Below are 144,179 nucleotides of genomic sequence, written 5' to 3'. Positions count from 1 at the left end.
TACATGCTTCCAGCCAGGGAAGACAAGAGCCTGAACGCAGCCGGAAGCATACGTGGGAGGTCAGACCCAGGATAACAGACATCAACAATGGTGGTTAGGGGGAACATTAGCCAAATTCAGTTTGCAGAGTGGATGGGGGCCCTACAGCAGCAGAAAGCTGCATCCCAGCTTTTCGTCCTTCTCCCCACATGCTGAGGTTGGTGGTGACAAGGAGATACTACCCTAGAGTAGCTGTCAACCTATTACCATGCTCCAGCATTTAAGGGGACTGAAAAGGTGAGTTACTCCCAAGAGCAGTGAGGCCAGAAAAACACAGTGGTGCACCTTTTTAGCCAGGTGACCACTTCCTTCCCCATGAAAGCATGACATGTAGGACAGCATAGTCTCTCACAGGCCATGGTGACAGTTAACTCCCCCATACCCTGCGGCTCACATCTCTTGATTGCTAGCCACTGTTATTGAATCCATCTGTCACACCATAACATTGTACTGGAAAGAGTGGCAAACAGCCAAGGAACTTTTCCAGAGCTGTAACACAAGATATTCAGCAGTTCCAGTAAGAACCTCCTAACCCTCATCTAACTGACGTATGAAACCAATGAAAAAAATGTAGGGCTCAAAATAAACCTGAAATGTGAAGCTGCAGTTTGTTTGGGTTTGTTTTTATCAGTTCACTACACTGATCCCCTCTTCATTTGTTTTGCTCCTCCATGGAGCAGCAGAGGCTTTATGAGTGTGTGTCTGAGACATCTCTTGGGGAAAGGCAAAACTTTTGCCTCCAACCTTGCTGAAACTGAACCTGAAGTTTGCTTTAGGGTGCTTTCCTGAGCATCAGCCAATGGTCATGAAAATCCATCCAACAGTTCTGCTGGTTGTATTTCTGTGCTCTTAGGTTTACGCCTACTCTGGTCCATGGAGCATGATGTCATGGGCCAGTGGCAGTGGCCTAGCTTGGAGTCAGAGGCATGATAGTTGTCTTAACAGATTGGCACAATTGTAATGCCACACTGACATGTCTCCCCTGCTTTCAGCACCCAAAAAATTACCTTTTCATGGGTTTGTGCTATGCTATGTAGATACAATAGCTTGCTTAGTTGGAGATATGGACATATTCTTCTTTTCCAACAACTGTTCCTTGCTTTCTTTCTCTACTTTTCTTAGGTTGTTGGGGTTTTTTCTTTGCCAGATGACTTAAAACTAAAATTCCTCATATGTAGATGGGAGAGCTTTAGTCGTGCAATAAATAACACAGTCCTCCTCTCCTTACTCAAGTCAGGTGTCTTGTAACAACTGCGGGAGTGCTGCGTGTGCACTGACTGTTGGACGGGGCCCACCACTCATGCGCTACAAAAGGGTCTATTCTGCAGGGTTTACTGGCTGCTACCTGCGGCTCTGCAGCCAACAGAAAAAGTGGAAAACACAAGGCCAGGCTCCATTCCTGGTGGAACCCCAGTAGATTTATGTAAAATGAAGTTGGCTCGTAGGATGTTGTAAAATCCGTGAAATGAAATGAACTGCTGGTTTTTTCTGCAGAAATACTTCAGCAATGATGATAGTTTGTTATTTAACTGCTGCTACTGCCATCTAAAGAAACATAAGCACCACAATTTCTTTAGACTGTACAGTATGGGGGGATTTTAACTTCTTTTGAAAAACCTTCTATGGATCAATCTACTTAATGCACAGTAGTTAGCAGCTCAGTATTTGGTTTCCAAATTTTAATACCTTTAAATTACCTCTATAATTTGATTAAAATACTGAAGTATTTTCTTGAAGGGAGAGACATCTTTGCAGGACAAAACAAACAAACAAACAAAAAGTCCTGTTATTAAATTTTAGTATTGGTAAATCACTCGGATGAAAATACTGTTGATACCAAAACAATACCACAGTGGTCCTCTAGCATGTCAGCCTTCCATGTTCCTGTGCCTCAGGAACCGTCTCTGTGTGTTGTTTTTGTCATTAATTAGTAAAAAAATGCCTTTATTTCTAGACTTTATAAAGTTTCTTAAGGAAAAAGATGTTTCTCAAAGGAATAGTTAATTTGATCTTTTATCTTAAGCCAATGTTTTTCATTTAGTTTTCTAAGCAAATAAAAGGTCAATTAACACTTATAAAATAATGAAACAGTCTCCATGTGTCTTCCTTGAAATCTCTAAGGTTTCAGTGAATGTGGTTACATAGGAACATTGCTAATTTCATTTGCAGTTCTCTATTACCCTGTTTGAAATATTCCTTAAGATACATCTTTAAATCCCATGTTTGGGAAATAATACTCTATTTTAGCACTAAAGCATAACACAAGAAGTTTATCACACAAAATCCAGTCATAATTAAGTTCTAGCTACAAACTGGTTGATGCACAGATGCCTTTCTTGTTTTTCCAGTCAATATAAAAATGGAATATTATTCCAATTTTATTATCAATCAGAATTTCATTACCAGCTACTTTAAGAAATACTATTTGTTAATTAAAAATAAATATTACCCTTGAAAGCAGAAACTAGTTCTGATTTTCTCTATTTTTCTCCCCAAAATCTCAATATTCAAAATTAAATGTCCTTTCAAGGAAGAGCCACATGCTCCTTTAGTGATGTCCACACCTGTTACAGACAGACTCCCTCAGGTGCCTTTGCCACTTGCTTTGCAGTTGATTCAAATCTTGATTGACAAAGGTTGGAAGGAAAATAACCTACCTACCAAGAAAAAAAACATCTTGTGCTTATATATTAAGATTCTTACATATTCTTTAAAGAACTTCTCCATCTGTTGGAGACAGGATGCCTAGCTTTGGACTAATCAGTTCTTTATATTTATACTTATAGGTGATGCATTAACCTAGTGCCAATAATCTAGTGCCAATAGCAGGTAATCATCAACTACTTCACTTTGCCGTGCAGGGCTGACTGCTTTGGTGGTATTACTAAAGAGAGTCTCTCCAAAGTTCTTCCAGTTTTATGTCTGTGTGCTGTTCCTGCTTTGACATATTAAATCTCTGACATCACTGGGGTTTCTATCCAAGACAATGGTCTTGTTGAAAACAGAGCTCTGGAATTTAGATTTGGATTGTGCGTGGTTCACTGGAACACTTCAACTGTTGCAGAAATAGTTTATGTATACAACAAGCAAATGTTGTAAACGAGAAACTGGAATCAAATCAATATTGGAGAAAGAATTTGGGAAGGTTCATCAAGTTGTCTGTCAGCAGTCTCATTCTCCCTAATTCCTTTATTAAAACCAGCTTTTAGTAATTTATTATATGAGATCATTTAGGTTGAAACACAACCCGCATTCATCCTGTGGCCAGAGAGTCTCCAGGAGTAGCAGAAATGGTACAATTCCAGTTTGGAGAGGGAGGAGCTGAAGAACAGTAAGGTAGCATAGAAAAATCCACAGCTTCCTTTCAAATCCTATAGCTGTGTCACATGAAGGCATTTTCTGCAAACATGTGCTCTGACTATGCTGTAAGTCAGTACACAGCTACCCTTGGGTAGGAGGGGAACGGTTTAATCTTAGAAGTTTCCCCACTGAAGCTCTTTGCTCTTTCTTCTTGAGATAAGATGGATTTCATCCTCAGGTGATGAGTAGCACCTTATGTACTCATTCTCTATCATCTGGGAATATAAATCCTTTCACACTGACATTTGAGTAGCTTTTCAGTGCTTTACTTCTTTGAGCACTTAAGAACTAACCCCATCCTCAACACACAGTTTTGTGCGCTGGATTACCTATGGCAGTGGGAGAGGAAGAACTTCTCTCCTGGCAGGCTGGATCACCCTGTTGGCTGGTCTTTACTCCCTGGTAGGAAGGTGAAGCAGAGACTTCTGGGAGCTTTGGCCTCTAATAGATCTGCCATTCCCATTACCCTGAAGCAACTATGCTCTGGGCTTGAATCGAAAGGATACTTGCCCCCAACACACATCCCAAGAACGGCCAGACTGTCAAACACCAGCTGGGTTTCTAATGCTGCCACCTCTCCAAATGTGGCTTCTGGGTGGTGGCATTGGGCTATTTGCTATGAATACTGACTAGCAAGCATCAAATGCTCCAGGAAACAAGTACTGAGTTTTAAAACAGTTGTACACTGGCTGGAGCTAACTGCCCTAGGAGGTTTTGGGCAGTCAGAGAAATAAAGAGAACATGTGGAGATGGGCCTGAAGACATTTTGGGTGTAGTTCGTGACAAATCAGATATTGTGACACTCATTTTAGACTAAATACATTTTTGTTGGCTTCTGGTCTTCTGCCCCAGGTCCCATGGACACAGACTGACAACGACCAGGAGCTGGGGTCAGCTGGGGTCAGGAGGTGGTGGCAAAAAGGAAAAGGATGCTTTTGAGCTGGGGACACAAAGCAGGAACTAGAAATTACAAAGTTCAGAAGACTAGTGAGTTACTTCATTTAGTCAAACAGAGAGAGGAGAAAGAGAAGGAAAAACTGGCAAACTTCAGGCAAGAAATGAAGAGACTGTCCACTGTTTCTCTTGAAACCAGATTGTACAGGAGAACATGATCCCCAGAGGCCAAGGAAGCAGCATGGTGGTGTGGGGAGGTGCAGGGCTGGTCTAATAGATGTTAACTCCCAGCTAATGAATACTGACTCCCAAGCACAAATACAGGCTGGGCGGAGAATGGATTGAGAACAGCCCTGAGGAGAAGGACTTGGGGGTGTTGGTGGATGAAAAGCTCAACATGACCCAGTAATGTGACCATATCCTGGGCTACATCAAAAGAAGCGTGACCAGCAGGTCGAGGGAGGTGATTCTGCCCCTCTACTCCCCTCTTGTGAGACCCCACCTGGAGTACTGCATCCAGCTCTGGAGTCCCCAGTGCAAGAAGGACATGGAGCTGTTGCAGTGAGTCCAGAGGAGGGCCACAAAGATGATTAGAGGGCTGGAGCACCTCTCCTATGCGGACAGGCTGAGAGAGTTGGGCTTGTTCAGCCTGGAGAGGAGAAGGCTCTGGGGAGACCTTTGAGCAGCCTTCCAGTACCTAAAGGGGCCTACAGGAAAGCTGGAGAGGGGCTGTTTACAAGGGCATGGAGTGATAGGACAAGGGGCAATGGGCTTAAGCTGAAGGAGGGTCGATTTAGATTAGATATCAGGAAGAAATTCTTTACTATGAGGGTGTTGAGACACTGGCACAGGTTGCCCATGGAAGCTGTGGATGCCCCCTCCCTGGAAGTGTTCAAGGCCAGGTTGGATGGGGCTTTGGGCAACCTGGTCTAGTAGAGGGTGTCCCTGCCCATGGCAGGGGGGTTGGAACTGGATGATCTTTAAGGTCCCTTTCATCCCAAACCATTCTATGATTCTATGATAGTCTGGGAACCACTTTTTCCCAGAAACAAGAACAGGCAAGGCAGCTCACAGCCATGCTCCCCCACCCTCCCTGCTGGGCCGAGCACTGCCTTAGCACAGCTGGCAACCAAGCCCTTAATCTTGTTTCTCTGGATAAACGGAAGATAGCCTTGTATCATTCTTCCCTTGTTGACTTTTACTTCTGGCACCATTTGTTTCCATTTCATTCTAAGGTCAGTATGAATTGTCTTGGGCTAAAATGACTTAATAACAAAATTAACAAAATGAAAGAATTTTAAAGTAATACTATAAACACATCTTTTGGCAACCAGTCCAGCAAGAGAGGCCTTAGATCAGATTATTCTGTAGTTACTTTTTATAAATATACCTAAACCATTCCTCAGCAGAAATTTTCATATAGCACAGGCACTCAGCAGTCCCTTGTAGGCTGCAGATTAATATCTTTCAAAAAACTCGGCAAGGTTTGCTGCATGAAAATCTCCAGTCTAAAGACTGCGATATAACTGATTGCTTTAATATCATTTACTAGCAGAATGTTCCAAGGAACATTGTGCCCTGAGATAGCATCTGAAAGTGGTTGTTTGGGAGAGGTGTAGGAGGACCAGGACTCAGGACTACAGCAACTGAAAAAATGGGACCCCCAAGTCATAATAACAATGATTCCCTGCAATAGGAAGTTCTGTTTATACTTTGAACCTGAGAGTAAGAGAAGAAAAATAATATTTGGTATCTAACCAATTGGAACAGGTGGGGCATTTTACACTCCAGTTGGAGAAAGTAAGTATGTGAATCATTCTGCAAGAGAGCACCATGAGGAAACTAATAGAAAAGAAAAATAGTTCATGGGAAGAAGAAAATACCATCCCTATAAAAAAAAAATTGTTCCTTAGGAGTACATGGGTTTTGCCAGAGACATGGCAAATCACATCACAGGCCATGAAGTAACCAGCCAGCCCACAGCACCATAAGGAGGAGATAAAGGCAAAAAAGGATGGGGAACACATGTCTTGAAGCAAAAGAGCATGGCAGCATTTCAGTCAAGGCTAAGTAAGAATTGGGCCTGGAAGGGATTAATGAATGAACAATATAGGAAATTATTTTCCAAAGCTTTGCACATTGAGCAGAATCTTATGTCTGCACTAAAATGTGCAAAAAGTGTTGTTTTGCACAGATGACTACCTGAGGAGCAAAGCCCAAGACAGTCAGGTCTTTCATCCTGATAGTTACAGACAGGAACAGAAGAGATCTGATAATTTTCTACTAATGTCATGATACAAACTTTGCCTTCCACAGAAAAAGATTAAGTCCATTCTGTCAATTAACTTCTAACCTTCTTGTAATAAGCAGTGAAAGACTATTTTAACTAAGTCCAGCAGTAAATCAAAGACTTGTGTATACAGAGCGAAATTGCTTCTTTCCTTCTTACAGTTACAAAAGACCATCTGACTCCAATGATAATCAGCCACTCCACATGATCCCCATTAGCTCAGTCCATGGAACACCTGAACAAAAGCCAAAGGAACTTGGACATGTTCCTCATTCTGCCTTTTCGTTTTTTGGTTTTTTTTTTTTCATCTAAACATCTGTTTTCCCATGTTGACGTATGAGCTCATAACTTACAGAACAAAGACAACCTGGGCCTTTATGTAGCAGCATGTTTATGTAGGTAGCACTGGGCTTTCTGACACTTCGTAGGTATCAGTTCTACCCTTTAGCCCATTGCCCAAATTCACTGCCACTTTGTGAGGAATGAGCAAGAGGCACTTGCCTCATCTTACATGGAGTAAGATTTTCAAAACATAACCAGAAGTTATGGCATAATTTAATGAGGGATATTGGTTAAATATAGCTTTATAAGGAAAACATGATCATGATTACTTCACGAATAGCAATGCTATGACCACTATCACAGATCATGTCTATTTAGCTGCACGACACCATAGCATTTTCAAAACAAATGGAGCACATGTGCACTATTCTGAGGCTCTGCCATTTCAGGGTCACAATTTTGTAAAAGCATGCACTTTTCACAGATCATGGGGACCTCTTGCAGTACCCATTGCTAAGTATGTGTGTGTGACATCTCAAAGGACTGGGGCCTCAGTCTCCCATCACTTAAACACAGAGCAATCCCATCACATTTAAATGTCATTTCCACATATCTTCCATGTGGAAAGCTATGAAAAGTTTAAGTGCTTGCAGATCAAATGAGTGAATTTAGAAACAAGATGAAAGATAAAAAAGTTAGAGATGACAAAATGGAATACAAAGTGGAGTTGCTTTGGACTTAATGTGGTTTGTGCTAGTTCTGCTGCTGTTGGCTCTTCTCTTTGTTTACACTATGAATGCTGTGCACCAGAACGCAATTCCTCCCCCCTACATATATCCCAAGTTTAAATGAAGGTGGATTCAATGTCAGGCATTGAGGTATTTAAAAAGGTTTAACACTTTATAGTATTAAAGTTTTTCTTGCACTAATGCAATTGATATTATCTTTCAATTAGAGTTTACATAAAAACAAGTATCTTAATTTTATGACTTTGTTCTCAATTACATAAGCAGAAGCTGGAGTATTGAGATCAGAAAGTGAAAGGCAGAGAGGGACAAGGAGATGATAAATGACACAGGAGTTGTGGGAGGATCTTGGAAACGAATGAGAGAATGAGTATCATCAGTAGTTTAAGGCAGCGAAGCAGCAATAGTATGGATGTATAGATTTGTGGCCACCTGGGCAACTTAATTAATACGGAAATACTGAATACCAAACGCAGTTCTGTGTATTCCTCCAGTAATGTAAACAGAGCTGCAGGCGTCAGGAGTGTGGCATCTGGCTCCAAAGGTGCAGCAGGCTGCTGTCAGAGACCAAGAGAGGGCACCAGCTCCAGCACCAGCTCCAGAGAGCTGGGACTTTAGAAAGCTCCTCTAGACATTGGTGGAACAGAAGTGGAGAGGACCCTGGTGCTCCGAGCGGCCCTGTATTCATCAGAAGTCCAAAGGGAGGGACAAATGTGCTTTCAGTAGACTTTGGGTTTATTTAGATTTCTTTGTGTTGTGATTCTTCACGGATAAATTGTTTTATCTCTCCTGAGCTCATTTTAGGGAGCCTGTATCATCATGGATTTCTGGAGATGTCCATTTCCATCATGTTTATTGAATGAAGGTTAAAAATGTAGTTATAATTACTAGAGTTTCAGCCATAAAAACTACCCATAATCTCAATTATTAGTCAGCACCACCCAGTCAGCTGCAGGAATGATCTCACATGTCTTTCCCACCTAGAAGCAGAGTTCAAATGCCAGTTTTAGCTGATGCTGGTCCGGTGACAAGCACAGACATTAAAAGCAAGGGATTCTTAAATCAGATCTACATAAGGCAGATGCAAGGGAATGCAGTTTGTTTCTATTTTTGTCAAGATGTGTAGCATCTGAGATGAAAGTTGTGTAGTCTATATGGTACACACTGGGAGGAAGCATTCACACTGTGCAGTTTGAGGGGAAGGCTGGGGAGGATGGGGAGTTAAGATCGCTGTGTACAGGACAAATGGGCTCCCCTAGCAGGTCACAGACCATGCTGTAGCTTCTCCACAGGTTCAGCATCTGTGCAGCACCTCTGGCCAGCTGATGCTGAGGAGGGCAAGGACACTCCCCTCTCACACCTCCCAAATACCTAGAGCTGTATTTTTCATACCTTCTCTTGCACTGGCACTGGCACTGCACTGACACTCTCTGCGAACTCATAACGAAGGAGGTTGAGGAGCTAAACCAACACCCAACTATTTGCATTTTCCAGTGCTGGTTTTCTGCTAAATTGGCTTCCTGGTCCCACACCCTGTGAGAGGGCAAGGGACATCCCACTGCAGTGGTGCTGAGTCTCTGCATCCCTTGGGGTGACCTCAGGCCACCAGGCTATGCAGACACCTGCAGTGCTCTGGGACCTGCTTCTCCAGCCTCTCACTCTGCATACAGACCAGTGCACCCACCAGCACATCTCAAGGGCAGGAGGACTAGCATCAACCTAGATAAACTAGACGAAACTGTATGGTGACTGAGGGTAGTTCATTCCCACCAGCAACTCCTCCTGCATCAGAAGCCCTGGAGTGTCCTCAGGCCACACCAGAAACCCTCATCAGCATGCTACAGAGTCACAGATTTAGGGTGCTGTGCAGCTGCTTAGTCCTTCTGCAGGTTTTGTTAGTTCTTGCTTCCAGTCTCCCTCCTCTATTTGTTCTTTTCAGACAGTAAGAGGAAACATCTCAATTTCCAAGATGCAGAGGGATATGGAAATAGGAAGAGGCCAAAGTTCTCTCCCAGATAATTTGGCAAGGTCAGGAAGGATTTCCCAGCAGCAGTGCCTGGATTTTCTGCTGTGACAGAAATATGGAACTTTGATGGGACAAGTGAAGATGAAAGCCACCTTATGAACGTTCAGGAAGAAAAAAGTACATTTGAGCTCATTACATAAGCTTTTTCACACTATGATGAGTTGTACTTGATGATCTTAAAGGTCTTTTCCAACCAAAACAATTCTATGATTCTATAAGCTGTTGTGCTTGTGACCCAGGATCCTTTGGAAAGATCTCTCTCTTCACTGCACAGGGTGCTGAGAGGACTCTTTGTTATAAGTTTTTGTAGAGAGAAAGAGTGATGGCAAGAACAGCTCACCAGGGGTAAATGTTGTGGGCCCAGACACTTAAGAGGTCTTGAATCATGTATACACAGCTATAGAAACTGATGAATCTGGTTGTAGCAGGCCCTGCAGAAACACAGCTAGATGCTGTCCCTGCTCTAAGAGACTTACAGCCTAATTTGGGAGAAGACCAAATGGAAAGGAAAAAAAAGAAAAACATTAAATAATAAGAGCAAATATTTATATAGTAACTACAAGCAGCTAAAGTCTTACAGATTCAAACAAGATTAGACATTAAGAAGAAACACTTTACGAATATATGGACAATCTGGGAAAGATTGCTTGGAGAGAAATAGTGTTTCATGCAGTTCCATGATTCTGCAGATTTGTATCGTTCCCAGCTGTCCCACAGGTTTCATATCTGAGATCCTCCTTCAAAGAGAGTGTAAAAGAGAAGAGTAGTTTCTTGCAAATCAGTTCAGACAAGATAAAGGGGCACCTTTAAGGGGCACGTGGCAAGCAGGCAGCGACGGCAAAGTGGATTGCTGAAGGAAGAGCAGTGTTACAAGAAACTTATAAAGTGCTTTCACAGAAAATTTACATGCAGTGAAACTCAACAAAAACAAGTTTTACAAATCTGTTTTCATGCTCTGCATTTATATTTAGGGCTGATTTAAGCATCTATTTCAATTATAGCAGTTGCAGTACAAAATCATTCACATAGTTTGGTTCCAACTGTCTATTTTGATTTATAAAACACCCCACCATAATGAATGAGAAGTATCCATTTATATTCTTCAAATAACCCTCTGTACTGTGAACTCTGAGTGCTTCACAGTTATACTCACTGCCCTCTTGATTAAGAAAATGCTGTCACCCTCAGTACCGTGAGAAACCAAGTTACTGATAGAGATAGATCTTCAAAGTTCTCAGGTACCTGTCTCCCATGGGAGCTCCCAATGAAAGGGAATGTGGGTGTCTGATGATCAAAGTGCTTTGCAGCGTGGCTGAGAAAATTAAGCCTGCCTCCTCGTACCCTCAGGTATTGCAACCAGAGTACCAGCCTTCCTGCTAGCACTCAACTGGATTCAAATTGCATTGTTCATACTATCTGTTAATTCGTAAGAGATTCAGGCCGTCCTTTCTCCATCCTTCCTTACTTCCGTATACACCCAATCTGGGACATATTGCACATTATGCTCCAGCAATGCAGGGATATAGGAATTTTGTGTTTTGGAGATCCCAAGTCAAAATAGAGTCCAGGACACAACCAAATTCCAACTTAATTTTATATATCAGATGGTATGAACAACTTTATGTAACTAATCAGTAATGCCAATTATAATCCCACAGAGTGAAACTGCCAGCAGTGCTAAATCAGATTTAAACCTCAATAGTTCCTCTTACTTACTGCTGTTTTTCTGTATATTCCTTCATGCTTTTGTCCATATAGATGTGTAGAGGTGAAATGATACATGTGCTACTATTACGTCTACACTATTTATGTCACATCTGGCTTGTGTGTTTTGATTCCAGAAGAAAGAAAAAATACATCTGCTAAGGTCAAGATTCTAAGGAGGGGATCGTTGATTCATTTGATGCATAAAAACATTGATGTTTCAGTCTCCCAGCACCTACAGCAATGAACAGGGCCAAAGGAAAGATAAGCAGAAGCGTTTAGCCAGTCAGACTTTATCTTTTTTTCCCCACTTCCGTCTTCCTCTCCCTGCAGATACCTGAAAGGAAAAGAGCACACAATGGTTAGCTCTTAACAAACCAGACTAAAATCCAAGCAAATCTCCTGATCCTTATCAGGGCAATAACACAGCAGCACAGTATGTTTAGAAGAATGAATGAAAATATTTTGCAAACAAGTATACATGCTCCTGAGACACCCATTTATGACCAAGTGTCATTTGTTTCCTATTCTTGATAGAAATCGTATCAAACAAGAAATTGTATCACACAAGAAGACCTACAGTGCATTCACTGCCAGTTAGGTCCCCCATCTGACTGCACAGATAATTTAGAAATACTAAATTCTGAATACTAAATTCTTCCTATTCATGTTCGAAGTCTAACAGTCCAATGTTACATACTGGTGTAGGTGCTACCAAACACTTCATGCTGTATTTCACACTGGCATGAAAGCTAGACTTTGCAAAGTGTTACATTTTTCTCCTGGACATGCTTATCGCTGTTAGTTATAAAGTAGGAGACAAGAAGACTTGCTAGAGAGCAATTTGAATACTTAACCTTTGGCATACACCTCATAGGAAATTCCCTTAATTAAGAAACAAATTCTGAAACTCTTATTCAGATTAAACTGCCTTCAACATAAATAGTTAGTGTGTCACTCAAGTTTATGCTGGATAACCAATGGAAAAAATGGTCTTACAATTTCTTTGTGATAACTTCTGCTGTATGGAATGGCTTCAATATTAAGGGTGGGTAAAACTCCAGCCCACATAGTAATGATATCAACACTAATAATAGTAATGATATCAATAAAGCATCATCTGGCACTATCTAGCTTTGCAAGATACTTGCTATCATGATAAAGAAATTAAAGACCTGTTTACTTCTAGGTGTTCATAGAGCATTTGAATTTATATCCACAAAACCATACTAAGCAGCTATGTAACGCTTCCCATTAAGAGTGAAGATGCTGCCTGTCCTGGCACAAGGTGATCATTCTCTAAAGAGTGTTTCACTGAAGAAAAGATCAGAAACAGGGCTGAAGAAAATTTAAAATAAAATACTGGAAAGAAATGGCCTCCTAGAGTGCCATATAATCAAAAGAACCCAGCCAGCTAGAAAATAAAACACCAACTCCCAAACAAAAAAACTCATTAGTTTCCTTTGCATACCATTTTTAGGGTAACAAGGAAGAATAGTTTTTGTCTTCTCAGCTGAATGGCTAATGAATAAAAGTCTAGATGCTATAACATCTCCCACATGGGATCTTGGGACCTTTGATACAGAAAGTGCCAAAGGAGAATTAGTATGGAAAACAAATTTGGTATAATTCACATAGAAGATGTTCTTTCATACTGCAGCTCAGATCTGGAAAATAATTCAAGGTCTGCAAGACAGGTCACTGAATTGTGACTGTTTGCAAATATTGAGCTAATTCCTACTATTTTGTTTGCCTTGTCTTTCCCCAGTTGGAACATTTTTCTTAAGCAGAGGACAAATAATGACAGAATGAAGCACATAGCTGTGAAATTAGAGCTCTCCATCAGCTAGTGTATTTTATGCTTCTTATACCATGAGATGAACTTTACTATAACTTCTCCTGACTGTGAACTTATATAAAGGACAGAGGGAACTAATGAGTACAGAAGGATGAACAGCAGTAAAAATAGACCAATTTCAAGATTTACTGTGAAGCATATCAGGGTTTTAAAGTTACTGTATATTAGCCAGTCTTGTATGAGTTGCTCCTGTTAAAAAATGCCCAATTGTCTTCTGGTCTGAGAGAATCCTGACTCATTAATTCACATTATCAGTGGCAATTCACGTGATTCAGGAAATATTAGTACTCAAACACCATAAACACATGCCCAAATGAAAACAGTTCCCCTTATTTTTGAACAGCTAAATCACTTATCATTACTTCACTTAAATAAAGACATTACTAAAGAAAGCATAACAAAAGAGAAGCATACATCTAGGACTTCTGTATTAATTAAATACATAATACATAAGGCAAACTTTGATCATGCTACCCAAGACCTTTTTTGAAAACATGTATCTTGAGGATTCAGGTTTTAGCTCCTGCTTTTATTGACGTTGCAGGTCCCGCAGCAGCCGTACCGATGTGAATGACAGGATTACATTGGATAAGCCATATCTGCCATCTGCTGGAAGGATATTTTCTAGCACTGATGAGGCTGGTGTTATCTGGTCAGGCGGCCAAATGCAGAAAAACTGTATAGCATTCTAGAAGAAGTTGAGAAATTGAAACATAATCTGCAACATAATGAAGATCTCCACATGCTTTTTACTAGTGGAGAAATTAGTCTTAGAAGAGAAATGTTCTACAGAGTGACATAATGGAAGAGGACTACAGACCTGATGTAAGTCCTAATCCACTTTTTTGTATGGTATCCCACACTGCTCTCATTTTAGCTCATAAACCGCACTAAAAATATTTTTGTATTCATAGCATTTTGACAGAACAATCTTCCTCTGTCCACTCTACAATTATTTGCCAGAAACATAGAATACTGTAATACTGCAGTACTGCACAATTGAACAGAAAAGGGTTTCGGTCTTCTTATTTTACATGAGAAGTAAAGCATTTAAGTCAACCTTGATGATAAAACATTCTAAAAAGGGAATCAAATCCAGTGTTGCTGTAATGGTGTTATTTATATAGATGGCTGCTGTTACACACATATACGTTGCATACAGATAGACTTTCACATTAAATATCTTTGGGATTTTGACAGAACACTATTTGGCTGTACTTCATAATGCATTTGAAGTATTCCATTAGGCTTCAAATTCATATTTCCATGATGTGAATGAATGGAGCGAAATGTTATAATCACCTCTGAGCTAAAAGAAATTGCATACTGCCTTTGCTGCTCTTTGGTGAACGGTAGTACGCTACCTGATTTGGTTAATACATTAGTGTGTTGTAGTCAGACTGGTAGCGCTGTAATGATAATTACCTATCCATTCCGAACCCACAGCCCTATTATCAGCTGCATATAATTTTGCCACACATGAATTGCTCAGTCTGGAATTTTCCATGCTGGATGTTTGCCCCTGGATAATTTTCTAGAAAACTTCAGTCAAAAGCTTTCAGCCGTTTCTGAAAACACAACTAAGAAAAAAAAATACATTGTTTTGACCACGTTAAAAAATTCTGGCAGGCTTTTCTTTAAATAGCTTTAGTACATTTATCCTTTGGTAGAGGGACTTCCCGTTTGCAAGCTGGGTGGCCTATTTATCAAAGATGAACTTCTTGCTATCCTCATGAAATTTTACCAAAGTTTGGCCACATTGTAGACCTTGGAGCCTGTGCATAACAGATGTTTTCAGTACAGACCCCAGTTTTGAATTAATCTCTCCCAGAGTCCATCCACCTAAGCAGGCTCCAGCCTCAGGCTGTGCATGACTTTCCCCTTGTTTCTGGCTCTGAGCTGTTGTCGTTGCTGGATGAAGTCTGGGTGTATGAGTTGAGAGAAAGGGTGCACTTTCAACAGCCACAACATCGGGTCTTGGTGGGATGGGAGAGAGAAAAGGCATGCTGCTCAGGACAGGAATGCTGTGATGACTGTCACGGTACAGTACGGTACGGTGTGGTATGGTAGCTGCAGAACGAGAAGGGAAAGCTGGAATGGGCTGCCAAGGTGCTGAGAGCAGTGGGATGGAAATATCCGAGAGGAGAAAAAAGGCTGGGGTGGGTAGGTTAGGATCCAATCTGAGAGGGGATTGAGATAAAGATCTAGAGGAATCTGACAGTGAACGTATAGGTTGGTAGGAAGGAGGTATGAAAGGCAGATGGGTTTAATAAGTGATCAGACATGGTAGAAATGGTGGGAAATGTCTAGGAAAAGACTAGAACAAGAAGGTGAGATCAGATGACAAATCTAAAGGAGGAGATTGGAAATCATTGTGAATGGGGAAGCTGAGGAAGAAAGACTAGATGAGGAGTTAGGAGAGAAGAAAAAGTATGGATAAGACAAGCATGGAAACATGAGCTGAGGAATGCCACGTGGCAAGTCAAGGAGATACAGTGGGAGCAGAGCTGGGATTTAGTTGGATCAGAGATTAGTAGTGGTCTGAGAAGTCTGTCAGACTGAGTATTCCCAGGCATAATTTATTTCAAGACTCCTTGAGCAATCTGGGTCACATGTCTCAGTGGACTATGTCCAAGGCATGGCCTGTAGGCTGGGCATCCCCAAATGATGTCATTACGCACTATCTTTTCCTCTTGTTTAATTCACTGATCTGCTCTGATGACGCATTTACTACCAGTATAGTAACGGAAACCTGTTTTTTGCTGGCCAAGATGTGCTGTGAACAAAGGTGGCTGAAGTCTTTCATTTCAGTAAACATACCACCTATAAAAGACAGTATGTTTTTACTTGGGTTTATCACTTCCCTCAGAAAGGTTGTGCATGTGTGCATATGCATGCATTTCTTTTAGGTTACCTTTTCTTCACAGAGTGAGAGGGAGGTATGAAGGAGGAGACACAGTGATCTATCTCCTCAACCTGTTGTAGAGCTGCCTCCTTCCTTCTTTTCATGATGCTTCAAAAACGAACCTCAAGTATTTTCATGCTGCTTCGGGTATGAAGAGAGCTGAAAAGCATAGGCTTGTGTTCAGAGAGTCAGCACATCAAGAACCACAGGTTGGAGAGGCCAAGATGCGTGGGTAGAGCTGTGGGCAGCTGGCAACAAGCACCAACGATTGACTGGAAGTTGTTGCGTATCTTGCACTGGGTCATGTGAAGAACTCACTGTGTCCCTGGCCATGGACTAATTCTGTTGAGAAACCTAATCTCAAGAATTCCCCACTAGTTTACTCATAATTTTTGAAGACCACATTGGTTTCAGGGACACTCTACTGACAGACAGTTAGTAATCCATTATTTTTGAATTTTCATAATCATGGTTAGAAAAGAAGTTATTTTGTGACTTTAGCAATAAATGGGATGCCATTTCCTCATGCGACTGAGGAGCAGGGGAAGCAAATAACAGAGACAAACAGAAGCTTTGCCCCTATCCACTGAAGACTGCAGTGAAAATGCCCATTTCCATGAGAGCAAGAGAAAATATAAAATACATGTGAGACGAGAAGAAATGTAGTCATGTGTAGAACATTATGGATGAGCGGATTTAGAATAGGTACTCACTCATTGCTCTCTGAAAAACTGCATACAAAATCTCTAACATCCTGTAAAACTGTGTGTTTTGCTAACGAGCAAAAAAAAAAAAAAAGGATTCAAATATTTAAAATATTCCATGTGTATCTGCAGTATAATTTTAAGAGAGCCTTACTAAAGCTTCCACAACTGATCTTTAGTCTCTTTAGACTGGATTTAGAACAAATATGAAAGAACAACCCATGTTATTCAGTGACAGACAAGCAAGTCTTTTAAACTAAGTGGGTGATGTGTGTACTTAAAGGCTTCCATTGCTCTCCAGTGGCAAAGGTTCCCAGGCACCAAACCTTTCCTGAGCGGTCAAAAACAGAGTTTTTTTAACCTCCCCAAAATTCTAAGCTATTTTCTTTCATCTTTCTCAATCCACCCTTGCCTGTTCCTGTCTTGGGTTCATGTGAGTGCAAAGAGAGTCCTGTGGTATTGCTGCCTAGTGCCCAGAAAAAGCTGTGCTGCGCAATAGCTGCTCTGTCTTATGTGCTGCAGCTAATTAGTGTCAGGAGGAACAAAATCAGAAAGAAAAAAAAGACATCTTGAAAATACCCTTTTTTTTTTTTTTAGATTCATAAAGGATTTCACTCTGCTGGGCTGGTGTGAGGAAGATCGAATCCAAATCACATAAATACACTTCAAATGTGAGGTGATGTATTTTTAATCCCCATGCACAAAATTTCTCCCTCCCCCCTCTTAGCTGGCAACATTGAGGCAGAGCTAAAAAAAAAAATCTTTTGAGACTCACTTGGAACTTGGTGCCGCCTTTCTGTAGCCCAGTTTCTGGATGTTTGAGCTTCAATTCACAGGCACATGCCGATACAAAGCCCCATATCGAGCTCAGTGGGATCATTTGTGACACTTCTCGACATGATTGCATGGTTTTGGCAAGTCTTTATGCCTCTCCATCAAGAAGGATTTCAATTCCTTGGCCTCTGGGTCATTCATCTTTGTTTTAAACTCCTCTCACTTTTTATCATAAAGCCAAATTTCCAAGGCTGCAAAAGTGCTGAAGCTGGGAGAGAGGCACAAAAGGGACAAGGGAATGGCAAAAAATTCTGGAAGAGGGTACCGAGTACCTGTGTGGAGGACTGACCACACGTGCACAGGATTCAAGCTTTCTGCACGCTCTGCCTGTGACCAAGGATAACATAACGAAGGATTATATGTTCAATAAATATTTTTTGAACCAAGTAGAGGGGATAGGAGATACCTACCAAGACTCATCATAAAGAAAGTAAGGTCTCAGGGACAGGAATTTGTTTTTTGTTCTGTTTGTACACTACGCATCTCAGTGGGTTCCTCAAGGGACCTCACTGCACAATACAAATAGTAAGCAGGGGAAGAACTTGGATGATCCAAGGATCACTTAGGCAGTTAAATTGTAGCCCACTTTTTGTTCCTTTTTTACTTCTGCATCTGCAAGGAATGTTCAGCCACACCTAATGTTCAAGACATGCAAGTCTAACGTGAATTTTATCTAAAGACAGGCTGAACAGAAAAGACTACATGTTTTCAACACTGTCAGAATTGCTAATACTGAGTAAAAAAGCAGAAGCATGATCAGCATGCTCCTCAGAAAGCAGAAAGTAGTGTGAAGTCCTGCTATTCTTTGTGGTGGCTCCTGGCTGAGAGGATTAATGCAAGGCATGGAGAACTACGCTTGTCCAACACTTTGGTCTTGGCAGTTTAACCCAGATGCTGCTCGCCTGGTTTTTCTACTTGACACCACAGTGCAAAGCTTTCTAGGTGATCTGCATCATTTTTCAGTGCTGGATAAAGCTGCTGACAATCTTATAGCAGACAAAATTCATTAAATGGGTGCAAGTTTGGAAATCGTTGTTTTCTAATGCTTTACTGCAGTTTCTTAACAACCACATCCAGTGTTCCTAGTCAGTGACTTCTTCTTGTAAAATGTCACATAACTGATTAGGAATCGTGATAATACAAGGAAAGAAGCCATTTTTAGCGTCATTATTACTATTAATACAGCTCTCACTTTTCCCTCGTACCTTAGTGTATTGCAAGCAGTTGCTATCATGGCTGCAGGCAGCACAGGGGACCAGATGAAAGGTTTCTTTTGAAGTCATATCAAACAATTTCCCAACACTGTAAGTCTCTGACTACCCTTCATTCTCCTGATCTGCCCTTCTCCAGCACCAAAGCATCTCCTCCTTCCTGAGAATTAAACTATTCTAGTTCTCCCCTTCTTTAGGAGAAGACAGTTCCGAAAGCTGATTTGATTTCTGCTATAATTTTTGGAGGCTTGGATAGTTATGAGCCTAGACAGACAATTTCACCAGGCTGGATATATGGCAGGTGCTCCCTACCAGCCAAGGCAGATACGAGATGTCTAAGGAAGAGCCAAAAGTGGAGTCCACTAAGTCAAATTCTCTTTATTTAAGGATGTTGTCCTTTTCTAACACACATAGCAGGTGGAGCCTCTTTCATACTTTTCCCAGCCAGATTGATCCACTCCAGTGTTTGGGTCCTTCCAGCAGCAACTAAAAGCAATGTTGCAGAGGTGCCCCAAGGCGCATCATGAAGGGGACACCAGTGTACCCGACCCCACAAACAAATGATGATGATACATCATAAAAAGTTATTGTTTTGAGCTGAACAGTTTGCACAGACAGGATAAAAGCAAGATGTAACATACACATAGAGTAACTGGAATAAAGGTTAGCAAACATTTTAACCATATTATGTTTTGGTTCTTGTTTCTTGATCAGTTATGTTATATGTTAGAGTGGCATGTGTTTAATGAAAAAAAATCAGAGAACGAGTTACAGGGACTGTGAAATGAGGAAAGGGCAAGAGCGCAGGGATAACTCTGGAATGAAAAACGTGGCAGAATCCAAGGGAACTGGAGGGGTCAGGAGGAAGGTAAGTCAGAGGGCAGGTAGAGGAGGTTGCAGAAACTGCACTAAAAGAAACAGGGCCAACAAGAAGGGAAAAACACCTAACATCCACTGTGGAGCACACAGTATGTCATTTGTGCCCTGCTGAATAGATGAACCATCTATTGGCCTTTTTGAAAATCTCTCTTTGTTACTGTTTGAACACTACTGCAAGAAATGCAGTATTGCAGAAGGATTTATCCCAGAGAACTTTGAGAAAAATGGCGACCACAAATAGCAAATACTTTAAGATTATCCAGGCATCAGCATTAGGAATTGCATGTAACTGTTGGAGGCACTTTGGCATCTGCATAATTGTATCACCCTGGATTTTAATAGGAGTCCGCTGTCTTATAAAGATTTTTAAGCGTCTGTTATTTCTTCCCTAATGCACACAGACTGCTAACAGCCTGAGAATATTTTCTTATTATTGTTCAGTATAATTCCCCAAAGAATATCCCACACTTCATGAGAGGATTTGAGAGTACGATTTTAATACAGGAAATAGAATGCCTATTTTAGACACAGTAAAAATGGAGCAGCAATTGTTGAATAGTCTCCATAAACAACACGTAATAAACCCAAGTATCATAAAAGTTAGTCCTTAAGTCAGAGGACTGGTTTGGGGTTTTTTTTCCTACTTCAAAGGGACTTTACAAATAAGGGGACATGCAGAATTTTCTTAAAGTTGAAGGCCAAAGGCCAGTAAGACATGCTGATAGCAGAGGTAGCACAGCTGCAGGCAGAAAGCTGGGATGCTGCTCAGAAATTCGGTGTTCAGGCTGCAGTGTTTGCATCATATTGCTTCATGATCATGAACATGCTTTGAAAAATATGTGGAATTCAACACCTGTGACTTTTTAGGTCTTCGGTTTTTTAATGAAATGCTTAGGCTTGCTCACCTTTTGGAAGCTATAAAATGCTTCTTAAAGTTAAACATACAGAAGAACCAATTAATAGTGAATATAGGAAAATGGAACTAAAGGGAAGTGTTGATTAATTTGAGTCAAACTGTTGACTAGCAGTGTTAGCTAGAAGACAGGGTGGAAAATACATATAGGTTGAAACAGTTCAACTTCTTTGCACTAAAACATTTCTGTTCAGAAGTGCCAAAGCTTTAAAATACAGATTTTTATATCAAAAGAACATTTTCCCATTTTAAAAATAGCCTAAGTTAAAACAAGAAAAAGACTAAGCAAAAGACATAATTTTAAATGAAACAGGAAAAAAAGGCAGGATTCATATTTTGATTGGCCAAAATTGTTTCTGCCTTTTCAGAAAGGAATTTTTGCCATTGTCCCCATTGTTCTGGTTTAGCTTTCAGCCCAAAATATCTGTTTACTTCCCAGCTTTCTTTTTATTTACATTCTGATTTTCAGGCTCTATAATGTATTTTCTCAGTGTAAAATTCACTGTTTTCTCAGTATTTTTTCAATGCTTAGAAGGCTGGAGCATATGACATAGAAGGAAAGTTGGTTTTGGTTAGCCTTGAGAAGAGAAGGCTGAGAGGAAATTAATTGCTGTCTTCAGCTAACTAAAGAAGAATCACCAAGAAAATAGGGCCAGACTCTTTTGTGCCCAGCAGAAAGACAAGAGGCAATGGCTGCAAGCCGCATCACAGGAAATTCCACTTGGATATAAAGATAATATTTTTCAGAACAAGAGCGTGGCCAAGCACAGAAACTTGAAACTAGAGAACCTGAAAAATCTCCGTTCTCAGAGACTTTCAAAACCTGCCTGGACGAGGCTGAGTACTGTGACTGAACTTCAAAGTCAGCTCTGCTTTGTGTGGGGGAAGGGAATAGATGGGTCACTCCAATCTAATTCACTCTGTAGTTCTAAATGTGAATGTTTTGCATAGCAGTGCTCTGGTTTAGATCAAAACCACACATGGAATGATTAAGTAACAACGACATGATTACCAAAAAGCATTGGTCTGGCAGTAATGCACAAAACGTCATAGAAATGTAGGTGGTCTTTCATGTTCTACTTTAGACTTTCAGGTTGAGCTTGGCTAATGTGTAGGAGGAAATTTTCAAAAGTGAACACTTCTTTTCACTACCTATGTTAGACATTTTAGATAAGTCTACTTATATAAATACAAGAGGACAAAGAGTAAATTTGAATCATTTACTCTGAGCATTCACAGTCCTTAACCATTAGTTTGCATCCTGGGTTTGTTTTGGACCACGCCAGCTAACTTTCCAACCAAAATTCAGGCACTGTGCTCAGGATAGTTTACTGTAAGCACTGTTGACAATGTTTGGCTTTGTCTGACCTACAGAGTCCTCATGTGTTAAAACGTCTTCACAGATCCTTACGGTGCAGAGCAGAGCATACACCCCTCAATTTCATTCTGTAAAAACCTCACTCTGGCAAGCAGCAACACAGCCCTCACATTGTTTCAAACAATTTGACCTAAACAAACCCTACAAAAAATAGCAGCTATCTCTTGGGGTCATAGGAACATCACATGGTGCCCAAATGAAACCCAGAGGCACAATCTATTCAGTACGGACACAGCCCATCAGTTATAGGAGAGTCTTAAGCAGCGTGTGTGTGAGCCAGCGTGTGCCACCCCAGGGCCAGGAGCTGAAACAATCCCTGGGATTACTTTCTTGGCCACTATAGACACACATATTATCGACGCTGTGATCTTTCAGGGAATCAGGTTTCAGTAAGTTTTAAATGAGGCTGAGGTTTTTACTCTGTATAGGAATAATTTTAATCTGAAGTAGATTTTAAAATTAGGAAAACTTTTTTTCCTATTTGATTTTCTAAAAAGTCTAATTGGTATGAAAATTCTCACATTAAGAATAACTAAGAATGCCAAATGAAGTACCCAAAAGTTGGGAAATGCCATCTCTAGCATCGACAGTGCAGACTGAATTCACATATGTTATATGTATTATTCATAGTTTCATGACTGCCTGGTGGTGTTTTATTTTTTTCTCCTTCCACAGGACTACACAGTGTTACATTGACTAAAAAAGGGACTGAAAAACCATGGTATCCTAGCTCAGGCAAGGGTTTGGGGTTTCTGGGTTTCCAAGAGTACGGCTGCCCAGAACAGGTCTTCTCTGTGGTAGACCTCACAGCCAAGGGTGCTCAGGCTTCACAGCACCCTGCTGTAGGAGCCATCAGGAGAACAGGACCAGATTAGGCTTCCTGTGGGAGCCACGGGCGTGCTGCATCAAAAGCTCACTGAAACACAGATGTTTCCCTCCGTGACTGTCATTTCCCTGAACTGGATTTTTCTGATAACATTTGGTATTTTGGAATATTCCCACCTACCTCTAGGTCAGAATGACAGAAACCAGTCCAAGCCTACAACAAAATTGAGTAGAACATATAGGAACAACTAAAAGAGCTTGATTACGTCTACACTGACGTCCCTGCTGCTTCTGTCACTAGCTAGCTCAGATACTGACAGCACAGGAGAGTCAGTAACATAGACTGCAGTGCAAAAGGCTAAATGCACAACTGAGCCTGCACACTTGGATTCTGTAGTTGTATTGCTAATAAAGGCACCACGTGGTTTCAAGTTAACTTGGTGCCATCTGTACGAACAGCAACCACCTCTTGATTAATATGCTGTATTAGGAAAACTGTCTTGCCTATAAAATAAAGCTGTGAAAACTCTCCAAAGATAAGTGATAGAAGAAATATTACAGGAGATATTTAATGTACACTTGAAAAAAAACAGAAAACAATTTCGTATAACCAGTGATATGAGCTAATAGGCCTATAATTCCGTGCTTGCTTTCCGTTAATTCGAAGCATTTTTTTCTCAGCTGGGTAGCAAGTCTTTGCATATTTATTTTTCTCAGTGTTTAGGGCTGATGATAGAAATTGGAATGTGAACAGTCTGCCAAAGTGTTCTTCACCTCCCAAGACACTCATGAGCTCTATCAGTCACAACGACAATTTTGTGTTGATGACTAAACACTATTTATGTCAAAGGTTTAATGAGAACAGACTTATCCTTCATACAGGGAATTCAGTTTATTACTTTTGTCAGAATGTTTCTATAGTTGAATGATATGGTTATGCACAAGAATGTGCACTATAATGAAAAATAATGTAAAATTAAGAAAGACTTTGAAGAACACAGTACTCCTTAACAGTGAATTTTGATTTAGGGTTCTGAGCCCCAAAAGCTGATCATTTCAACAGGAAAAATAAATAAGGTGAACTTCCAAGGTCAAAGAGGGACATGGATTACTCATCTAACTGAACTGTCCTCTTCCTCTCCCCTTAGTTGGGAAATGAATCCTTCCTGAAGCACTGCATCAGAAAAACTGAAATTGTTCAAAGACTTGCTGAAACTATTCACTACTTCGAGAACAGGTCACTGAGCATTAGCCCAGGTACCGCAGCCATAGCCCAGGTGAACAAGTTCTCAGGGGACAATTTTTTTTGCAACCTACACCTTCCTTCAGCAACCCCCTTCAAGTCTCTCTCCCAGCCCCAAACCTATGTATTGGTGGAGACTTAGCCCCAAATACCCCAGACATTGTGTTGGATGAGACTTAAAATATCCCAGCCAGGATGCAGATAACTATGTTCTCGTGTCAGCTGAAGCTCAGCACAAGATCTCAGCCATGGCCCAGGTGGAAAAGATCTCAGGAGAGAAATCTTTTGACACTCCACTCTTCCCTTTGGCAACCCCTTTCCAGACCACTAAACTGGAGCTCCCACTCTTTGTGTCTCTTCTAACCCTTACCCCAAACCTAGGTGTCAGGTGAGCTCTAGCCCAATATTCCCAAACAATTGTTTTTGTCCCCTGTCCCTTCCTTTGGCAATCCATTTCCAAACCCAGTCCAAATGGAGCTCTAGGCTTTCTCTCTTCTCCCAAACTTGAACATAACCAGATCCCTAACCATAGGTTTGGGCTGAGACTTAGCCCAAAGCCCCTAACCATCAACCAGATGAGAAACTTCTCAAGAGGATCATTCTTTTTGCAGTCCCTTTCCTGCCCCACTCCAAACAGGGATCCAAGCTTTGCCTGTTCCCTGTCCCTCAGCCTAACTGTAGCCCCAGCTCTAACACCTGATATCAACAGAGACTAGCCCAAGACCCCAAGCCATGATGATCAAGTTCTCAGAAGAGACTTCCTTCAAGAACCCTTCCTCAGGTTGACTCAAAGTGGAGCTCTAGGCTCTGCCCTGTTAAAACTCTAACTTAGTCTGAATGCAAGGGATGGGTTGAGCCTTAGCTCCAGACCCTGAGCTAGCACCCAGATTAAAAAGATCTCGGGGAAGTATTATTTTTGCAGCCTACTCCTTACTCTGGCTGCTCCTTTTCTGTCCCACATCAACTGTAGCTCTAGGCCTCATCTCTCTCCCAACCGTGTATGTAACATCAACACTAACTCTAACCCCAGACATCAGCTGAGCCTCCCCCAATATGCCCAGCCATGGCCTGGATGAAAAATGTGTCTCGAATTCTTTTCATGTCCTACTCCTCCTTGGCTTCCTTAGTATTTTCAATGACTTATGTACTGAGTTCACCTTAAAGCAATTTGGTCTTGATCTATGTGAGATAGTATAATTGCATATTGTTCAAGATTTTTTTCAACTTCCTGACACAAGAGAAACCTTCAGTGTGTTTTGTTGGGATTCTGCTTATTTAGAGCTGCAAGACACATGGCTTCAATATCATTTGAGATAATCATAAAACCCGCATGAAACAGGTATTTTGAGATCTATGAAATAATATTTCCTTTCCCTCATGCCATGCCAAGTGGCAGGTGCCGAGTTTTAAATATGGCTGTGGAAAAGTATTATATAGGAGATGTCTAATAGCAGTTGTGGTAAAACAAGGAATGTTCACAGGGACAAGGGAGATTACATTTTTGGAAAAAATAAAACTAAGCTTTGTCTTCATTCTTTTCGGGTTTGTCATTACTTCCTCTTTGTGATGTGTCATTCAAACTTCTGCTGTGATCCTTGTGAGAATGATATGAGAAAGATGTTTTATATTCAGCACTGTCAGAAAGAGTCCTTGGAGTAGCTTTGATCAAATCTATCAAGGCATTTGAAGATTAATACTAGACTAATATCGGTATCAAAATTAGTATGAAATAGAATGTTTGCTTTATTTGATGGGTACTGTCAGAGTAGTATGTTTGTTCCTGCTATTTTTAATGAGTCACACAAACTTTCTTCAAAGTATTTCAATTTGCTACAAATTGTCTGCCTACTTATGGCTGTACCTCATTAGCTCAGAATAAAAAGATATTTGTTTCAGATTAACTTGCTTCACCTGCCGAATCAAACCGAAAGTGGCTATTTTCAAGTGAGGATCTGCTATCTATTTTTTCCCCCCCACATAGATGTGTTTCCTACGACTGCTCGGCCATTCACGATGCTGCCACTCGGTGGTGCCACGGTGCTGCATTTAAAAAGCTTCAGCGGGTCTTAAAGTCAATCACTTCTATTGCGGAATTCAACCTCGGCAGGTTCTTGCAGTGTTTTCTTTAAAATGAACGATATCTACTGTTCTATGGCCTCGGTTTAAAACAAAACCCCAAACTTCCACTGTAGCTGAATGATGCTTTCAAAGTTATTAGATGTATTTTTTTCAGCTAATGTATTTAGAACTAAAACTAGGTGATCACTGTTCGGTCACTTCTATCTATAAGGGACAACATCTTAAACAAAGAAACTACTTCTAGAATAATTTCTTTGGCACATTAGGGTGGCTGAATTGTGCGACCAGTACAACGACAGTTAATATTTTCTGATAGTGTGCATGGTCTATCCTAAAGCATAAAAGGCTTATAAAAAAAGGAAGTATTATGACTTTGAATAAAAAACTTAATCTTCTAAAAGTACATAAATGTCTACCAGTAAAATGCTCTGCCTGAGACTGTTGCTACCACTGCTTCCAGCAATATCCTTTGTTCCAACTGATGTCAATTCGAAAAGCAAGACAAAAAATTTGAAAGCAGTAAAAACATATAAATACTTGTATATGAAAGATATATTGACTTTACAAAATAAAGCAAAGTTACGAGTATATGAAAACAGTGTAAGCTATCACTGTGCTGTTTAAACAAATTTTATTTTATTACATCTTAAATTTCAAGTATCCCATGCAGATTTCAATGCAGTAAACCCAGATATTTTTCTATCAGGCTATGACAGAGGAACATGTTTTATAAGTAAAATTGCAAATGGAAAGAATGGGACACAACACCACTTTCCAGCAATGCACCAGTGAGGAATGCTATAGTCACTGTAAAGCTGCTCAACAATGCCAGCTCTGAGGTTCTGACAGGTCAAATTCTGCAGGAAATCTGGATGCTGTGAGACTGGATTTCTGAAAAATCAAGACATGTGTTTAGGGTCAAATTTTTCAGGGCTCATTTTTAAAGAACATAGAGAAATGCAGTTTTGGAGTTCCTAATGACAAAACAACTCCCAGTGTGATACACAGATCTGTGTTTTTCATAAAGCTATTGAATTTGATGTATTAAGCGGGTTTGTGGGAGTGACAATCTTAGAAAATACGGCTCGTAAAAAGTATCTATGTCGTTATATGACCTTGTCTAGTATACTTAGAAATAACTAAAAGTGGGGTTTTTTGCAACATTTTCAAATGCCTCCTCTGCAGAAGAGATGGCCTCTGAGGGGCCCTGATCCCCGCCTCTGAAGCCTGACAGGAAGGAGCATCTACCTGCAGGTCCCAGAGACCCCGACACGGCCCCAGGGTGCTCCTGGCGTTACACCGGCGGTAACAGCACGCACAAACCGAGTTAACGGATCCGCACTGGAGCTGGGCGGCACTCCGGGGCAACCGCAAACGAAAATAGAGCCGATTAGTGACCGTTACCGTGGAAATGCACCCACGTTGCCGTGGGTCTGGGAAGGCCTCGCCGGGGCAGGGACACAAGCGCTGAGGCCGTCCCTCACCCGCTGCCTCAGCACCGTGCCGGGGGCGGCCGGCTCCGCGCTGCGCTGCACGTACTACAGCACGGGTGTGTTTCTGTGGGGGTGCCCGCAGGGGAAGGAGCACGGCCCACCGAAACGGCGGGAGAAGCCGACAAGCAGCCACCTCTGGCCGCCTTCCACGGGCGCAGCTGTCCGTCCTGGCCCAGTGTGCAGCACCGCGGGGTCTCCCGCCCCGGCCGCAGGGGTCACGGGGCCCCACCGCCGGGCGGCGCCAAACAACCCCTCGGCCTCCACCGCCCCGGCCCCGGCCCCGGCCCCGGCCCGCGCCGCTCGCTGGCTGCCACGTCGAGGTTGCTCCCCGCACCGCCCTCCGCCTTCCCCACGGCCGGCACCGCCCTGGGCAGGGCAGGGCAGGGCGGGGCGGGGCCGGGGAGGAGGAGGAGGAGGAGGAGGGGGGCGCCAGCTCGCTGGCCGCTGAGGGAGCGGGTGGGCGGGGAGCTTTGCGCCCGCCGTTCAGGCGTCACCCTGCGCCCCGCGCGCGATGGTGATGGCGGTAGCGCGCTGCGGCAGCGTCGGGCGCTTGGTGGGGCGGTGACGTTGCGCGCGAGGCGGAGGGCGGGGAGGAAGAGGAGGAGGAGGAGGAGACTTGGGCGCCTACGGGGCTGAGGCAGCCGCGTCCCGCCGAGGCTCCCGCTCGTGTCCCGTCCTTTCCCCCCCCCCCCCCACACCCGGCGGCTCCGGCTCGGGCAGGCGAGCGCGGCTCTCCTGAGGCCGCGATGCGCTCGGCCTAAGCGCTCCCTCGCCGCCCCGCCCGGTTTGGGCCTCTGCGGGGACGGGGGCCGCGATGGCTGCGGGGAGCTGGCAGGAGACGGCGGGCCAGCAGGCCGAGGAGGCGGCGGCCCGGGTGCGGGACCTCCTGTCCGGCGGCCTGAGCCTGCTGCGCGCCGAGTTGGGCCTCGAGCTGGGCCTCGACCCGCAGGGCCTGCCCACCTGGATCGCCCTGGTGGTCCCGGCCGCGCTGGGCCTGGGGCTGCTGGGGCTGCTGCTGGCCGTGGCCTGCGGAGGCGGGCTCCGTAAGAAGCCAGCGCGGAGCGCGGCGGAGAGGAAGGGCGAAGAGGCGGTCGGCGCGGGCCTGACAGCCGGCGGGGGCCAGGGCAAGGCGGCGGGCCCGGGGCCCGGGCAGCTGCACCTGAAAAGCGACGAGCAGAAGAAGCGAAACAAGAAGAAGCTGCCGGAGAAAACGGCGCGGGTGAGGGGGCCTGCGAGGACCGCGCCGCTCGGGAGGGAAGGGGTGAGGACGCGGTGGGGCGGGGGAAAGGGGGATGAAAGGCTCTTTGACAGCGGCAGGATGGGGACGACGGCGGGGTTTGCCGCGGCACCCGCCCGGGTGCGGCGAGACCCCAGCGGGAAGGGGAAGGGAAGGGGGAGGAAGGTCGCGACTGGCGAGCAGCCCCGAGCGCGACTGCCTCTCCCCAGAGCCTTGTCCCCGGTGCCCCCTGCTCGGTAAAACGCTTGCAGCTTGGTTAGGTACCGGTGAGAAGGGGAAGAAACCCACACCACACCACTCCCCCCCCCCCCCCCCCAGCGTCTGGAGGCCATAAAGCTGCCCCGTACGATTCAGCTGGGTGATAGGTGCCCGTGGGAGGGGGGTCCTGACTCCTCTGGAGCCGACTCGTGTCGTCTGGGTTACTCGATTGCTTTGAAAACCTGGAGGAGCAGCGCGCACACACGGAAATTACACATTAATAGTTCTGGGTGGTGAGGAAAACGCTCGTTTCTTTTTAGAAGCTTTTTAATAGAAACAGTTATATGAAAGCATTATTTTTTTTATTATTATTATTCGAGTGCTTGCAGGGTTAGGAACTAGTAGTGGAGACTTTAGTATGGCTTAGGTTTTCAAGCCAGGAGTTGCAGTCCAGGCAGGTACAGACTATTGGAAATAGCATTGTGAGCCCTGTAAATGCCGTGATGATTCAAACTTGAGTAAGGCTTTTTGCTGTGTCTTTTCAACAGAACATGTTAACGTCAATCTTGTGGTGAGCTTGTCTCAGTAGGAATATGTCTGATTTAGTTGTTACAGTAAGGATCATCTCCTTTAATAAGGAAATCTGTGTCTTAGTAGCCCCTTAAAAACAGATCATTCCTGCCTTTTTTTTTGTTTTTAAATCCTCAGTATGTGGTGTGGGAACCTTCCACCTTCAACAATGTGCATGCACTTCATGAGAAAATTAGTAGAATGCAGGAATTATCAACTATCTTTCTAAAGCTTCTAGTCATCATAGTTTTGGGGCTTGGAGGGATTGTTTCTATAGCTTTTATATCGTTAGTATGTTTGTAATCCTATTTATGCCCAAATGGATTATAGGAATGAAAGTGCAGCAGATGTCCCCTGCCTGTTACAACTGTGTCTTTTAATTTTATCTTGCTTTATAAAATCTAAATGGTTTACCTAATGACCAGAAAAAGGAGACAAAATGGGTTTGTGCCTTTGTTTGAGTCTGTGGCAGTGTTAAGTCTTGAGAAGTTTGGTTTTCTTTTTTAATGAGAAGTTAAGGCTAGAATATCTTAAAATTTAAAAAAAAAAAAAAAAAAAAAGAGTCTGCATGCGCCACCAAACTGTCTTTGAGCAGTGAACTACTGAAGTTGTTTCTGGAAGTTGCAGGAGGCTGAATGCTGAGCACCAAGAAGAGGAAGCATTGTGATTCAGAATCTTTCTAGTGTAGCTAGGTCTCCATTTTGGAGAAGGCCTGATCCTTCGAGACTTAGTAGATCTGTTATGCCTTCTGGAAAAGAAAGACTAATCCTAGAAATAATTTGTATTTTGCTTGGTTTATTTTCTTTAAACTCCAGTATAAAAACAAGGCATAAACTCTTGCAAGTCATCATTGAAGACATTAAAAAATGCCTGAACAGAAGGTAGAGTTAAGAGGTAGATACACTGTTAACTTGACAATGATCTGTAGTGCAGGGCTTCATAGAAGAAAAGTTTGGTTTAGTTAGGTTTTATACAAAATAGACATTTTTGTTGGATATAAATATTTATACTGTTTCAAGCTTCATTTATGCAGGTACAAAATAATGAAAGTTGAGGCTGTGTAAGAGTAAATATTTTCGTAATCAAAAGAGTAAAATAGTCTTTCAGCTGTCAAGCTGTCATTCTGTATTAAGATTTTTAAAGTTGTATTTACAATACTCTGTATTCATTATTTCCATGGAGAGGTGAAAAAACCCCACCACCTTTTCCAAAAAGAAAATGCACAAACTGAATTATTAACTGTAGTGCAAATAGGTTTATACTGGTGGCAAAGTTTAATAGGCCTGCCTCATGCTCATTCTCCCAAAAAATTCTCAAAACAACATTGGAAATTTAAAGATACAACAAAAATTCTCACTGATTGTTGCCTAGTCATTTTCGTCTTTTGGTTTTGTATGATGTGATGCTAATACTGAAGTCTGTGAAAGGAAAAGAGTAAGCCTATTACCAGTAGATTTACTACAGGGTTTGCTATGCCAGGGTCTAGATTTCCATTGAGGGCATTTCAGAAAGCTTAGAGCAACTGGTCTGTAGCGTTCAAGAGCACACTACAGATGTCTAATTAAAAGCTGTAGAGTTACTTTAATACAGAATTACTGAGCTCATCGTATGGCAGGTGATGCGTAACTCTCATCAGTCAGGATCAGAAATGTTCTTCACTGCACCCTTTCTGAGGAAGAGTATTATTGCTTTGTTTCTTGCACATGGCTTTATTCAGTTCCTGTATAGATAGGGTACAACTTACCTGATATTTTTAGTTAAAACAAGTTTAGTTCAATAGCACTGCATTGACTGGATACAGTAGCAACTATGAGATTCTGTTTATTTACTTGCTATAGGCAGACTGAGGGAAAAAATGAAGCTGAAATGGTATAGCATTCATGAACACTGTAGTTTACAGAGTCAGTTCTGGCTTTCTCCACAAAGAGAGCAAGGTAGTGGTATCATGCTACCCTTACTTTAGATGCTGTGCAGTAAACCTGAAGCCCCTTTCTTTTTAATTTTCTTTTGGCTCCTGGTAGGGGTTGAGCTCTTTGTCTCCTGTCACAGCGTTCTCTGGCCCTGTTAAGAATTTTTTTTCCTTTTCAAAAATCTCTTGATCTCTAATTTTAATTGCTTTTGCTTCTGAATAATTGCTGTGCCCCTCTCTCCTACTTTGTAAACCTTCAGCAGAAAAAGGTGAAACTGTTCTTGCATGGCTTCTGTATGATCTGCAAAACACCATAGAAACTTGAGAATAACCATCTTCTGTACTCTGCTACATCTTTAGAAAGCAATTCATGCTATCTATTTGTAGATGCAGAAAATAACAATTTGACTATGTACTTCCTATTGTTTGAAGTACACCTGGACAGTGAACACTACACATTTTAGTAAAAGCATTTGCATTCATTTGCGAAAGTTTCCTACTTGATCTGCTTGAAAGACCTTTTTGGGCTATGACTGTTTTATGCTTATTGCACTTAGAAATAGACTGCATAAAGAGCTTTTCATACTTTCGACTGATACTCACATGTTGGTTTTGTGTATGTGTTAATTGTCAAATTGCAGGAGAACTACGGCTGCAGGATTCTCCAGTGCTCAAAGAGAAAATCGCTTAGTTTCTTTCTTAGGTGAAGCTTACAGAAAATAATATCTATAAACAAATTCGTTCATTGGCCAAAGATATTCTAAGTAGCCATATCTTTACAATGTGTAACTAAGGACTTTGACTAATATGGCCTTGTAAGTCTCAAATGATAGCAATTCTGTTACTGCCATTTGAAGTGTGAAACTGAGTTATCCATTGTGCTGTACCATATTTAAAACCAACATTTTTCATTTTAACAATCTCAGCAAAACCTTTATTCTACTTTTGGATTATTTTAACACCCTCAAAAGAATGTGTGTGGAAAAGGTTTATTTAAATATTGGGATTTTAAGGTTAGCAGGCAAGAAATGCTTTCCGAAATCAGTAGTGTAATTGCCAACATTATTTCTGCCTTGTTGCATCTTCACTGTAGCTTTTAGGATGAGGGAAAAAAAGATGGTAAATAAGTTGCACAATTGAATGAATTAATATTGTCAGTGGATGTTTAATATATTACCATAAAGCTTAAAACTTAGTCTTTTTGGCTGTAGTTTTCTTTTAAAAGAAACATTTGTGAATACTATAGAAAAGCTTTTTTTCTTTCCTGCTTCTGTTACTGTCTTTAGTATATCCAAAAATGGTCACATGAATTTTGGTTAAAATTCTATGATTCATCTGTGGGCAGAAAATAAATGTGGAAAGCTTCCACTGAAAAGGAGACTCTTACAGTTCGGGGTTACGTTTCTCCCTGAATATCAAAAGTATGAGTTTTTAAACGTATTTCTAATGGTTGTTGTTTACATAATCAGACAGCATTTTAAAGAGTCACGTGGATGAATTTTTCCAGAGGGTTCTTAATGGATATGAATTAGTTTATTACTTCAGAGAAACAGCTGAATTTTTTTGACATTAAAGATTAAAACTTTTATTTATTGAATATTTGAGGGATTAGGAAGGTGGTTTTCAGGTATATATGTAACAGGTATATATGTAACAGCAAAGAAGCAAAGCAAGGTACAGAATTAAAAAAGTTAGTTGGCTGTAAACATTTTTGATACAAGGCCAATACTAGATGCATGAAATCTGTTATCTAACTCTACCACTAATAACTTAGAAACAGTGATTCTTTCTTCAGCTTAAGATCTTGAATGTCATGGGTACTAACATGGATTGAAAGACATCAAACCACTAATAATATGGCTGTGTGGAATCTGGTGAAAATAGAGGGCTTTAAGAACTGATTTTTGTCAATGGGTTATTTTCAAGATCAAATGTAAGGTCTTGGTATCCCTGTGGAATCAAGTACTGTGAGCGTTGTTGAGAGGAACTTTTAGAGAGTGTTTTGAGACGCAGATCTGTAAAATATTCTTCATTTCCAGAATGCTGAGGGAAGTGTACTACATCTTAGGTATGAAAAGTCTAGTTTAAAGCTGGTTGTTGCAGGAGAAGAGGAGTTAGGTGACCTGATCTTTCAATTTCTATTAATAGTTACAAAATAAGAAGTTGGCATGCTGGCTAACTACAGTAAGCAATGCACTGCTGAAATCATGCCAAGGGTGATTTGCAAGCGTAATATAACATGGCAAGACTTAAATACCTGTACTAGTTAAATTGAGGATCAGATCTGATATTTGAAGGAATAGGTCACCCTAAGTTGTAACATGGCCTTTGTTTTACTTTAAAACAATCTGATTGTGATGCAGAGTTAAAATAACTTTTGGGGTTTTTATAACAAAACTATAGATAATATAGTTTGACCTTGCTTTAATTTCTGCAATTTTTAAAATAAACTGTGAAGTAGTTATTTATGCGTAATGTCTTACTCAATTTTCAGTCTTTAATTAATCTGAGTAATTATGAATGTGAATTAATATGAAACTTGTGCGGACTCAGTATCAATTACTACTCTTGACAATTGTTTTCACCTAGTGAAATTAATGGCTAACAGTAGTATAACGCTTTGCTTATTTTCACCTTTTCTGCATAGTAACTTCAGTCATAGCTTTTTGTTAACAATAAACATGACTTAAAAAATTATTACAGTTTTGCATAGGGAATATGTAGGCAAAGGTGTATGCCTTTACTGTTAAAGGTGATGATAAAGACTAATTTAATGACTGTCTAGAGTTTTAATTTTATATGTTAAAGAATACATGCTAATTTTCTTTCCTTTATTATGCGAGGGGAAAATGGTAGACTAATGGAACAACTATAATCAAGTCTGTCTGAAAAGAACAATGGGATGTCATGCTTAGTCATGCTTCATGTTTGACGTCTAATTTCTGTTCTACTATGAAGTTTAACTTGGGAAGGAAATGAGCTGTGGGGGATATGCATAGGTAGAAATTGTGGAAATTTGGTCAAGATAGGAATTATTTTAAATATTCAGTCCATTGCCAAACTGCTACAAAGTGATAAATGTGTTCATTTAAGTAGATAATTTATGGCACGTACAGCTGTAGCTGTTTTGAAAGCTGGTAACATTAAGAAATTTACCTTTTGATAAGGAATTCTTGTGCTGAGTAGGATTGAGATGAAATGAGGAGACCTGTTTTCTTACCTCTCTCATTTCTGTTTGGTAAATATAGAATTGCAGTAGATATTTTGAGCACCAATCCATTATTCTGTCTGCTTTGCTTCATAATCTTGCAGGCATTTTTCAGTCAACAAATAATTGCATTTCAGTAATAGCGTATTTTGAGCTTTGCCTCATCTGCTTTCTGCAAATTTTTTTATTATTCACACTTATGTTTACACAGCCTAATGGACGGTCTCTCCTTGATGTATCTGAGGATGAAGTAATACAAACGGTCCGTAAAGAAAATACAAAGCAGCCTGTGGACACAGAAAAGAAGAATGAAAAGGTCAGTTATGGATATGAAATGACAATGTCAAAGTTCAGTGCACATTATTTCAATATCAAATAACTCTACTTGTGATGTGAAATCTTGTTACTTACATGGGTGAAGAGGCATATTTCTTACTATGAAGAGTACTAATCTAATTTGGTGTTGGAAAGAGCTAAAGTAGTATTTGCTTAACTTCTGAGATCATGCTTTATCACAGAATGTTTGTATCAAGCAAACCCCTCCTCCTTGCCCTCCCTCACTAAACACTGATATCTCTATTCACCATGTGAAAATGTTAAGCCTACAGAAATTAAGTTTGTGTTTCGTCTTTGCTGGCTTCTGTGGAGATACAACATAATGATAGTATTGGTAAGTGACTTGTAAATGGCTTAACAATTGGGGGACTACTATTCGAAGGATTAAGACCATGTGCCTGATTATTTCTGTTGTCAGATGTATCCATTAGTGATTAGAGTTCTTAATTTCTGATGACAAATGTGGGCTTTGAAGTCTGGTGTGAGCTTTTTGTTATGCAAATTGAACAGCTACATTAAAAAGATCTTTTTAAAGCTTGGTCTGTAGCTTTATCTGAAAGGTAACCATGCTAATGGCAGTGTTGGTTCTTTGCACTCTGAGGACTTCGTCCTATCTTCTAACCTTATCATAAATGCTATCATTTGTAGGCAGCATGGATATATTTATGATAGGCTTTTGACTAGTTTTTGGCTTGGTTCTTTTGCTAACATTGTGCATGAAATTTTCCTACTGTCATGGATTTCTAATGTATTTCCTTCAACAAAATGCCTTTATTCTAACTATATTGAGGTGTATTGGAAAAATAAATGATTATGCATAAGCAGTCAGAAACCAGTAGTTGATTATTGTAGCTTGTTTAGCTTGTTCAAGCTTTCATTAACTTGACTATCCTATAATAACTTCTTTTGCAGTTAGTATGTTGACTGTATCCTGTTGGTTAGCTATAGGGCTCTAAACATTTTTAGCATTGGCAAATAGACTTTTCTGTGAAATGAGTTTGCCTTAAAATTCCATGCTGTGCACTTCCTTCTCTTCTCCATGTGTCACATATCAGATTGACTCTGCAGGGTTTTTTTCAAGAACATAATAAAATTTGATCCTGAAGGAATAACTGTATTTTTCTTCTCAACTTTCACTTTATCTCAAGCAGGTTTCCAAGTTGGTAAGGTGTTTAAATGGTAAACTTGAGCTTTTATCTTAAAATTACAACATAATGATCTGAATTTTAAAATGCTAAGTTGAAGCTGTAGCTCCAGGAAATCAGTACCGCTGTAAGGATATGGGTGTTTTTGTATCACTTTGGGGAACACTGGGCAAAGCATGATTGCCTGAGAGTTGATTGTTACCCTTCAATTAAAAACATAGCCGAGAACGTTCTTTAAACTACAGGTAACTTTACAGGCATCTAATTATTTGGTTAAGCCTGTCAGGGCATCTGTTACTTTTGTGATATTATGAACATGCTAGGAAAATTGTAAGGGGTCCTGTGTATGTGTCTTTCTATAGCTTGGGATGGGTGGTGTAAGTCAATGGGTGGCATTTAAGTAGTCTGTGTGTAGACATGTAAAAATATATAATTTATGGCTTGAAGGGTAAGAAATTTTTTTGTGCTTGAATATATGCTTTCAATTAAAATTGCACTCTTTGTGTTTCTGTATTTCTTAGCTGCTTCAGTGTTGTGAATTTGACGTATCTTCAGGGTAGTCATTCAAGTTATATCGTCTTGTTCTGCTCTGAGGGAGGGGAAGCTTTGGTTAATGTCTGGATTGTGATTGTTCATAGGGTTTATGATTCTCTTGACACTTCGAATAGTTTCTTCCCTTTTTTCAGTTTCAGTGACTTGCACAGTACAGGGTTATTTTGTTGGGGTTTTTTTTGTTTAATTTTAGTTTCTAGTGTAAGGGACTGTATCTAAGAATAGACTCTGTGGATATGATTGCAGGGTCATAGAATAACAGAATGGTTTGGATTGGAAGGGACCTTAAAGATCATCTAGTTCCAACCCCCCTTGCCATGGGCAGGGACACCCTCCACTAGACCAGGTTGCCCAAAGCCCCATCCAACCTGGCCTTGAACACTTCCAGGGAGGGGGCAGCCACAGCTTCCATGGGCAACCTGTGCCAGTGCCTCAACACCCTCATAGTAAAGAATTTCTTCCTGATATCTAATCTAAATCGACCCTCCTTCAGCTTAAAGCCATTGCCCCTTGTCCTATCACTCCATGCCCTTGTAAACAGTCCCTCTCCAGCTTTCTTGTCGGCCCCTTCAGGTACTTGAAGGCTGCTGTAAGGTCTCCCTGGAGCCTTCTCTTCTGTAGGCTGAACAAGCCCAACTCTCTCAGCCTGTCCGCACAGGAGAGGTGCTCCAGCCCTCTAATCATCTTTGTGGCCCTCCTCTGGACTCTCTCCAACAGCTCCATGTCCTTCTTGCACTGGGGACCCCAGAGCTGGATGCAGTACTCCAGGTGAGGTCTCGCGATAGGGGAATAGAGGGGCAGAATCACCTCCCTCGACCTGCTGGTCACACCTCTTTTGATGCAGCCCAGGATATGGTTGGCTTTCTGGGCTGCAAGCACACATTGGTGGATCATGTTGAGCTTCTCATCAATCAATACCCCCAAGTCCTCCTCCTTGGGGCTGCTTTCAATCCATTCCTCACCCAGCCTATAGTTGTGCTTGGGATTGCCCCAACCCACGTGCAGGACCTTGCATTTGGCCTTGTTGAACTTCATGAGGTATCACATGGGCCCATCTGTCAAGCCTGTCAAGGTCCCTCTGGATGGCATCCCTTCCCTCAGGCGTGTCAACCGCACCACACACTTGGTGTCGTTGGCCAGCTTGCTGAGGGTGCACTCAATTCCACTGTCCATGTTGCTGACAAAGATGTTACACAGCACCGGTTAAACCAACCCCTGAGGAAGGTCACTTGGACATCAAGCCATTGGCCACAACTCTTTGAGTGCGACCATCCAGCCAATTCCTTATCCACCGAGTCGTCCCTCTGTCAAATCCATGTCTCTTCAGTTTAGAGAAAAGGATGTCATGTGGGACAGTGTCAAATACTCTGCACAGGTCCAGGTAGATGCTATCAGTTGCTCTTCCCTTATCCACCAATGCTGTAACCCTGTCATAGAAGGCCACCAAATTTGTTAGGCACAATTTCCCTTAGTGAAGCAGTGTTGGCTGTCACCAATCACTTCCTTATTTTCCGTGTGCCTTAGCACCATTTCCAGGAGGATCTCTTCCATGAACTTGCTGGGCACAGGGGTGAGACTGACTAGCCTGTAATTCCCTGGGTCTTCCTTTTTTGCCCCTTTTTAAAAATGGGGGTTATGTTTCCCCTTTTACAGCCAGTGGGAATGTCACCGGACTGCCATGACTTTTCAAATATGATGGATAGTGGCTTTACAAGTTCATCGACTAGTTCCCTCAAGACCCGCAGATGCATCTCATCAGGTCCTGTGGACTTGTGCACCTTCAGGTTCCTTATATGGTCTTGAACCTGATCTTCTCCTACAGTGGATAGTTCTTCATTCTCCCAGTCCCTGCCTTTGTCTTCTGCAACTTGGGCGGTGTGGCTAGAGCCCTTGTCAGTGAAGACTGATACAAAAAAGTTGAGTACCTTGGCCTCCATATCCTGGCTAACCAGGTCTCATGTATCATTCCAGAGAGAGCCCACATTTTCCTTAGTCCTCCTTATATCACTGATGTACCTACAGAAGCTTTTTTTGTTGCCTTTGATGTCCCTGGCCAGATTTAATTCTATCAGGGCCTTAGCTTTCCTAACCTGATCCCTGGCTGCTCGGACAGTTTCTCCATATTCCTCCCAGGCTACCTGCCCTTGCTTCCACCCTCTGTAGGCTTCATTTTTGGTTTGAGTTTCCCCAGGAGCTCCTTGTTCATCCATGCAGGCCTCCTGCTGTTTTTGCCTGACTTCCTCTTTGTTGGGATGCATTGCTCCTGAGCTTGGAGGAAGTAATCCTTGAATACTAACCAGCTTCCTTTTGCCTCCATGGGCTTTGTCCCATGGTACTCTACCTAGCAGCTCCCTGAAGAGGCCAAAGTCTGCTCTCCTGAAGTCCAGGGTAGTGAGCTTGCTGTGTGCCATCCTTGCTGCCGTAAGGATCTTGAACTCCACCATTTCATGGTCACAGCAGCCAAAGCTGCCCTTGAGCTTCACATTCCCCACCAGCCCCTCCTTGTTGCTGAGAACAAGGTCCAGCATGGCATCTCTTCTCATTGGCTCCTCTGTCACTTGGAGAAGGAAGTTAATCATCAATGCGTGAACCAGGAACCTCCGGTATTGCTTATGCCCTGCTGTGTTGTCACTCCAACAGATACCAGGGGTGGTTCAAGTCCCCCATGGGGACCAGGGCTTGTGAACGTGAGGTTTCCCTGTCTGTCTATAGAGGGCCTCATCTGCTTGGTCTTCCTGGCTGGGTGGCCTGTAACAGACCCCCTCTATAATGTGCCCTGTCCCTGTCCTCCCTGTAATCCTGACCCATAAGCTCTCGGTCGGCTCCTCGTCCATCCCCAGGCAGAACTCCATGCACTCCAGCTGGTCACTGACAATAGAGGGCAACACCCCCTTCCTCATCTCCCCTGCTTGTCCTTCCTAAAGAGCCTTTATCAATCCATTCCAGTGCTCCAGTCATAGGAGCCATCCCACCACACCTCTGCAGGTGCGTGCACATCTCTAACTCCTCTTGTTTACTCCCCATGGTATGTGCATTTGCATAGAGGCATTTCATTTGAGCCCCCACTGACTTACTGGCTGGAGTGGCTGGAATTCTTTTGTGCTGCACTGCAGGTGCTCTCTTGCTGACCTGCGATCCTTCTCCAGGCTCTGGGTATCCATTGCTGGCACTGACAGCTGGAACTGACTGAGGTTCCCCTCCCCTGGTAACTTGAGTTTAAAGCCGTCTTCACCAGCTTGGCAAGCCTATGATATTAAAAATTCATTGCCCGTTCTGTTTGCAAACACACAACTGCCTTGTCCTGAATACTAGACATAAACAGACCATTAGGGATGAGGAAGAAAGGTTGATTTTTCTATTGTTCTTGCATGAGGGACAGTGCATCTTAAGGACTTCAAAAATTTTGGCCTGCTGAGTTCCTCATGTGCTTTTTGGGCTGATGGTAGAGCCAACACTGGCAGCCTTCTATGTTGCAGAAGGTGACACTTTGAATGAATAGGCTTCTGCAAAATGAGCTAGATTGCTCAGTTACCTTTAACATTTCTTGCTGTTTTCAGTGAATTTGTTACTGAGATAGCGAGTGTTACAGCACTAAGTTTGGTAGGTGGCAAGTAAATTGCATAACTAATTATGGTTCTAGTTTCTCAGATCAGGTTCTAGTAACTCAGGAAAGTAAATATATTTTCAAAAATGGAATTCTCAATCTTTTTAAAAACAGTGTTTGCTAGAAATAAACTTACTTAACTTTGTTTTCATGAGAAGTGTAAAATTTTATGTCAATACCTCTGTAGGAGCTAGTTATTTAAGAAACTGGAGTTATAACTTGGAGGAGCAGTCATCTTAAACTGCTGTCTGGGAGACTTTTATCCTCTTAGTGCCAGAAGACAGTTGGGTAGTTATAGCTTTGTAGGTAAGAGATTCTCTAAGACCTCAATGTAGCTGAAAATTGGAGACATAGGTACAAAATTACTAACCTTTCCTCTGCTTGAGCTCCAAGAAGCAATTCATAACTGTTTTTCAGGCTGTTTTTCACTTCCCTTTTTAATTCTTTCTTTAGAAGGTACTCTGGCAAATAATTTGGCTTGTGCGTGTTCTTAGAACCAGTTCTTTCGGGTTTCTTTTGAAACCAGCTATTCCCTGTTAGAGACTTTTCAGAAGTTAGACAGCTGGTATATGGGTAACGGTAGTCTACTGAGCAAATAAATGAGATAATTCAGTTTGGGTGCATCTGTATTGTAGGTCCCCTAGTGCAGTAAACCCTGACTTAACTGTTCAGGTCAGCTCCCTAAGTGTTATTAGTGTGTTGGCACAGCATTGCATATAAGCAGTGAATTTATTACTTTTGGTGTTGCACTAACAAGCTATACTGCTTTCGGTAACCTACATGCTATCTGCTTTTGAAGCTACATGATACTTCTTGGGCACGCTAACTCAAAGGCATCTGAACTGTATGCCATTGTGGGCCCACAGGATATCTGCTGCAGCTGTGGTGATAGCTTAGTTGTTACCAGTTCTGAATTCTAGAGAGATTGTTGTACTCGGACATCTAAGACTAGAAAATCATATGGTTTGAACTCTGGTGTAAAGCTGGGAATTACTAGTCTTACTCTGGCAGAAGTATGTATTCCAGAAAGACATCCAGCATTCTTAGAATATCCTTATTCGAATGTTCCAGAGACAGCGATTCAGTGAATAGTTCCACTTACAATATTTGAGTGGATAACCATCTTCTTTAAAAAGTCCTTTTTTACTCTCCTAGTATCTTGTGTAATTTTTCATCTTTTTTTCTCAATACTATCTTTTTAACGCTTTAGATTGCTACTTGTTGCACCAAAACGGCTTGCAGAAGTAGTCATCCCTGTTCCTCTTCGTTTATCTCTGCTTGTATAGCCAATAATCCATAACTGGTGAAACCTCGGGAAAAAAACCCTGCTTGTCTATTGTATGGACTTTAATCATAGTTCCTGTTTTGAAGTAATTTTCCAAGCTGGAATTCTTTTACCCACTTTTTTTAAAGGAGTCACTGTTGTTCTTCATTTCTCCTTGTATAACTTTATGCTTGCTTCTGCAGAAAACATTTTGTCAGAGTGGGATCTGCCTGCCAGACAGTTCATACTCTTCTGTGACTGTGGTGCCATCAGCATGGCTTCTTTCACCAGGCTTTGTGATCTGTAGCATAAGTAATCATTTCTCCCACCTGCGATTTATGTACTGCATAAGTCTTTCATGTTACTTTGATAGTCTTAACTTAGGTTTAGGAATCAATATTGTTTTCTTATTCCTTTCAAGGGACTGTCCATACAGAGGGTTGTTCAGGAAAATCTGTTTTAAATTTATTCCTGCATTTTGATGGGGGGAATTCTAAATCACTATGACAAGTGATCACTAAGTAATTATTAAGATAATGTTGTATTTTTATTCTAGTCAAAGAAAAAAAAGAAATCAAAGGGAGATGCTAAAACAGTTCAGGATACGTCACGTCTAGATGGAAAAGAAGTTGATGAAGGTACTGAACGCAAACACACACAAAAAATGCAATTAGATGTATTTTGGCGTAAATGCTGTTTAAGATTTATTTGTTTGTGCTTCATAAACACAAGATACTAATTTTGTCGTAACTCCACAGTCATGTATTATATCTGGAAATCTGATCTTTGAAACAACAGTATTTAATAACTTCAACTGATTTTAAGTTAAACTTGCAAAAACTGAGAAAAGTCATGAATAGTAGGGCCATCGTGTTGCTCATGTTTTGCTCTGTGAAGCTTTTTTTGTTCTGTGAACTTTGCATCCAGAAAAACTTACCTTTGGCCAGTTGTTCATGTTTTCAAACTAATGTTGAAGTTGACTGCCGTGGATGTGACTAATTTTAAACTGAACCTGTACTCAGACTTCAGCTTGATATGAAACAAGCTAAAACTCTTTCCTTTTTGCTCTCTGACTTACTGATATTTTCATTTGGGGGATGTTCTAGGAACCTGGGAAACTAAGATCAGTAACAGAGAGAAGCGACAGCAGCGTAAGCGAGACAAGGTGCTGACTGATGGTGCCTCAGGAGAATCAAATCTCCAGGGGGTGGAAAATGCAGTTACTGTATCCATTGAACAACTCATGCCTACACCATCGCTTCCAGTTGGTCTCAGAAAAAGTAAAGGTATGATGGTCAATAGGTCTGTGAATGTGTTCTAGGAAGATAGTTTGAATGCTGAAATAGTGACTTGGATTTGGATGTATGGTACATATGTTTGGAGGTGGTAACTCTTGAGGAAATTATTTCAAGCCATCTAAAGGTACTTCTCATTGTGCAAAACTCCCCCCTTTTTTGAGCCACACTTTTGGGGAAGCTGAGGAGAGAACATTCTGGAGTAAGTGGCTGAGACACTGGCCTCCACACCAGTGCTCTGTCAGTAGCTTCACAGCTGCATAGGCATATGTCCCCATTCCTTCACTTGTGCTCTGCTGACTCGGCCCTTTATATTTCTGGAAATTTCAAAGGCATCCTCAGCACTGCTGCAGGCAGCACCAACTCCTTAGCTTTTTGAACACTTCCTTGTGCAAAGGTTATGCCCATGAGTTCTCTTTACAGATCATTCGCTGCTTAACATGCAGACGTTTTTTTCCAACATTGATTTAGTAATACCTGTGCTAAAGCTGTTTATAATGGTGGGGCACATCTGACTAAGACTTAGTAATCAATTACTATGTCTAAGGATTTAATAAGGAAATGTAAGCTTTGGCTTCTATGGTTGCTACTGTTTAAGAAAAAAGTTGCATGGGCTTGTTTAAACTGTGTGTAGGCACAAGAATTCATATTTGGCTGCAGCTAAGAAATGGTTTAAGAATCTGAAGACACACAGTTTAGATTTCTGACATACTTTTAACCTACTGTGGTGGGCTGACCCTGGCTGGAGGCCAGGTGCCCACCACAGCTGTTCTATCACTCCCCCTCCTCAGATGGACAAGGGAGAGAAAACATAACGAAAGGTTTGTGGGTTGAGATAAGGACAGGGAGAGATCGTTCACTAATTACCATCACGGGCAAAACAGACTCAACTCAGAAAAATTTGATCCACTTTATTACCAAGAAAACACAGTAGAGCAATGAGAAATAAAATAAAATCTTAAAAACACCTTCCCCCCACCCCTCCCTTCTTCCTGGTCTCAACTTTACTCCTGAATTCTCTACCTTCTCCCGTGCAGTGGCACAGGGGGATGGGGAATGGGGGTTGTGGTCAGTTCACCACACGTTGTCTCTGCCACTCCTTCCTCCTCAGGGGGAGGACTCCTCACACTCTTCTCCTGCTTCAGCGTGGGGTCCCTCCCATGGGAGACAGTCCTCCATGAACTTCTCCAATGTGAGTCCTTCCCACGGGCTGCAGTTCTTCACCAACTGCTCCAGCGTGGATCTCTTCCACAGGGTGCAGACCTTCATGACCAGACTGCTGCAGCGTGGGTCCCCCATGGGGTCACAAGTCCTGCCAGCAAACCTGCTCCAGCATGGACTCTTCTCTCCATGGGCCACAGGTCCTGTCAGGAGCCTGCTCCAGCGTGGGCTTCCCATGGGGTCACAGCCTCCTTTGGGTGCCTCCACCTGCTCCGGTGTGGGGTCCCCCACAGGCTGCAGGTGGATATCTGCTCCACCATGGACCTCCATAGGCTGCAGGGGGACAGCCTGCCTCACCATAGTCTTCTCCATGGGCCGCAGGGGAATCTCTGCTCCAGTGCCTGGAGCACCTCCTCCTCCCCCTTCTGCACTGACCTTGGTGTCTGCAGAGTTTCTCACATCTTCTCACTCCTCTCTCTGGCTGCAAAAGCTGCTGCTAGGTTTTGGGTTTTTTTCCCTTCTTAAATATGTTCTCACAGAGGTACTACCACTGTCATGGATGGGCTCGGCCTTGGCCAGCAGTGGGTCCATCTTGGAGCCAGCTGGCATTGGCTCTATCGGTCATGGGGGAAGCTTCTGGCAGCTTCTCACAGAAGTCACCCTGTAGCCCCCCCGCTACCAAAACCTTGCTACGCAAGCCCAATACACCTACTGATACACTAGGTGCTTTTAATTTGCTAGAACATGAAGTTTAGTCTAAGTGGCAAAAAGACTGAGCCTAGCAACTGTCTGGTACTGTGTAACAATATATTTGCATGCCTTGGAGTGGTCTACTGAAATGTGAACTAAGTAGTTTCTGTCTATTCTAACTTCTAATGGCTTAACATCTGTCTCTTTACAGTTGAACTGACTTTTAGAGTTTCTGAAGTAAAATTATTTCTGTGAAGGAATCAAATTTTTATATCACTTCCCTAAAATTTTGAAAGTGATTACTAAGTCATTTTGAAGAGTAACTTCTTTTTTTAATAATGTCTTGAAATCCAGGTCTAACCTGGTGTTTTTTAGTGACTCTTGTTTGCATCTTGACTGAGTCATGGTTCTTGTCCTTGAGGACTAGATGTTTACTGTTTCTTTTTTTCTGTGCATTTACACACAGCTTCAAGAAATGGTAATTCCAACTGTCTACATACTGTGTGGCTAGCCGTAACTACTATAACCTCTCTAGCAAGGGTCCTTTATGCATTATAGTTGCTCTTATGTATCACCTTATACTGGACTAATCTGAAAAGAATTCAGCTGTATCTAGTGTTTTCATGATAAGGTAGAAGTTAGAAATAGCTATATGTTACTGAAATACTTGGAGCTGCCCTTTGCTTAAAAATGACAGCCTCTGTTTTATATTTCTGCTTGGCATTCTTGGGGGAAACTAGCTAGAGTTCTTTGAAATCTGCAGTTACTTGGTTTGTAGGCCCTAAATCAGTTTTGAGTTCGTTCTGTCTGTGAAATAAATACAAATAATTAAAAAAAATAGAGCATTTTAATTTTGTTCTTAAGTTTTTTTTTAAATATCTTAATTTGCTTTGAGATATTATTTTTTTTCCTTAAAGTATCAGTGATGGATATTCTTTTAAAGATTTTTACAGGTGTTGCTATTTGAAAAAAAAAAACTTACTCTGGCTCTGTTTCCTTACTACTTAATCAGGTGATACACTTCTGAATGCACAAGTTAGCAGCTCTAAGCCTGCAAAGGGGGAGTCATCAATTCCACAAGGTAAGAGGCTTTCATTTTATTATGAAAAGCATAGGCTGTATTTTTAGGCATCCTAATCAACTGCAAAAGTATATTACAGAAGTGAAAACAAATTGTCAGTGCAGGATTTTGTGTGGTTACTGATCTGAAACGTTATAATGCAGCTGGCTTTTATGGTTATGCAAATCTTATACTTCTAGGTTGCAGTTACTTCTTAACAGATTGAAAACAGTCTCTGTTATATGTAGAAAAAGGACTCAGTATCTAGAATTTTCAGCCAGATTACCCATTATATGAATTGTTACTTACAGAATAGTAGAGCTTATTCTCAAGCTTTACTTAAAAACTGTTTATGCTAGCTTTTCAAACTCACTCACTTTTTTGTGTTAATGAATTGATTATTTGCTCAAAGAAAAGCTAAATATAGATAACTGCAAAGAGCTCAAAGATATCAATCCTGACTATTGTAAAGTTTGTACTTGTTCAGATTGTATACACAAGTTACTCAGTTCTTTACATACTCCTTTGAGGCATACTTTAAATACATTCATCTTGAAAGTAAATAAATGTATTATGTCATGTATATTTATTTACAAACATACAGTTGTGTGTATCACATTTAAACGTTAAAATATTTGACTATTTATAGACTGACTAGTGAATCTTAGTGATTTTCTGATAAGAGATATTGCTATAGTAATACTCAAAGTGAATTAGTTTGGCATAATGAAATTAAGATGGTTGTTTCTTATAGTCAACATTAGTGGTGTTGCTTTAATGAAAAGTACTTGGTGCAATTAAGCAAGCCAACAAACAAGTTATTAAAAGTGTCCAGGTCCAGAAAGTGAACCACTTTCTACTACTTTTTGAGAGCTTTACTTCACATGCAAACTTCCTGGACCACAGCAGAGAAGGAAGGAGCTGTATTCTTCAGAGATGCATTATGGAAGGACAGGAGGCAATAATCAAGTTTCAGTAAGGGAAATTCTGACTGGCCGTGAGGAAAAAAGCTCTTCATAATATTGCCCAGAGATGCTTTAAGCTATGAGCCTTTATGATTTCCAGAACTTGAATCAAGTATATAATTCTGAAGTTAAATGTACTTTGAGCAGAAGGTGGAACTAGGTGAATTCCAGAGATCCCTTCCCATGTGAAGTTTTCTGTGCTTCCATGAAAATTTACTGGTCATGTAGAAGGTAAATGTTTGTAATGAGAGAGTAGTATGATAAACGCAGAATAGTTCAGCTCCTGCTTCAGGACTTCAGGTGTTTTTTGCAAGGATGCAAAAAAGTTTTTCTATCAGCCACACTTTGGTTTCTGTCTCTTTGCTATTTTTGTTGTTGCCTTCCCCTAAGTAGTCATATTACCCTTGGACATTGGCTGACATGAACAATGTTAGTGCTGTGGAGTTGTATAGAGAAAGGGCAGTGGTTTTAGGTACAGCAATGGTGACCTTACAGATGTCCATGTTGGAAATGATTTGCTTAAGAAAATCTAGGCATATCTCACCTAATCAGTTCCCTGCCAGTGAGGCTGCCTCAAATGTGGCACGTTAATGCTGCCTGAGCTGTGAGTTCATTTGAGGAATGAAATACTTGGTCTGTATTTTTGTTGGCATATGATAGTGACTTACTCGTGCATCAGGTTTTGGCTGACTGTTTAAGTGTTACACTTGCAGTATGCAGGTATTTCTTAATGATTTGTAAATCAGAAGTTTTCCTGTTGTTTACATTGCATATATAAAAAGAGAAGATTTGATATACAGAGCCCTTTGAGAATGATTTGTGATATATAGGAGGTCAGGCTGGGTGTACCAGGTGACCATTAGCCTTTGTTTTATAGGGGCATAAATTAAAAATAATAATAAAAAAAGTTTATGTACTCAATGTCTCAGTGTACTATTGACTCCTCTCAAAGTATATGTTAAACATGCTATGACTAGTAATTCCTCAGCAGGGTAGACTGCTGCAGATAGACTTGTGGTCTTTTACCTTAATGAAACAAAATATATTGTATATAAATTATTTTGAGAGTGTTACCATGATTTTTTCCCTCTAACTTTGATGGACTCTATAGTCAATATGATAACTGTCCTCTCTGCAAATTCTGTGTAATGTTTGGGAACCGTTTTCTAATCCTTGGTCATTTCTTCTGCTTCCTGTCTAGAGAACTGCTGTATGCACTGATGAAACAGAAATTATTCTCCACTTAGTTCACTGGGCTTTCCATAAATCATCACCATATTCTGTAAAAGAAATTACCTGGCAGTGTTGGAAGCACTCCCACCCCCTCTTTCATTATTTTATTTTAATTTAGAGGCACTGGTTCACCAAGGTATTAGCCCTATAAAGAAAGGGACATAGGAAGGACAGTGCAGTTTGGTGCTGGTTTTTCTTCACTCTTCAAGTTAGTAGACAGATGGTGCATATCATCTGAACTGGAAAATCAGCTGAGACAGAGCAGCAGCTCTTCTATATATCACATTGGTTAGCAAAGCTGCTGTTCATTTGTACTTTTTTATTGTTAAGTAATATTTTAATTCTTAATCCAGTTCGTAATTTTATATAATGCTTTCATTATGTTTGTATTCAAGTTTCTCCAGGATTGACTGAAAGCCATACAGTAAATGGAGGAAGCTGGAATGAGAAGTCTGTAAAAATCTCCTCACAGATTGGTGTAGGGGAGGAGAAATGGACATCTGTTCCTTCAGCTGCAGCTGGGAAGAGGAAGACTGAGACATCAGCTTGGGGCCAGGACACTGGAGATGCTAATGGAAATGGAAAGGACTGGGGTGTAACCCTGGTGGGCAGGCCCTGGAAAGAGCGTTCTTTGTTCACTCCTATTGGTAAGCTATTCTGAAGAAAACTTGCTTCACTTAAGCATTTTTTTTGCATAAGTGTATTTTTTTTAGTAGTGAGTCTCTTAAATAGCTTTATGTCTACGTATTAAAAAAATCTTGTAGTGGTCTAGTGGAATGTGAACTAAGTTTCTGTTTACTCTAAGTTCTGATGCATTAACATCTATGTCTGCGTTTACAGTTCAACTGGGTTTTTGGAGTTTATCTGAAATGAAATTATTTTTGTGAAGGAATCAAACTTTTATATCACTTTCCTAAAATTTTCAAAAATTCTGAAAGTGATTACTAAGTCATTTGGAAGTATAACTTCTTTTTTTAATGAATGTCTTAAAACTCAGGTCATAAATCTATTCTGTTGATCCAGCATGATCAAATCAACTGTGCTTTTGGCAGATGCTTGTCTGGCTCCAGGCATGAAGATTGTTCAGCTCTCATGACACTTAGTGTTAAACTGTTTTTCTCATTAGAAATTGTTTCTAGTCATCTCTGGTACAATTTTTGCCTTTATCACTTGTACTGTCCATAATAATAGTGGAGAAGAGAATTCCTCATTTCTCTCTGGGCAACAATCTTCAACTTGTTAGCAGGGTCCTTCCCACCCTTCAGTTTAAGGGATCCTAGTCTGCTCTGGAAAGCAATATTCCTTTGTAGTCAGCAATGTTGATTTAGTCTAGACCTCTTTTTTTTGCCTCGCATATCTTGAGATGTGGTGCCTGTGGCTGGACCTGCTACTGTCTCTCACAGTATTACTGTATCCAAGTTAGGATGGTTGAAAAATTGGTCAGGCTCAAAGGTAGTGGTCAGTGAGTATCTCCTATTTGTCAAAAATTGTTCTGAACTCAGTTCTGTTCTTTAACATATGTGCAGTTTGTTCCATGGTAGGTTTCATCTACAGAGTTAATAAATACGTTTTTCAGTAACTTAGATGATGGCAATAATAGGAAGAACACCACCACTATGGGGCTCAAAACACCATTTACTTTTCCTTTGTGAGAAAGGAAAAAGTATATATAAATAGCTTTTAATATAGAAAAAGCTGTAGAGGGAGGAAGATCTCAACTTGAAAATTGTTTCAAGCTGAATGTTCATAGTCACATCTCTATCAGCAGTAATTGTCTCGTGTAATAAGCAAAATAATGTCCTCAGTTGTGTGAAACGTTAACATGGCTGGAACTTCCGCTGTTTTTCTGACCCTATTCGTAATTAAATAGCTAACTTTTTCAACATTGCCAGCAGTGTAAAGTTTGGGTTTTGCTTGTTTTTTTTTCTCCCTCCTCCCCCACAGCTGCTTGGAATGTGGATGCAAGGATTAATACCTCTGAACAGAATTCTACTTCCTTCTCTTCATTTGGATTAACTCCTGGAGTTTCTGGTATGTATGCCCTTCCAAAGATTTTTCCACTCTTTTCTTCCCCACCAGGTGGAAATAGAATTTGCCAAGTGTTATTAATATACATCTTTCTCATTGTTCTTTAAAAATAGTACTGGTAACTGTAAACAAGTGAAGACACGTTTTATGAAAGCCTAGAAAGCTTTTTTGTTATGCTGAAATTATGCAATAAAGTAACTGTTTTAAATTGATAACCAAAGCTGGATTGATAAGAAGGTGACATTTCTTATTTAGCCTCCCTGTTTGTGTGTTGAGTCTAAATAATGGTCATAGGAGATTGCTCAGTATTGCTGTGTCTCGAGTTGGAGATCTGAAGATTGCTTTCTAAGAAAGTCTGTTTATCCTCATCATCTGGGTGGTTTGTTATTTGATGGCTGGGTTTTTTCCCTTCAAGGAACTGAAGCACTACTTTTGAAATAGGTTCCATAGGCAGGATTGGAAGTCCTGAGTCTTTTCTCTATATGATGGGTGGGAAAGCTGAGCTCTGGGGTTTTCTGGTTTTGAAGGGTGAAATTGCTATACAGTGCAAACCTGGCTTCATAACAAATCTTGTGTGTTAAACTACTGACATAAGTGCTACAGTGATTTATTACACAATATAGGGATCATATGTCAGGTTTTCTGCTCTTGCTTACTCCCATTATCTAACCAGCTTGGCATGGCTATTTTCTTTTAGTAAGTAGCTGGCCTGAGTACTTACGCACTTAGGTTATGTTTACTTGCATTGCAGTTTGCAGTCTTTTAACTGTGGAACTCGAGCTCCGTGTTCTACAGCGCACATGAGTGCTTCATCCTCTGGGCACATCTGAGCCAGGATAACAAAGAAGTTATAAATTCCAAGGTCTAATTTATCAGACTTTCCGAAGAACAGTTCACTTAATGAAAACTTACAGAAACCTTGCCTTAAAGAAAAAGAAGTCTTAATTGTACAGAGTTTTAATAAAATAACATTTTCCTAGGGGAGCCACATGTATTCAAGTTCAGTCTCTAGGCTAAGACAGAAGAAAGTTTAGTCAATAAAGTGGGACAACAGACTGATCTGAGTCATCTGCAATACTACCATTCCAACTTTGAGAGAGAAGTGTGAAGGCAGCGAAGTATATTCATCACCTTTGATGCACCTTAGCCAACAAAGTGACCCCATGAACAAATATTTACTTCTTACTTGTTACTGGCTAGCAAAAAATAAGAACATACCAAGGTTCCTGTCATCTGAGGTGTGTTTTGCAGAGGTGTTTATAAAATAGACACACCCAGGTAGCAATGGTCCTATTTAAACTTCATTTCAAAAGTAAGTCTCATCATAAAGTAATATAATAATTTCTTTCAGTCTCACAGTTAAGGTTTTTTGGTGGTTTTTTTTTCTAAAATGGTTTCTGTTTGCAGATGCCTTATTTTTCTTAAAATAATGATGTTAGATCTCTAACACTTCCTGTTACCATGACTGGTATTGGCCTTACTGTTGTTTTTCATGCTGCCTTAATGTTCCTGCAACCTTTTACTTGAAGAGAGAATTGGATTCTTAGTAATGAATAATTTAATTGCTATATCTGCAATGTAACTGATGAGGTTTCTTTCTAGTAGTCCCTTCTTTTAAGCTTCTCCCTCTGAGTTCTTACTGATACAGGCTAATAATTTTACTACCCATAAAATTTCATTGTATTTTTCAGTTTGAGGAGGCTGCTGTAAGCCCTATAGACTGCTGTTATTCACCCTTCTTATCTCTTTTTTCCATAGTCTTTCCTGACTGAATTTTGCCATCCTTCTTCAGTTCCCTTGTTTTCTGAACATATCTCATTTTCAAGAGCCTTGTAGTTTTCCTGTTCTGTGCAGTCCTTAGAATCAGACTCTTCTCTTTGAGCCTTCTGTCTTCCTTTGTGACTTTGACTGGAATTTCTTTACCCAAGAAAACTCAGGAAGCTTGTTAACTTACAAGTACAATTTTATTTATTTCCTTTCAGGATCCAACAATGAGTCAGTTTCTCAGGCTGGTACTTCTGATTTTCAGTGGGATTTAAGTCATGCTCAACCCCCTGTTGATGACGAATGGTCTGGGTTAAGTATGTTCCTCTAAGATGTTCATTAACAAAATTTTGTTAATTACTGTTACTTTAAAGTGTAGTTACTTATATTAGCTACTTGTATTAGACAGTTGTGAGCATCTGAAGAAAAACCTGGAATGTTTCACTTCTCTAAAGCTAACTGACAGTTTGAGTAAAGCAGGAAGAAGTATTTTGACGAATGAAAATAGAAAATGGTTAATTTTTAGGAAAAATACTTGGATATTGAAACTCAGAAGCAAAAGCTCGTGCATTTTAAGGTAGTTCTGGCTTTTGCTAGAAAATCTGGGTAATCCATTAAAACAGTCTTACCACAAATGATAAGAAAAACCTACTGCAAGTCTGCAGAACAGTGTAGGTATTTAGCAGATTGTACTTACGTTACTGAGTTTTCTTTTATGTGTTTTTGTACCTTACTGAAAACTTAATGTGACGTAAGACTCTTAAATTTAGTCTAACTTACTTTCTCATTTAGCAAACATTAGGAAGTTCTTGTGTGTATAGAAAGCATATGGAGGATACAAATCACTGAAATCACTTGGGAATTGTAGTAAAACTGGTTTACTCTTCCTTTCCCCTCCCTGCCGATCTTAAAACATTCTCATAGCTCTTACCACAGTCTCTCCCCAAACAGGGCTGTAGTGTAATAGTTACAGCCATCCCTGACTATTTACTAGTGAAATTGTACCTGTGAAAGGTGGCTTTCAGCCTCAAATTCACCTTTTGAACTGCCTTGTAACTGATATCTGTATTCAGTCAGATGTAAGAATGTTTATGAAAAACAATTTACTGCCTCTCATTAGGTCATTGACCTGGAAAATTGGTCAGGAAGTTGACCAGAGAAGCTGTCTTGCATACTACCTTCTGTCTAAGAACAACTTCTTTTTTAATGACTGCAAAAGTGGAATGGATTGATGCAGTCCTCAATTCTACCAGGCTATAGCTTCTGTTAATAGAGTAATTTGGTCATAGATGTCAACTCATGTACACTAGTAGAAGTGGGGAAATAATGGAAGTTTAGGCCAATGTGATAGACAGATACACCTTACAGCTTTATCAGGTTCAGGACAAAGAAATTAACTGTATGTACAAATACTACTAATTTTTATTATTAATAAAAAAAGAATGGATTTTTCCTTTAAGCAACTAGTGAGTGAGCAGTATATAAACCATAAAGTTTTATGTGGGGCAGTAACTGTTTTTTCAAATCAGTAAATTTTAGTGTAAAGTAAGTGTAGTTAAGGTAATATTTTTATATGAAAGCAAGAAGTGGAAAAGTACTAGAAGTGATCTTAAGATCTCTTAGTGTATTTTTGGTTTCATAATGCTTGCCAGTAAATTTAATTGGGTTTATTACTGCTTTTCGTTTTGACTTAATTTTCAAATGTTTAAACTGAGTCTCACTGTAGTTGGCAGAGCAAGTTGGCCTCTTCTCCTTCAATTTGGCGTAGACTGAGGGTGAGAAATATTTATGTTAATATAGATGTGAAATGAAAGATGATCTTTTACAAGGTGTTCTGTTTTAAAATCAGCTTGCTATAACTTTCTACTGAATAGACAATCTAAGGCTTAGTTTTTCCCTTCAGATATTTTTAATTTTTTATAACTGACCCTTTAAATCTGTCGTTCCTGTGTAACAGTGTAAATATGTGCCACCATAAATGAAGGATAGCAAAATGGAGTAGGGTCTCAGAGTCTTAGAAAAAGTAAGATTATTTAAAAATGGCAGTGTTAGAACATGACTTTTGACTCAGTAAGGTTTACAGTTTTAGATATATCACAGAATGGTTGAGGTTGGAAGGGACCTCAGGGGATCATCTAGTCCAATGGTCCTGCTAAAGCAGGTTCACCTAGAGCAGGTTGCACAGGACCACTTGTAAAGGATTCTTACTAAAGTAAGATTGATCAGTGTTACAATTCATCTTAATTTTTTCACAAACTAGGACAAAGGTTCAAGATCAAGGACAACTTAAACTTGTCCTTCTTCACATAGAAAAGTATGCGAAAGCAATTGCGTCTAGCTAGCTTTTTGCTTTCCAAGAGAACCAAGTCTTACTCAGAACGTGTCTGCCACCTATCATTAAAATCTTTAAATTTTTTCAGAAATACAGGATATATTTCTATCTTGATATCAAGAAGTAGTTTTATGCCTATGTTTGTTTTCCTTTTTAAACTGTCAAAGAGCACCTGTAAAGTAAGGAGATGTTCCTGAAAATCTTTTTAATCTTTGTAGATGGACTTTCTTCAGCTGATCCCAGCTCTGATTGGAATGCACCAGCAGAAGAGTGGGGAAACTGGGTGGATGAAGAAAAAGTTGCTTCTGTTCCTCAGCCTGAAGAGATATCTGATGTTCAGAAGGTAAAAGGTGATATTTTCTCCTTAGCTCCAAGACTTTGCCCTTACCACTGCCATTTCTTAAAGTTACTTAAGGGTGATGATAAAGGTAGTCTCTCATCTTTTTTACACTGATAAGTGTAGCATAATTGTATTTGATGTGTACACAGAGAACAAAAATGCTGAATGTTGTAGAGAAAACTAGCACCAAGTCAAATCTTACTGTCTCACCATAAGGATTACCTTATTATTGTAGACTAAGTGAGGATTTAGATATGTTTTCATAAATACTTCTTAACAATATTTAATTGTCTGTATGAAAAACAGCATTTCCGTGCTGCCAGTACATGGTGCTCTGTTGCCTTTTCCATTCCAAAATCCTGCACATGTATTACCTGATAGTATGTAAAGAATGTGGTCTTCCATGACCTGGAATGAACTGAAAAGATAAGATTGTGTTCATTTATATTTTTATATGCAATTAAATTCCTTATAGCTATTAATTTGTGTTTAGTCTATAGAAGGCATGTTTCATCTTAAATCCAAAATACTTTATATTCCCATATGAAGGCTTCGGATAATGAAAGAGAAAAAGCAGAGCCAATTCTTCAGAGTTCTACAAGTGGCAAATCCAAGAAAAAGAAGAAGAAAAAGAAGAAGCAGGGTGAAGAGGCTAACTCTCCTGCACAGGTAAATGGAACAAAATCTGGATAGTCTGAAAGGCAATTTGTGAGGAATTCACAAAATCACCCTATTTTTGTATATTAGTGTCTGAAGCAAAAATCGTTTGGGGGCAATTCATTTCCTTATGGCATTGGATTGTCTACTGTTGTCTCTCGAGTTAAAGTTAATCTTCTCTTACTAGTATTTCCTTTAATTTGAATGATTCCATGTTTGACTTGTGAATATAATGTAGTTTTGCTGGATTTATGGAAAGCATGAAATATGTGGAAAGTATTTATCCTGAATTACTTATTTTTTTATCAAATCAGGATTCTTTATTGTAGGGATGCTTCCCAGAAGGAACTTTCCTCTGCATGGGAAGCCTTCTCCTGTCCTTGGAAAGACAGCTGCCTTGATGGACATAGCTAACTAGGAGAATGAGAGAAACTCAAGTTTTCTCTTAGGCTAACTTAAAGTACAATTCTATGAGTGTGTAGTGGTTTTCTGAAGTACTGTTGTAGCTTGATTTATGTGAAATAGTATCAACTCGCCGAACTCAGGAGGTGGAGCTACTCTGGGAGTCAGATTTGAATGAGAGAGATAGTATTTGCGAACAGAGGATTGTTGGAGTTTTCTGTGTTACTTAAATAGCTTTTGATGAGTTATAGTGAAACAGATTTGTTGTAAAAATAGCAAGAGCAGATTGCACTTCACTTGGCAATTGAATCATGTTTGAATAGATAAAAACAAGTACTTTCCTAATAGGAAAAATCTTTTAATAGTTCATGCTCACAATACGTCTTGCTTGTGCTTATAGTGACAGCCATTCATAATCTACATTCTTCACAAAATGTTAAATGCTCAGTTGAATCTGACTAGGTGAATTGGAGAGAGGGGGAAAGCATTAATTTCAGTCACTCTTGGTTTGGATTTGCTTTTTGTGATTATCATGTTTTCAGTCTGAGATTTTGTTAAAACAATTTTAAAAAAAATTAAGTTCCTATTGTATAGAATTCGTTTAAAGTTGTCTATGTGGAGGCGGATGCTTGTGTCAATTTGCAGTGTTTCCTTTGAGGCAAGTTCAAACAGGGTATTAGAACTGCAGGTTTTTTTGTAATTGAATTCTGTCGTGTTCTGGTATCTGCAATGACTTTTTAAGTGTAAGTCAAGATTAATAGGTTACGGTTAACGGGTGTTTGTGGATGTCTTGCATGGATCTTAAGGTCAGTGAATGCATTCTGAAATTATTTTTTTTCCCGTTGCCTGTAAGCTGCCTTTTAAATTGTATATGTCCAATGGAATCCTACTGTCCATATTAACATAATTAGATTAATTTATTCTATCCATTGATTTCCAACCATTCAGATTTTGTTACTTTTTCTTTCAATCCTTCAGTCTATGAGATCATCAGTTTAAAGATGAGAATTTCTCTTAAATTTTTATGGAAAATTGGGGGATGTTGCTTGATAGGAGCAGACAGAGCTGCTAATATATCAGATAAGTTACTGTTGTTACAGCAGTTCAGTAATTTAACTTGCCAGTCCTGCTTCAAACTCACTTACAATTTGTACGTTTATCCTCTGAAAACTGAACGTGTTCACTTAATCAGCATCATCTTTCTCATTGATTACACTTAAGTGTTCACACTCATATTTATTGACTTCAGTGTTTGTCAAGGCAGTGGAAGCTACCTTCAGAGCTAGATGTAAAGCAACTCTTTCCTGTCCGGAATCAACTGTGACTGCATTTTCACAAGGTTACAGGGGAAATTAGTGAAGTAACAATGTTTCAGGAAGGTACTTCCAGCTTAAAACCAGGGACCTGTGTTACATTTACTGTTCACCACCACAGGATTCTTCTGGTGCTATAAACAAATGTGTCTAAGTCCTCATGGAAAATGAAAACCTTCCACCTTTAGAGTGGTTAAGGAGTAAAGGTTGAGACTCTCAGATACTTTGGATATATTTTCAGTTTCTGTACTGAGAGGTTTGTTTTACAGGCATGATAGACTAAATTAGGTTGCAAAAATATTATTAAAGCCTAATGTATGATAGAAAACTGTAGAGGTTAATATGCATTTAAGTCACTTTACTTGAAACAAAGCACAGAATTGAGAGCAGTGGAGTCTTACTGTGACACTTTTGCAAAGTTTTTAGAGTAACTTCAGTTTAATTTCACATCTTTATAATTTTGCAGGAGTGTAAAGTGCAGTTCATTCAGAGATTGGGATTTTTGTTAGTAAATTACATGAAGGGAACTGCTTTCTGGGCTTTATTGGGTTCTGTGGGTATTTTTATATTATTTTATATAAATTTTGAGTGTTAGCATGGGCTAATATTAGCCCGCTACTTTAATTTTTTTTAGATAGATTTTCTTAGTTACAGAAGCTGATTGTGCAAAAAAAAATGATGTGCAGGTAAGAAGAGTGAGAACTTTACAGTAAACACAGGGTCTTTTTTTTTTTTTTTAATTCCCCTCCCAACCCCCTGCCCTCCCTTTTGTAGGACACTGAAGAACTGGACAGAGAAGCTGGAGAGGAATTTCAGGAGGATACCTCAAAAGTTCAACCACAGCAGGAAATAGCTTTTTCTCTGAAGACCATAAGTACTAGTGAACCAGCTAAGGTAGGGATACAAAATTGGGTTTATATTACAATTTCTGATTTGGAAGTGCTCAATGTCCACTGAAACATTAATTTATATAGGTAAGGTTACAGGAAGAATACTGCTTAAGGCTAGAAGTTTATGAATATAAAAGTGATGAAGAGGTTGAATTTTAGATACACGTCAGTTGTGAGTTTTAAAAAGGATGTCTGCTCTGAAGAGCAGTATCGTCTAAATCAGCAGTCACTTTATGACTGTCAAGTTATTTTCTTGTTTGAATATTCAAGCAATAGTGTAAAACTTTGAAATCTTGAAAACCTGTGAAGTAATAGGTCTGAGCACGAGACTAATAGCATATTTTACTGTTTCATTGCAACAGAATGAAGTGTTACTAACTTATATTCTGACTTAAATGCAGTCTAAATTTGATTTTTTTAATGGCTGTGCTGAGCTTAAATGTTAATGACTGAATAAGAAAAGTTTTAATTTTACCTAATTCATGAACTGACTGTTTGCTTCAGCTCACAGTTGAAACAAATATTCTAGAGAATACAAATTCTCTTTAATTTTTCTCCAGCTAGCAGCTTTTTTAGCTACTGTTAGCCTACAAGCATCGCATTGTAGGAAGAAGTAAAGTATTTAATATGTCTGGTGGTATTGGTTTTGTGTTCCATAAAGAGGGAACAATACCACTGAGGGAGCAGTTTGGTCCAACAGAATATCTGTCAGAATATTGAGTTTTACTTCTTAACTGCTAAGCATTTGTTTTGTAAAGATAACAAGGTTTTAAGATTCAAGTGAAAAATATTAGGATGGAATCTTTTACAAGAGGCTGCAGGTCACCTAAGAAAAGGTACAGAAGGTGTTTATTGAGAACATGTGTCTTGAAAAGCACATTCAGACGTACTTTTAGCTTATTCAAAATACCCTATGTCAAAGTACCGCTTTTACTTTAATTATTTAGTTTAGGTTCAGTTCAACCCTTATTCAAGGTTATCAACAGCTACCTATTCTATCTGACTAGTGCAAAGTTGGGTTTTGTGGGGTTTTTAACTTGTATCCAAAGAAACAGACATCTGCCTATATGTGCAAGTGGCTTTATTCCTGGCAGTGTGTGGTTTTTGAAAAACTTGAAAGCAAAGACATCATTTTGTGTTGGAGGCCATAGTTGAAAATGTGTAGACAGAAAACTCATGTTTGGATTGTGACATCAAGGTAAGTTTTTTGACATCTACAAAGAGGTGTACTGGTGCATTGCAAAAGACTAGCTTTTGCTGTTTAGAAATCTAAATTGACTTAAGTAGTTTTCAGCTACATGTAATGATTCTTTTGATCTGCAGTTAGATACTTTATTTTTTTTCTCCAAGGTGTCAGCACTGCCAAAATATCAGCCCAGTTTCAGTAGACTTTAAAACCATACCCTACTTCCTAGGTGATTTGATGGCATCAGCTCTGATGACACCTATGCTGTGCACTGTTTTGTGGATACTTGAGTGCTCCTGTTACTCTTGAGCCTTAAATTCAATCTGTTCATATATGTGCCTATGTATAGCTGTGTTAATGACGATTTTGTGAAACAAGACATAGCCCGTATTATCTTGGTGTGGGGACAAACAAAACTATTATTAACAACATTCCCTGGAAGTTAGTTGGACTTGATAAAGGACAATTTGTGAATTGTTGTATCTGACAATGCAGATGGTCTGTGAGTCTTTATCAAGTCTCCTTGCCATCAGATTTGGCTTTATTGTAATTTCACACATGCAAAGATGCCTTCTGATGTTGTTTGAATTGGCTGTTCCAAAAAATTTTAGAAACAGTCTGCCTGATTTGTGAAATGAGTGACTTAAGTTTCCAAGGTAGGTAATGTAGTCTTGAGCAAATGCTCCAAAAAATGAGAACCAAATATGAGGAACAATAAATGAATATTAAAGTACAAATAAGTTGTTATCCTGGATATTCTCATAAAGACTAGAAACAGCTGAATGTTGTACACTTCTGGTTTTTATCTGGTGATGGTATTTTTCCCGTATGATACATGGGGCTGCATGGAAACCTTGGGCATTTTCTCAGCAGGCAGAGGTTTTAAAGAAGAGATATCTTATGGGAATCCTTCATTTGTAACAGTTTCACAAGTCACTACTTCATCAGTAAATTGTAGAATTATGCATATAACTATATTATCAAATGGGCTTTATTCATTGTTTCAGGTTTCCTTTCTCAACTGATTTGTTAACAGAAAATCTTAGCAAAGAGTAGTTCCCAGTTCTTAATGTTTGGTATCAGTATTTACTTACCCTCATCCAAAATTCAGACAGAAGCATGGTATTTGGAAAAATGTCCAGACAATGCTGTATGTACCTGTATAGTTACATTTGCAGTAACCCTGCATGCTTTAATGTTCAAGCTGCAACATGTTTGTTAGTCAGCCTGAGACAGCTGTATGCCATTTAAATACTGAGTTGCTTTACTAGCAGGTGAAGAGTGACTTGATCCTAACAAAACTATGACACCAGTGACCTGAATCAATTACCTTGCACAATTAGGAGCTTTAAGCCATCCTTCTGTTTTAGAGGCCGTATCCATTTTGTTAGAGTTCACCATGCTTTCAGTAGATTAAGAGAATTATTGCAATTATAGGTATTAAAAAATTTGTTTCAGTTGATGTGTAAGGGCACAGCAAACTCCTCTGTTCATAAAACTGAATAAATTTAGAGAACTGCTACCTTCTAAATTCATGTGTTGGGATTTTTTAAAGCTGTTTAAGTTCTTACTTAGTATGATATGATTAAAAAGAAAAGTTAAAAAAAAAAAAAGATTTTTTGCTCTTTTGTATGTTTTGACTAAATTGAGACACTTACATTACAGTGATGGAAACAGGAGAAACTGGTGACTGTAATGTAGGATCTGTGTACATCCATATCAAGGCCTGGATGTGGACTTCGCTGTGGTGTTGTGATAGTTCCACGTCCTGGCTGTTGTGGCACAACTACAACCATGACTTCTTAATAACATCCTAAAGTTTGGGGTTTATTGCTTGACTGAGGCACTGTTTTCTAATACACTTTTCTTTGAAGCCTTTAGTCATTAGGTCACCTGCTGTAGGATCATGGTTTTTTTATGTTCTTTCTTATTGGAATGTCTTTTTTTTTTGCATTTTGACTTCTGGTTTACTGTAATTCCAGTAAGTGCTACACAGTTAACTACAGTTACATCCTGTCTCTGTAGTGGGAACCTTCCAAATAGACCAGATAATAATACTCCTAGTATTTTCCAATTTACTTGGCATTATTCCTACAGTAGTTTCCACTGAAACACTTTTCTGACTGCTCTCACAAATATCTGTTATTCTAATATAAGCATACAGAGTGTTTTGAACAATTGATACGAATGACTGCAAATGCTTTCTAAATATTATAAACATTTGAATTGCATCTCTTCTGAATATGTATTCTAGAATCTTTTTAGGATCTTAGTGATTTTTAGATTGTTCTCTCTTTGCACGCCTTGTATTTTAAGAATTCATTTGTATGATTCATCTTTGCTTGGATGCAACTAAAAGTTTTGGCACTAGATGGCAGTCATATCTCACAGCCTTGATTTAAAACTTAGAAAGATTTTAATATTAGCTTAATTTTTCAATGCTATCTTTCCGGCAGCTGCTAAGTATACTGCCAAAATAACACTGTGTAAGAGTGTTTCACTGTTGTATGACTTAAACTTTTGGAAACTTTTTTCTGTTTTTTTCAAATAGCCTGAGGAGGCTCCTTCGCTTGCTGTTTCTACTGAGCCATCTGTAATTGTATCAGAGAGCGATTCTGACAAGATCGCTTCCCAAGTGCCACAGATGCTGCAAGAGACAGATGTTTCTAGTACCAATATTAAGCAAAACAGTGTGCCTCCTCCACAGAGTAAGTATCTCTCAGTACAATTCATTCCTCTGAATTCAGGGTGCATTTTTTTTCCCATAGAGCGTATCTAGTCAGAGTGCTTTGCCCTGAAGTTTGGGGTTGGAGTGCCTTGTCAGGTACTTATGTATTTCGTTTACATGTCTTGCCATGGTTTAGCTTTCGTTGAAGTACTTTGACAAATGCTTTCACTGTGAGGAAAAACTGTCTTCGTATGCTTGAATAACTGAAAATGTCTGTTGGCCTTGTCCAGTCCTTAACAGATATTTGGACGAACTCTTCGCCATCAGGACTGGAGCTCCGTACTGTGACTAAGTAGTTCTGCCAACACTGTTTCAAAGGCCTGCTTGCGAGCCTTCAGTGGAGCAGATGGATACTAACGTAGCAGTTGACAGGATGTTTAGCTAGCGGAAATTTGGAAAAAAATACAAGCAGCTGAGTTTTCACCCTACTGGGGTTTTTTTTGACTTCTCAACTTAGCTCATGAATGTCTTTTTTTTTTATATGTTTCCGTGAAATGTAGTAATCACAGAGGAAAACAGTTGCTAGTATGGGAGTAGAAAGGTATTGGGTGATGCACTTATTTTTGTTGTAGCCTAACAGCTACATACATCAGGCTGAACAATCAGATACATTGCTTTTTAAAAATATGCTGTGCCCCAGAGATGTCAAACATATCCTCTGTTGTACTCGGCAAAAGTGCTTGTACTGAAGTATTTGCCCAGTAAGACAGAAAAATCAGAAGGGAAGCAGGATGTGATAGGCATTGATTTTAAAAAAAAAAAAAAAAAAGTTGTTTGAATTAGACTTTTTAATGAGATTAATAAATACTGACATTACATAAGAAGTTCCTGGCTAAGTGTTGAAGTAATAAACCAGTTTTTAATGACTACAGAAGAAACTAGATGATTTCATAATATTAGTCTCATTCAGCTCAACTAATTGGCTTCTTGGTTTTGAATATATTAAACAACAGAATCTTTCAAGTCCGTGTGTCAACTTACAACTTTTTGTTTTGGTTCTAAAATACAAAGGTTTTTTGACTCGTTCATGCCCCAGCAAATGAAAAAACATCTCTTATGTTCAGCATGTAAAATATTTTACCTGATTTACCACTTTTGGCAGCCAGCATGTTTTAAGGCAGTCTGTTTTAATAAAATAACATAGTGCTCTTTATTTGATTATGGATTCCATGTAACCATGTCTTTATGTAGCTCATTATTTTTAAAAATACTCTTCTGGCATGTCAGTTATATACAGTGGTTAAAAACAGTGTAATGTGACAAAAGTGAGCAATTAATGTCAGTGGTGTACACGTACGTTATTTCCAGTTAGCCAAAAAATAATAATGACCCTACTGTAAATAATACATTTACAAAATTACATTTGTTGTGTATCACTCTTTGTGGTGTAAAAAAAGTAGGTTGAAATTAGCAAAGGTCAGTTTAGATGCACTTCAAATTGGACTATTTGGGAGAGCAGGTAAATATAACTCTCCTTCAGAAGTCATGCCAGTTGATTGTTCTGAATTACTTCATAGTAATATCGAGTGTGCTGTCAGTATTTTGCAAGTCAACTCTGTAAACTCTCTCAGTCCTAACACTGTAGTTAATGTTTTGTTTTTAGCAAAGTCTGAAGAAAGCTGGGAATCTCCCAAACAAGTTAAAAAGAAGAAAAAAGCAAGAAGGGAAACGTGAACTTCCTGAGATGGACATGTGTTGCTGAATACTGTCATGAAGATTATGCTGTTTATGCAATAATTTGTGAACATGTACAGAATTTTATATAAATTTAAAACAATTTTTAAAACAGAACTGCTGTGAACACAAACATCTTTAAAAAGGAATCAAAGGAAGGTAACTTTATGATATAGCATACAGAACATGCTACATTTGAAAGACATTCTGAAGAGTCTGTTTTTCCAACTTTGGAGAGAGATCTTAACTAAAAAAACTGGTTTTACAACACAGTGCCCTGTTTACAACAGATTATACTCTCATCTACAGCTGCGGATAAAAGATTAACTTCAAGGAAGGGTTTTCTGTAAAAATAATTGTCTGTACAATAGTGGGTGTTTCTTGCCTCTCTTATGAGTGATGCATTAGGAGCACAGAATGTCAACCATTTGAATTTGTTTCATGCCTAAATCAAAGTGCTTTGATTAAATACATAATCTGCCATATCTTTACAGTAAGTTGGTTAGCAAGTATGCTAGCTATTACAGGAATCACAAGTGCAAATCATTAACCATTTGTACAGTCAGACCTTCACGGTTTATTATATGAAGTTAACACAATAAAACTGCTTTGGGTTAAAAGTTTGAGAATGTGATTTGAAACTTGAGTATGGTTCATGAAGTTATTTTTGATAATGTCTATTACCTTACTTGAATTGTTGAAGATAACAGTATATTTTTAAGAATGCAGTAATGTGCATACAATTGGTTTTCTCCTTCATTCCCTACAGTTCTTGCTTGATTCAGACTCCTATCTAAAACTGTATCCTTTCAAGTTTTAAACTTACGGAATAAATTGAAATTAAACCTTCCCTTCCCTTAGCACTTTTTAACTTGCCGTCCCCAATTCTGTTCTGCCATACCCAATTCTGTTCTCTATTACTGAAACTCTGAAGAAAGCAAAGCGAACTTTTTTCACTTGCAAATTATTTGGGATTTCAAAGATCTGTTGGAGAACTGGAGTGGCTTCAGACAGCTTTAATTGACATTGTCAAGACCAGTTATCAGGAACACATTTTTTTACTGCCTTAACCTGTAGTATGTAGAATGTGTCTAGACTTCTGGACAGGAGTTAGCTTTTTTTTATATAAAAAAAATAAAAATTCATGCAAGCATAGCAGTTCTAAAATAAAGACCATTTCCTGCTTGGAACTGTTAATTAAAATGGTGTTTAAGATGTGTTGTCACTTTCAGGCACTGTGTAATTACATGGTATCAAACTGGCAGATGTGTTTGTGTCTGTAAGGTGCATGCTCAGCCATGTACACTGTAAATAGCCTTTACAAAAATTTATTTGATAAGGATGATAATTAGCGTCACCTTGTAAATTCAGTTAAAGAGCCAAGAATTTTTTTTTTTAAATGATTGACTTCTGGTTTTGTGGCACAAACAGAATTGTTAACAGCTGTAACACATGGTACTGATCAACAATCTTGTACTCTTACTCTAGTTGACTGCAGTTCAACAGTATTGCAAGGCGAGAACAGTTAATGCAGCAAGCTGGTTTTAATTGTACTGAAAATGTACCTTGCTAATGGAGAGCTTTCCTAATAAATGAATACTAACTTGCACAGGTATTAACCCCTGTATATCAGGAACATGTGACACTAAATTGATTTGTTAAAATAAATTGAGTATATTGACAGTATTGATTTATTTACTGGGAGGGAGGAAAGTCTGAGACTGATACCTGTCAAGATTCATGTAAAATAAATTTAGAACTGAAGTACAAGCTTTTCAAGGAGTATCTTAAGGCAAACACAAAAACAGGACATTACAAAATCATGCAGAGTCCTTTGCATGTAAATAATAGTATGATTTTACTTGTCTTCATAGTAAAGGTTAAAAAGAATACCCTTTGAATTCAGATTTGTAATGTATGTCCAAAATATGTGTGTCCAATCTGTGTGTTGTGCTACAAGCCTCTTTTGTAGAAAATACTAAGATTTTATGTAATGAGAGACACTGCCCCCAAGGGCTTTCACTGCATAAATTCTTTTTTTCCTCCTTGAAGATATAATTGGCAATATTTCTGGGTTAGTAAGCTCTAGCTCTTGAATAGCTGGTCATTCTGGAAAAAAGAAACAAAGTAACTAACATAGGAACCCTGCTAATTAGCTGCTACTACTAAGCAGGATCATATAAATACATAGCCTTCCTTTCAAAATGTTGTTACCTGTTTAGCACCACCTCTTACTATTTTCTTAATGTGCAGTTTCAACATCTTAGAAGGCAAAACTTGCTTTATTTGACATTCGTTAAAGAGGTAGTAACTGTATAGCATATTGTCTATAAATAGAAACTGCTCTATGTACTGTCATGTTTCTGACTCAAGCAGTGGTTAGTCTTAATGATACACTGAATCCAGACTTTGGTACTTGGATAGAAAGAGAAAACACCATTTAAAGAAACTTAATCATTTTTTCTTTTCTTTTTTCTTTTTTTTTTTGTTGTTGTTGAATGCATGGAATGGTTTCATAAATCCAATATGTTGGGTTTTTCTAAATACTCTGGAATTATTTGTATGCGTAATTTAAACTTGTTGTGATGATGTGTAATTGGATAGTCATGGCATATTTTTATTTCTTTTGTGGGGAGGGAAAGGTGTACAGAGCTCATGTGTTTGTTATGAAGGTAACAACTGTGCATTGGTTTGGAGGGGGGTGAAAACTGTATTTCTGATGCCCTTTTAGAAGTCTAAAGAAAAAAGTGCAAGAGAAAAGCACTCCTTTAATATTTACTAAGAAAGAATGTACATATTAAAAACATTTCAAACTTTATAGAAATACTTCTAGTACTGTTGTGTTGTAACCGAATTGTATCTCATTGGAAACTGCCTTATTAATAGTTCCTAGCCATGGGATTATCCTGTGAGTACGGCTTTGGAAAAGTGCAGACATCAGAATACATGGTTTAAGCAGACTTTCAGCTGTTCTTGATCATAGTTGTTTTGCCTTTAAATGACTGAAGTTGATTGCCAGTCAAGATTTCAGTTTTTTAAAAAAATGCAAGTCTCCTTGCAGCCGCTTGTACCTGTGAGTCTCCTTCTGGTGCCTGCTGAGTACCAGTGAAGTTTCAATTTCAAGGCCATTACTGAAAGATCTTTTCATTGTTATGCTGTAAATGGAAGAAAAAACCCTAAAAATTGGAATTACTACTTAAAAGATACTGCTAAAACTATTTTACTGTTAAAATTCCAAGTTAATTGCTTCATTTAAGAACTAAGAGCATCAGTTGAGTCAATCTGGGTGGGGGGAAGGACCAGGGAGGGCTGTGTGGCCAGTAGTCCTCAACCTGAAAGTACTGCGGTATCACCATGGATCTTACTCCCTGCGGGAGTAACAGAACCATTGTTAGATGGGATGGATTTTTGGGAGCGAAGCGGGAGAACTTGTATGACTGTTCCTGTTTGAAACTGGGTTGACTTACTAATATTGTCTTGGTTCCACATTGGGTCCCTTCAGTTTATGAAACTACTGAACTTCTGTTCTTTTAAATATCTAGTTAGATGTACCAAGCTGAAGGTTTCTGGTTCACTGAAAATCAGTTTGTTTACTGGAACTGTGATGTCTTTAATTTTGGTGTATTCTGGAAAGGCAAATTGCATTTTGAACTCTTTTAACATGAAACTACTGGTTTCAGAGTTTCATACAATGCTCTTAAAAAAACATGCTGAGGAACATCTGCAACTCAAACAAGTATATTTTCTATCCTAATTGTAGCATCAAGTGACCTTGTAGCTTGGCTCAGTATTTTTAATTCAGTCTGTGGCAGAGGGCAAGCCATGGACCACGCAGAAACAGATCGCCACAGTGAACTCATAAAACGGACTAGTTTTGAGACGGTTCTGTGTTTTCTCAGATAGCAAGTCTTCTATACACACAATGTTTCCACTTGGTTGTTCAGCGGGCTCTGACTTGGAGTTAAGCGATTCCTTTTCAAATACCCGATGAAGTACAGACCAAATACTTTGTTACAGAGAGCTTTGTTTTCAGAGGCCGTTCTGACTGAGGCTGCCACAGCTAGTTTTTCATGGCTCTGCTGTGTCCTTGACCATCCTTATCTATGTAGCTAACAGTCGTGCCTTGACCTACGTCCGCAGGTGAAGCTCCGGATGGGAGGTTACTCCTCCCTGATGCGATACCGTAACTCGGACTCGCTCACTCTGGCACAGCCAGGCTTTAATGTGTCTCTTGAAGAGGCATGCTGGACTGGAGAGGTGTGTCTTGCATTTTCACCCTTAGAATATGCAGCCATTGTACGTAAAAAATACCTGCAGTCATGTCTGAAATTACTACAGAATTAGTTTTCTCATAGTTGCCATTGTTGGAAGTTTGTTTACAACCCCCTGGTTACTAGAAACAAGGCAACGTCTTTCTAAGGGGAAAGAGACAATGCCAAAGCTGTCATTAGAATGTATGAAAAGCTACAGGCTGGATTCTAGACTGGCTGCAAGACTTAAATCATCCTGATTTGAAGGTACCTTATTAATAGCTCAAAATAAATAACTAAAAGTGGAAAATTAATTAGTTTGCTAATGAACAGCTATGTTGAATTCCCTATTTGTATACAATGTGATCAGGTATTTCCTTAAACTTTTCTTCATTGCCTTGAAAACAACTGTCTGACCGAAGGCTGAGAGGACCTCAAGGCTCTTTAGTTCACTCTGCCCTCTTCTGAGGCCCCTCACCTTTTTTCTTTTTTTTTTTTTTCTCCCTTTGATGTGCACGTGTACAACTCCCGAAAGGCTCCCAAATGCAGTTGCACCAATGTCAACTGCTACTGCTTTGTGCTTGCCTGGGAAAAGAAGGCCTGCTTGAAGCAGGTGATACTCCATGTATCCATAATCACACCTTGGGAGCTGAGGTATTTCAGGGATCTAACACAAGCTGAAACTCTTGTTTTCTCCGTTCTTGGTTCATCCTTTAGTTACTCATCTTGCTTATTCAAACCTGACAGGCAAGCTATGACTGGCAAGATAATCTCTTCCTGACTGTAAGCTCTAAGTATCCCATCATCAAAACGTAAATGGCAAAAGCCTTTTTGCAGCCAGAATACTTTCCTTAGAGCTTCTCTTCCAGATCTTTATCCCCTCTCAGGGAAAAAAAAAAAAAAAAAAAAAAATCTTTGAAGATAACTTTGTGGAGCTCTCATCCAGATGAGTTGGAAGACTGTAAGCGTTCCTCATACAGACACTTGTTTTGCCAGGTAATGCAGTCATGAGTCGTCCTCTGTGCCTGGTGGGTTTGGAGCTATGTTGTGCCTTAACTGAGGGACTGAAATCTGTAGAAGATATCGCAGACTAAGCATAAAAAAATGGGTTTACATTTGAATTAAGTGGCATTTCCTTAAAAAAACAAAACAAAAGACTCAAACACATACTTCCATATTGTTATAATGCAGTAAGATTGTGAACAGAAAACACAGACTACTATGAAATTCCACGTGCCTGCTGCCTGGCTTTCCGTATGGGGGAGGGGAGTCTGTCGTGTGCACAAACCAAATCTCAGTAGCTTTATTCTCTGTCAATCCAAGCCTGTGTGGGCTTACCAAGGTGGTTTTTTCCAGAGGTTTGGGACTTTGGGAGGAGTCCATGTGTTCTTCAAAGACTCTACTGCTTTAGACTAATGTCTGAACAGTGTCTGTTTCATAACCACCGACAGTCTAGATGTTCCTGAATTACAGAAGAATGTAATCCATCAGTGTTTACTTTTCTGATAGTTGCAGGGGAAACCTATAAAGCCAGTGAAACAGAGTCTGTAGTCTTGGCCCAACTGGTTTTGCCAGGGACAGTGTTAGGATGGGGCAGCTACCTCAGGTGCCTATTTCAAGGGATCTGTTAGAAGTAACCCTGCCATGCTAGCATCATCTTTCATTTCACTCTTGAACTATTTTGTTCCAGTTTTGTGTCTTAGTTAAGCTGTCCTTTAGCTTGGCTGGAGAGTCTTTGAAACTTTTTCAGATAAACCTCTTTCTCCATGCTTGCCAGCATGGTCTGAGTAGCCACTTCGAGAAGAGTCAGACCTGAGGTTGCATGGTGACTTGTGGCTCTTCCAGCAGCAGTGCCAATTCGCCCACGGTGACCCTGCCTGTTTGATTCACCTCCAGAAGGTGCAAGTGGAGCTGTTAGATACGGCTGCGGTGGTGCTTGAGAGGTATTCCTGCTCCAGCTGGCTCTCCAGTAATTCTCCTGTAAGTCAAGTCTATGGCTTGTGTAGAGTAGGGTTAATATTGGTGTTACCTTAAGTATGAGAGACTTTCACAGCTGACTTTAACATGGGGGAGTGGGTTTCCCCCTTCATAGATACCTTTCATTTTCTTTTCTGTCACCGTCGTGCCTGGCTGATTATTTTTAAAACTTTAAAAAAAATTTTCATCATAGTAGAGATTTGAAATATTTTCTTCCCTTTTGCTGGAATTCTTCTCTGCAGTTTCCAAGGACAGAGGTTCAAAGAGCTGTCTGCTCTGAACTAATGTGATGATTTAATTTCAAAAAAAAAAAAAAAAAAAAAGGGAAAAAACCTGTCCTTTTAATAAGAAAAACAATCTTACTCAGATTTGACCTAGGGATTGACCACTTTTGAATGGTAGTAGTAGTAAAACGTATTTAAGTGCTTTTCTGGAGTGGGCTCAAGATGCTCAGCACTTGGTGGAACCGAGCTGGAAAATCAATACTGCGCTGTTTTATATTCATATACTACAGAGACACGGTTCAAAGTCATCCAAGTCATGCAGCCTGCTGTTAACCATGGAACTTCTTTGCACTGTTTTAGGAGCATGTCTCTTACTGTGAGTCCTTAGTAGGTACGCAGAACAGCAGCTTTAGTGATTGTTTTTGTAATGATTAAAACACTTTAGCTTATACTACCTTGAATATAAAAAATACTTTGTAGACTGTGGCAGAGATGCATCACTGAAGGGTTCCAAGGCCTGGCATGTTGGTGACTGAGAGGGGCATGTTTTACAGACCCAAGGATTGCCATATGTGTTGTTTTTCCGCAGTCATATCATGCAAATACTAGTCTATGGGAAACTTGGTCAGAAGTCATGTGTGTTCACATCAGAAAATAGCTTTTTGCCTGTTCACCTCCAGGCGGAACGTCTGTCATGCAGCACAAAGTCAACGTGTGGAAGCAGGATCGCAAGTGCTTCACTTTGCATTAATTATTCCATCACTAAAAATCTTGACTTTGTGCTAGTATGCTGCTGGGATTCATCACTCTTTGTGGCCAGAGAACATTGTGCTGGAACACATCTTCTTATGTAAAGACTTAATGTAATGCTGACATCTCTTGAGAGCACCGCACGTTGTCTTTCACACCATGTTTTACTTCTGCTTTGCGTTGCTACTGTATGGAGGGCAGGATACAGTTTGAGGTTTTAAACTCCTTAGACTTAATCATTCCAAATATTTCTTGAGCAGTCCACCTCAAAGAAGGTTTTTTTGGCAAGTTAACTGGGGGAAGAATTCCTAACCTCAAATTGTGTTCTTTATTTATCACAAACCGGTGGCTCAGCCCTGCTCCAAATGACGTGAGCGATCAGCAGGGTGTTCTGCCAGGGCTTTAAGGACACCTCCATCAGCATGGTAAAAACTCTCAGCGAGGGGTGCTGACTATCTTACAAACATGAAGGTGTCCTAGTATGGCAGTTAAGTGGTTTAATGACTCACATACACTGAATATCAAAGGGGAAGGGGAAAAATAAGCAGATTTGCATTTTCATAGTATGCTTAGTTTTGGAGAATATCATGTTGGTCATCAGTTATTTTTGTTAGATCTGAAAAGAAGGTCGGATGCTGAAAAGCTGAGCAAACTGTGAAGGTACTTCACTACAAGAGTGTGCAACAAGGAAGCTGCAGGGTGCATAGCAGTGGCGCTGTACTGTTACGTACCTACCGACTTGCCCCACCAAGTTTGACTTAATTTCAGAGCACTATCAGAATCACTGTAAACATTGAATGAGAGGCTGAGTTAGTACAAAATAGGAGGTGCTGCCCTCCAAAGTGACAAATGTCTATCATTCTGGTCTGCGGAGATGGGGTTTCTGTATGCCGTGCTGAAGCCACTTGTATTCCAAAGGTTTGTACGTAGGTGTTTGACGCTAAATGAGTTGCAACAGAGATGATGATTTAGAATTGTGTGTTACTGCAATTAAACTTTTTCTGTGCTTTCACCAGTCCATTAATGTATACCAGTGTCAGCTGGGTGAGCTCTGCAATGTTGGCTCAATCAGGATTTCCCAAAGTTGCTTCAGGCTATAATCAAACATGCCTATAAAATGCTTTACAGTCACAATATAGTAATATACTTTACATTGATAACCTATGTTGGGACACACAGCAGAAAGCAGTGTGATTGTGAGGCGTGCTTTTGAAGCAATGTTTGTACTGCACTTGGGGATCAGTGGCCAAATAATGCTATTTCAGTCAAATTATATGGGTATTTATGATGCCATTTCCTATACAAAGTGGAGGATGAAAAATTAGGCATGTGATTTAAACTATCAACGTTACTTCTAGCATGAGGGATCCTAAGAGGACATTTTGAACATTTGGAGGAGTTTGCGATGAAGAGAAGCCAAGAATATCTTTGGTTTCTATAATTAGAAGAATATCAGCAACCTTGATCTGTCTCTCTTGAGAAGAGACAATGTAAAATACGCAGTACTAGAGAGTTTCACTCTCAACCCGTGCATGTGTGGTACTGGTGGCTCTATCTTATGTAGTTTTTAATCTAGATTTTCTACCTCCATTTCCCAATACATACAAAAGATTTATAAATTGAAACAAACTTCATCCAATTGAACTTTCTGCACCATCAGTACCATAAAGAAGTGTTTTCCTTGCTCTCGAAGTAACAAATCCGTCTATGCTGTATCTCTGCACTTCATGAAGGACATACCATGGACCTTTAATTATGTATAATGTATATCAAAGGTGTTACGTTGCATGTACAGTACTTACAGTTTGCCTCTGCACACGCTGCAGAAAAAGGCAAGTATTGGCTAACTGTGTGTGAATTGCTATCACGTCCTCAGCAAATCAACCATCAAGGGGATTCAGGACAGATTGACCCAGGTGACACTTTCACAGTATAAAGCCACCAGCTCCTATGGCATGTTCTCCAGGCTTGACTGGGAAGCAGGTGATCTCCGTTGGTGACTCCATGTTAAGCAGTAGATGGGTAAATGGGCAGAGGGTGTGGCACTGTGAGAAAGTTGAGTGCTTTTCTTAGCATAGAAAAGAACAGTGTGGGTGAGACTGGAAGTTTCTGTAAAGTTCTGTGGCAAACCTCTGCCTGTGGTGAACAACGGTGGGAAGAACTGGTTGGTGTGGCCTGGAGTTTGCTCAAGAGTCCAGCAAACTTGGAAGAGAGCAGGAGAAGAGAAATAACTCCATAGATATTCAAAGTAATGATGATGATGCTATTCAGTTGCTTGAAAGTTGGTGATAGCTCTAAGCCTGGGTTATTTATTGGTGCTTAATGTGCTCAACAACAGAACGCGGTTGGGGGAAAGTCTAAGCAGGCTCCCGAGTAATGAGTTACTGCTTGAAACCTGACTAGCATCTAAAAAGGTGAAACTGGGAAGTGTTTGCTGTGTAACTTCCAGGCAGTAATAAATTACAGTCATGGAAGATGTGTTGTTTTAATTCCTCCTGACTGTACTTAAAAAATCAGTGTTGGTTCTTAATAGGCTAGAAGAAAATGATTTATCACTAAACTGAGATAGTTAATAAATGACAAAATGATCATGACTTCTACTAGATATAAGTAAAAAAAAAATTAAAAAAATATGTAAACAGAACATGCTTGATGAGCAAAATTTCTACATAAAAAAAGAAGTGAGGTTTTAAAAGAAGGGGAAAAACCCATAATCACGTAGTGAAAAAGGGAATAAAATCTGGCACCATTCCCAGTGTTGAGCCATACTCAAATGAATCTATAAGTTAAACATTAACTAATCTAACTAATGGAACTAAAAGGAAGTAAATACTATTTGATGTATATTAGCTTTTCTTAGAAGGTCTGCCTCTCCTATCAATCAAAGACCTATGACCTCTCTGACTGCAAACTCAACGCAGCATTAAAAACTGTCGCTGAGATTTTGCTCAAGCTGGCAAGCAGTAAGACACTGCTGGCAACACCACCACCTATTTGTCCAACAGCTCCATCCCATCCTTGTGTGCCATATTTCGTGTACCATAATTGGCTTCAGGCTATGGATAAAAAGTACCCATCTGTACCAGTTGGTTAATACTTCATCCAGCATAGCCATTCAAGCCAAAAGGCCAAAAACCCTCCAAGCATGACCTTCCACCGGGACACTGTATTAAAAGGTCAAGTGTAAATCCCAGGATGTTTGAATCTGAGCAGTGAAGAGGAAGACACTCCAAATTTTCAGACCCGTTGGGTCTTCTGATTTGGCAATGTCACTAGGCAGCAGCTGAGGTTTGTGATAGTTCCTGTCTAACCCTGAGGGAGAAAACGTCCATTATGAGCCACAGCCACGGTTTCTGGTGGTTGGCGACTGCAGGAACTGCTATCTACAGACACTCTTGTGTGGTGGCTGGCTGGCTAATTAGTACTGCTCAATATTGTTTTAAAGGCCTTGTGTGTTTGCCACTTCTAAATATTGCCGTGCACAAGGGAGGAGGGCTTTGGGGTCTGCTGGTGGAGGGAAACATGGAGCAAAACATGGAACGGTGTCCCAACTCTGCCAATCCCATAAATGAGATGCCCCAGTGAAGGGGCTGGGAAGGAGTTGCAGTTGCTTTGGCTGCCAGAGGTCCCCTTACAGGTAAGGGACCCTGAAATGGTGACAAACACTAATGCATGCCCCAAAAGCCCTGACAGCTAGACGTGGCTACAAATGCCCTTGGGCTATCACCTGATGAGCTGGTGGGGCATCCTGTTGGTCAAGGTGGGATCTATACATATCAGACTGGGGGAGCAGGCAGGAGGACCACCACCATTAGCAGCATAGCCAAGAATAATACAGAAAATCCCATAGTGTGGCTGACCCTGAAAAAAGTGTCAATAAAGGCTGAAAACTCTGCATGCTCTCACCCTACCGGTCTGGGACTTACAGATCTTCCAGAAAGACAAGGGAAAGGCCATGGCAGAGTGCGGTGGAAGGTCCTTGAGAGCTCTGGCACTGTGAGCTGAAGACTTGCACAGGGGAAATGTCAAAGCTCAGCTAATGCTGTTGGAGGAATTGGAGCAAGCGCGATTTGCCTGTACTGCATCAAGCAAACACTGTTTCCTGCTCTCTGCAGATCTGGGTGAAGCCCTACTGCTATAGGGTTCATGAGCCTACTGGTACCTTCAGCAGTGGTTTTAATTGTTGCTCATACCATATGAATCATTTGCTTGTTTTCTAAAATACAGTAAATGACTTAGACATTATATTCTTGGGTTTGTGTTTTGCAGGGGCAAGAGGTGAAGTTTTTAACAGATACTTGTTCAGTCTGTTAGGGTATTAAACCCTGACCAACAGGGAGGAGGGATGGACTCCGTGGTAAGCGCATGTTCGATGTGTGCTGGCCCCATCATCTGTTTCTAGGGGTGGAATGTATTTGGCATAAATTGCAGGGTTCTGGTAGCTGGGGGCTGCAGGGGTGCCCTGTGTGGGAAGATGCTGTGCCCTGTGCTGGTCACAGCCAGTGCCAGATGGCTCTAACTTCAGTGTAAATATCTTCTGCACACCAAAACCTCAGTGAGGGGAGCCTGTGGCAATCCTGTGCAAATGTGCTAAAGAACGAACAGCAGGGGCAAGAGAGAGGAGAAAGAGCAGAGACACAAAAGAGCCACCTCAGGAGAAATGGAAGAGACATATGGAAGGAGACATTAATGGGGCTATGATGGGGCACGTACTTTTGGAAGGAGGTGCTCCATGCTGGAACAGTACACCTCTGAGGAGACTGCAGCCCATGGATAGCATGTTATATCTGATACTGAAGAAAGACTTCCTGTACATGTTACCAAATCTGCTGCCAAGCAAATAATTAGATAATTGTGTAACATATTTTTGAGGTTTCTAGTGAATGTAACACAGATGGTTTCTTCTCATCCAAAATGTTAAAATTAATCTGCAAGGCTAGCATGAATGGGAAGGCCAGAAGAAAAAGAAAAGAGCTGGATCTCAGCGCACTTCAGAGCTCACCAGCCTTCTTGTGAGTCCTATATCTTCGCAGCAAAACTGAGAGGCTTTCAAGTCAGAAAAGGGGAAAAGGAAGGAGGCAGTAAGGCGAGCTTTTTCTTGGAGAACATTTGAGCTATGTCATTGCAATCGCTCTCTTATAGGCTTCTAAGATGTGTTCTGAGTTGTAACATGCTGGAGAAAAATACTGATCTCACTGATCTTTTTTACACAAACCGGAGAATGAATGACCTCTTGAACTCATTTTGAATTGTGGCAGCAGTCCTATTTTATTGCATGTTGGCCAGTCTTTACGGCAGAGAGATAGTGTCAGACATTTATTGGAGGGTTACTTTTTTTAAAATGCACGGGTGTTTTTTAAACTTTGTTGCATTAAATATTTCAGTAGCCCTCAATACTTGAATCATTTGCAGCCACGCTGAAACACAGGCTCTGAAGCAAGCCGAGCAACAACTTGGAATCTTAAAATGACTCTTTACTGCAATCACAGTCAATTTCCCAATGCTGTCGCTGCTCTGTGCCCAAGGACAATACCCAGATCTTGGTTTCTGGACAATGTTTAACCCTTTTCTTATCTTGTCTTAACCTGGCCAAATACAAAACAATTAACAACTTCTTTGCTCACTCTGGAGCTCGTGGCTAATCCTACACGCAGAAGATGTGGTTCCCTTGAGCTGCCCTTTTGTATATGTGCTGTAGGCAATGCTGGGCAACAGTATAATTTAATTATTCAAGGCCAATTGAACTATGCTCCACCATCCCCGTGGACTGTGGGTACAGACAGAAGGTGGGAATGATAGGCAGCTTCCAAGCCACCTGTCCTCTTCAAACAATCTTGTTCAGATAGGTATTAAAAAGGTTGAGGAGTACAAATAACCAATTTTAGTGAGCACTAGAAAGCACAAGAATATGTCGAATGGATCAGATCATCCTCTTGCAGGAGGGAGAAGTTGTGCCCTGGAATGAGAGGATCACAGGAGACACATAGGGGAGTACAGAGCAGCAGCAGGACACAGAATATACTGGATTTTTTAACAGCTTGCAGCGCAGAGAAGAATTGGCAATGAGCTGAAGTTGGGCTGGGTCCTTCCCCAGCTGGCTAGCACAGCTCTGAGGGTGTGATGTGGGGAACGAGTGGCTGTACAAAACGAGTTTAGCGCCTGTGGTAAGGAGGGGCAGGCAGGAACCGTGAGGCTGCATTTCTCTTCTTGATACGTCCTAGAGCCCACACGCCAACCCAGGGATGAGCAAGGGTGTGTCAGGTTTTGGCCCTGTGCTGTGTTTAATTTCAGAATCAAATGTTCACTTGGAAAAATATCTTACCGTATCACGGATCCCACTGGAAAGATTATCTTTTTTTTTTCCAGCACAACTAAAACAAGGACTTCTGAGCAGGCTGTTTATTAACTTGAGTTTATATCACTTTCTGAGCCAGGCAGTGATACTGGTCCTCTTCAAGTTTGATATATAAAGATGATAATCCAGAGTGTCTCTTGTACCTCTAGGAGCCTTGACAAAACTCAGGTGTCTTCCAGTTCAGAAGCTGTCACTGGTGCATCTTAAATGATCTTTCACTATTCTGGTTGCTTTTGGGTGTAAGATCAGATATGATGGATTCACAGCCCTCTCTCCAAAAAATGTTTGTTTTATAAGGCAAAGTGAATGGCATGGAGGCTTGAACTAGGGAGGCTGTGGTTATGGGTCGGTAGCTGTGGTAATACTCGGGCTCCTAAACAAATCGGTAAAGACTGAGTTTTGTATATTTGCAACCACTTCATTTCTGTTGAATTTCTCACTTGATGCTCACTTGACAGCATACTTCTAAAGCCTTTAAAAGTTCATGTAACAGTCCCAGTAAGTGGATTTTCTTCTGCTAAGCGGTGGCTGCTGAAGGCCGTTCGGCATCGCCGCCAGTGGAGGGGCACACAGCAGTGGTGGGGGCATGTGTTGGTGGTCAGGCCTGGAAGGACAAGACCAATGTGGTGTCAGCAACAGCCTCCAACAGAAACTGGTGCCGAGGTCCCAACCCTCCTTCCAAAGAGCTCGCTCAGAAGTTGAGACAGATAAGCAAGTTCTCCGAATGAGATTTTGCAGAGAAAGCTGCACACTTGACTTGCAGCAGCCAAAGTGTCTTCTCAAAATCCATTTGCTTGCAAGAAAAATGGATCGCTGTGCCTTGGAGCCCAGTGAACCACATGCTGTAATCTGTGTTGTGACCACCCCCACTTTTACTGCCACTTGCATCTTTTTGTTTTAATTCAGTTTGGGGCTACGTCTTTGCCTCCCCAGCTGGTAGCAAGGGGAGTGAGCTGGGATCAGTGAGTGGGTCTCCCCAGAGCTGGTGGGGCTCCGTGCAAGTGCACAGCACTGCTTGGGCTTGTGCACTGTCAGCTGCTAATGGGAGCTGAAGCCTATAAATGCTGCAAGGCAGGGACTAGGCCTTCCATCTGCAAAGTACATAGTATACCACAGAAATAAAAATAGAAAGGAGCAGTTTGGACTTCATCATTTCCCTAAACTGTCCGTGATTTATACTTCTCTGGACTTCTAGAGTTGGTTATAAATCAGGAGTGTGATACAAAGCCTTGATGCTTCCTGATCTTTCCCATCAGGCTTTGTGAATGGAAATTAATAATTAGACAGAAAACTGCTCTGAAGTAATTAGCGTTCACCTTCTCATTCTTCCTTCCTTTTCTTCTGAGTATATCCAGATTAAAGCCACTGATGGGAAACCATAAGCAAAAGAAGACATGCAATTGATTTCTCCTAACAGAGAAATGAGAGCTATGCCAGGGGATGTTATACATGGCTGCCACATCCAGCAGCTCCGGGGACTGGGGCTCCTCCTGCCTGGCTGCTGGAGCCCAGCTTGTTGTGCCCAGCCCAAGCTGATGGATGCGACTGCTGCTTTCCATTTGCAGGCAAAGGACACCGACGGGGACGGCTACACAGATGGCCACAGACAAGGTGCTGCCTTCAGCTGTGCCTCCTACATGTAAGACTCGCAGAAGACCTAAGTACAGACCAGCTGGTCCAGCTCGACATTTGCAAGCAAATAACACAAACACACACGGTTTGGGACAGACACAGACTCTCACTCCCCAGCAGCCAGCCCCAGGCACACAGGCTGTGACCCACAGTCCCAGCCCAGCCACCAGCGCTGAGCCCCTCGCTCACCTCACTCATGCTGGTCCCCCCAGTAGCTGGTACTTCTTGCACCCCCCGCATACACTGTGTGAAGAGTGAGAGTACACAGAGAGACAGTTAAGAAAGGATTTAAGAAGAAAGGGTGATGAGGCATAGGGCCGAGTCAGGCAAGTGTACTTTACACATGATTGACCCCTTTTATATCCATTTCTGTCTGATCCCCCCCTCCCCCTTTGCTCCTTCTTGATCCCCTTCCCCTAATCATTCCTTCCTACATTTTGCAAAGTCCTGCAGGTGTCCCTTGAATATCCCGAATTGTCATGTTCCTCTTGTTTGCCCCTTCTTATCAGTTACAGAGTCCAGGTGACCCTCTCCAAAGCTGCCCCTGAAACTCCTCAATGACCCATCAATTAGTAACTGGAGACTTTTGGTCTTTGACATGGTCTTCATTGTCCCTTGTCCACCAAGTTTCTGTCCTTGTTTATCTCTTCCCCCTTATTATCCTCTTTCCTTTGAAAAGATCGGGTCCTTGGTCAGATAACCTTAATGAAGCAGGTGCTCTTACCTTCCACATACACTTACAAGGCATAGATACAGGGTTTAGTCTTTCTAACTTGCTTACTTTCTGGTATTAAAGATCAAGGTCTATCAAGGTGACTGGCGAGATAGTCCAGACCACATTGTTTGGGATTTTCCTTCGATCTCTGGAATATTTGTTTTGTTAATATGGATGTTTCATTTTACTAGAATTTTAGTGACATTTTTTAGTATGAATCTTGAAAATGCAATATTTGGCTTACGCATATAATCTAGTCAAAATTATAATTCAGGGCCAAGTGGCTTTTCTCTTTATGCACAAAAAACCCCTGAAAGTTTTATAAGGACAAGCTAAGAACAGAGGTTATGTGAAGTTCCTACTTAAAGTATTTTTAATTTAATTTACTATCATGGCTTTACCAGTAGGGATAACGCATAGTTAGAAATGTTCCTCCGTGCCAAGTCAGCTTTTATCCTGGAGTTCCTGTTCTGTGCAGATGTACGTATGAAATAAAGAAGAGTCCCAAAGCAACCATATAGGGAAATGTTTGAGTACTTTTCAATGTTATATTTTAATGATAAATTGTGGGATTTGGTAGGAAGCCAAGGTAGATGGCAGTAAATAAATTATTCTTGGGGTCAGGCTAGGCATACAGAGCTCCTGGTAGAACTTTCTTCATTATTTCTTCTAGCGAACGATACACGTCTCAAATAATATGAAAAAGTCAGCTGCTTGGTAGGAAGTTTAGCTTCTACCTGGAACACTGCATCAATACGCAGCATTGGGTCCTTCCTCCTAATGCTGCTTCCCCCACCACCATCATGGCATTAACTACAGGTAGTGACAATGAGGTTAATGACAACTTGTGTATCAGTTACATGAGGCAATTCCAGCCTCCTTAATAGCAGCAACTTTGGGAGTGGATTAGGAGGGCACCACAAAAGAAACCAAAGGTTCATGGCTTCAGAATCTGGGGCAAATTCAAAGCACGATCTCCTCTGATGTTAACTTGCTTTAACAGCGAAATGGATTTTTATTTCAACTGGTTTGCCAGCCAGGAATTGTTACAAGCAAGGACGCACCGTCACACGTTCGCTCCCATCACACTAATTCCAGGCGCAGCCGTGCCCGAGAAGGGCTGGGTAGGACCACCAGGAGAATGGCACTTTCCCACCATCCCTGACACGCCGGGGCCAGGCGGGCCAGCCTGTCAACTCACGGAATTCCCTCGACTTTGTCTTTTAAAATCCTCCCGTGCTTTGGTGTGCTTGCTCCAGTGCTCTGGGTTTGGTGTTTTCGGTCGGTTGGGTGGCGTTAGTGCCCCTGCGGGCACGGAGGGGGTTGAAGGCGGCACCGCGGTCTGCAAAGGTGCAGCTGCCGCCCGGGGAACCGGCGGGGACTTCACCCCCGCCCGCCGCCCTCGGGGCTGGGTCCCTCCGCTCTCGGTCCCGCCCGCCGGGAGGGGCGGCCCCAGCCCCGGCCCCGGCCCCGGCCCCAGCCCCGGTCCGGATCCCGGTCCCGCCTCCGCGGAGCGGCGCGGCGAGAGGCGTGGAGCTGCGCGGAGCCCGGAGGAGCCGTGGAGATGCTGAACTCGCCCTGGGCGCGTTTCTACTCCAACAGCTGCTGCCTCTGCTGCCATGTCCGCACCGGCACCATCATCCTCGGCGTCTGGTACCTGGTAAGGGCCCCCCCGGTTGTCTCCGTGTCCCCCCCCGGGGGTGTCGTCCCCCCCCCCGCCCCGGATCGCTCGGCACCGGCTGCAGGGGCAGCCTTAGCTGCTGCGATGGGCATCCCCCTCCGCGGAGCAGCAGCTAAAGCTGCCCCTCACAGCCCCGGCGTTTTTTGGAGCTAACCCTCCGAGGAGTCATGCTGTTATTAGCAGCCTAACGCTCAGCGAGGTCCAGCGCTTCCCTGCTGCTAACCCACGGGTTGTCCCCTGCGAGGTGGAGGCTGGTATTTAGACTCTGTCTAAACTGGGAGATGAAGCATGTGTGTGTTTAAGGGTCAGTGGAGTGGGAGCAGGAGATACAGAGCACAGGCAGGCTCACCAGGGTCGCCAGCAAAAAGCTGTTTTGGGGATGGAAATGGGATGAGTGAAGATCCCTGGTGTGAGGGGTTTTCCCGCTCCCCCAAACTTCGGAGCGGTGTTCCTCAGGCCGGGCTGACTGCAGCACTGAGGCCCCGCTGGTGCGTTAACTCTGGCAAGGCTGCCCGGACCCTGACCATGCTGTGCAGAAAAATCTTGTTTTATCATCTCTGGTTGCTGCTTTGTGAAGAAGTCGGCTGTTCTCATCAGTGATGTTCCTTGTTTGTCAGATAATTTTTGTCAGTAGTATCTTGGTCTGGCTGGCAGAGAGCTGAAACCTTTCAGGCAGCTGCTGTCGGGTACTAGACAGACTTCTTTCCTCTGTCAGGGTTACAGGATGTGAGTGAGGAATTGACCCTGGAGGCACAGCTCTAATGGGTTATCATCAGTCCAGCGATTGTCCGACACCCCATTGTTCAGCCAGGGGAAACACTGGGTGAGGAGGAGGTGCATTAAGCCCTCAGTTCCTCTCCTGTCTTTGACAATCTTTTCTCAATCCCTTGGGTTGCAATGCAGGAAAAGCGGCTTTCCCAGAGCTGGCCCTGCCATAGTCACAGGGTTTGCAAACGTGCCACGACAATAGAAAGAGCTGGTTTGTCGCTCTAGGTTATGTAGATGCACTTAGCCTGCCCAGTCTTCCCCGTCTCTTGGTGTGAGAAATCAGTCTCCGTCTGAAGCCAAGGCCACGCAGAGCTGTTTGCCAAGCATCATTTTTCAAATGAGTGCAGACGGAAGCAGATTAGACCAGGGCTTATTTGCTAACTACTGAAATTCCCTTCAGAAGCAAGCGAAAAAGCAAGGCTGGCCTCCATTGTAGGACAGTTCATTAAATAAATTCCATCAGCGTAATAAAAAGGCTAGGTTGACATTTATGTCCTAGAAATCATATAAAATACTCTGTGCTTTAAAAAAATACATATTTCACCACTGAGAAAATGGTGCATTGGTTGAACTATTTCTTGCTCCTGGTTTAATAAAATAGAGTTAAATGCACTATCCACAGCCTGTGGTATCTGGAATACTGACAGTATTGAAAAAGACACCCCCCTTGCCTGCCTGCAATGAAGTTTCAGTAAGTTTTAATATGACCTGAAAGCTTTTGCACATTTCTTCCAGGATTCTTGTTCTTTCTTTCTGTCTTCAGCTGAATGAAGCTTTTTCACATTGGCTCCACAAAGACAGGGATACAGATATTAGAGCTGTTCAGCGAACCTAGAGATATTTGAGGAAGAGGGAATTAAGTCCATCAGCTAGCTTTAGATACAAAGAAAAACCTGACAGCTTCTTAGACTTTGTTACCTATTGAGTTACAAACATTTGAATACCAGTGTTCTGATTTCACATAGAATTTTTCTGCAAAATCTGCTTTAAAATTTCCTTTTCTAACTAGCAGATATTTCCTGATTTATACCTCTTCCCACTTTGCTGCTTTTGCTTTCATAGATTTTTCAGGGCAGATTTCTGAACGACTTCAAATTAACAATAACTCATAACATATCAGGGTGCACATTTCTGTCTGTGCTTTCTCCTCTGTTGCAAATATTTAGATTTTTAAGGTTAACTACTAAGAACAGAAATTTAGATACATGTTGATAATAAAGGCCAAACCTTTTTTGCTAGCTTACAAAGTCAGGAAGCAATAAGTAAGGAAGGGGTAACCCCTTGAGTAAATAGCTACCCTGGTTGAAAGATCTGATTTACAAAGTCATATACAAAAGTATTGTTTTATATCAGAAGACCAATTATGATTTGATACCATGTGCTATTGAGGGTTTACATAAAAATGGGTGTTGCCATGGTGGTAATTTTTCTTCTCTGCATGCATTTTGGGTAATTGCATTACTCCAAACCACACCTGAACTATGAGTATTACCTCAAATAAAGTTCAAACAAAAACCCCTTTGACTTTTTGCCATGCCCACATGTATTCTGGATATTGTTTGCCATTATGCTTTACAGGAAATTACTTGAGGAAATAAACATCCCCCCTAGAGAATGAATAGTTTTCTTGTTGCTTTTTCATATCTTTCTACCTGTGAAGTGTAAGTTTTATTAATTCTATGACTATGAATACAATGTAGCAGAGGCTTCTGAAGGAGGAAAAAATAGTACCTTAGAGGTTTTAGCAGGTTACTAAAATAACATTTTCACATGTTGAACCAGTTTTGAGTTAATATAATATCAGGAGGCAGAATTTCATGCCTGAGTAAATGTGGGAAAAGGAGTGCATTTCTCTGAGATGATGTTTTAGCTCTAGTTTTAATGTTTTAATGGGATGTTTAGGATCCTACAACTAGTGGAGAGATTGGGGAGATGAGTGCAGGTGGAGTCATCAGGGTTGCATGATGAGAGCACTTTCCCACACAGGTAAGGGGAAGGAACACTGTGTGCATTGCCTACTCACACCCAGCACAGACCCTTACAACGGTCTCATAAAGTATCAGTAGCTGGGAAATAAATACTTACCTTTGCTCTGTTTTAGAACATAATGAATCTCCGAATGCTAATGTTTCTATAGCTCTTGTGTATCAGTAGTTTCTTCCTGGTACAGCCATAGGTCTTGCATCTAGAATAATATAATATAATATAATACAGCATTGCATGATCTTGCGATGTAGTATACATAATACAATATACAAACTATCAGAGAGCACTGAGGTACTTCAGTGTAAAAAGTAACTTGTAAAGGGTGGAGCAGCCAGAGGAAATTTCCTGAAAAGAATATCTAACAGGGTTGCAGAATAGCCTGCGCTTCAGGAACTTGGGGAGAAAAGCTTAAGAGGAGGTGCTGCAATGCTGAATACAAATGTTATGCTGGAGACTAAGATGGCAGTAATATGGGTGGCTGGGGGTAATATTTATTTCAAAACTTGAGGACTGGTTTGATTCAGCTGGTTATTAATCTTTGGGGTTTATCCTACTGGCATAGATTGTACACTTCTCTGCATTGTATCAAACATGAAGTCAGAGATCACAAGTAATAACGCAGAAACACTTTGGGCATGAAAGTCTTGCGAGTGTCATATTTTGAAAAAAAAAAAATTAAATAAGGAAAACGAGAAAATCGCTTTTCAGCAGCTTAGTTTTGTTGCAGGCAGTTGTATCGGCATGCTGCTCAAGGCAGCGACACTGCTGAAATGAGCCAGTTTCAGTTCCGATCTCCCCCGGGTGCTGGAGTCCAGGGGAAAGCTGGCACTTGTGTTAGGTCCAAGTGACCCAGTCGGTACTGGTGAGTCAGAATAACATCCCCATTGGTAACAGCTTTTATATACCCAGCATGTCTTCTTCCTGAGTAAATGAACTCCACTTTATCTAAAACACAGAGAAGGAACAATGTCAGATGTGCTGACAGGGTCACGGAAGGGTTTCCCACTCTCCTGACACATGGCGGTGGGGTTGATGCACACCTCGAGGCTCCATCGGCACCACCTGGGACGACAGGAATTATTTCCCATTGACTTGGGAGAGGGGAAGATGAAACTTTAAGGCATCAGTTCAGAAAAACAAACCGGAACATTAGAAGAAGGAGCTTTCATTTTTGAGCGATAGGTACCCAGTGCCGCCTGCTACCCGCTTCGCTGCGGCAGTGCCCTGGGCACGGGCTGCTCCTCCCCGCGGACCCCCCGGTCCCCCCGGTCCCCCCGGTCCCCCGGGAGCCGCTGCCGCCCCCGGAGCGCGGCGGGAGCTGTCCAGCCCCGCCGGAGCTGTCCGCGGCTCAGCGCCGCCTCCCCCTCTCCGGCAGAGAGGGGCTAAAAATAAAAGCTGATGGAAGGCTGAGGAGCTTTTATAACCTCCAGTCATCGGGTTGTGCGGCTCCCTCTGAGGGACGTGCGGTAAGAACGCGAAGAGAGCGAGCCGAAGGCTTCAGCCAGGGTGGCTTCAACGTTTGAGCTGCTATTTGTGGAAGGCTCAGTATGAATTGCTAGTCACGACGTTTCAGTTCTGGATTTTTCTGAATATACAGTTGGAAACACGCATAATTTCTGTCTGCTTCTCAGTCGTGTTTAAATAAAAGGATTCAATGCTAATGGATGAAAAAATGTACCACTAGTGAGCTTTTTGTACCGTAAAGCAAAAGAAAATCACTTCTTGCTATGGCCTCATTGATTTACAGGTTGAACATCCTGCTGAGATCACTAGAGTGCACTTGACCTGATGTCAAAAAGAGAATCAAAGTATATATTTTGCAACTGGGCCACACTTATTTCCTCATCTTTTCCAAGCCCCATGCAAAATAGCATGTATGGCAACATGCTTAAATACCAGTTAGAAGATTACTGAGGTCTTGGCTTACTTGGCAGGGAGTAGAGATCAGCACTCTCTGCTCATGCAAACAAAATAAACCTACACGGGGATCCTTCCAAGCAGCTCTGTCCCCACTCCTGCCACCTTTACACTGTCTGAGACTGCTGACATCAGCAAGGAGTTGTAAGCATGGGTCCCTTGAAGATGATGGAAAGGCTCTTTCAAGGAAAATAAAAGCAATTCTAAGAAAAGATGAAGTTGTTTGTTACTTTCAAACCCATGAGTATTGTGACATTTTGAAAATTGAAAAAAAAAAAAAAAAAACCACCTTGAATTTGTGAAAGGGAGGAAATTGCACCAATAGAAAGCCTGATGTTACAGGGAATTGGAAATTTTGTTATCCCAGTGCCAGGCTGTGGGAATTTGGATGAATACAAGTATGAGGCCTTGTGTTTTACTTAGAAAATCAGCTTGTTGCTGGTTTGTTTTGGGTGTTTGGAGGGGGTGGTGTGGGGGGGGTGGGTGTTTAGGATTTTCTATATATGTGATGTGATTGGCTAAGAATAAAAGATCTCCAACTTTATCTGCGTATGAATGGTCGTAGTACCTCAGCCAGCTCATGGCCCAGACCTGGGCAGTATATGCAGGAGGAAGAGCTGGATGGTGCCAATGACTAATGGCTAATTCCCATCCCTTGGTAGGCGATAAAGTGTCAGCAGCAGGTGAGATTTCCCCACTCACAGGTGAGAGGGTCATGATATAATCTGAAATGACTTGAGATTCCCAGTTCTTGTGGTGGAAATGGCTGCAGCGACTAAATATTTATGTCCCAAGTGCCATGTCTATAAAATTATCATTATTTTTTTCTATTGTCTGCACTTCCTTTCATGAAATGAAAGCTAAGATCATGAAATAAACAGTAACATTCCCCAGTAACTCATTGGAGACTTCCTGTGCGCATGCTTGCTCTTGAGGAGAGTGGAGAGAAAACTTGGAATTCATTATGAATAAAGAAAAATATTAATCCTACGTTCAAAACCTTCCCTGTAAAATTGATGTACATGTTGAATATCCAACTGAGATTGGAATCAGAGGAGGTTCAGAGTATTTGATCTTGGAGTGGATCGCATCCATTTCGTTATCTTCTTCAAGACCAGTGGCAAATAAATGACTGATCTTGCACAGGGCCTGCATGGTATTTTCTTAAGAAACTGAAAATATTTGTATGCATTTTAGACATGATGATAGAGCAAAGAATGTATCTTGTCCGAAGGACATTCTCAATAACTACATCCTGACTGTAACTTATCTAGAGAGATGGTATTCAGGTAATTGAGAATGGCTTCTGGAGAACTCCTTAAAGAACTCCTCCCTACCATGCACAAACCCAGGCTGGTTTCTGCAGTGCAGGACCTTATCTCACCCCCTTTCTCCAAGTCATGATTCAGGCCCTCTTTAGTGAAATTACAAAATAAAGTACCATATGGGAGGAATTTAAGTCACACAATCAATAAGACAGCTTGCAAAGACCCTAATCACTCATCTCTGGGTGACAGAATCAATCCATAAACAGAAAGATTATCTGAAAAAAAGGATGGATTCATCGGTACACCATATCCCAAGTTACCTGTGCTTTCTGGTCTGAGTGAAAATAGCCAGGTTTGTGTGTTTGCCGTGTTGCAGAGAGGAGCAGAAACAGCATTTTGTCAGTCCTCCCCAGACTCTGTCATACATCAGTGTGTTTATTGATGGTTTTGTTTTTAAAACTTTTTAAGTCATTGGAGGGCTAAAATTTCTTGTAAGAATCTTTTGAACAGTCCATACATTTACTGAACTGTTTATTAGTCTGTAACACAGCACAAGGATTTCTGAAAACATCTTTAAGCTCTAATCCCCTTACATGTGCAATTTTCCTTATATCCCCAAATACCACAGTAGGATTTTTCACAGAGTATATGAATCGTTGCAATGATATAGCTGATAATTTGCATCAGTTGTCCAGGATAGTGACACAGTTGTCTCTTCTGATCAACACAGTAACCAATTCAGAAAATGCAAACTTTTGTAAAATACCCTTTTTTCTTTTTTTCTTAGTAAAGCCTTCAATTGGATAATAAATTCCCTGAGATTACAAGGAACAGTTGTCTCCCTACAGTGAGAAAACAGATGGTTGGATGTAAGAGGAGCAAAGTTTACATAAATGCTTGTTAAAGGAAAGAAACCCATTAAGAGTCCAGTATGCTATAATTACATTTGGTTTTTATACAAAAATCATGAATGCATTTATAGAAAGGAGAGGAGGTATTACATTAATCAAGTAAAATGTGTTTAGAAGTTCTGTTGAAGGTTAATATGTATCTCCTAGTGAGCCAGAGGAGAACACATTAAGCTTCGTAAACTGATCGTTGATTAGACTGACGTCAGCGAAAATGCAATTAGTCTTATATATTCCTGGACATATGGAACGGATGTTGCAAAATAGCCAGGAATTAATTTCCTTGATTGCTTTCTTCTTTGGTTTTATTGTGAGGCTCGTACTTTGACTGTAAAACTCTGGAAGTTTAAAGTGGCCAAGGCTTGAAAATGCACACAGGAGTTCCTGTGCTGTTCTGCATCTGGGCTGGAGGTTTAAAGCCTCAAATCTCCAAACAGCAGAATAGGAAGAGAAAAATCACACTCGTTGCTGAAGGTGCGAGAGAGTGCCACTGGTCAATCTGAGGTAGTGAATCTGCCAGGAAGGCACCACCGAAGAAATAAGCTGGACTTGAGCCTAAGCGCACTGTTCCCACACCTCCTGTGGGTTTGCTCTCTTTCAGATGTCCGCAATCAGCTCTGACCACCATCATCCCAGTCCTCTGCCTTAGGAGAGCTTTTTAGGAGGCTGTTTTTCATTTCATTGCTGGCTTGTGCTGAGCAAGGTCTTGTTCTGTTGGGAGATATATTAAGCTACTAAAACCAGACAGGACAAATTCTTTTGGCAGAAAAACAGTTCTGTGGGAGATTTTCACCTTGTGGAGGTGCATTTTCCAGCTGTGAAACAGCTGTGCCCAGATAAATCGGATACATATGATCAGGTTGTTTACTATTTCAGTAATTATCTGTACTGTACCATCCTTTGTGGTGTGCCCGCTTGTTCCTTGCATAACTGAATTGCTGCCCTGGGTTGCAGAGGATGGAGTTTACTACTGATGGCTCTTGCATGGCTTCTGTGGATATTGCCTGTGGTGACTACGTAAGAATAGTAGATCAAAGGTTTTGTGTGTTTTGGTGGTTTGTTTGGTTTGGTTTTTGGGGGGTGGGGTGGTGGTGTTTGTTTGTTTGTTTTTTAATTTTTTTAATTACATGGGCATATGTGGCTTGCTGTCAAAAGTTGGGGCACACTCCTCTCCCCAGTGCAGTAACACATGTCCAAAGAGGCTAGAAGTCAGTCTGAGCACAGACAGTGTCATGGGCTGGTGTGGGTAAGGCTTGCTAGTTGCTGGCCAGGGCCAGCTGCCTCGGGCAAGCCAGCCCAGGTACTCAACTGCTCACTTACAGCTGCATCGACTGGCCCATCCTCTGTCATGAGCCCGCACTAAGGTTCAGACCCATGGGAGCTGCTATAACTCACATCAACAATGACAATTCCGCAGGTCTACCCTCAACCTTTCAGAGGCACCTGCAAGACTCAAAAATCAATTTTTGGTAGTCAAGGACAAATCCCAACCGACCAGTTGAACAACTCTTTTTCTAATAAGGTTTTAATGCATACCAATTCTTTGCTAGCTCTCCACAGCATCCTGAAATGAGATGTGCTTTAGTAGAAATTGTGAGTCGGTCTGGCAACGTTATAAGTTGAACACGGGTATATGATTATATTTCCCCAAGTCTGGGCAGAAGACCTCAGCAATCATTTTCAGGACATTGCTCAGAAACAGGTTCAACTTCCTCTAAATGCAATGCTTTTAACAAAGAATCCGCTGACAAATTTGCATATAAATATCCTATTTCCTTAAACCATGACAGGACTAAGATTAAGTATATAACAAATTAAACTCTATCTCTAGGGAAGCAGAAACCTCCAGTGTACATCCTGCACAGTCTGTCCATCTAATTTTTCTTTTATAAATTTAGTCATTACCATATTTCATTAGTAACAGACTTCTTGTGGTTTGGGGTTTAGGACTGGTGAAAGGCTGGCAGTAGGCAGTAGTTGAGTCATTTGTACAGAAGAGTGCTGATAAATTATGCTGGACTTCCTATATCAATTTATTCAGTATAGCCTTTAAAGCTCAATGCTTAGTGTCATTAAAATAATCAAAGTTGAGTTTATATATAAAGTCTGATTAAAATATTTTACATAGCTTTCTATTATATACTTTCCGTAATATGCACTCTGTAATATGCTCATCTGAGCCTGCCAGGATCATTCTTTGACTTCTCATGAGTAATTTGGAAAAATAAGCAACAGAAATTGCAGACTCTATCCTGTCTTCTCCACATAAAGAATATAAAAACTTAATTGCTACTTCTGATCTGACCAATGCTCCCCCTATTCTGGTGCAGTATTTCAGATAGCAGCCAGAAACATATGCTTTGAGAAACCACACAGGAAAGTAAGAAAGAACAACTTGTACAGGGAAGCCATTTTCTTTTATTCTACTATTATTTTAAGGTTGGGAAATAACCTGAAGCATGAAGGTTTATATTTTGTTTTTAAGATGCTTTGTAATATGACTAAGCACTTACATTTCATGATTAAACAGCTCATCCTTTTCTGTATTTCTCTAACCTTTTGGCTTCAGTAATAATGTTTGATAATGACTTTCACTGGTAAAAGGGGTGAAGGATTTCCTCTAACCCAACTCTACGTGGCCATCTTTCTGTTTCCCTTCAAGACCGTTATGTTTCATTGGGTGAAAAGACAACTAAGTGTGTGTGGGGGGGGTTACTTGCTTGGACCATTGATTATTTTGTGTATCACTAACACATCTGCAGCTTGTTTCCCAGCATTGGAGAGTTGAAACATTTTCACTAGCATGAGGTAGAAGGCTTACACAGCAGAAAAAAAGAGATATCTACTCTGACAGCCAGGGTTGTCCTGCTCCCTGTTTCCTAGGAGTTCAAGCCACTGACTGAGGTGTGCTCAGATGTAGCTCCTGGGTTCTACACGCCTAGGTGAGGGGGAAGGTGACTGAATTGCTGCCATAAGATCTGTAAAAAAACTTGGGCGGGGGGATATACCTCGTTCCTTCTCACATCTCTGCAGCAGTCAGACTGCTGTAAAAACTTTACTTCTAAAATGGCCTCCCTGTTTCCTCTTTAATCAGAATTCAGAAAAAAAACACCAAACCCCAAACCCAAAAAACAAAACACTTTTTGCCTATAAGAGAGAGAGAGAGAACAGATACAAAAATATGCCTATACATGGCAACAGATCATGTTGCTTAACTCATCATCAATGCTAACAAAGAAGTTGGGGAAGGTGCCCCAGATAGTGCAAATCTAGCCTGAGCTGTTGTGTTAAACCCTTAATTTGATATTTTTTTTAATTTTGTAGGGTTCTTTTGTCCTCTTGATGAAGAAAAGTTTTCTTTCTTTTTTTAATATCTACTATGCTAAAAGAAAAAAACCCAAGAAAAATGTGAAGTACATGCCTAGTGGGAAGGCACCAGTAGATGGAGAGAATTAGGGATTTTGAATTACCTTAACTATATATTTTCCATACATTCTTTCTTTTACTAACAGTAATACTAACTTCAAATACCAAAGTATTATAATATATGTACAGACTTCTGATGTTAGCTTAGTTTCAAGAAGTAAAACAGTTTAAGATTGGACTTTTGTTTCTATGGAGAACAAACATATATAAAGTTTTTTGAAGGGGGATGGAGGGTAAGGGGGTTTTGCCTGAGACTTTTTTCAGTTTTATAAAAAACATTTAGGATTTTTAACGAGTAAAATTAATGTCAGTGAACTGCTTCAATAGTATCTCTGCAGAGGGCAACAAATTAAACCCTGCCAGTTTTGTCGGTTTTTAAAAATACACTAGAATTGTGTTTGCCAGTTCAAAACCTGGCCAAGGTTTAGGAGCCTTGGTCAGCAGCACCCTGACATGGCTCACCGTTCAAAGTCCTCAGAGAAATCTGCTGTTCTTTGCTGCTGACTCACAACCATCTTGTTCAGAAACGTCATCTCCTCTTTCATCTGGTAGCTCATACTGTGTCAAGTATGAGACTACAGAGTAAACAGCAGTGGTGTTTTTGGTAACTAGCTGCCCATATCAATCCCAGCATTATAATTCATGAGTACGGATTACAGAAAGCTGGGGCGTTAACCCAGAATGACTGTGTTTTCATTAAATCTATTTTTTTCAAAGTTTATCTTTGCAGTTTTCTAATTTTTTTCCCCCTTATCTAAAAGTATGGCGATTTTATACCCAAATTTACTGAGGTGTTCACTGTCATTAAACCAGGTCTCTGGAACTGCAAAGTATCCCCGACAGGGAGCAGAGGCGGTGAGTTGGTTCTCCACCAACACAGAAATTTAAGGACTGTGCTTAAGTGGATCTCTCTTGAGTTCACTGAGGCTGAAAACAGACCCAGAATTAACAGTGTGCGCACATCTCTCACCACATAGAAAACATCCAGACAGTTATATGCATGGATTCAGTTATAAATTGAACCCTCAATAAAAATAAAGCTAGAGGCTTTTCATTACTTTTTCCTATAAATACAAGGAACTCTCTTCACTGTGTTAGGAACTCTAATAGAATACCTGTAGAGGGAACCCTGTGGAGTTTGACAGAAACATCAGTGTATTTTTAATGCATTGTATTGAGTTAAAGTAAGCTCAATATTTCCTCTTCTGAACCCCTTTATCAGAGCAATTTTATTTCAACTCTTGACTGGAAGCTGGAGGAAGGCAGGGAAAAATTAAGCCATTGTAACTCCTGACAGTTCTTTTAGTATTTACGGACATCTATGTAAGTTGCTGGGCTGAGCATTTCTCTGTCTGTCTGAGTTAGGAATCAGGAAAAGATCTGTGTTAATGGCATGCTCTTAGGAACTATGGGAACTAATTTTATTTTAGATAAGCTGGGATAGATACCATGCAGCTGCACTTTTGCGAAGGGGCTGAAATAATAGCGGTACTCATTTTCTCATCACCTGTTGATGCAATGGTTCCTGACACCTTCTCTCCTCTGCATTTGATCTCCATGGGTCACCACAGTTCTCTGCTGGTCTCTGGAACAAACGATGTGGAAAAGACGACAACGAACTCATTGGTGGCAGAGGTCTGAAATCTTAGTGCATTGTATATTTTCTAGATGCTGGATGCTGTCTGTGGAAGACGTGCACTTGCTTCTTTGCATCCTAAATGCTGCACCTTCCCTCCAGCAGAGCTGCCTCACATCGTACATAAGCTGCTGGTTCTTTATCACGGTACAGATGGAAGCAGCAGCAGTGGCTGCTGGTGACGGTCCTACTCTCAGCACGTGCGGCCTTTCTCCCTCATGCCTGTGTGAACCTTCTCTCGCATAGTCGTTGCTCTTTAAAATATCTCCTACTCAAATTTGAAATTGTGTTTTGTGAGCCCAGAGCAGGAAATCCAAGTAATGCTCCAATATTTGGACTAGCTATCTCCTCCACAATATTTCCTGTTTTCCCTTTTTCATGATACATTCTGGGCTCTCTACAAAGCAGTTATTTTCCTCCTCTACACTGATGAGAAGGTTGATATATTCCATCTGGTTGCCTGAGAAGCAAGATTTGGGGATTTTTAAAATTATTATTTTATTTCTGTGTCAGGATAAGAGGACAGTTGGGCATTTCCAGGACTTTCTGCGGGGTCTTTGTCCAATCTCTTGTTAGAGCCCTCTGGGTACCTTCCTGCAGGGCCTGAGCCCAGGTGCAGAACTGGGGGCTGGTAATGGGGTCCAGCAACAGCCCCCAACATGGCAGGTGATGAAGCAAGGCCAGGGGCCATCCAGGGGCCCCACCTGGAGCAAAAGGGGACAAGATCAAAGACACAAGTGGAGCCAAGCTACAACATGCATTCAAGGGGTCCATCCAGGAAGCACGGCTGGAGACCAGCACTCCTGTGGTGCCACCGGGGCAGGGATTGATGAATCCAGGCTGAGTTGAAATGGGGTCCTGGACCATGGGCAGGGGTGGGGGGAGGCCCACGGTGGGGCTGGGCAGGGGCAATAAGGCCTGTTAGTGCTCCCAGGGCTCCTCTCCCATAACTCTGGGTAGCACTGTGGCCGTAACGAGCAACGGGACCCAGTGGCCACAGTCTTGACTTGATAGTGCAAAATCTTGGACTTTATTCTTACCACTGAACACCACCCACTGCATAGTCATGAACATGTTTCTCTTTCTCCATCCATAAAAGGAGAACGACATATCTTATTGGGAAAGTATAGGGCTTAGTTGCTTACTGCAACTTTGCCTAATGAAAATGCTTTCTAAGCACTGTTAATTACTCGTTACATTATTTGTTGCTGAAGGAATGTAAAACATCTTGAAGGAAACGTTGGCCCTATTGAGAGAGCAAAAAAACTCCTTTGCTTTTCCTAGAACAGAGATTTCGACTCTCATACCAACTGCATATATCAACAGGCAATCACTTCATGCTCTTGTCCTTGATTCTGTGCCCTTGGAAGATGCTACATCAGTAAGTTTTTAGGCACATTAAAATTATGCACTAAAGCATTTTTCAAAATTCAACAGTCACATCACATTCAAAACTAAAGAAACACCCTAACAAATACAATACACCCAACTGTGCACACATTTCTTCTTGGTGAAAGAGGGTGAGCAAATAAACACATGGTGTGTTTCACTTGCACTGCTGGTAGCACGGTTGGAAGGTGCTCAGACATCATTATGAGGATCTCAAGAGAACAACCTGAGAGAACAGAAAAGTAATGCACTAAAGAGCAGTAGAGAAATTCCTACTGACCGCAGCAGACTTCAGAGCAGGCAAACACAATCTGTGCCTTGTGCAGAGACTTAAGGGCAATGCTGACAAACGCATAAGCTGAATTTGGACATATCCATAGGGAGAAAACAGAGTGCCTAGGTCAGCATCTTATGAATCTTCCTGACTATATCTGTACGAAAGATTAAACTTGTATGCCTTTAAAATAGCAACACTATATATGTTTATAGTTTCTGATTGCTTGGTTATTTTGAGTACTCCTCTTAAGTAACATATATTTATGGCTGGCATACGTCCTCTAGCTTTCCACAAAAGGGTATAAAGCAAGAAGTGTATTGCAATATAAAGTAATATATAATGTTAAAAATTAAAAGGATTTGTAGAATATAACTTTGAATCTTGACAGTCATCTGATCTGTCTTCAAAGTCAAGACAGGGCCATCTATGGCTACAGCACTCCCAACACAAAACTGTTCTATAAAAAATGCAGTAATGAAGATTAACCCCCTCCAGACAATCTCTTCTGCTGTCTGCTTGTTCATATTGTTCAGCAAGCTGCATAACCCAAATTTCTTTTTGCTGTAATTTAAATCCGTTACTTTACTTATCTCCCAGTGGATCTGGAGAAAAGTCTATTGCCTCTTCCTTTTCCTTGCATTTCTGCTTATAAAAGACTGGGAGCATCTCCCTCCTCCTTCTCCTCACGAAACTAATTTTTTTTCCCTGTCAGCCAACCACAATTTCCAGATGTCTGATCACCTTCTGTTCTGTTGCAGGATCCTCCCCAGGGTTTTTCTTGGTACATTTTAGGACTTTGAACTGGACCCTTTCCGCAGACACCCTGTGGAGGGCGAGAAGGAGGATGACTTGTGCGTCTATTACCCAGGTTTCTGCAGTACTGCCCACCACCATGCAGCTGCAAAGATGAGCTCATGGGATGGCACTGAGTCACGTTCAGTTTATTCACTGTCATACCCAGACCCCTTTCTGAGGAACTGATACTTACTCAGTTATTTCTCCTCTTGTTCTTCTGCAGTTTGTCACAAATGTGATGCTCTATGCTTATTCATACTGACTTGTGCTCTGTTGTCTGAATTCTGCCATAGTTGGTCAATATCTTTTTAATCTTATCTCCTAAAGTGCTTACAGCTTGGCATTGTCTGCAAATTAAAGAAAGATACAAGTCACTCGTGATTTGAAATACCAAATCTTTCAATTATATTGGAAACCCCTAATCAATATATCTTCTGTGCTGGTTGTGAATGCTTGACAGCTATTCTCTCATTACAACTATCCAGCTGTTTGTGCACTCACCTTCCTGCACTTTCAACCAAATTAGGCTTTCCTAGCTCATTCATGAGAACCTCGTAATGTCAAAAGGCTTGCTAAGTTGCAAAGATATGATATCTACCGCTTTTCCCCTGTCCACAAGGCCTCTTAGCCTGTCAGAGAAGGAAAATAACATGAATTAATTATGGTTTGTCCTTGGCAAGCCCATGGTGATTGTTGGTTATGACCATACAAATTTGAAGTGCTAATGGGGAGAATGTTTCACTATCTGTTCCTGTGTTTGTTTTCATTTTAAATCTCACAATCTAGCTATAAATTCATTATATGGCCTTCCTGCTTTGTAAAGGAATAAACTGTGCTTGCTCTTTCACCATCTTGTGAACTCAATCTACTTTCAACAGTTTTACAAAGATCATTGCTAGCAGATCTGGTATCAGCTAAACTGGATTGAATTTGCCTATCAAAAAGCATTTATCTTACCCGAGATGATAATCTCCAGCCTGTTCATGCCTTATTATAGCCTGTGTTCCTACACCTTTTTGTTGCTGTTAGTAACCTGTGATCAGATTAGGATGACTCTGAAGTGAGAACCAAAGCAGTAAAATCCATCTTTTCCAGCATACTCTATTATCAGCTTTCTTTTCTCCATTTCCCTGTTCATCAATTATCTTCCTAGAATAATCTTTTAGGCCGGCTGCGTTATTTCATGCTGAGCAATCTTCTTTTCTGCAATTAGCCCTCTCCAAAGTGATATGAGCATTTTGTTCAGATTTGTTTTAAAATACAGATCTTGGCTACCTCTGCGTTCCTCTCACAGCTGATACTTGACAATCCGCTTCTACTGAATCGCTCAATACTGTATTCTTGCATTTAAGTTACTTATTCCATTTCATAGCCAAGGTCTCAGTGTGCGTGAATGTCTCTCTCTGCCATATGACACAGGAACCTGCGCATCAGCCATTGGGCTCAGATTGCCACCTACTTCTGTCCCTCAAGGCCCTCTGATGTAGCAGCTCATGTGAATCAGCTCATCACTCACGGCCTTTTAAAATTCAGCATCTTCCAGCAAATCAGCTCCTCTTTAATCATCTAGGAATTTCACAGGACCTATCCCCAATTTCAGCCCTGCCATGCTAATAATCCTTGACTATAACACTCATTTGTAATAGTCTTAAAATGATTGGTTTTAATTAATTTTAGTTTTTGCAACAGAACAAACTGAAGTGGATGTATTAACATGTTTTATAATCTGAAAGAGCAATGGTAGCCTGATGGTGTGGCAGAGTTGGAATGAAAAGGGGTAATCCAAGTTTCATCTTCCTGCCGCCATTTGGGGAAGAAATAGGCCCTGTTTACACAAACCCTGAGAAACTAATTGTAGTGTTAGTTAAATACTACAGTTGTACAGTTGGAGAACAGTGTCTGACATAGTTGGCACAGACTGTGGTGGGTGTATCCTGCCCAGAGGTTTTTCATGGATTGCTTTCCCAGCCTGACCCTTTTCCCTTTTTCCTCCCTGTAGATTATCAATTCGGTGGTATTGCTGATTCTGCTGAGCGCCCTGACCGATCCTGACCAGTACCACCTAACCAGTGCTGAATTAGGGGGTGAATTTGAATTTATGGATGATGCCAGTAAGTACAAGCTGCCTAAATAAGTAAAATTCATGGCTCCAGCATCTATGTAACTGTCCCATAGTTTCAGTAATTATTGTTCTTTAATTATTGCTTCACTTTAGTATCTTACAGATGCATTTTTATTGTGAAAAGTGTGTTCATGGCACAGTTCAGACTGGTTACCTATTAGTAACCTTACCTGGTACCTATTAGTAAACCAGCTGCTCTGCTGTGCCCTGGCTTGGCAGGGGCAGAGCCAACCCTGGCATGGAGATGTTATCCCTGAGCATGATGCTGAAAGCCCCAGGGGGATTTTGCAAGACACAGGCAGATACAGAGTCTCTGCACTTCCCAGCACCATGTCTCCTAGTGCCTGCACATGCAGAAGAACTCATGCTGTTATTTCAGTAACTGGCTGAATGCGGTCATTCATGTTGTACATGTGCACACCCCCTCCACGTGCACATGGCATAACTTGCACAAACCTGTTGTAATAGATGCAAGCATACATATTAACTGTATAGTCACAGGCGTATTAGCGATAACGCAGGGCTGCTTCCTTCTATCTCCAAAGGGCATCATAGAAAATCTTCAATACAGTTTCAGGGAAGGATGAGCCAGGCCATTTATGCCTTCTGCAAAAACCTTCTGCCCTTTGCAAATGTTTCTTTCTTCCATGACTGTATCAAATTATTTGGTGGTATATTTGGTTTGTTGATTTGCTTTAATCGTTTAATTTGTATCTAGAAAAGTTTTCCCTCAGTGTGGTTTTGATAAAAATGTCTGTTTATTTTCATTTCTGCTCACAAGATTGCTGTGTTCAACATTTCTCTCAGTAATCTGAAACAAGGTCTCCTACTAGTTACACTGGTGTCTTGCTGCTCAGAATCACGCCCGTCCACAGCAAAAGGCTCTAAGTCCTTTCCTCATTCCTGCTGAAGTCAATAAAAATACCAGCAGGAAAAGGGATAGCCCCACACGTGAGAAAAATAATTGTACCCATGGTGGGTCAGAGCTGCTGGGTATCAGCTAAGGGATGCTTATTTCCGCAAGCTCTTTAGTGCAGATATGCCTTGAGGGTCTACATTTAATTAATCATAAGGGGTAATTGCTACTTTATTGTGTCTTCATTGAAAAACCGCCTACAACTTTTGACTAAAAATCTTTTTACATAACTGGATTTAAGAAAGTAAGGCCCATAGTAGATACAGATGGGCTCCTAGCTGATTCTGACATATTAAAACTGACTGCCTTGTCCTAATTCTCAGAGATTAACCTTGGTAATGACTGTCTGTCAGTGTGGTTTTATATAGCCGACATCAGAGGCCTGCCAGTGCCCAAGGCTTTAAAATAGTAATTCTGTTTTGTAATGCAATAGCTGTCAGATCAAGTACATTGGGGATTTCCATCTACACTTGAAAATTGTATTTTCTATATTTTTTTTATCAAGGCTTCTGAAGTGAACCCTGCAAGACTGTAAAAGGATGGCTTGTGGGCCAAGCGACCTCATTTCCATTTGGTAAAGGGAACATTTCACAGGCAGTTAAATTACAAATGAACATTTGAATTAATGTCTCCTTTTATTCTTTGACTCCCTCCAGTTTAATGCCTTACTGAGTAAAGGCAGCTGAATCAAACGACTGGCTTTTATAGTTACTGGAAATAGCTGGCAGGAGATTTTTTTTTTTCTTTTTTTTCTTTAAGTATGACTATATTTGTTCAAATCTGAGGAAATTATTTCTTACGAGGTAAAACATCAGACAAACTTCCCCATGCTCTTCTCTTGTCCTACTTTTATTTGTCTTTATTGAAGAAATTTTTCCCAGGTTAGCTGCATGTGCTGAAATTCTTAGATGTGAAACTATGTGTATGAAATACAGGAAAATACATCAATTTTTATGCTAATGAAGATCCCAAAGTTGTTATCTATATGTACTTGTGTTGACAAATAATAATGATGGAAATACTCGTAGCCGTTATTCTCATTACTACTTTTGATGCTCCTGTCAATAGCAAAAAAAAAAAAAAAAGGAGACATAGAGTTTGTATGTCAGATTGTCACTCCCTTTCCCTCCCTCCTCAGATAGGCTCCTTCATAAAAGATCTGAAAATATCATCTGGAAATAAACTTATCAGCTAATTCACAGTAGTGGAATTATGCCTAACCTGAAGTTAATGACAGATTTCCCTTGACTTCCAAGAAACCAGGATTTCCTCAATATTTGTATTCATATTTATTTCTGGCTGTGCTCAGGCCTGGTTTATGGAGAATTTTCAATTTTCTCTTCCAACAGTGGGAAAAATTCCCACCACGTGCAGACCCAGAGCCAGTCTACTGCAAACTGCTTGAAAATGCCAGTGCAGCATCAGTTCTTCTGCAAATGGCTGCTCAGCCTTAATTTCAGGATTTAGTTTGGTTCCCAGGGGGTTACCAGAGGCTCCAAAAAGCCTGTTTGATTAAGCAGAGGAAGGATTTACCTGAGCACTTAGGAAAAGCCATAGGTTATAGCTTTTTCCTTCTATTCTAAAAGGAAACAAGGGGAAAAAAAAGTCTGCCAAGACTTGCCATGCGGCAGATGGAGGTACTGGAAGACACCAGTGTGTGTGGTTTGGCTGGCTCTCGGAGACGTACATCTGTGAGCCGGGGGGAACGCTGGGCTTCCTCCTTTGCAGGATATTCAGCTGAGTCCGTGTAGTCTCATCTTTCTTTTTATTATTTCCTTAGGACCTGAGGGGGTTTGTGAACTAGAAGCTGGACTAGGAAAAATTAGAAACGTGTGAGCTGCCCAGTGTAACACTGCTGCTTATAAAAGACGGGTAATCTCCAGGCCAGAGATGGAAGAGCCGTATAAATCATTTTGACTTCCCAGAGGGTTTTACCTGAGCCTCCTGCTCAGCTTCTCCAGATACACAGACCATGATCCTGACATGTCAACAGCCCAAACAAGCAGTGAGTGTTGCTTGGGTTTATTTGCTGCCTTCACAGTGTCACAGATGTGTGTGACACTTCATAAGCCATATAGCAAGGACTGAAATCCTATGCGTGCTCCATAGAAAATGGTGGAAACTTTGACACCGAAGTCAGCAACTCAGGCCAAAATCCGCCTGTGTCCCTGCTCTGGGACAGGCAGATGAGACAAGCAGCAGTCTCAGGGCAGGGCAGGATAATGTGGCAGTCTCTCTGCTGAACGTGACATGCATCCGTGGCTTAGAAAGATTAATTCAAGTAGAAAAAATTTAATAAAGAAACCTACAAACAGCAGGCTTGGACTTCTCTTAGGGGATAAAGGGAAGTGGTAGAGTAGGTACCCTTCCCACCCCAATCCATCAGGTAGCATGAGCCCCATATCACAGGGAGGGGGAAAAAACAGGATCTCTGCTGCAGCACAGCGTACTCAGGGCTGCCTCTTCCCCTCTAGCCTTATCCTCTGGAATAAATGAGCTGGGCTCAAAGGTGCAGAAAACTCTTTCCTTCTCATTGGCCTCCTTCTTTTGCCAGAGAGAAAATACCACTGCTGCATGGGTTGTGACCCAGGGGGCTGCGTGGTGGCTGGCAGCAGTGGCACCGAGCTTGCACAAGCAGCTTGGAGGAGAGCGCGAGGCAGTAATCCTTAGCGGGCCGTAAGGAGGCCAGGCTGCAGGATAAATAAGGCTGGGGGGGGGGGGCAAAACTGCCTGAGGATTGCAGGCTGCTGATCAGCAGCTTTCTGGGCCCTGGCTGTCAGAGCTGTAAGCCAGCGATTTACTCCAGGGCTGGGCCAGGTGATGAGCTGGAGCATTTGAGGTCTCCATCACTCCACATAGGTCCTGGCTCAGGGACTGACCTCGCTGGCTGCTCCTCCCTGTCCCCACAGTGCCCGCCACCAGCCTCCTCTGCAAGAGGGGAGGGGAAGGCAAGGAAATGCTTGTGAGATGGGTTCGAGGGAGCTCCAGCTGCAGGGCTTGCTGTGCACACAAGCACCCCATGGCAGGAGCTCTGCTCAGCCCCAGTAGCATCTTCTCCCTGATGCAGCAGGAAGGTAGGATCTCACTGTAAGGTATAAGAGGGAAAACACCTAACTGGTTTCTTTGAACTCGGGCAGAAAACTCCAAAAGCCGTCTAGGACAATAGGCTGTATAACCACTGCAGTGGTTCAAGTACAGCCCTTCTAGCCATGAGTGCTGTGGAAAGTACAGCGTGGGTGGAAAAAAAATTCACACACCCCTCTTAGCTTCTCATTTAATGTGCTACATATCTAGTTTCATTCTGATTAATTGAAGCCGACACAGCTCAAAAAACCCAATGAAGCCTTAAATGAGAAAGAACCAGCTTGAGCCAACTAGGACTTGGCACAGCGAAGCACAGCTACAGAGACACCGGAGATGGGGAGCATGAGTGTGTCAGACCAGAGCTTCAATGTCAAGTTTATCGCAGTTTGCTAGGCTCTGGCTCTGAACCAGTACTGCTGCGATCACGAGCAAAGCAAGGCCTGCGACTGCTGCGTCTGCTGCAGATGACAATGACAGCAGCTTCCCCTTGGGTACAGCGAGTAGGTGACTGGGCTTAAGAACGGACAGAATAAATACATGAGCAGTGCCTTCAAACTGATGGTTAAAATAAAAATTGATCCAAGAGCCTCTTTTACAAGAAGTTCAACTGAGGTTAGTGGCTACAGGCAGCCACTTCCACTTCTTTTCTTTCATCACCTCGATTGTACCTGGTCTATTCAAAAATCGTTTTGATCTCACAGGATGTATGCAGGCAGCCAGAGTAAATGCCCACACAGTCAAGAGTGTCTGAAGAGGCTGCAGTACCTTTTATTAGTACAGGTTTGTTTTGTGGGTGCTTCTTCCTCTTGAGGGCAGAATTCAGATCACCTCTAACAGGCACAGCACAGTCTTTCAGCTCCTGGAAAGCTGGAGACTGGTCATGGCAATGCAGCTCAGACGCCTGCACTGGATGCCTAGATTCTGTACGCAAGGAGGAGAAGGAGGTGCCTCTGAAGAGCAATTTTGGATGCCCCAAGATGTAATCCCCTCCTGAATTCTAAGTGGGGAGCCCAGCTGCCTCCCCATGGCGTTTCCAGGCACCCACAAGCCGAGCTGCATAAAGCCACCGGGCAGGAAGCAGTGAGCGCAGGGGTGCACCTAACCTCAACGGTGAGTGCTGCTGCCTCTCCTGGGTCAGACCTGCTTATTTTGACAATACAACAAAGATTCAAGCATTTGTGTGAGTAAGGACATCTGGACTCCAGGCCCTCATCAGACTACAGTGGTTTAAAAGTGCTCCTCCAAGTGCCCAGGAGAGGGGCCCCATCCATTAAATTAGGAAGTAGTCTGCAATAGGGCTTATTCTGTTGCATTTGAGTCCCTGTGCAATCACAGGGACAAAATTTGGGGGCAAGAGTGAGATAGCAGGAGTCCTGAAATCCAGGACACAGACAGTGTCCTTGAAAAGGGGAGACCTGGGTTCCTAAGTCCTTAACCCTGCTGTTGGTAGGCATGGTACCCAAGGAGCCTGTAGCCATACGTACGTAAGCACTCTCCAGAGACACTCTCATCAGCCAGCGACAGTTTCCTCTTGCTAATTTTTCTGCCAGCTTCACAAGTCTCAGGTTCCTCTCTGCATGGAGGGCCAGCAGAAATTTGGACTAGTGCTGGCAGGAATTCTGCACTAGTGCAAGGTTTGTGTTCCCTCAGGGGGAGGAGGATCTGGGTCCTTTGTCTTCTACATGAATGATCGTACTGGTAGGCTGGAAAAAATTACAGACAAGACTTAGTGTCTGTCCTTCCTCTTCAGCCATGACCCAGGTGAACCTGCACTGCTGCCTGGTGGCAGTAGGTGAGACCTATCCACAGCTACCAGATCAGGACCTTTCAGGGACTTTGATGCAGGCCCCAGAACACCTACCCAGAACCTCACTTTGATGCAGCCAGGGAGGTGGAGGGACTGACCCTTGCTGTGCTTGTCATGTGCTAGAGTTAGATGTTGTGGCAAGTCTGTGATCAAATGGAGGCATTCAAAGTGTGAAGAAGTGTGGAGGCATCTTCACACTTTGAATGCCTCCAAAGTCAGGCAGTGATGGGTAGTGAACACCCTGAACACCATCATGTATTTGTGTGTCTTAAGTCCATCAAATGTCTCATCAAGGTAGGTAGTTTCAATGCACCTGTTGACAGCAATGTGAACAGCAGGTATGTCACAGAGACCCACAGAGCTGGGTTCTCTAAAGTCGTGTCCTACATACCTCACATCTTCTCTCCTCTGTGCACTGGCTTAGCCTCAGAAGAGTAGTTGCAATGCCCAGTTGCACTCCCGAACTCACTGTAAGGTCTGGTTCACAAATATGGTTCTGGTATCCTGCTATGGCCTGTAATGACAGCAAGGGAGGTACACAGGAAAGGACCAAACATATGTAATTCTTTTTCCCAGGATCTCCTTCCAGCTTTCAGCGGCTTAGGAACTTCTTAAATCTAAGGAAAAGTTAATTGAAAGCTGAGCAGCAATAGAAGAAAAAGATGGGAGTCCTGTAATTGCTCCAATCAAAACCTTAAAGAATATTTTGCTTCCTTTACCACTTCACCCTTCCTGACAGTTATACATCTTCATTAATAACCTGTATATCTCTGCAGTATTCTTGGTTGAAATGAAAATTTCAGATATGATATTTCTGTTCTAAGATGCCTCTACCTGCCAGTTTTGCTTTTAAAAATTCATTTCTCCTTTTCCAAAGTTTTTTAAAGATAAGTGAACGATGGTACAGAGCAGCTATTAGTGCAGAAACAATCCGTAGTGCAGGAAAGCGGACAGACACTTTCTGACTACAGATATCACCACCAGCAGTATAGTCTTCTAGTCAAGTCTGCTCCTGATTTTTAAAAATCCTCAGAAAAATTAAACCATTTATGGTATCTCCACAACCTCACAGAGGCTGCAGAGGCTTGCGCAGTGTAATCACTTACTGTGCTTCTCCTGTTTAGGAGGTTTCCCACAAGATCCAGAGATTTCCTCCAGCAATAGCTGAACGACGCACTTGCCCTCATCTCCACCTCACTTCCCACTCTGCCCTTCAAGATGCCCGGCACGAGGCAGATGGCAAAATAACCGAGCCAAGCTCTGGATTTATTTGCAATCATTTTGATGTGTTTCTCTTCCAGATATGTGCATTGCCACGGCAATTTCTCTTCTTATGATTCTGATCTGTGCAATGGCTACATATGGCGCATATAAGGTAATTCATTGTATTCAGTGAAAACATGAATCAAGTGAACTATACAACTCTCTAGAAAAAAAATTAAGAAAATTGCTTTCTAACAATTTCTTGTTTAGTTATTTAGCTGAAAACTGTGGGGGGGGCCTGGGAAAAGAAGAGACAGCAGAACTGATTGCTGAGATCAGTGGTACCCCAGGGACCCGTGCTGCAGGCAGGAAGACTGCCCACTTCTGTTCACTGACTGCAGTTTCAAATATGAGTAAACTCTGGGCAAGCTGTGAGTTCAGAGAACTGAATCTTGTTCCTACCAAATTTAAGGGAATTTTTTCCCATTCACCTCCCAAGCCTGTGGTTTGTCCCAATATTAATCCTATTAGTTAGGGGGAAAACTGTCATGTGGTTTCTAAATGTCCTAGTATAATGAGTTGTGGGACTTAACAGCTCACATATTACTGCAGTTCAGCAGCCAAGCTAGCTTGGCCAACCCTTTTGGCTGCATGTCATATTTCTTTTAGCTGATTTAACAAGTTCTTTTCTGTTACGGCTTCATGAAATGTAATACATTGTGTCAAATATTCCTTCGATTTTAGTGCAGAAAAACATACATCCTTCTATTTTAGCTTGTGGCTGATGAGTTCTTATTTTCTTTTCAGCAACATGCAGCTTGGATCATCCCTTTCTTCTGTTATCAGATCTTTGACTTTGCTCTCAACACGTTGGTTGCCATCAGTGTACTCGTCTACCCCAGCACAATTCAGGACTACCTCCGCCAGCTGGTAAGTCACTTGATGTTCACAAGCCTTTGGGGGCTTTGGGGCAAAAAAAACCTGTGCAAGGTGCACAGTTTGTCCTGTATTTCTAGCCAACATTTTCCTGTTAACTTCCTATGCAGTCCTTGAAAAGTCCTCTCGGTCCTCACTAGTCTGTATTCAACATCCTTGCAAGGTTACATTACTAACTTATTACAATATTTATACAGAGCTCTGGAATTTTGCAATGTTGCGGAAGCTCTCAGCACCACTTCATTTAGAATGAGACTCATATTGCAAGACATAGATAATAAGTAATTGCTTTTGGATTCAGAGTTATTGTGTTCATATCCAGTGGCTTATTTCTGGTGCTATTTCAAGGATGTTTTGTTGCTCCTTTTAATTTATTTGGTGGCTTTAACATAGATTTCTTTAGGCAGGAGTTTGAGTCAATGTAGGTTTGTTTTTGCTAGAAAACATCAACGGATTCTGTTTTAGGGACAAATAGAGACTGTCTTCTTGCCGTGGTCTACTTTGGCCAAGCATCCATAGCTCGTTGCTACAGTTTTAACCTAGAAGGCAGCTAAAACAACCACACAGCCCTTCACTCACTTCCCCCCCACCAGTGGGATGAGGGAGAGAATCTGGAAAAAAAAGTAAAACTCATGGGTTGAGTTAAAGACAGTTTAATGTGACAGAAAAGGAAGATAATAATAACAAGGATAATAATAATAACAACAGCAATAACAATAATGATAAAAGAATATACAAAACAAGTGATGCACAGCACAATTGCTCACCACCTGCAGACCACTGATGCCCAGCTAGTTCCCGAGCTGTGGTCTAAACCCCCAGCCAGCTTCCCCCCAAGTTATATACTGAGCATGATGTCATATGGTATGGACTATCCCTTTGGCCAAGTTGAGTCAGCTGTCCTGGCTGTGTCCTCTTCCAACTTCTTGTGCACCGCGAGCCTCCTCACTGGTGGGGCAGTACGAGAAGCTGAAAAGTCCTTGACCTAGTGTAAACATTGCCTAGCAACAGCCAAAATATCAGTGTTTTGTCAACATTATTCTCAGCCTAAATCCAAAACACAGCACCATACCAGCAACTAGGAAGAAAACTCTCTATATCTCAGCCGAAACCAGGACACCAGCATTGTGCAAGCTTACAGGATGTGATTGCAACCACCTACAGCAAAAACAAGAGCCCACCAGCCTCTGACTCATTGCAGTACTTTGGCCATGTCCAACAAGGTTTGGGTGGAGTCGCAGAGCTCTGGAGAAACTAATGCTGCTTCTGTCTCTGAAAATCTGCCTAGAGAACCCGAATACAGATTAGCTTGGCTGTGAACTTTGTTATGTGGATGGAAAACTAGCTAGGGCAATATAAATAACAGGTAATGAGAAACAGCAGGCAGATAAGTAGCCACACAAATCTGCAGGAAGAGGCAATGTGTCAAGCCAGCAGGAGCTGGGATGCATCAGGGGCCTGTTATCCGTTGCCTTATTTAACACCCGCCTGCATTCATGGCTGATGCTACACCAGAAGAGAAGCTGAGGAATAATTCAAGAGGTTCTCAGAGATACAAGTGGAAAAGAGAAAATTATGGCCATAGCTCGGCGAGTGCTGGAAGCTGGCACTGCCGCTGCCTGGAGCCCTCCTGCCCATCCTTCACCTGCAGTCCCTCGCTTCTGCATCCGTGGTAGCCCTGCTCTTGTGGCAGCACAAGTGTCTGCGTGGCTGCAGGACCTCCCCGCGTTCCCAGAGCATGAGTTGTAACCAGGTTTTACTCTTAGTTGCTGTACAACAGTGTGAGGGGATGGGAGTAGGCTGGGAGCTGTGCACCAAAAAGCCCCTGTTCTTGTGCTGAAAACCTGGTGCCGCATCTGAGGCTGGCTCACCAGGAGGGCAAAGAGCAGCTGATTTTCTCAAAATGTCTGCTGAAACATCACTGTTGTTCCTGCAGATAAAAAACCAGCAGGCCCTTCTGTAGCAGAAATACAAGGAGCAGGCCTTGGAAGGTATTGAGAACGGTGCAGCAGAGCACTTCGTTAGCCACATTGCTACTGTGGAGTGTTAAAACCTCTGGTTGCGCACATCTTTTTCTTGCTGTTGTAAATCATTTTCTGGACTGGTAATGAAATGCTGCAAGACTTCAGAAGTGCTAAACTGTCAATGCTCAAAAGGGCAAGGGGGATTTCCAGGATAATTACAGGCTGATTAGCCTGACATTGCTACCAAGCAGAATAATAACCGAAGTGCTGAGAGGAGAGTCAATTGATAAAGGATTAGACCAGAGGAATATGATTAATGACTGCCAGCACAGTTTCACGGAGAATCAGTCCTGCAGGCAAACTCATTTTCTTTCACTGACAAGATTACTGACTTTGGCAATAAAGATGGGCAGGGGCATAATAGACTTTTGCAAGACGTTTGACTTTGCAGCATGATGCACAGAGCAAAAATAAAGCACTAGATCAATAAAGGATGTATCAAATGGATTAGGAGAGGTTAGCTGGCAGGCTGCAAAGGGTCGTGGTCAAGCCGATCATCTCCCAATGAGTTTCTATTTTGGGTAGAGGAAGGTCTCTAGGAATCAGCACTTGATTTCATGCGCTTCCTGAGTTCCATTAATAACCTTGGTACCCAAGAGGCCATTCACAAAGGCTAACGTCAGCCTTGGGAGAGCTTCCCCAGGCCCTCTGTCTAGAGGGATCGAGTCCTCTAGCAGGAGGGTGCAAGCAGGAGCCTAATCTAGCTGTCCTGTGTCATCCCTGCAAGACCCTGTCCCTGCGTTGCCCAAAGCAAGCACATCTCTGCATTTCCCAGAGTTAGTACTTGTGATGTTTCCCAGCAAAATCACTTCTAATAACAGCCATGGCTGACACAGAGATTAATGTACATGTAAATAACACTAAGGATGGAGCCATTAATCAGAGTGAGCTAGACTGACTGAGTTCAGTCATTAATGTGTGCTACATTGCTAAATGCCAAGAAATGTGAAAACATGAGTACAGATGAGCATACAGTATGGCAACTGTACCTGGGATGCAGTGACTCTGTAAGCAGTCTAGGGAACTAAGTGCCAAATCAAGAGTCCCCAGGTTTCCAAAAACTGCTCATGGGGTTTGTGGACAAAATAACCCATCAATGAATAGTAATGGAGAGGAGACTTCCCTTCTCAGTCGGTGACAGAGGTTTTATCTGTCTGTTTTTGATGTCTGGTCATAAAGAACAATGCTTAAAAGTCAGAGAACATGCAGAAAAATTCCTCCAAAAACTATATAAAAGCTGGATACATTGTAGTATGGTGAGAGAAAATCAGCTTTTCCTGCTTCATTTACGAAGAAAGGACACCAAGAAGTGATGCTGTTAGAGTTTTCATACGCAGAATAACACGGTATTAAAAGGCTTTTAAATTAGATGAGAGGCATAATATAATGAGTAGCTAAAAGCGAGTCCAAGTTAAGTTCATTTAGAAACAAGATGTCATTTCTATTTTATCATTCACAGTGGAGATCAGTGACTGGCAAAAACTACCAAAAGCTGTGACGAATTTTATACGGTTAATGATGTCACCTGTTCAACAAAGTTTTGAAGCTGTTTTGAAGCTGTTCTGCATCCGCTTTGAAGCTGTTTATGCCTCCGTGTCTTAGTTATGTTCCCAAGCACAAGTGGCTCAGCAGGAAGCCCTCGTGCCCTTACCTGGAAGGGCCACATCAGTTGGCAAAAGGTTGTTGCATTTGGTTCAGAGCAAAAAGACTCTGTCTGAGGGGGCAAAAGTGAAAGGGAGAGGTGAAGATCACATCCGCTGCTATCAGATATTCGGACACACGACAAGATGAAACCAAAACCAAGCTTTTCAAATTTTTAGCAATAATGCCATCAATGCAATGCTAGTGCTCAAATACGGTTAAGCAGGCTCGTACCCATGCACTCATTTCCCTGCCTTTTAATAATACTCATGGTAGATAGATAGGTTTGTCATCTCAAACGCCACATTTAGAACAAGACTGCGGTTAATACCCTTGTCCCGCAGGTGAGATCTGAGTCATGCCAGTTGGGTGTGATCCCTCCTGATGATTTATAAATAAGCCCTAGCGTCATCTTGCCCCCACCCCCTTTGCCAAGGTAGGCAGAAAGCAAGGGTTACGTTGCTCCCTGGCATTCTTACAGTTTTTGTTCCTCTAAAACCACTTTGAATTGGGGGAACAATATTTTAGGGAGTACAGCTCCATAAGGGAAATAAAAAATTCCGATCATTCCTCAAATCCATTATTGAATATCTGGAAGAAGGGATGCATTAGGTAATGGAATATATTTGGCAGTCTCAGAAGAATTCTACTTTTTTATTATTACTCTAAGGTGAAAACCTCATGTTTTTTACTATTTCTACTTCCCTACACTAGTATCTGGAACTATTTTATCTATTCACTTTGGTGCACATCTGCCAGATTTCAGTCTATCAGCGGTGAATTGCAAGCTACTGTGAAACCCTCCATGCACTTGTAGCAGGATGATAAATGAGTACCTATCAATAGCGTAGGCAGAGCCTTAGCTGAAAATTTTGCAATTGTAAAATACAGAACATTGTGTTCACAGGCTATTTGGTAACATCAGCCTATACTGGCTGCTTCTTTCGGAGTGTCTGTGGAAACTTTTTGTTGCCTTTTAATAGCCAGTTGCACACAGGTGTGCCACTTAATTCCCCTAAATTGCAAGAGCATCTCAGCATGAAGGGTCATGTAGAATAAGTAGATGTTACAAATCTAGCATTTGAAATGTTGTATGGCAATGACATCTGATATAACTTTCTAAGGGTTATGTCAGACACCTTGGTCATTATCACTGTCACCAGAAAAACAAAAACCTTCACATACAGTAAATCAAGTGTGTGTAAAACAAAAATCGTTTTGGTTCTTGGAGCAGTAGTGGTCTAAAGCAATTTGACCTAAAGCATATTTTTTCTCTTTAGCCCCACTAAATCTTTGATATATGGGCTTTCTAAAGCCTTCAAATTAAACACTTCATCTTCTGTCATCTGATAACAATATACAAAATGAATTGAAGCAGAGCTGCAGAACAGGCTAGTCCACAACTGAGTTATGCAAACTTGCTTCTTATTAAAGTACGGAACTATTACAGTTCATCTAAAGGAAATTTCAAAGAGATTAAATAGCTTTACTATGGGACTATGTGCAATGCTGCTAACAATTCAGGTGGTATCAGTCATGCTTTTAAATCCTAAGGGAAATGTCTAGAGAACATAAAAGAGATTAAACCTAAAGAAATTCCTATAAACTAAAGCTTAATAGAGGAATATTCTTTCTCACACTTTTAATGCCATTTTATAATTCCAAAGAAGAAGTACTACTAACTTCATAGCAGAGCTTTAAAAATTCTACAGGCCCCTTACTGTTTTCTTTACATTTTGTAAGATTCAGATACTCAGAGGATTGTAACTGTTGAATAAGAATCCACACCATCTTTTAAAGAGGAGTTTTCGTGATCCAAGGGGAAGGAAAATGTGAAAGATTATGCAAATGGGCCGAGGGAATGAGAAAGGGCTTCAGCTTTGGACTTTTTATTCTTGTGCATTTGTACAATGTTGATGCAGTAGAAATATACTTTCTATGCAAGTATTAGATTATTTTTAAGTATCTAATAGAGCTTTGCTATGTATAAACAGTATTCTTTTTTTATAAATTAAAAGTTTACCAGGTATATTATTATGTATGCAGTCCTCTCCGTGTCCATGACAAAGTTATAAATGACACTTTAATTCTGACTTTAGCGTGCTGGTGCCACACCACTACAACTACCTCTTGTTTGTATAGAAAATTTCATCATGTCCTGCTGCAAAATCACAGAATGACAGAATTACAGAATGGTTTGGGTTGGAAGGCACTTTAAAGGTCATCTAGTCCAACCCCCCTGCAATGAGCAGGGACATCTTCAACTAGATCAGGTTGCTCAGAGCCCCGTCCAACCTGACCTCGCTCCTGTATTTTCAACAACAAGCTTGACTTTCCCACCCAGCAATATTTCAGTCTCAGCTTCATCAAACCTTGCACAACATTTAACACTGAGCTTTTCCCAGAAGTTGCAGCACTGAGCCCGGTGCTCAGGGCCTTCCCAGCAGCAGGATTTCAGCTACTGGTCTCCCCACAGGAGAGCAAACCCCCAGCACAGGAGCAGGATTTCTCTTCCCACATCAGTGTTTATCACTGCAGTCGGTGGAGAGCAATGGGTGTTTGATTCATCTGAGATGCTGTTGTTACCTGTTTTCCATGGGAGTGAACAAAACTTTGGGAGCAGCTGCTGTCCTGGGCGGACCCTAAGGGACACTTGATGGCACCAGCTCCATAACGGTGCCCGCACCAGGCGAGCCTGGAGCCAACCGCGATGCTTCCCATCATCTTTCCTGCTTCTTTTCCAAAAGCTGCAGGTTTTATAAATTGCTTTTCCTTCTGCACTGAAGAGGTTTGTAGTTATCAGTCCAGATTAGGTGGCTCATAGGCCAGCCTGGGCAAGCCAGCATTAAACGCCTTCTGGTCAGCAGGTGCCACCAGCCGGTTAGCAAACACCAGGAGCTTCTTCCACACTGACCCGCTGCCCCTGGGCTATTCATCACAGTCCCAAAAGCTTTTTCTCCCATACAGCAAGCTGGGAAGCCCCAGGTGGGGGAAGCTTTAGTTTTCATGGCCCGCACCAAGATCTCCTGGACATCTGTGGGTGGGATGACCACTGTGTGGGTGCAGCACCCACTGCCCCACTGGGGTTTGCTTGTACCTCATATCTCTTGAGGACAGAAAGCCATAAAGCTGAGCATGAAGGGGACAAACTGCAGTGTTTTCTCCTCATGTGCTCTCCTGGCTTGTGGCTTTCAGTGCTGAATTACCATCCTTTCACCTGGAACACTGATGATGTCAGGGAGGGCCCAGTGCTGCTCTGTGGCACATGCTGCTCCCAGACTTGGCCACGGCATATGTTCCTGCTCTTCAAGGTAGTGGGACCTTTCTTGGTCATTTCCCCCCGCCCTCCTCTTGCCCCTGTGCAAATCCCAGCAGAGTTGACATCTGGAAACAGGCTATTAGGTCATGGCCACGACCAAGACCCCATCTATAACCAGCTCCCCGAAAACCAGAGCATAGGAGGACCAAAGCCTCACTAGGAGTTTTTATTACATTCACAAACTAGTTTGTCTAGTTTTTTAATGGTCAGTGCTAAAAAAACTGTTTTGGTGCAGTTTTACTGTAACTGTCCTTAACTGGCTGGACTTTCTAACCACGTGCATGGCCTCCCTCCTGCAAGCAGGAGGGCAGGCTGTGGCATTAATACTTAAATTTTCTGCATATAAGGTTTCTGTTTATTTTTCAGTGCACCTTTTCTTGGCATATATTCTTGCTTTCTTGGTCTCCGGGTGACCGCATCCACTATATTTAGCAGTAACCTTCTGTGGAAAAAAAAAAAAAGGCAGCAACTTATTGAGTTATAGCAAGCTAGTTTCCTACAAAAGCTGTACCTCAACAAAGATGATAACATGATAAAAACTTCAGCCATGAAATTCAGTACAGGAACAGATACGCTGCTGTCAAGAAGCAGAAAATGTGCTTACGTAACATTTATCTGCAAACGGTTACAGCTGCCGTTGATGTTAACCACTCTGAACAGTTCATGGAAGCACTAAATAAAGAGCTATTCTCACTAGCAGCTGTCTGAAAAAAGGAGAATTTCCTGATGCAGTGGGCTGTGTTCTGGTATAAAGGGTATTAAGGGGTTACTCTGGATTTACACCATCATGGCCAAGAATAGAGTTATAGCTCAGTCTAGTTAATTGTCCTGACAAGGATGCAGAGCTGGCCTGGTTAACTAATTAGACCTGTAAGGAAAGAGGGGGTTGTGTGTGGAAGGAGCTAATGCATTCAGTTATAATGAGCTACTGTTGCAGCGGCACTATCTTTTATGGAGAACAGCTCTGTCTGTGAACAAAGGTTTATTCTAACTGCAACAGGAACTTGTGCCTTGCGATATTTCAAAACTATTTGGAACATTTATTTTAAAGAGTGTGTTTTCTTCAAGCAATAACAAATATAGTAAAACATTTTTAGAGGTTGTTTTTCAGCCAGTGATCCTAAAGTGTTTCACAATTGTAAATCACTAGAGCCTACCCTAAGTAGGAAGATTAATTTTGTCACCTCTATTTCATGTATGAGATAAGAGAAGGACCTGGAGCACATTTTGGTTTGAAATCATGCCATTGCCCCCCCTGTAGCACCCATGCCTCCACAGGGCATGCACTCAGGCAGCAGCACTAACAAGTGCTCCTGGGAGAAGAAGTCCAAATTTAGCCAAAATAAGATGGAGCAGAATAGACCCAATGTCTTTTGATCAAATATTTAAGTGAAAGGATCAAGCTGTCCAGCTTTTCCTGATTTGACTTTCTGGAAGGAAAGCAACCAGTGCCAGTACAAGGTAATGATTAGTTAATAAGTATAGGACTCGCCTGCCATTGCCCAAGATGGCAGATTTCCTGCTGCAAAGCTCCCAGAGAAAAGTCCTCTGCTAGTTTGTGTCAGATACAAACCCAGTGTGCACAGAGGAAAAGACAGCCCGCACCACATACAAAGCAAACAGCAAACCCCTCAGCCCTCCGGTGAACATTTGGCAGCTGAGTCTTTGCAATGCCTGTTCCAGCCAAACTTACTGAAACTGGTTATTGGTGCAGAGAGCTCCCGATTTAGTAGCTCACAGCAAGTTTTGTAAGCTGTTAATTATAGAGTGCACTAACTGAATGGCTCTTAAATGACTCGTGAGATGAACTTACAGTGTTTTGCTTATTTTTGCTTATGCAGCCCACCAATTTTCCCTACAAGGAAGAGATCATGTCTGTGAACCCTACGTGTCTGGTTGTGATTATCCTCCTTTTCATAAGCATCATTTTGGCTTTTAAGGTAAGTGCATTACCGTTTATAAAGTCTACCCTTGGCCATGGGTGGAATGTGTCTTGTTGGGAGGCCTGGCTTTAGAAGAGATCTAGGCAACTACAGACCAGGCAGGAAACTACAGACCTGTCGCTAGGAAATAGAGAATAAGGATAAATTATCAGTCTTTACAACAGTGAGACCCATGCTGTATGGTACATTCATAAAAGATCTGGGGAGGGGAAGGAAACCTAACAAGAACTTTTTTTGCAATGTCAGTCAAAATAAGGAAAACAATCAGCCAAGAATACTTTGCAGAAGGAACTCATGGCACTGAATAACTGAGTAATGAGATGGCAGAGAAACTCTGTGGTGATAAGTTTTAAGTGGTGGGCACAGAGGAAGCACAATCTTGTTTCACAGACACTGCAGTGGACTCTGAACTAAATGTGACCACCTGAAAAAGGGATCTTGTAGCTGTAGTAGATAGACCTGTGAAAATATTAGCTTACTGCTCAGTTCTGGTCAAAGAAGTAAATGAAATGCTAAGAAAGGAATAGAAAAACCAGAAATCTAAAGCTTTCTTTGCCACTTTTGATGCCTACCACCTCTGGAAGCATGCATTCACTTCTGCTGCCCTATCTCAAAAAGGATGTTGTAGAACAGGTAAATAGATACAAACAATCCCTCCTGGGAGGGACAGCGTAAAGGACTGTCACCCCAGGCAGCAAAAGGGCACAAGGAGCGAGGATTTATTTGCTGTTATGCAAACCTCGCGGGCAAGAGGGCTGGAGGTGGCAGGTACCGGATGAAGGGGAGATGTAGCATCACCCAGCGCAGATGGAAAGGGCTCATGTGAAACATCACACCCAGGTTCATGGTCCAGCCCATGGCCCATACCCCCACCTGCTGTGCGGGGCACAAGGCCAAAAGGAGCTCAGAATAAGATCAGACAAATCAAGGTATGAAAAACATACAGTGGCTCAACTAGTCCCCTGAGCCTTGGACTTCTTGGAAAGTATGCTGATATATTTGCCCTCTTCTCACACTTTTCTGCAAGTTTCTCACAGTGCAGCGCTGTCATTCTTGTATTTCTCATGTTGGGTTTTATTTCAGAATAGTTCTTGCTCTTTCTCTGCGGAGCAATTATGCATTAGATTAGAGAAGTCCCAAAGAGCCACAGTGACACCAGGGATGTTGCTTCCAGACAACACATTTGACAACATGAACAAGGAAAGTTATTGTGACAAAAGAGGTAGATTAGATTATTGAAGCTAATTCAAAATTGGAGGGGAAAAAAACAACAACCCACAAACAAAAAAACAGATAGGGTATTTTAAGGTGCTGTTGGAAGTGATATTAGGGATTTAGAAATACAATTTAACATTCTGACTTTATATGTTCACAGCTGTATAGTTGATATTCTTTGCACCTTTAAGAAATATGTATGAATGTAATAAATACGTAGATCTGTCCGGTGCCACAAGGGATGTGCTCTTTAAATTTCTCAGATGCAAGCATTAGCTTGGCTTTACCCCAGGTGGGTCTGGTATTTCATTGACTAAGCATAGCAAGGAAGTCTCAAGCTTATTAAAAAAATGCAACTAAAATTGGAATAGCAAAAATACTTACTACAGAAAAAAGAAACCTACGAAATTAATAGTGCAAAAGACTCATTTTGTTATAAAGTGGCTAACACTTGCTCTTCTCAAGAGTATATGTGGCTCATATAATGCTCATTCTAGCAACATATTATTGTGCAAATAAGTCACAAAAAATATGACTCACACAAAAACACATGCTAAACTCCAGTTAGCATTTTCATTTGAATTTCTTGTGTTTCCAGAAGAGCTGCTATGCAGATTTATAAAATCTGCTCCATGAAAAGGAAGCTGGACACTATCAGATGCATCACACTTTATCACTGATAGACTTAACAGATGGTACCACGTTTATATACTGAAACTGAAAAGGTACTTTGCATAAAAATATGCCTGAGCTCCCTCTCTAGACTAGCAATAGGGAGAGAAACCAAAACATTGTAACTTAGGAAAAGCTACAGTAGGAAAAGCTGCATTCAGCTGGTGGGAAATATGAAACAGAATCACGTAATTCCTCAGAAACATTTGGCATCATGACACTTTTGGTTTGGGTGAAGCTACATGTAAAAGAAAACACTACTGAGCAGAAGACAAGATATAGCAGTATTAGATGGTGGGTTTGGGCTTTGCAGTCATGGGATTGTGAAAAGGGAAGGGGGACGAGAGAGGGTAGTAGGAAAGCCAGCCAGCTAACCACACACACACACACACACACACACTTGCCTTTTCAGTCCTTAGGATTTACTTGGAACCAGAGCAGCTAATGGGTATTTCAGGTGTTTTCATACAGAATCTTTTTCAGAGTAGACCAAAATGTGTTATTTCATTTACTGTGTTTGTCCACGAACCAAAGTTACATACCATGAAACATAGGTGTTTCCTATCTGGCTGAGGAAGAACATCCAGCAGCACAAACGCATTTATGTACATGTACACAGGACTTCGAATGGCGTATAGCCAACACAGTGGCTTTCGAATCCCACCCTCCTCTGCAGCTGGTTTGGGGAACAGGGCCTCGGTTTCCTCTGGCTGGCCCCAGCTGCTGAGACAGAACGGTTGAGGCTTCAACTTCCCCCTCCCCACTGTGGGTGAAGCCCCCCCAGACCCAAATGACCTGGGCTCAGGTGAGCACAAATACAACCAGAATAAACCTTTCCCCCAGGCTGCCCTCAGCACTCTGCAGCTGCAGCAGAGTACGGCCTCTTGTTCTCTTCTTTTTTGGCCTTTCTTTTTCCAGAAAGGAGGTAGGAAGAGTGGTGGACTTGGCAGTGCTGGGTTAACGGTTGGACTTGATGATCTTGAAGGTCTTTTCCAACCCAAACAATTCTATGATTCTGTAAGAGGTAGTTGCCAGTGGGGCAGCCAACAGGTATTCCAGTTCAGTGAGACAGGCTGGTCTTCAGCAAACTGAATATTAACCCCAGTCTCCATAATATGCCTATAACCTGTGTGTACAAAGTGTCGAGCCTGGAGGTGAGACCATTAATGACATCATTAATTCTTTTCAATCACAGCATTTCTTGGCAGTTAGGAGTGGTTCTTGTACAGCGTTTTTATACTCACAAGATATACATTCCAGTGTGCTGAGAAGATGGATTTAATTGCAGATTTCATCAGCATGGCAACCCATTGTTTCTCCTTCTGTGGCACCAACATGTGAAATACACACAGCCAACTGGTTTGCCGTTAGCATCCCTCTGAAGCCTTCATATAAATTTCAGTTTGTGTACAAATCTTTATCTCATTTTCACCAGTTGCTGAAGATCAGCCCAGCTCTGTAAATAGAAAATCCAAAGCAGCTGGAGAATAAAACAGGACCGAGTGCAGACGGTTCCTAACCTGAGGGGGCTTTGTCGGGTCTGTGGTGTTCACCCAGCGAGGGAGCTGCCCAGAGGGCTGCTCTGACCCAGATCCGCACAGACTTTTCCTTGCTGCGTTACAGAAACAGCAGGATACAGCAGCCTCTAATTTGCACAGAGATGCTGGTCAGTCAGCTGGTCGGACATGTGTCTGATGAGCAGAAGTCGTGCAGTTCGTTGCTGCTGTGATGCTGCTTAACAAGCGCATATGCAATAACAACGGCGAGGGGCAGGGCTATGAAGTTTTGTGGGTTTCGGTTCCTTAAGGGCTCAAGTCACTTCCCACCATTGAAAGAGGAAGACTGAAAGCTGGTAGAAGTAGGCACGGTGCCTGTTTCCACATTCAGCCCTCCTTGTGCACCCGTCCTTTCACGTGGTGGCTACTTGGGGCTGCCCCCCCCCCCAAAAAAAAAAAAAAAAGGGTTCTTGTGCTGTGGTGTGCGGGAATGCCACTAAGGGTGGATTAGGGTGAAGTGACTTGATGCCTTTTATGTAGGACCTATTCCAAATGTAAACATTGATCTCCTGAGAGAAAAAAATCAATATATTTATATACTGTGTGTCCAGCCACACATTTTAAAGCAGTATTTGAAACCTCAGCCAAGTTTTTCAGGAAAAAAATTGGTAACTGAATCAGCAATCCCATTTAAGGGTGCAGCAGCATCAGTAGAAAACAATGATTAGGAACAAGCTTGCAGAAGTTACAGGTTGAGGAAAATGAGTTTCCGTGACTCAAGATTCACAGGCCAGCAGCACATGTCCAAAGCACTTGGACAAGGACATGCTCCGAGCTGCCACCACTCTCAGCCGTATGTGGGTCAGTGTCCTGGGGCCAATTACTTGGTGTGTGCTGGCCAACAACCTCTTTAATCGAGGCTGGAACGGACCTCACCCCCAAAAAAAAACCCCGTGCGTGCAGGAGCAGGGCTGATGAGAGCTAGGGCTCAGAGCTGCAAGAGCTGTAGGGGTTCACTGTGTGGTTAAATATGTTTATTTACCACATGTAGTGGAATGGGAGCGTTCAAAAACAAATCTCCCACAAGCTTCTCCCAGATAAGACTGTATTATTTGAAACAGGGCTTCCCTCAGTTTGGATGTTGACAGAAGGAATATAGAAATTGGTTTGCAAATAGGTAGGCTTAATGCAAAGGGCTTCTTAATAAAGATGGGCTGTGTCCCCGCAGAAGTGTACTGTATTCAGTCTCTGTTCTGTGCTATCTCTAATGCCTTTCTCAGCACATAGTATCTGAGCATTGAAAGCTACTGAACTACTTATTGCTACTTATAATTAACAATGGCATTTTATTTAATTCTGGAAAGATGCAGTTCTCCGTGTATGTGCCTTTACTCCACTCGTCTCAGTAGCCAGAGGCAGGTTGGTATAGCCCACAGCTTAAGCTGCAGAGCCAGCTCAACCTTCCCTTGGGACTCAGCTCACTCCAGAAGCCTTTTGGTTCTCCCCTTTGATGGTTGAAAGTATTGTGAAAGTCTGCAACACCTTCAAGACATCCAGGGTCTGTAAGATGCTGTAAAGAAGAGGAAGCAAACTTACTGGATTTCAACCATTTCAGCCCCAGTGGAAAAAACTCTTCCTGGTCTGCAAGCGAGCCATCAGTGAGTCATGTGGCATCCTGAAAAACACAGCTCGTGTGTGACAGCTCTGGAGAGGGAGGAAGCACAGGGCAGCTCAAAAGGATAAGAGGCTTTTGGAAGGTCATCAGTGCAAGTGAGTCACACAAATATGACTCACTCAGAGTAAGACACACATGCAGATCAAATCAGCGCTGGCAGTTTAATTTGCACGCGCTAGGTTTGTGAAAGAATTGCTATGCAGAACCTACTAAGTAAAAATATAAGTTGGGCACTATCAAAACACATTGTTCTCCTCATCACTGTCGTGTGTGGCTATGCAGGAAGCAGAAAGCTCCAGAGGGAACTGCTTAGTCCCACCAGCCTTGTCCCTGGCATGCTGAGGGTCTGACTCCTGCTCCTCCACATGTGTTACTGCCTCCTGTCTTCCTTCCAGTCACTTTGCTCATCTCTGCTGGCCAAACTGGAATCTCTCCTGCTGGTGAAGGAGATGACGGATGTGAGCACTTTGCCAAGCCAGTTCAAAAAACAGTGGAGACAACTAGTTGTTTACCAGGCAGCAGTCCTACCCAGAGACAAATGAGTTCCAAGAACAAAACCAGTGAAGTTTATGATCCTGTGGTAGGATTATTGCTGCTATAACAGGGTTTTTTTCCTTTATACTGCGGAAAAAAAATATATTTGTAATAACGGCTAAAAGGTCAGAAATAATTTCAGATTTCAATAAAAACTTTTACACTGGCAATTTTCTCTAGTCAGGCAAGAATAGGAAGACCCCAGATCATTCCAGTCATATGGAATACATTGATTTAATGTCAGGTTAAGTGAAACAGAGTATTGAAACAACGCAGGTGATATATAGGATCATCACATAGTCATTGGCCAGGCTTCCACTCACAAGACAAGGAGGGTTTCCTCTAACGTGCTCGATGATTGTTCAGTCCCCAGTGTGCTTGTGCTCTTTTTACTGCGGTTTGCTTCCACTTTCTAATACTACTAACACCTAGTTGACAATATTTAAACATTCTTACCATGGAGGAATCCAAAACTGGTTTCTGTTTACTTTTTGCTGCTATGCCTGAGACATTCTGCATCTGTAGCACCTTCTCTTTTTTGTCACAGTCTAACTTGTACCTTCATTTTATGTTGTAAAATTCACCCCTGCTAGTACACAGTACCCCATGCACAGTAATGAGCATAAGCTTGTATCTCTCTGTATTTCTAGAGAGGTGTAAGAAAGAAAGCCAGCATATGTGACCTGCTCATTGAAGTAAAATGGAGGTTATCTATGCAAAATGATGTTACTTTAGCTATATTCAGGCCCAAAGAAACTGTTTCTTTTCAAAACAATTAGCCTACATGAAGTGTGCTGTAATATTAAGTATCTGGAATAGTAAACCTCCTTCAGATTGGTCTAGATTGCAGTATCTCTGCCTAGATGGAGTGGCTTGTAGTGCAACACAAGTATCCATAATCACAGAACCATACCATCGCAGAATGGTTTGGGTTGGAAGGGACCTTTAAAGGTTGTCTAGTACAACCCCCCTGCCATGGGCAGGGACATCTTCAACCAAATCAGGTTGCCCAAAGACTCATCCAACCTGGCCTTGAACACTTCCAGGTAGGGGGCATCAACAGCTTCTTTGGGTAACCTGTGCCAGTGCCTCACCATGCTCATCATAAATAGTTTCTTCCTTATGTCCAATCTAAATCTAGCCTCCTTCAGTTTAAAACCATTGTCCCCTGTCCTGTCACTACAGGCCTTGGTAAAAAGTCTCTCTCTCTCTTTGTTATAAGCCACCTTTATATATTGAAAGGCCACAGTAAGGTCTCCCCAGAGCCTTCTCTTCTCAAGACTGAGCAACCACAACTCTCTCAGTATGACAAAGGGTGTTGGATCACTCAGAGCCACTATGCATACTTACAGTCACTGCAACCAGCAAAGTGACTCTCCCATGCCTCTATCAGTCTCATATTCATATTTATATAAGAAAAGAAATGCTCTAACAGGAAAATGTGTATGGTTTATTTTCTGCACAGAATAATAAATCCCTCTTCTTTGCAGGGTTACTTGATAAGCTGCGTGTGGAACTGTTACCGATACATTAATGGCAGAAACAACTCGGATGTGTTGGTGTACATTACCACCAATGACACTGCGGTAAGAATGTTAGATCACAAACATTTGTCTAATATTATGCATTTAGTACCTTTATTTTATATTAATTTCTGAATCCTTAGTTAACCATCTTAATTCCTTTGAGAGTCTTCACCTGTTGGTTATGTTTGGACTTGAGATTCAACAGCCTGGTGTGCCATGGTTACAAATCACATCTATTGTTAAAATACTGCTTTAATTTTGTGCATATAATCTGTCAAAGAATCTGTGTTAAGCATAAACTACAGCTTACCTCATGGCCCCAGGAATGACTCCCAGGTCTGACCTCTCCAGGTGTGTGATGACCTGGACAGCAAGGGGACTGATTAGGACCCGGGGATGCCATGGTCTACACCTGCTGTGAAATGTGGATTTAGCTGTAGAAACTGTGATTGAGGACACACAACATCTGGTGTAGTGCTTTACATACTCACAGAGAAGAGCTAAAAGGCAACAAAAGTTCAGTGATTCATCTCCCAGTGCGTGATGGGTCTTGTACAGCAAGGAGACAGAATGAAACAAAGATCAACATGAAAGAAATTAATAAATAGATTTTAACCTCAGAGAATGGAAGGTGTCGGTTCACTTTATAGTGGTTTAGTGCTGACGTGCATACGTGCAGGGCATGACTGCTATGCAATGTCTTGCTTGCTGCAGAAGGCACTGAAGGAATACGAGAAGAAAGAGTCCCTGGAAAGAGCCAGTTCTGTTTGCAGTGGAATCTCCGTGGAGCTGCTCGGTTCCACCCAAGCTATGCACTGAGGGCACTGTGCCAAATCAGTCCCTGGGGTGACTCCGCTGGCTTATGTAATGAGGGTCTTTACATCATTTACATAACAGAATGACAGCAGCATGAACTTGGTCATTTGGATCAGCTGGGTAAAATTTCAGGATTGCCTTCCTCAGGTTTTCCTGATTGTGGGTGGTCTCCACGCACTGAGGTATTAGACCATCAACTTTAAACCATTGCAAGGAGTGATTCCTGTGCAGCCACAAGGAGTGGAAAACTACTACTACTTTTACATGAAAGTAACTCCTGCATAGTTATTTGTCTTCAATATCTGGAGCTTTAAGAAAAGCATAAGAAGTTTTACATACTATGATCAGAGCTGGCAGCCAGGACATTTAAGTGTAAAAATATGGGTTTATTAAAGGCTCAGAAGTATTATTACCTTCTTCACTGGAATCTACTTTGAGTAAAACCAGGAGGTTTATGTGAAATATTTTTGATAGCTCTTTTGTTCAGCCTGTAGGTGGTTGCAACTCAGCTTCAGACATTGTAACTCTATAACCCACGGAACTGGCAGGCTCGGTGGTGGGAGTGTGTCAGCTGGGTTATCTGGGAAACTAAACTTACCAAGGCTTTTTAAAAGCTTCTTTAAAACCACCTGCTCCACTGCAGCCTTTACAAAGCAGAAGATGCTGGTGTTCAGAGATGACTGGTTACTAAAACTCCTCTCGGTACTTTTGTATTTAGTAATTACCAAACTGCTCTGAGCTGCCTCATCATCTTTAAAGTGCTTCTAAGTGTTTCTGTGAGGAAAGGAAGCCCTTTTATCCCTTTTACAGGTGACATAGTCTTGCACTGAGAGTTGAATTTAACTCTGCTTATCTTGATCTTACAGACAGCTATGGCAGAGGCAGGTTTTGAGAAAAGCTGTATGTTCCTAGCTAGTGCCCTGACCATCAGACTCTTCTTCTTCCCTCAATATTTACATCTCCTTAATTTGAATACAGTCAGAACCTCTCACTTTTAGACGTGATGCATTTGTTATTCTTTCTAAGTCAGTTCAATGGGATGATGTCAGGTCCTATAGAAAGATCTGTTTGAGAATTTATCAGCTAACTATCTTTTTCAACAAAAAATTCTTGTTCAGGCTCAGTAGCAATGCTGCTGGGGAAGAGTTTCTCAGGCCCAGCCAGAGAGGCGGGAGGAGAGAGAGTCACTAACAGCCTGGGTTTGGGGTTATTTGCTTGGGATGCAGACAGGCTTCATTCGAACCCATGTCTGGCTGCTTCTCCCCAGTCACGGTGAGTTCCTTCATCCCTAGGTGACACACTCGGTCTCCATCTCTTGCAAATCCTTCCCTGACAAGCTCCATGGAGATCCGTCAGTGCAGTGCGCCCAGTGATGTGATGGAGGAGCTGACGTGCTCCTGAGCAGCCCCTTCCTTTCTTCTGCTCATTGCCGAGCTTCAGCAAGGAACAATAGAGTTTGTAGGGTTAAATCCTCATCATTCTCCACTGTCAATCAGAAGATTGTTCTTCCTCCTGTCACCTCCCCAAATCACAGACTCAAAAAGATAATTTTTTTCCTATGTCTATATTGAGAGACATCAGCAAAAATCCCTATTCACTTGACTTTAAAAAAATAAGCTCAACACACTTGGATAAAAATGGTTTCAAAAGAAGTGTGGAAGAATAGGGCTTTGAAAGTTGAGCACTGAGGACATTTGAGAGTTTAGGGCTCTTGAAGAAACCTCATGAAATTTTGAAATGCTGTGACAGGTCACTGCTGTCTGTTGAATTGTATAATATTCCCTCAACAGTCAAGTGCACTTCTTTTGTATTAAAACCATGTTTTTTCATTCTTTTTGATGCTGGGAAATTTCTTTTGGCAGAGCTCTTTCACCCCAACATGCCTTTAAATTATAAACTACAAGTTTCTTAAAAAAATGTGGGTCAGTCTCTGCCCTCTGCTTTGAAAGAAATATGACATTTTTAGAATCAAACCTGCTACCTGAATTCCGACAGAGCTGCAGGTCATATCTGTAGGGCATAATCTCACTTTCAGGAATGGTATTTCGATATATACTTCTCATCAGCATTAGCTGAAAGAATACCAATCTGTACAAATGGAAGTGAAAATCTAAGCTTAAATATGGGCATAATAGCTACACACTACATCCAGATTCAATCAGGAGAATAGATAACTCCTTAAGTACAGCCATGCAGGCCTGGTTCTTGTCCCTTGTTCCTCAGCTCTCTGCATCCAGGAAGTTCTTGGTGGGTCTCACAATTAGTTTCCCCCGTTTCTATCTAAAGCCAGTCCATCACGATTCTGTAAATGCATGTTGAGAGTGTACAGGTCTCAATAGCAGTATCCATCTGTCATCTTCTTGGCTGGTCGTGTGCTGGAAATCTACTGATCGTCCTGCCAAGAGATGAGCTTTTGTGTTTTCTGTCCTCATACAGGACTGCTCTGCCAATGCTGGTCGCTGGCACTCTCCTGCATCTGTCATACTATGACATCTGTCATACGCTCCTCGTGAGATCCTCTCCACAGACTCTTCTCTGTTACCAGCCCCCAATTCTGTAACACTTTATTTTAAAAAATATTCATCTGTGTCTCTGCCTTCCTACTGACTGTCTAATTTTCATACCACTAAGAGCCATGAGAACAACTTAAGTGTGGACTGATCTGGGGGGGAAATTCCCAGCACAGAAATTTCCAGTTAGTTCCCCCCGATCAAATTGGTTCTTATAAATAATGCTCATGAATCTGAACTGTAACTAACCTGATAGCTACAGTTATCGGCTATCAGATAATCTGATTTTTGTCACTCAGTGTAAGTGGTTTAAGCCATCCTTTTTGCAAGCGTGCCATCTGGAACGAACAAACGTCCTCCCCACGCAGGCTGTGAACGGCATATTCCTGCTGCCCCTGTTAAGTGACGGGTCCTCCTTCTGTGGCCTTTGATCGAACTTTGACACCACATGAATGTCCCCAGCTCGGCTCCATGAACAGGCTGCGTTACGGGGTGGGGGGACCAGCTGGTGCTGGGCTGAGGAATGGCCTGGACCCCAGCTGGTGGGAAGACGTGACCCTCTTATGCTCCAGGGGCTGATAACACCAGGACCTGGGGATCCGGCCGTGTACCTTAGTCACAACTGCAGCAGAGTCACTTGGGGATGCGTTATCATCTCCCTCTAAGCTTTTTTCCAGTAATTCTCTCCCCTCAGTTTCTGGAGGTAGCTGTAGGAGATTTTGGCATGGCAGTAATGTGGCTCCTCCGCAGTGAACCGTAGCAACCTGAACATTATTTTTTCCATTTTCCCAATCTGGGATTGCTTTTTCCTGCCAACTGCTTCAAGCAGACCATGGATGAAGATTAATTTTCTACACTAATTTAAACTGTGACAGCAGTACCATGGAAATGTTCATCCAATTTGGAAAAATTGCCAGCGTACAAGTGCAGAAGATAACCCAAAGTTAGACATTCTGTTCTCCGGAGCCAAAACAGCTCCTTTGTGCTCTTGAACAGCCAGAGGATTTCATTTTGTTTATTTTTAACTCTCACTGAAGCCAATCAATGGAAGTTTCATCTCCGGTCATGCTGCCAGTGGGGATAAAATGTAAAGCTGTAAATCTCTCTTCAAAGTGGGATTTACATCCTTACGTACTTTACCAAATCACTCCAATGGATCCTATCTGACATACATTTATCCACAACGGTTAATAAGTTATTTGTTTTTTCAGCACAGATTACATTCCTTCTGTGGACATGACATCAACTAAGTAGCCTGTAATTAATCTGCCAACACTTTTCTTTTGTTTGCTCTCCCTTTCTCAAAGGAATAGACCTGTTTGAGAAATGCAGAGTTAGGTTTTTCATTCCTGCTGGCTGATTCCTCTGAGCAGAGGAGTAATATTCTTTGGTAAGGTTAGAAGAACCATTCTTTGTGTTATTGTGTTATTCTACATGTTAGGTGATTAGTTTGGCTATAGGTGGAGAGAAGGACCCTTAGACTCATGCCAATTAAGAAGACTGAAGGGCGAGATGGAGCCCAGAGGCAGACAAACCATTCCCAAGAGCTCTTGTTTCTGGTAGGTGCTTTGAGACCTGTGATTTCCAACTGTTGACCCAGTTTTGGGATGGTACATATCAGAGTAGAAGACAATTTGGAGAAAAATCCTGCTTTAAAGATATTTTCCATTATGTGGCATAAAAAATTCTACAAACTTGGTCAAATGTACCAAGTAGCTGGTCTTGTGTGGCAGTTTGTATGCATGACATTATTATCGGGCCACTAGATCAGAGGCATCTTTTTCCACTGAGTAGTAACCATGAGCATACTTTAAAGCGAGCAAACACCACAAATGAATGCCCCTGGCATGAGTCACTCCCTGAGCCCTTCTCAGGGCCTCCAACAGAGTCCAGGCAGAGGAGCTCTGACCTTCCCTAGTGGAAACTGTCTGATAAAGCCTGCAAGAGGGAGAGCAGATAAAATGGGAGGCAGAGAAGAGGGAGAAGAAGTAGGGGTAAGGAGGAAAAAAAAAAAAAGACATAAGTAGAACTACCCAACACTTGAAGTAAAAGGGGTGATTAGTTAGTGACCACATGCAGTAGTCTACATGAGACCTGGGAGTGTGGTTTAAGTGCTGCATCTGTTTTTCTGCAGAATTGCACTTAGAAACATTCCCAGAGCAATGTCTTTCATCAGAAAAATCTTCAAAAAGCTCAGGCTCCACATGGATGCCAGCATCACATCTTGCTAGTGTGCATGTGCAACGTGTGCACTTCCTCCTCTTCTGTTTTTGAGTAGCAGAAAAGTATCGTGACAGTCTGAATTTGCCAACAAACAGCTATTCAGCTGCTCCAGCATTTCACATTCTACATGCAGTGAAGTCCCATCCCTTGTCAGTTGTTCTTTAATCTTAGCGAAGAGATTGTTTTTTCTTCTTTTTTTTTTTTTTTTTAACTTTCCCATCTTATTATCTATACTGAGCTCTTTCTTCTACTGCTTCCTTGTTTATGGAAGGATTTGGTCTTAAAATCCAGCATTCCCTGTGGTCTGAATTGCTTCATGCTGCCTGTTTGTTGCTTAGTGCTATTTGCTAATCACACTTCTTGTTATAGGTCTCACCTATTACTAGGTGGCTGCTGTCAGAAGCCAGCTGTGCTGTTTGGAACAGGTTATTAACAGTTTCAGTTTGGGACAAATACCCTCTTAACTTTAAAAATAAGATTTCCAAAACATTTTCACTTGTCTTTACAGTCATTAAATATACTTACAAGTTAAAGTACAAGATCAAAATATACATGTTTATCTATTTTCCCCAGGAGATTTTTATTTTAAACACAAAAACTGCATGTATGTTTGCAGCTCAAATACTGGAATTATTCTAATACATGACAATCCATAAGAGATTTGCAATAGAAATAAACAAATCTCTTCTCAGTGTTCATAATTAGATTAAAAAGAAGATGTGAAATGATGATGTGTAATTTAAATCTTCCAAATCTTTTTGGATTCACTAATTGGGAGTGTTGTAATGTAGGAAAAAACATAGTGTTTATAAATTTGCAGTGTTTCTTTACAGACCCTTTTTTTCTAACAAACAGGGTTGATTCATTACCATATGACAGCTGCTTTCGTGGGCTTCAAAAAATGAGCAGAAGTCTTCAGGATAATTCCAAGGATATGTATCAGTGCAGCAAAAGCCGATGATAACTTAAATCCCTGTTGCCAAGGATATATGGGTGTATAAGCTAAAACGTGTGAATTTTCCAGGTCAGGCTGAAGTTGTAGTTACACTGTGCAACGAAGGATGGGGGAGGCCTGAATTCACTCGGGCAAGTGTTGTTCAAATAGGGAAATGCAGCAGGGGGCAAGAGGCAAGTCCCAGCAGCAATTAGCCACGCTGTGGCTTTATAGCCATATAGTTGGCCCATGCTAGAAGCCCTGCCCTTCTGCAAAGCTGCTCTTCCCAGAGGCAGTCCTGCTTTCAGCTCCAGCGCTAGCTCATCCGGTATCTTTGCATCGCATCCCCTTGCACAGTGCAAGCCCGGCCTTTGCCAAGCGGAGGAGGAACTCCTCGCACGTCCCAGTTCTTCCATCCCCGAGCCTCTGTGCCGAAACTTATCCAGCACCATAAACTATGCAGATGCAGAAAGAACATCAGCCATCGGTTAGGTGGGAGGGAGCCGCTGCAGCTGGTGGTTCAGTAGGTGGCATCGTTCTCTTAGAGATTGCATGAATGCAACGCTCAGCTCCCCACCAGCCATCCCGGAGCACCCAGCTGCGCTTGTTTTGCTGAGGGTGTGACAATAATCGAGAGGTCTGGCTTCCTGCAGTTATTAATGGTGATTTCTGGGACCGTTCTTTCAGTCTGATTTCAATTCACTTTAATGGCTTCCAGAGAGCAACTGTGCTCTTCCCAAAACTCCCTCAAGACTCTTCATGGACACAGGACTGTCTGCCGCAGTCTGTCCTGAGCTGCACAGCAGTTATGGTTTCAGTCCTCTGCCTTACGAGCAGTGAGGAAAGTGAGGTCAGCTTTAAATGAACTCTGTGACAAACGTTCCTTAACTTCAGAAAGAACAAGGCTGAGGCGGCACTCATGTACCAAATTGAGAAGATCTGCAAAAGTTTGTGGGAGTTTCTGGTTGACAGGTGCTTTACAGATCTGTTTTACTAATATTAACAGATTTTTACATAAACATAAGACTTTTCCCCCAAGCTGTCAGTTTATCACTTTTCATGTCACTAGTACTTTGTCATTTTAACACCGTATTATAATAATTTGGTTATACACAAAGTCTTCCCTTCAGCATTCACTAGGAAATGCCTAAATGCACTGTGCAAGAAAAAATGTATTTTATATGACAATATTATACCTTACATTTTAATACCAATACCAAAAGAATATGTTCATTTAAAAATAAAAATTAGTGAAAAATATTTACGGAAGACAGAAGTAGAGATTGGTCATCTCAAAATTCCAGATCTTACTGCTCCCAAATGTTATGAGACTTCAAAATTTACCTCCAAACTTTACAAATGGCCCACCACTCTGTTGTGGTGCCCCAAGACTGACATCAGGTCACCCCATGTCCCTAAGGGTACAGATTAGGTTAAAAGGGTCCATCTGGTGAGAAGAAGATGATAAGATGGAAGCCTTTCCAGCAATATCTGCAATGCAAGCACGTCTGTGATAACCCCACTCCTGGGAGATGAGCAGTCCTGTTAAACAATTTGGCTGCCCCATGTGAGCTAGTGATAGGTTCCTGTCTTGCTGACTCCTGAGCAGGGCACACAATGTAATTGTAAAAGGAGATTAGGTTAGAAAGAGATGCAGGTTAGTAATTAAAAAGTCCATCAAAAGATAAGTGCTCTATCACAGTCTCTGCACTCAGGTCAACACATCATCCATTTGTTACACAAAGAATACTTCTCCAAGTCATCAGTACTGATGACATGCAGGCAAGAACCCCTTGAGAAAACATGTGCTCATCCAGCAAATGTTCATTTTGAAAAAAATGAAGGAAAAAGTGAAAAAATAAATATGCTCTTTCCGTACAGAATCATGATGCACAACTGGAGATGCAGCAGTAGAGGGCTGGCCAAGAGGTAGAAAAGACTTCTGCGGCCTGAGGTGGACTATCCCTCCATGCCTTTGAATGGAGAGGGTAATTACACCATTATTCTGGATGACTTTTATGAGGTTGCACATGATGGAAAGAGGCAATGGCTTCCTGAATCCAATTTTCTTCCCACGCAAGGGTAAACAATCTGTCCGTAAATATTGCTGTGGCTTAGTAATATATACATTTATTCCTCTATCTGGAGTGCGAAAACATCATGCTGCTTCATTACAGAAATCCATAAACTCGTGTAAAGTTTCTTAAAGAGTGTCTTGGAGAGCTGGTGGCTTGGAATAAACAAGCAGTTTTGTCAAAGGAAAACAAAACATACCAACTCTAACTTTGCACAGATGATTTTGCAGCAATGAGGCCTATTTCTTTGCTGAATGGGGTTATAAATTCTCTCTGAGCTATTCTGCTTCCAGCTACTCCATCTGTAATCATTCTCATGTGGTTTCTAACAGAAATGCACACATATAAACATGAAAATACTTCCTGTCCATGTTGAGAGGAAGGTTTCTTGGGATTTATTTGACAGACAACATATCATGAAACCCTCTAAGTAGTAATTAACTAGCATGTTTTGGACAAACTTTTCAAGCAAAAGCATCTGTGCATAAAGCAAAGTAAAACATTTCTTATTTCATATTAAATATGATTTGGCTCAGATGTGAAGCTTTGGCCCTATACCCAGGGCTTTTTTTATCTGAGGACAGGGGAAGGAGAAAAAGAAAGATGGGGAAAGTTTTTTTGTAAACATTGCTCTCTGACTTCCTCCGAAACAGTTGCTTTGGCTGGACTCATTTGACCAGAGCAGCCATTTACATTGTACAACAGCCACCTCTGAAGCAGATATTTATAAGAATTGGTTCTAAAGGGCAGTTGATCTCATCTGGAAGAACATCTAACACAGGTCAGGCAGGTGAAAGTGCCTGCTGCTCTCCTGAGCGTGAAGGAAGCTTCATCCAGGTGGAGGTCAGCTCCCTCCCCAGCACCCTCCTGCTGTAATGCTTCTCCACATGCCTGGTCTTGGAGCTCTCTCTTCAGCCTGGACCCAAAACTGTCAAGTGGGCTTCTTAGTATGAAGAAATTAACTGCAAGGATCCTTAGTGGGATGAAAGAGGGACAGAACAAGAGAGAACATGATAGAGGGCTTTAAAATCCTGAGTGGTAGAGGAGGTAAAGGAGGAACAACTGCTCACTGTCTTAGCAAAGGAACTAGGGACCATTCAATGAAATAGCTAGTGATAGGTTTCAAAGCAAACCAAAGAATGTATTTCTTCACAGAACACGTAGATTAGCTGTGGGACTGCTTACCACAGGACATGGCGGGTGCTAAAAGTCAACATGGATTCAAATGCAAGCTAGAAAAATCAGTGGAAGAAAAGACATGACCAGCAATTCAAGTCCTTGACATTAAAATTTCTGACAGTTTGGAGAATATTCTGGGCAAGCCATGACTGTATGCTTGCACAATTCTTTCTTCATTTCTATCATTCTTCTGTCTTGCACTTCTTTTTCTTCATCATTCGTCACTTGCTGTGATCTGGATGGACCTTTCACCTGATCCAGTAGGGCTATCCCTACATGCACGTGCTTAGCTGCAGCCTGATGAAAGCTAATCCCTACTTCTTTCTCCAGTGTTTATCTTGTATGCAACATTTGCCTGCTTCTCACCACAGAATTACTATTATTATTCCTGTTCCTTCACTACTAGGAAAAAGCTCCCTCTTCTCCTGAAGGCTGTCCTTTCATCTAGTCAGTGTAAGGCGTGTCTTCATGTTAAGGGGTTAAAGAGAAAACTGAATTCTCAATGGATTTAGTTGTAATACTTCCTAACCGTTTCCATCAATCTCTCTCCCTTGATAGTCAGAGTGTGTGTGATCTACTGTTCTTCAGGGCCAAATATTACCTACTTTTCTGAAGTTACCTCAGAGATGACTGGATCAGATGAGCCAAAGGTGTAGCTTGCACCTGCAGTTTATGAACTGAATTTTTAAAAGAAGCAGAAGACCTTGGGTGACTCACTTTGGAGACATCTGAAAAGCCTGGGGCTTAAAAACTCTTGGGCAGTCATTGTACAAAAACCCACATTTCTTCAGAAATTCTTGATAAAAGCTACTTCTTCCCATCCTATGTAAAGAAACATTAAAATATTTTGAAGAGTCTGCTTCAATAAAATCAGTATATATATTAACTTCCAGTAAATATTGTACAGGAAATAACACATATGTTACATTATTTTATTTTAAAGGAAATAAGGCCATTAAAAAAATTTATTATATGATCAGTGATATTTACATATCATCCAGTGCTCATTGTCATACATAGTACTAAAGGAAATAGCTGCCACCTGGTGCCTTGAGTCTCCAAAACAGGGCTCTGCTGAGATCTGGATTTCTGAAAGTTTTAAGCAAAAAAACACAGATAGGGTTTCTTACCAAATATTTCAGACAGTTTCTCACCAAATATTTTGCACACCAAAAATTGTATTTTCAGTCAACTCTACTCAGTACACTAATAATCACCCTAAAAACATTATGTTACCCCATCTTAATTTTACATTTTCCTCTGCAATCTCAGACTTCTTCGAAAAAAACCACATTGTCAAACTTGACAAGAAAACTTTGCAAAGAGAGAATTATTCTCAGCCTTTCCTGCATACAGAGTGAAGCAATCAGCCGGCTATCACTGTTTATGTACATAGGAATCTTCTGTTTTCCCCAGGTGATCTTCATAATATTGGCATAGTCAAGAACCTAACAGTATGGGAGGGCTGTTTGTAGGCTGGCTGCTTGCTTCGCCGCAGCTGAGCGTGGTTTAGGTTGCAGCTAATGGCTCCTCAAAGCACCGCAGCTGTGGGAGGAAATTCCACTCCTCTTGGCTGGGTGAATGACAGGAGAGCAAGGGAGTAAACACGAAATTAGTAAATGGGATTGCAGGCTGTTAAACTGTCTCCAAACCACGGAACGGTATCAGATTAGTCCAAGTCGGTGGTTGGTCTCAGACTGGAATCACTGAGGTGAAATGAACCTGGAGTAGATGATTGGCGCAAGAAGGCATGTGGTGCTTAAAACCTTATCTTTCAATTGGGTTGTCTCTGAACCTGATGCATCAGCCCTGTGCTACATCGAGGAGAGAATTCATGCTGAATTAAGAAAGGAAAGCCATGCAGTGACTCTATTTCAGCCTGCAGCTGTGCCAGTGTTTGTCCCATCACCAGGCCAGGGGCTGCGCGTTGGACAGAGGCTCCTGGTCAAGGAAATTCCTGTGGTTCAGCACTTTTACCTGTGAAATGGTCCAGCACTGGCTCTGGCATGCTCTCGCCATCTGCCTACTACTGTTCACTTTGTGGTTACTCTCCCTCCCTTTTTAAGTAAACAGAGAATAAGACCTGAATCCACTGACATTTTTTATGCGAGCTGTGTGAAAGACAAGGCTCCTTTTGCCCTCTCTCCCTTTCCTTCCCACATATTCCCATGGGCCTCCCATAAGGATTCCTGGTCGCGGTTTGGGTGTCTGAAATGTAAAGGTTGTTTCTGCAGAAGAATGATACGTAATGCGCACACAGCTGTGATGAAGAGGCTGGGGTAAACATTTCCAGGCATAAGCTGAAATTCCTGCAAATATATATTTTGTTTGTCAGTATTTCCACAATTTACTCCCTCATACAGTCATACACAAGTTTCATCCAAGAGAGTTTTAAATCTGTCTTAAGGTTTCCAACACCTTTTAAGATGTTTCAAATAACATGCCTGTTTGACAAATGGGAGATCTTCCAAAGACAAAGTTAAACGATTTGTCAAAACTCAAAATGTCAGTGACATGACCATGATTAAATTGCAGCAGTGATGACCCTAATTCCACTCAACTACTCATTGTCACCTGTCCCTGTCTATATCCTGTGTATTGATGCAATGTGAAGTCCTTCAGCGTAAAGGACTGGAGTTTTTATTGAAAAGCTAAAGTTTGAGAACACATCCTGAATGCTCACTACAACCATCAGCACTTACCATAGACATTTTTAATCTCTAGGGGTTTTTTGGTATTATCAAGCACATTTCTGTTCTAGAAGGAGTTAGAGAAAGGTACGTTAGAGCTGTCGCTAACAATGTATGTTTCTAACAAGGTATCAGCAAGGTATTTTCCCATGGGAACTCAAAAGTTTTATATAGCTGCCAGCCAAAATGCTGTTCAAACTCAAAGCTGTTATGTGTCGATTGTACCATTCCAGCCAGTGAAGAATATAAATAGCTCTTGGAAAAAGCAATTCGAAGCTTTCTGGAGACATAGAAAGATTTCTATTGAGTTCAGTCAGTTTTGGGTGAGACCTTTAAGAATGCAGAAATAATCAATTAATGAAATATTTAAGTTTGGTCATACAGGACTAAGCACATTTTGTCCCCTAAAAATGTACTAGACACTAAACATATCTAAGAGCTTGAGTTTAGACAGAAATAACTGCAGCAACATGAGAAAACTTGTGCATATGTTAAGAAAGAAAAGTTTCTACTGGAAGCTCAGGTAAATGTGGAATCAGCTGCAAAAATACAGAGTGATTATTGAAATTATGCAACTCCCCCCCCCCCCCCAAAAAAAAAAGCCAACCCCAAACAAACCCACCTTTGGGCCAAGATTAATTCCAAACTGTTTGAATATAAAGATACTTGCCTGTGTTTCTTCTTAGGCATATTTCTAAGCAATGTCTTTAAAAACTTATTATCCAAAACCAGATTAACCAGGATATAAAAAATAAGAAATGACATATGCTTATATTAACTGAATATGTTATAGCCATTGGCAAACTTATATGGTAATTATTTCTTCCAGAGAAGGTCATCCTGTATCATGTGCTTTATAATAGAGAGATGCTTATGTAATACAATTATCCAAACCACTTGGATGACACTGGCTAAGTCAGGACTAGGATTTCTTATCGATCAGTTCTGGATTATTTCTGCATAACAAGACTGTTATCACAAAATGCTGAAATGGTATTGGGAGAAAAGCCCAGCACCCAGGACTCCCTGACCCACTTAAGCACCCTAACTATGGGGCTACATAGCCACACTTTCTCCTGTTTTCTTTCTTTTCTCCTGGATTCTTGCATATTTGGTTTCACTGACAAGCAGACAGTGGAAAATGGTCCTTCCAAGCTAACTGAAAACCTTCTGTCTGGAGCTTTCATACGGCAGACAGGAGCTGTGGGTTTGAACCCTCTTGGTTTAGGACCCCCTCGAGCTCTGATCTCAGAGTCTCTGTGCAATGCTTTTATCACCAGACAACTATACAAACAGTGAGTGATGTCACCTCCTCCTCTGGCTGCATATTAAAGGATGATGTTAAAATGCTACATGGTTCTTAAATGCAGTTATAGAGGTTGTGAAAGAAGTTAGGAGCTTCTGTGTATTGGATTTTAGGCATCCTATAGGACTGAACCCTGCAACCATCTGATCTTCCAATCTTGCTTGCTGGTCTACTGATAAAAAGCCAGAACTACTTTTCACAGGGATCACTGTGTTCCAAAAAATGGAGGTCCTTCATACTTACTTTTTTTAGTAACTTGTGAGTGACAGTCTTGAACACTCTATAAACAGTAGTCCCAGAGCATCCTAACATACATTTTTCTCAATTCACAACAAACAAGCAATGAAATGCTCAAATGTAGTGCCTAGGAAGCAAAATGCATCAGTTGTCCTAGTGGATATTCTGCCTTGGGGATACCATGGACTTAAAAGATGCATATATTTTTGTCCTCCATGAATTATTTTAGACTGCATCCATTCTAATCAGGTTCTTAGATAAGACTAAATAGCGAGTTTCTGTCAATTTTTCCAGTTTCTGGTTTCACCCTTTGGCTTAGCAACTGGCTTCCATTTTATGTCTCTCGAGAGCATAACGTAATGCCCAAATAACTATGCCGGTTTATGTCCAAGGCATTTATCTGCTTCCATTAAACCATGTTGAGATTTAAAATTAACACAAGAGAAGGGAAAACTACTCTGATCCAGATTTTCATCATCTCAGCTACTTCGGTATAAATTCAGTGATTAAAATTCTAATGGAATTCTCTTTTCCTTGAGATTTTTGTAAACTGTTAACCATTTCAACATTGAACAGTTAAAAGCTGAGATAATTCAGGTTTTATCATATTTCTCCCTTTTGCCAAAATAGACTTAACTGAGAAAATATCAGAAAATTATTAGGGAAAGTAATGGCCTGAAACTCTGTTCTTGTCAAAAATAATTAAAACTAGTCTTACACAGGCAGAGTTGCAAGATTTGTAATTATAGAGTGGTTGAACAGTTATTCAAACTGTCATGGAAGCTGAAGGATCATTATTTAGACTTACAGTTGACAGATGATTAACTAACAGTAACAGAATCACATTCACTAAAAGTAAAATAGTTAATTTAGTTTAAAGGACTTTTGCTATACTAATGACGGGAAATACTTGGGGTCCCAGCCGGTGCCATATATTACACAAACTCCGAGTGCATTCTTCCATGTGTTGTTCATCACATTCATTCATCTTAACCTTTGTTTAATATCCTGTCCATATTTTCTTTATCTAACTCAGAACACTGCTAGACAAAGGTAGTAATTTTTGATTCTGCTCATTCTACGCTCATCATTTTTAATCACTATTCTGTTCATGTCAGGGAAAGCAAGATCAGGATATTTAAATATTTAAACACAAAAGTCTGTGGCAAGTAAGCTTGTAAAGTTGTCACTGATAGAACTGTTCAGACAAATAACCTTTGCCGGCAATAAAGTGACCCTAAGCCTTACACACATTTGGCAAACACTCTTTAGCCTTCCACTGTAGATATTTCCTTGTAAAACTTCCAAACCTTTTTAGCGGTCTCCCCAGTTCATACACCGCATACCTTGAATATTCCTATAGAAATCCATATGCATTAGGATTTAGCCAGTGGCTTCTCCAGAATTGCTCCTGTAGATACTCCTATCTCCCCTCACTTCTTGTTGAACTGTTGGTAAGTGAGAAAGCATCTTCTGAGGGTCCTTGGGGCCATTGACCCACGTATGAGTTTTGGATCCACAGAGCAGAGGGGAGTGTTCACCTCCTAAGAGGTAAAAGCCTCACCAGGAGGCTGTTCTCCTACCAGACAGATTTTGTTTCATACAGGAGTGAAGGGAATGAAGAAGTTCACTCCTATCAGCAAATCCTCCAGGAGACCTCCTGCAAATGACAGTAACCTCTATGCTGAAGTCATAATATTGAGGTAACTACAGTAGTCTTAGGCCACATTGATCTAAAAGAAGATCAGAGGTTTTGTCCTTTATTAATCAGCTCGTAGACCTGGAAGATGGACAGCTTTTTGGATTGTGTCTGCTGTCATTTCTTACCACTCCTGATGGACTTTGAAGCTGAAAGAAATGGACCAGTTTGGGGCTTAGCACTGCAAGAGTGCAATAAGATGGCTAAAACTTCACAAAGTGAACTTGATTGATTTTCAGAGTCATTTGTAGATCAGATTTAATTACTAATTATATTGCTTCATAATCAACTAATGAATACGTTTCAGTACATTTGAGAAACTAGTGCCTTTTTTAGTAACACAAAGATTTTTACTAGAAACCCTGTTATTAAACTAATGATCAGAGAGAGAGGATCTCAACTGTGGTGTTTTTCACAGTTTACATGCTTTAGCGGTGTGATTTACTGAGATTACATTGCAAAATATATTTATGATTTTTATCACAATATTTATTTGACGTTCTATATGCTGTCCTAATTTCACTAGATAAGTAGTCTGCCATAATCTGTTTACACCCTTTAAAGTTGACATAACTAATTAAATGCTTTTCAATACAAGGCTTTTTAGATTATGTAGTGGATGTGTGCATAGTATATTGCATTTACGAGCTCAAACATATGGTATTAATAAAGAGTGATGGCTCTGACAATTTGCTTTTCTAAATGATGAAACTTTTTTGATTAAGGGCTGAAGATGCCAAGGTACCATTCTGTAATCTAACAAACATGTGCACAGATGTACTCGAACACATGGTCATCAATGCATGTCTGTGAACTCACATAAGTATAATATGAATCACACTTGGAACTATCCCACAAAAGCCTGATCCAAAGTCTATTTAAATCTATAGAAAGATTTCCACTGATGTTGTTATGTTGTGGATGAGGTCCAAAAGGGATGATTACAGATGTTTCTTTGCAGAAGGCAGGTTATCAACTTCTTTAAAAACTGGTGAAATCCTTTCATGGCAAAACTTCCATTTACTTTATTGAGAACAGAATATTCCCTATGTATGTTTGGACAATCAGCTTTATGTGCTCTTTAATGACCAAGAAGCGATGCTGATTAATCTAGAAATTCCATCATGAATAATTGATCTTCAGCTGCATAAAGTATCTCTGCCAGTGCACTACAACTGATATTCTTACACGATATTGAGATATTTTAGGGAATGTACACTCATTCTTCATTCAGACATCTATTTTATCCTCAGTCCCTGCTGGGATTCACAGACCAAATGCTTCTTTGCCTTTTCACATGCAAGCTAATTAATATCAGCGCTGGTGCCATTAAAAATTGCATGATAGCTAGCATGCTTGCCTAAAGCAGTAGAAATCCTGGTTCAAATCCCTCCTCTGCCCTGTGTGGCCTGAACTTGCATCTCCCATGTCCTAGGAAGCGGCCTGGACTCCTATGAATGGGGATGATATATGATTAAAGCTGTCCTAATTTCTATCAGATGTTTAAGTATTCACTGAAGGGCTTATGGGAATGTAGGTCCTTCCTTCTCATGGCTGGGTGCCTCAGAAGCACAAAATTGGAGATTTATTTAGACTTTGGGTAATTTGTTCTCCACTTGCTTTCTTTCTCCCCAACTCAAAATAATTATTAGCTATTCTAGGGAGACCTCAGAAAGAGAAGTTTTTGGGTCATTTCTCATTCTGGCTTGGCGGTTTAGGCACTCCTCCAGGAGACATAGTTGAAGCACTCTTGACAGAGGAGAGCTGCAGAATAAGCAGCTACTGTCACTGCCAGATTGAACAAATTCAGGTATCAGCAATGAATGATCTCTGGCCGAAATCAAGCTGTCACCAGAGTCAGTAAGAAATGAGAAGAAATCATGTTTTCCTTCGTAATGAAAACAGGCACACAAATTGAAAAAAATTGAAAATGGAACTTCAAGCTAAGACTGTGTCATTTCCTAACTATTCTGCTCCTGCTTACTAATTTATTCTTTTTGTGTTAATTTTTAGGACAAGACCTTAAGGTTTTCTTTTCTGTAAATTTTATCAGCTGGCTTCTAAAAAATATAACCTTTTTTTTCTTTCCTGCAGGTCCTGTTGCCACCATATGATGATCCTGTGAATGGAGCTGCTAAAGATCCACCACCACCTTATGTGTCAGCATAAGTGAGAGAGTGCTGTGTACCTAGGGAGGATAGCTTTACTTTTCAGACATTGGAGCAATAGTTTGATAATTTTACTTCCAGGATATAACCTCTGTGGGTTATACATTGCTGTTTTGCTGACATATGGAAACCTAAATTGTATGACTAAAATTCCATAGATAGTTTTAATAATTTGCTGCAACTAGTGAACTAGTTTCAGAACAATTCTGGGTAGTGCTAAGGTTACAGTAGTCACTGAATAGCTTTTTCCACCATAACTGACGTGTAGTGCTAGAGAACATAGAACATCGCATTCTCAATCAGGTCCAGAGTGTAATTTTCTTTTTTAGTCCAAAAAAGTGTCATTTCACTTCATTCCTGTTCTGCAAGAATTTATTAAGTTATTATGCTATGAAGGGTGATGATTGCAAGAAGAAGAATGAGTCTTACACACTATTCTCATCAACCTGGCTAATGGGAAACAAATTTAATTGGGAAGAATAAGTATGAGAAATGAGAGTAGACAAAGCACTCTGTGATGTGTAACAAGCCTGAACCTGTGGTCTACATGGACTCACTTTGTCGCAGCCTGCAACCATTCTAATACTCAAAAAAAAAAAAGAGTTCTTACCAACTTCTGGTAATTTTCTTTTCATGCCTACAGACCTTTTTCCTCCCCACCAACTTCACAAACAGTATTTTGAGGTCACAAAATCCCTGCTTTTAAAGTCCCATGGTTAGGTGACAAAGCGGCGTCTTTCGCACTCAATATGCAAATGTTTTCCCATTGGAATGTGCCTGTAAATATCGCAATGTTCTGCTGAGCATGAACTAAATTATGCAGATCCTAAGATATATGTTCCCAACCTATGGGAAACTTATGCATGCAACTTCCTCGAGCATTAGCAGATATGTTTTGCGTGTTTCTGATACACATCAATGTTGGGATTTTAGATTCCTTTTATGACTGAACTGGTTGTGCTGAGAATCTTTCTCATGGGACTCATCCATTCATGAATGTTTGTGTGAGGTATTTTTTTTCTTACCCAGAGAAGTGCCTCCTGCACATGTAACTTTTTGTTGTTGATGAAGGTTCTACTTTTAATTGAAAAGGAACAGGAAAAGGGAATATAATGTGTGTCTCTACCTCTCATTGTTTTCCCCTGTGTTGTCTCCTCTGTATTAGGGGTGATTGAACAGGCTGAAGCTAGACTGATGCCATTGCACACCGCCCCAGGTAAAGGGCAGTGCAGGGCTGAGCCACAGTTTGGAGAGGCACCAGAAGAAACCAAGGTGCTGTCTCTCCTCTGACTGGGCTGGCATGTGAGTCCGCACCCTTGCTAAAGAGGACACTCGTTCTCACCCTCAGTGCATTGACTCCCTTCTGCACACTGAAGAAGAGTGGAGCTTTTCCTGCCTTTTTCTGGAAAAGACCTTTCCAGGGGAATACAGGACCAACAACTTCTTTACATGGAGGTTGCCACTGTGACCTGTTCTTGCAGAGGCCAGGGAAGGAATGGCCAGACTCTTTCTACCAGTCTCTTCCACACCCCTGGGAAAAGGCAAGTCCCCATCTGCTTGTTGGAATTTCACTTCGGGATTCATCTACTCAGAGATCAAACTAAGCAATGCTTTTTGACTGAAACAATCCTGACGTCCATCCATTGATCTTTGTTACGATCCTGTTGCTTCCTTCAGACTAAGGAATATAATAACTCACTACAGTTATCTTTGGGAATTAATCTGAATTTGGGGGTGAGGCTGATTGGCTGGGCTTCTGAGCTTCATTTTCTTCTATTCTTGACAGATTTGTGAAGGATTTTAAACAGTCATCATTTGAGAAAACCTGGTTGTAAATACATCACATCTGTGTATACAAACTTCTCTACAATAAAAGGGTGTTTCCTCAAGACTATGGAAATCATTTTTGCTTGTCTTCCAAACAAAATATACACATATTCCTGTCCAATCAATCTTACATGGCAGGATTTTGTCTGTAAATGACCTAAACCACAGTTTTTCAGTCCATTCACCAGTCCATTCACCAGCTTTCCCTCCATACTGTATAAATGGAGAATAGAACAGTAAACTCTATAATTTATTGTACAATAAAACCAAGAGATGATACAAGCTTTTGGTTCATTGTCCAGAACTGCAGGCAGTTTTCCAGGTCTGATGAAGTGTGTGATACAGAACAGGACTACACTGAGCTACACCAAAAGCTGGGGCTTTTTTTTCTCCACATCATTATAGGGATAATGTTGTGCTAATTCACATGAAATTTCTGTAGACTTTAGCTTGTCTTACTAACGAGTCAAGACTTCTTCACACACACCATACGTGCATAAGTGCGAGTACATGTATCCTGCCAGTACTTCTAATACCTTTTGGATTTTGTCCAACTTGAGTTAAAGAGGGCAGGGAGGTTATGGTATCAAAACCATGACATTCCTGCACATTCTGTAGATAGACAGCTGGGTCAGAGGGAGCAGATAATGTAATGTAAGTTCAGCTCTGCTGACATATCAGAGGACCCAAGTGGGAAAGGAGTTCCCCTGCTCCCAAAGAAAAATGAGATTCTCTGCGTTACATGAAGAGACATGAACTCCAGCTGAAGGCTTTATATCCTCAGTTGTTCAATTCATTCTCCATTTCCATGTCTAATCCTGGGGAATTCTCACCACAGCTTTTCAATAATTCATTTTTAATAGTCAGTCATCTGTGACACAGAAACCCATTAAAAACCTGGCTCTTAAGTTTCTGTGCTTTGGGAACTGCTTGCTCCTAACAGTGCTTTTTTCACTATTGTCGTGGTTTTACCCCAGCCGGCAGCTGAGCACCACGCAGCCGCTCGTTCACTCCCCCCGCATCGGGATGAGGGAGAGAATTGGAAGAGTTAAAGTGAGAAAACTCGTGGGTTGAGATAAAGACAGTTTAACAGGTAAAGCAAAAGCCGCGTGCACAAGCAAAAAGCAAAGCAAGGAATTCATTCACCACTTCCCATGGGTAGGCAGGTGTTCAGCCATCTCCAGGAAAGCAGGGCTCTGTCACACATAATGGTTACTTGGGAAGACAAAAGCCATCGCTCCGAACGCTGCCGCCCGCCCCCCTCTCTTCCCCCAAGCTCCTTATAAGCTGGGCATGACGTCATATAGTATGGAATATCCCTTTGGTCAGTTTGGGTCACCTGTCCTGTCTGTGTCTCCTCCCAACTTCTTGTGCACCCCCAGCCATCCCGCTGGCAGGGCAGTGCAAGAAGCAGAACAGGCCTTGGCCCCGTGTAAACACTGCTCAACAATAACTCCATAGAACAAAAACATCTCTATATTATCAATGCTGTCTCCAGCACAAATCCAAAACATATCCCCACACTAGCTACTATGAAGAAAATCCTCTCAGCTGAAACCAGGACAACTATTCCTTGCATTTTTTCCTTTCTCCCAGATATTAGGAGCATGTGCTTACTCAAATTGTCTCCTGTTTTCTTCTCTTAAACTCTAATATAGCAGTTGATTGTTAATAATTTCTAGTAACTTAAGAGTGGAAAGAAAATATTCTCAAGGTATGTTGACATGGAACATCATAAATATGGGACCAAAACCAGCAAGTAGGAATCTAAACCTTGATGGTACCAGAAATATAAGCAGATTGTTTGCTGAAATCTTCTAATTTCTTGAAATATGTCTTATAAGGCATTGCAGGCTTAACAAAGCCTACACATACTAAGGCACAAATCCCATTTTTCTCATCTCTGCCTGACACTCTTGTTCCTGATGTACCAACGCAGCTTCCCTTTGTTGTACACTCATCCATGCATCGTATTTGAGAAAGCAAAGACGAATTCGTAGTGGTGACCCGACAGTGTGGCACTCATGCTTGTAAGTACACTAAATTGCCTAAAACAATTATTAACAACCATTATTTTAGGTGTTAGCCTGTCTGTAGTTCTTTGGGAAAACCTCTGGTTGGTAAAAACAATCCAGACTTGATATGTTACCAAAGGCCATATCAGATCAATTTATGGCCAGAGAAAAGCTTGGCAAGGAAGCAGAGGGAAGGATAACTAGCCTGAAACAAATTCCAAATTCTGTGCTTGCAAAACAGGGCATTCCTCACCACTACCCTGTTGACCAATGTATAGCAACTAGGGATGCCATGGACAGTTTTAACAAATTTTTGCTAATATCACCAACTCTGCATACTGATGCTTGGAATATGCAAGGTTGGAAGACTTGGTTACCAGCAAGGGCAGAATGGGGAGAAGAGCGGCAAGGGACAGAGCGTGGGAGGGCAATGTTCATATATGCCCTTTAAACAGCACAGAGCTGTCCGCATTGACGGGGTTCACTCTACAAACCTGCTTGGCTTATGTTCGCTCGTTCTCCTATGGTCAGGAGAAAACATAATTGCTCCTGTAACCTGTTACGGTTATGCCAGCTCTGTTTCAGACTTTTATCACTGGAGTGCATGATACCTTGGTCTTACTTGTTGTAAGGCAACGACATCTACAGATTTATTTTTTGAAACCTAAAGGAGTATTGGTTAAATTCCTGACAAACTGTCTAGTTTGACAGAAGACTGAGCTGCTTCTCTGGAGGTAAGTTACATCCTTAGAGGTTCTCTCCTTAGGGGCTACTCTCTTTAAGCTCTCTCCTTAGAGGCTGCTTCTCTGGAACTAAGTTATATCCTTGCCATTTACGTGTCTCTATTAGACGCAGAAATTGCAGTCAGGTACCATGAAAAAACCTTTCTTGCAAAATTTCAGTGCCTATGGCTACAGAGATGTTCCAGCACTATCTCAGTTCACAGCTCTGAGAAACCCAAAACAGCAGCCTATCTAAAGGGAGGCTTGGCTCTGATAAATCAGGATTAGAGTTCTTACAGACAAGGAC

General features: G+C 41.3%; 2 protein-coding genes and 1 long non-coding RNA gene across 4 annotated transcripts; 2 read left to right on the top strand and 1 right to left on the bottom strand.

The window, feature by feature from the left end:
• Positions 1-28,160: 28,160 nt before the first annotated feature.
• On the top strand, positions 28,161-66,228 carry MTDH (metadherin). 2 transcript variants are annotated; one of them, XM_075743662.1, is made up of 13 exons: positions 28,161-28,882; positions 34,997-35,101; positions 42,243-42,324; positions 42,793-42,972; positions 45,845-45,913; positions 48,486-48,737; positions 50,035-50,121; positions 52,101-52,199; positions 54,433-54,557; positions 55,104-55,223; positions 57,701-57,820; positions 61,554-61,710; positions 63,334-66,228. In XM_075743662.1, the coding sequence occupies exons 1-13, from the start codon at positions 28,478-28,480 to the stop codon at positions 63,402-63,404; spliced, it is 1,872 nt and encodes a 623-aa protein (XP_075599777.1). In that variant the 5' UTR covers positions 28,161-28,477; the 3' UTR covers positions 63,405-66,228. The 2 variants fall into 2 exon arrangements, with proteins under 2 accessions (XP_075599777.1, XP_075599776.1); XM_075743661.1 differs by having other exon boundaries at positions 28,197-28,924.
• Positions 66,229-80,211: 13,983 nt separating this feature from the next.
• LAPTM4B (lysosomal protein transmembrane 4 beta) lies at positions 80,212-141,194 on the top strand. The gene is made up of 7 exons (XM_075743657.1): positions 80,212-80,967; positions 97,358-97,469; positions 104,589-104,662; positions 105,298-105,420; positions 114,252-114,350; positions 121,436-121,531; positions 139,235-141,194. The coding sequence occupies exons 1-7, from the start codon at positions 80,872-80,874 to the stop codon at positions 139,307-139,309; spliced, it is 675 nt and encodes a 224-aa protein (XP_075599772.1). The 5' UTR covers positions 80,212-80,871; the 3' UTR covers positions 139,310-141,194.
• LOC142600326 (uncharacterized) lies at positions 87,835-103,788 on the bottom strand. Its single transcript, XR_012833754.1, has 3 exons — positions 103,679-103,788; positions 102,965-103,183; positions 87,835-88,546 (listed from the first exon to the last, which is right to left on the bottom strand). It is a non-coding gene; the product is annotated as an uncharacterized LOC142600326 (long non-coding RNA).
• Positions 141,195-144,179: the final 2,985 nt, after the last annotated feature.

The sequence above is a fragment of the Balearica regulorum genome, chromosome 2 (genome assembly GCF_011004875.1).
Source record: "Balearica regulorum gibbericeps isolate bBalReg1 chromosome 2, bBalReg1.pri, whole genome shotgun sequence".
NCBI classification, from domain to species: domain Eukaryota; kingdom Metazoa; phylum Chordata; class Aves; order Gruiformes; family Gruidae; genus Balearica; species Balearica regulorum.
The sequence above is the reverse complement of the archived record's forward strand: the minus strand, read 5'-3'. Positions and strand labels throughout refer to the sequence as shown.

Excerpts from the sequence above, each read along its gene's own strand:
- LAPTM4B (XM_075743657.1), top strand. The coding sequence starts at position 80,872 with ATGCTGAACTCGCCCTGGGCGCGTTTCTACTCCAACAGCTGCTGCCTC. Across the intron at positions 105,421-114,251 it reads AGGACTACCTCCGCCAGCTG|CCCACCAATTTTCCCTACAA; the intron begins GTAAGTCACTTG and ends TTGCTTATGCAG. Across the intron at positions 121,532-139,234 it reads TTACCACCAATGACACTGCG|GTCCTGTTGCCACCATATGA; the intron begins GTAAGAATGTTA and ends TCTTTCCTGCAG.
- MTDH (XM_075743661.1), top strand. The coding sequence starts at position 28,478 with ATGGCTGCGGGGAGCTGGCAGGAGACGGCGGGCCAGCAGGCCGAGGAG. Across the intron at positions 54,558-55,103 it reads AGATATCTGATGTTCAGAAG|GCTTCGGATAATGAAAGAGA; the intron begins GTAAAAGGTGAT and ends TCCCATATGAAG. Across the intron at positions 61,711-63,333 it reads CAGTGTGCCTCCTCCACAGA|CAAAGTCTGAAGAAAGCTGG; the intron begins GTAAGTATCTCT and ends TTTTGTTTTTAG.